The sequence below is a fragment of the Oculina patagonica genome, chromosome 2 (genome assembly GCF_052425735.1).
Source record: "Oculina patagonica isolate OP01 chromosome 2, crgOcupat, whole genome shotgun sequence".
In the NCBI taxonomy this organism is placed as follows: domain Eukaryota; kingdom Metazoa; phylum Cnidaria; class Anthozoa; order Scleractinia; family Oculinidae; genus Oculina; species Oculina patagonica.
The window spans coordinates 45701416-45843405 of NC_135759.1; the positions used below are offsets into that span (position 1 = coordinate 45701416).

At 38.6% G+C, this 141990-nt stretch overlaps 9 protein-coding genes, 1 long non-coding RNA gene, 1 other non-coding gene and 3 pseudogenes across 18 annotated transcripts in view; 6 read left to right on the forward strand and 8 right to left on the reverse strand.

Moving 5' to 3' along the window:
- Positions 1 to 1032: 1032 nt before the first annotated feature.
- Positions 1033 to 11266, reverse strand: LOC144644863 (allene oxide synthase-lipoxygenase protein-like). 3 transcript variants are annotated; one of them, XM_078504414.1, is made up of 13 exons: positions 11102 to 11266; positions 10838 to 10913; positions 9463 to 9663; positions 8443 to 8569; positions 7942 to 8173; positions 7364 to 7496; positions 6931 to 7046; positions 5928 to 6372; positions 4753 to 4871; positions 4149 to 4255; positions 3541 to 3646; positions 2629 to 2844; positions 1033 to 2121 (listed from the first exon to the last, which is right to left on the reverse strand). In XM_078504414.1, exons 2-13 carry the CDS (start codon positions 10893 to 10895, stop codon positions 1891 to 1893), a joined length of 2091 nt encoding a protein of 696 aa, XP_078360540.1. In that variant the 5' UTR covers positions 10896 to 10913; positions 11102 to 11266; the 3' UTR covers positions 1033 to 1890. The 3 variants fall into 3 exon arrangements, with proteins under 3 accessions (XP_078360540.1, XP_078360539.1, XP_078360538.1); XM_078504413.1 differs by having other exon boundaries at positions 7942 to 8170; positions 9463 to 9666; XM_078504412.1 differs by having other exon boundaries at positions 9463 to 9666.
- A 4941-nt stretch (positions 11267 to 16207) lies between these two features.
- LOC144642105 (uncharacterized) lies at positions 16208 to 19181 on the forward strand. The gene is made up of 4 exons (XR_013568701.1): positions 16208 to 16386; positions 17316 to 17395; positions 18125 to 18180; positions 18581 to 19181. It is a non-coding gene; the product is annotated as an uncharacterized LOC144642105 (long non-coding RNA).
- A 1581-nt stretch (positions 19182 to 20762) lies between these two features.
- LOC144644866 (uncharacterized) lies at positions 20763 to 38391 on the reverse strand. Its single transcript, XM_078504415.1, has 29 exons — positions 37899 to 38391; positions 36168 to 36293; positions 36040 to 36075; positions 34833 to 34880; positions 34706 to 34744; positions 33797 to 33856; positions 33576 to 33658; positions 33321 to 33371; positions 33172 to 33244; positions 32584 to 32688; positions 31807 to 32264; positions 31084 to 31381; positions 30691 to 30803; positions 30053 to 30111; positions 29803 to 29945; positions 29082 to 29201; positions 28062 to 28328; positions 27698 to 27790; positions 27116 to 27127; positions 26860 to 26886; positions 26729 to 26749; positions 26546 to 26566; positions 25381 to 25461; positions 25115 to 25285; positions 24046 to 24582; positions 23453 to 23571; positions 23176 to 23236; positions 22431 to 22622; positions 20763 to 22019 (listed from the first exon to the last, which is right to left on the reverse strand). The coding sequence occupies exons 1-29, from the start codon at positions 37963 to 37965 to the stop codon at positions 21721 to 21723; spliced, it is 3780 nt and encodes a 1259-aa protein (XP_078360541.1). The 5' UTR covers positions 37966 to 38391; the 3' UTR covers positions 20763 to 21720.
- Positions 35676 to 35747, forward strand: Trnae-uuc (transfer RNA glutamic acid (anticodon UUC)). The gene has a single exon. It is a non-coding gene; the product is annotated as a tRNA-Glu (tRNA).
- A 2765-nt stretch (positions 38392 to 41156) lies between the features above and the next one.
- LOC144644892 (centrosomal protein POC5-like) lies at positions 41157 to 57333 on the reverse strand. Its single transcript, XM_078504447.1, has 10 exons — positions 56832 to 57333; positions 56038 to 56219; positions 53508 to 53578; positions 47542 to 47671; positions 46938 to 47006; positions 44477 to 44596; positions 43890 to 43949; positions 43058 to 43253; positions 42251 to 42445; positions 41157 to 41800 (listed from the first exon to the last, which is right to left on the reverse strand). Exons 1-10 carry the CDS (start codon positions 57208 to 57210, stop codon positions 41604 to 41606), a joined length of 1599 nt encoding a protein of 532 aa, XP_078360573.1. The 5' UTR covers positions 57211 to 57333; the 3' UTR covers positions 41157 to 41603.
- LOC144642106 (uncharacterized) lies at positions 45565 to 46461 on the forward strand. Its single transcript, XM_078501099.1, has one exon. The coding sequence runs from the start codon at positions 45591 to 45593 to the stop codon at positions 46392 to 46394; it is 804 nt and encodes a 267-aa protein (XP_078357225.1). The 5' UTR covers positions 45565 to 45590; the 3' UTR covers positions 46395 to 46461.
- LOC144644876 (uncharacterized) lies at positions 47754 to 52675 on the forward strand. The gene is made up of 2 exons (XM_078504431.1): positions 47754 to 50559; positions 51404 to 52675. Exons 1-2 carry the CDS (start codon positions 47954 to 47956, stop codon positions 51690 to 51692), a joined length of 2895 nt encoding a protein of 964 aa, XP_078360557.1. The 5' UTR covers positions 47754 to 47953; the 3' UTR covers positions 51693 to 52675.
- A 43-nt stretch (positions 57334 to 57376) lies between the features above and the next one.
- LOC144644889 (uncharacterized) lies at positions 57377 to 66720 on the forward strand. The gene is made up of 8 exons (XM_078504445.1): positions 57377 to 57952; positions 59080 to 59345; positions 60798 to 61107; positions 62694 to 62756; positions 63211 to 63320; positions 64354 to 64551; positions 65060 to 65474; positions 66289 to 66720. The coding sequence occupies exons 1-8, from the start codon at positions 57928 to 57930 to the stop codon at positions 66534 to 66536; spliced, it is 1635 nt and encodes a 544-aa protein (XP_078360571.1). The 5' UTR covers positions 57377 to 57927; the 3' UTR covers positions 66537 to 66720.
- A 4275-nt stretch (positions 66721 to 70995) lies between these two features.
- Positions 70996 to 87721, reverse strand: LOC144644871 (uncharacterized). Of its 3 annotated transcripts, XR_013569208.1 has the most exons (9): positions 85294 to 86324; positions 79806 to 80099; positions 79184 to 79555; positions 78245 to 78630; positions 76054 to 77338; positions 75316 to 75383; positions 74568 to 74987; positions 71973 to 72393; positions 70996 to 71942 (listed from the first exon to the last, which is right to left on the reverse strand). XR_013569208.1 is itself a non-coding variant. In XM_078504427.1 (8 exons), exons 1-8 carry the CDS (start codon positions 87570 to 87572, stop codon positions 72064 to 72066), a joined length of 3291 nt encoding a protein of 1096 aa, XP_078360553.1. In that variant the 5' UTR covers positions 87573 to 87721; the 3' UTR covers positions 70996 to 72063. The 3 variants fall into 3 exon arrangements, 2 of the variants coding, with proteins under 2 accessions (XP_078360553.1, XP_078360552.1); XM_078504427.1 differs by lacking the exon at positions 85294 to 86324 and adding an exon at positions 87437 to 87721 and having other exon boundaries at positions 70996 to 72393; XM_078504426.1 differs by having other exon boundaries at positions 70996 to 72393.
- Positions 87722 to 88929: 1208 nt separating this feature from the next.
- On the reverse strand, positions 88930 to 103335 carry LOC144642413 (uncharacterized; annotated as a pseudogene). The gene is made up of 9 exons (XR_013568725.1): positions 103203 to 103335; positions 103008 to 103062; positions 102384 to 102682; positions 101543 to 101914; positions 100594 to 100919; positions 98269 to 99465; positions 94162 to 96140; positions 90152 to 90571; positions 88930 to 89466 (listed from the first exon to the last, which is right to left on the reverse strand). The product of XR_013568725.1 is annotated as an uncharacterized LOC144642413 (transcript).
- On the forward strand, positions 90837 to 98094 carry LOC144644897 (uncharacterized). The gene is made up of 2 exons (XM_078504454.1): positions 90837 to 92583; positions 96565 to 98094. The coding sequence occupies exon 1, from the start codon at positions 91290 to 91292 to the stop codon at positions 92496 to 92498; it is 1209 nt and encodes a 402-aa protein (XP_078360580.1). The 5' UTR covers positions 90837 to 91289; the 3' UTR covers positions 92499 to 92583; positions 96565 to 98094.
- Positions 103336 to 106606: 3271 nt separating the features above from the next.
- LOC144644874 (uncharacterized) lies at positions 106607 to 120854 on the reverse strand. Its single transcript, XM_078504428.1, has 8 exons — positions 120779 to 120854; positions 115926 to 116035; positions 112495 to 112791; positions 111665 to 112036; positions 110958 to 111343; positions 109043 to 110263; positions 108080 to 108502; positions 106607 to 107253 (listed from the first exon to the last, which is right to left on the reverse strand). Exons 1-8 carry the CDS (start codon positions 120811 to 120813, stop codon positions 106924 to 106926), a joined length of 3174 nt encoding a protein of 1057 aa, XP_078360554.1. The 5' UTR covers positions 120814 to 120854; the 3' UTR covers positions 106607 to 106923.
- Positions 120855 to 124572: 3718 nt separating this feature from the next.
- LOC144642414 (uncharacterized) lies at positions 124573 to 128676 on the reverse strand (annotated as a pseudogene). Its single transcript, XR_013568726.1, has 4 exons — positions 128568 to 128676; positions 127006 to 127380; positions 126457 to 126842; positions 124573 to 125434 (listed from the first exon to the last, which is right to left on the reverse strand). The product of XR_013568726.1 is annotated as an uncharacterized LOC144642414 (transcript).
- A 9457-nt stretch (positions 128677 to 138133) lies between these two features.
- LOC144644873 (uncharacterized) overlaps positions 138134 to 141990 on the reverse strand; it is a 9775-nt pseudogene continuing 5918 nt past the window's right edge. Inside the window, exons 5-8 of the transcript XR_013569209.1 lie at positions 140789 to 141990; positions 140473 to 140543; positions 139919 to 140338; positions 138134 to 138954 (exon numbers count right to left, since the gene is read on the reverse strand). The exon at positions 140789 to 141990 is cut by the window's right edge and continues 71 nt beyond it. The product of XR_013569209.1 is annotated as an uncharacterized LOC144644873 (transcript). The remainder of the gene's footprint in view (positions 138955 to 139918; positions 140339 to 140472; positions 140544 to 140788) is intronic.

Consider the following 141990-nt stretch of genomic DNA (forward strand, 5'->3'; position numbering starts at 1 on the left):
TTTAAACACACGAACCCACAAGCTTTTAGCTTTAATTATAATCGTGTTTAAATAAAGTTTTACCTACCTACCTAAGTAATTAAAAGGAAACACCTCAGGCATTAATTTATGGCTTACAACTATACAGATTCAAAGGGAGAGTATCATTTTGATTTAGTGCTGACTCTTTAAATACACAGCAACTCTCTTTGGGGTTCTGTGGGTTTTTATTGCCTAGACCACTGCGCGCGCGATTACACCCAGGGAAGGGTGGGTAGGAAAAGAAAATACTTGTACAATTGTGTTACATGACGCGCTAGCTCGCTAGAATTGTAATGATGAGGTTACACGTGGCCCGCAGCTTATATACATGGGCTAGGCTCGGCACTTGCGTGATATATATTTAATCTTGATAAACAGGTTTATTACTTACGAAATACAATGAAGGTGTTGGTATTAATTGGCAATCGGCCTGGCCTTCTTAAACGTTCTATTACTAAGCATGAAAATTGTCAAAAGGTGGTCTGGCTACGCACGGATAGGGCAGTAGTTGCCTAAAACTTGAAAAAGTCGGGCCGACGTTTTCCAGTTTGACAGTGTTACTTGCAAGAAAATCACTAGAAACCACTGAATACGTTTTTATTGTTTTTTTTTTTTTTTTTTTTTTTTTCTTTTTTTTAAATAAATTTTACACGTACCGTGGTGAGACGCAATACAGTTTGATCTATTGTTGCATTTGTGAAGTTAAGTAACATACAATGCTCAAGATTGACTTTAAAAGTATCCATGCTTATAAGAAAATCTCGCTCTTTATTGATCGTCTTGGAAATCCAGACACAAAGGTAACCGAGGTGGTCTCCCGCATAAGCCTGTCGGTTTCTTGGACTGGAGGTCTCCTTGCCCTACCTACCATAGTTATTGCTGTAAATTGTCAATTCGAAAGTGGCTAATAAATGATGATGATGATGATGACGACGACAAAGAAGATGATAATGATGATGATGATGATGATGATGATGATAATGAAAGAGACACAATATAATCACAAAAGTGTAAAGAAAGAAGTTGTTTTAATTCAAAACAAGTTTGTTGTCATTAGCAATGGAGCATCAAATATTCCTTTCACGTAATAAAACAATATAATAACAGTGCATGTATCATATTTAAGACCGTAACATCAATTTAATGTAAATAATAGTGGTACTAACGAAATTTCAAATCGTGAGAACACAATATTTGACCTTAAGCTTGGTAAAACATAGCAGTTTTGTTTAAAGTTTGTTAAAATGTTGGGCGAAAATTGCAGTCATGGGTGTTGTAGTATAAACTTATAGTTGGTTTAACATTTTTCAAATCAGTTTGATTTCTATTTTTTATCAGTGTCTTATATTCATTATCATAATTTGAAACAAAGAGAGATAAAATCAAACTGGTTTGAAAAATTTTAAACAGAAGATGAATTTAAACCATAACATGTATATACGTTATATACGCCAATAACATGTTTATTGGGTTGTCTCCGTAAAACGAAAAGATCAGAAATAAATCCAATCGCACATGACGGTGTAGGCTCCTTGGATTCCCTTAAGGCTACGTTCCAGGCTTTGGACTAAATAAATTACAAATTTGACTTCTAGAAATAAGTAAGTAAGAATGGGATATTTTTTGACTCTGTTTTTAATAAGATAAGATGTCTAAGATACGTCTGTACCTGTAGTGACAACCTTTGAAACTGTTTTTTTGCAAGGTCAGTTATATTATTTTTATTTGAACTTAACAATTATAAAGCTAATGAAAAAGTGTCGATCGCCCCAAAGATGCATTTTTGCATTTATCAAAACAGCTACATTGTTCTTGTACTCCTTGTTCTCCTTCCTTCAACAGTGCGCCTTATTTGGTCATTGCAATGTTTCACGTGCTTGCACTGTTAGTGACGTATTCCGGTAGGAAGTAAGGATACGGCAAAAAGCCTTCTGCCACTCGCTTATCATTTGCTTTTGTTATCTCTGCGTTTAAGGTCTTGAGCTCCTCGAAAAACTTTGCTACCACCTCTTTACCTTTCTTGCCCTCAATTTTAGAAGAATAATCGAGCAACTGATCCAGATGAATCCCTGCAAGGTTGGAACTAAGCTCGGCTATTTCCTGTTAATGAAGATAATATTACATTGGGAACTTGTAAGTAGTTATTTGTACTCAAACTACAAATAAAACATCAATTTGAGAAATGATCATGTTAGTTTTCTAGAACCTCTTAGAAACAAAGATTGCATATACATGTATTTAAAAGTGAAAGATGCTGAAATTTTCTTAAAGAAAAAAATGAACAACCATAAGTCGACACCCTCAGACATTGATAGGTCGGCCAGAATTAAGCCAAGATCTAGGCTTGACTAAATGTCACTATATATATGCTACCTAGTGCTCAAATTACATCACTGCTCCCGAAAAAACACCTTTTGTTAGTATTCTATTATTTAGATGAACTAGCCATTAGCCTTTTACCAAGTAATTGTGTTGTTTTTCGAAGCGACACCCAAATTTTGTTGGATTTAATAGAATCTAGCGCTATAAGTTATAGCATATACGCACTCTTTTCCTTATTTAGGCTACTTTCAACCCTCTAAAATCGAACTAAAATGTTCATCTCACCAGTGCTACAGCCTTGTTTCCGAACATCAGATTAGAGAAGGTTGCAGTGCCGTTACTGTCAGCAAACAGCCTGTGCGGTGCGTTGGGTACAAAGCCTCCATATTCCAAAATAGGGTAGGTGGTGGCGGCATGCTGGCCAGTGAACGCCCACAGTAAAGTGGTCAGCACTTTCCTTAAAGTGGCTTTGGTTTCTATGCTGGCTGGGAATTTCTTTACCTTTATGCAAATAAATGACGATTGTTAATTTATTTTCATTAACATATGGAAACACATATCTTAGGCTTAATCAGTTTTTTCAATTGTGATATTATTATCATTAAAAAGATTCGAAGGAGTAGTGCATTTGTATTCAGAAAACACCCTGTAAGAAAGTGCTCACAAAAAGCGACATTTTTATAAAAGAGATAAAGGAGCAGTTTTCCTTCCTTCTTTATAGTGTTTTAGGGGGTCGGCGCTACAAGACTGGATTAGGTTCATCCCTGCCGACACCCTTTTACGTTTTTTATTTTTGCAATAAAGTTGTTATAAATAAAAATTAGAAAACATTTTTGCCATGTTTTTATCTATTTTTAACTCGTAAATAGCTGGGAAAACATTCACAGCAGATCGCGTTTACACAGCATCTCTCGTTCTCCCGAAGTTCCACTCGTGTTTTTTTCACTCGATAAAAAAAGGAAAATGATTTCTTTTTTCTTAAATATTTCAAAACTGTTTTTGTAAATAATGGTAAAAATATCTTGCACAAACGCACTCTTCCCTTCTTTCTAACTTCACTGTTAGAAGCGACGAATTGTAACACTTCATGTGCATGCACATGCATGGAAAGTGTCTTAACTGACATACTTGTAGACACGCTTGATAATAATTGGAATAACGGTTGCTACTTTATTTCTTAGAAGTGCAATTTCTTACCCTGCCCAGTCCCCCAAAGTCTCCTTGTTTGCCATCAGCCGACAGTTCATTAACCAACTCCTGCAACTCAGTATCGGCGACGACCTCTTGGTCATCTTCGTAATACCTGTAAAACAGCGGCAATTCCCCTAAGTACCGCATTAATATGTCTGATTGCGGAAATCATTAGACTTCTTGGGGCCTGGGCCAAATTGCACAAAGCATCTTAAGATTAAGTGGATTTTCTGTACACTTTAAGGAATAAATCAACCGAACGTGGATTAAAAAGTATAGAAAACACAATGGTGGTGCAAAAAAATCATTGGGAAAACAGAGAACAGTTAGGTAAGTTTCTTAATGCAAATGGGCCCTGTCTACTAAAATATCGTTGCGCGGTCCAGGAAAAAAAACTGGCAAAATGCTTCTGTTCTTGAAACAGGTCTCGCTTTATCCATTGAAACCACAAGAACAAATGCGGACAATGGGAGCAGTTCGGTTTGGAGACTGGCCAATTTCGAGTGAGACAAGAGAAGAATAACATAATCAACTGCTTAATGTTATCTTTGCGTAACGCCGTTTGGCTCCTCCACTTTGAGCTTGTGTAATTAATAGTCTGCTTATGAACATACGCGTCAATGTAAGCATCAGCAAACTCGCCCAGCTTCTGGTACAAGAGCTTGCCGTCATCTCTGTATGGATAATATGGAAGCTGCTCTGCATCATCGACCCCTCTTTTCTGTTGAAGGCAAAATTAACATTAGTTATACAGTCTGGAAATTCAAAATACTTCAAAAAAACTTCCCTGAGCAAATGCGAGGATTGAGCTTGCTGGTAGCAAGCATGGACCGTGGTTTATAGCTTTCCCTTCATTTTTCCAAAACTATCTTTTGAGTTTAAATCGGTTGCACATGCACAGACGAAGGCATGGAAAATTGAAAACTCGACAGTACCCCGTTCAAATCTTCGTCAACGTCAACGAGTGACTTCAAGTTAACGGACTGGAAACATTGAAGAAATGTAATTGCATGGAAATTATACTTGGCTTTAGCTTATCCTACGAACACTGCATTTGATTTAACGCCACATTTCACCCATTTCGAAATGTCAGACTTCACCGCGAACTTATACATTGAGAATGGAGTTACAAAATTCTAGCTGCATTGTACAGCTAGTATTAAAAATAGATTTTTCATGCGGTATAAGTTAGGCTGTACTTTCATTAACTAAACTAACCTTTAGATCTTCCAACAAATCTATATCGTGGAATGTCATTTGTTCGTATTCCTTATTCACAAGTTCAAGTGCACTAGAGTAGTCAATGCTTAGAACCTTGTAGATTGGAGCACTTCTGCCTGTTCAAAATAAATAAACACAAATATATATTTCAATAAAAAATAAGAGAAAAGAATAAACAAAGTTTCGACATCTTCAAGAAGTCTTTGTCAAGTTTTGCATCAACATAGACGACAAAAAAAAATATATATAGTGCCAAGAAAAAGTGACGAATATAAAAACATGTTAATTCAACAAACAATTTTGCTCTGTTTGGCTGTTTTCACACTAGAAGATGGATAAGTCGTCTGACGATTTGTTTGTCTAGTGTGAATTTAAGACGGCTTTTTGACAACTTGTCCGTCTAGACGACCAAGTCGTCTTTAAAAAACGTCTTCTCAGACGCCCAAATCGATGGACAAATTCAGACGACTTGTTCGTCCAAAATCGTGTCCGTCCCATTTTCACACTAAGACAACTTGTGCGTTTCAGACGATTTGTTCGTCTAGACGATTCATTTTCCGCCATTGAGTCTGACTGCCGGTATTAAGCAATGGCTTGAGTTCTCTAATATATAACATTTCATATATCAGTCAGTTAAGTTTGCTCTTTCATATCTTCAAGAAGTATGGTAAAATGGTTTTCCACAAGACTTGCTTATACGAATAGATACACTCAGTGATGAAAATATCTATAAAAAGATAACATTATGTCAAAAAAAAGAATATCGTTTAAAAGGATTTGATGTTTTCGACTCTCCAAACCATTACAACACCGTAACCTCCCCCCACGTCAACCTTACATGGCATTTAAAAACAAACTTGGAGATAAATTATGAGTCAATTAATCATTCGTATATTATCACTCACAATTTTAGAGTGCTATCAAGTTTTAACAAAGGCCTGCAGTCAACTCTCCCTTAACGGACACCTCTATAAGACGGGCACCTGGTGTGTTGGTCCCGTCCCTGCCGTTCTTCAGTAATTTTACTGTAAATAAACTCCTTATAAGATGGACACCTCTCTAAGACGGACAGTTGGGGCTAGTCCCGACGGTTTCTGTCTTAGAAAGAGTTGACTGTATGTAATTAATTTCTTTCAAATCTCTTAGAATTCCTTGAAAACAAAATACCTTACCAAACAACTTGATCTCAAATAGCTTATTTGTTTCCAGGGCTGCTCGGCAGTGCTGTCTAAAAAGCTGATAAATGGGATGATATTCAGAGAAGTATTTTTCTACCAGAGTACAGGGTGCATCTAAGTATAAATGAACTTTCAGTCGCTTTCTTATAAGGTGAAGGGAATTAAAATCCGCTCTCTGTACAAACGACTTGGCTAGGAACCAGTCTTTGCCATCTAACGGAGTGTAGACTTTGGAGTCTGGTGTCGAGTCCATTTGAACTGCAACAGGATTAAGGCGTTTTAAACCAAGCTCTGCTTCTGCGACAACAAAGAAAGCTATTGGCGAAGTCATTTGTAAAACAGTGTGGTTAAATTTTACGTCACGTAATAGCGCTTCTGGCATTTTAACACCATCGAGTTCAGGGTAAATGTTGACATAAACATCGCCATTGTCGATAGCCTATGAGAGCAAAAAATCAATCAGTCAATCAATCAATCAATCAATCAATCAATCAATCAATCAATCAATCAATCAATCTATCAATCAATCAATCAATCAATCAGACGGTCAATCATAAAGTCAGTCAGTCAGTAAGTCAGTAAATCAGTAAGTCAGTCAGTCAGTCAGTCAGTCAGTCAGTCGGTCAGTCAGTCAGTCAGTCAGTCAGTCGGTCGGTCAGTCAGTCAGTCAGTCGGTCGGTCAGTCAGTCAGTCAGTCGGTCGGTCAGTCGGTCAGTCAGTCAGTCAAGTAGTCGGTCGTTGAATTCGATTTTTAATCGGAATCGTGGAGTTAGATCGATGAAGTACTGTAAAGTTATTATTTATTTGTCGAAAGAAGTAGTCAAAAAAAAGTCAGCATAAAAGCACAAATTAATGTACAATTATTGTTAAGACGAAAAGATCAACATTGTTTATTTACTTAATTAAATTTATTTACTTAATTAAATTCAAGTTGTTAGTTAACTGCATACTTGTTGATTTGTTACTCAACTAGATAAATCAATGATAAAACATTTACCTGCGCTAGGGTAATTCCCTCTTTCTTGTCAAGAGCGGTCTTAAAAACTGCATCCCAGTCGAACTGTTTATTCAGTTTGTTTTCAAGAAGAGACTTCCATTCAATGCCATTATCCCCTGACGATAAAAATGGTAGAGAACTTTACACAACATAAAAGTACGATAAAAGCAGCATTTCCTCTATTAGCAGTTTCTTTTCTTTGTCTTCGCTTACATTCCGTTTTCATAATGCTAATTAGAAATTTTTGCTTTTGGTAGACAGAAAGTCATTCTTTTTTATTGCTTTTTTGTTTTAGTTACGCTTAGTAAACTCTGTCATATAATTATTACAAAAACTAAAAATTTTAATTCTAGTTTTGGCTAGGTTCCTGTTCTTCCTCCCTCACCGTAAAATAACGCATTTAAGAGTTTTCTTTCGCCATGATAAAATGTACCTTGTTTATTTGTTACACGCCATAGTTGATACGGATTAGCGCCTGCAACCCGCTGATCTGCAAAACAGCGGTCTTTAAAAAAGTTCTCTTCGATAGCTGGCACAAGTTTTAACGCACTCATAGCGCTGCGTTTCTATACAGGAAAAGAAAAGGAATTATATCAGAAGGCACTTAATATAATACTCGTGACTCGGCTTAATTGGTGCACATTTCATGTTATTATCAATAGTTATTTCTTTGCCAGAGTTGACTTGCCGTCTGCGTGGAAACGAGTTTGGCAGAGTTATCCAATGAAACCACAAGAAAACAGAATGCGTACTATGGGTGGAATATGCTTTGGAGCTTGGATACACTTTCTGAGAAAGACACGGTCTGTGCAACCGCCTCTTGTTATCTCAAACGATATTATAGTCATTTGAATTTACTGACTCTAGCATATTTGCTGAAAGCCACAAGCAATGTTATTAAATAAATGTGAATCAAAAGCACCTTTCAGAAAGCCAATGTAAACAAGAGAAATATTCTGAATACAAGATCATATCCGGTCAATATTACATCTATCTAACCCTTATACTAACCCTGTGTTGTTTGTAGAAGGTCTCGAATACTACAGCAAAATCAATCAATGTTGGAGTTTCATGAAAGCGAGGATCTTTCAGAGTGAAGTGTGACTCCAGATCTTTGTTAACATCAGCGTTATCTGTCATTTTCATGTACCACTCTATGGTGAAGGGATCGGTGGACGCGCTCTGGACAAAGCTTGCTGCGCCTTTCTTCGACAAAGTTGGCACCAACAATTCCTCTGATCTACTTAAAGAAATAAAAATTAAGCAACTCCGGATGGAAAGCGCTAATTTAGCAGCCGCCATTCGTCCACCTGCAAATATATATATGATCTCACCCCACCACCCAAAGGATACGGATACTTGTGATAGGACAGACCACGACACTTGGGTCTACGTCCCCTACTCTTTGAGAGCAAATGTAGATCGACAAACATTCCTCTTGTGTGTCCCGATAGGTCAGTCGGTGGAATAAGGGTTCTGTTGAAGTAACGTGTTTTTAGTGCGATGACTTACTTTGAGTAGCGATTGTCACTCGCAGACGTCAAGCGGATCAATGTTTTCTTTATTTGTCTGCTGAGTTCTCGTTTCACGAGACATTGAGGAGATGAGAAGCGAGGAAGAGCTATTCGACACTTGAGTTCTGTAAAAAGATATGAACGAAATATGTTCAGTTATCAACTACTAAATTAAAATTGTATCTTGTAAGACGCGGAATGTCAATTAATTCATTGTATCGGACCTTTTATATTTGATTAGCTGCAAGTAACTTCATTTTACACGAACAGGGCAAGATTTAAGATACCGCCTTACTGGTTTGTAAATTACAGTATCCCGAAGATCCGCTAACTACCCAGCCTGTTAAGTATCTCTAGTAGGCGCAAGATAAACAATATTTGGTGCAAAATGTTCCATTTTTATTAAGGGAACCCACCAATAGTGTTAAATAATCTATCGGAGGTTTTTGGGGTCATTTGCCGATTGCCAGATCTCTGCAGCAGGGTGCATACTTGCGCCGAACAACCTTTGACAGGATCAGTGGCCGAGGCCAAGCAAACACCTGAAAAGGGGACCTTTATCGACCCAGAAGATCCAGTTCGAAGCAGCTTCCACCTCCGTCGGGATGGCCTGAGAAAGGCGGAAGCTACTTTAAGCTGGATCTACCAGTCGGTAAAGGTCCCTAAGGGCACTCCTTGAGACTTTCCCAGTTGGCGGCTAGTACACTGGTGGCCCCGCCGTCGCCTTCAGTTCTTGAGTAGGAGCCAAAACAGCCACAGACGACAGTTTCAGCTGCCGATAATAAAGAGAGTTGCCGAAAAAGCTGCAGCTCCTCTTCTCAAAGTTGGCAAACTAAATCACGAAGAGCTCAATTTATAAAGAACCACCAATGATTTTCCGCATTTCTGGGATTGTTCATTCTAAGGTCTTCTAATGTTAGTCCGAACTTAACGAAGGTTCGCTAAAATATTACACGCAAATAAATCGGCAGGGTTTACCAAATCAAACATGAATATTTGCAAAACTCAAGGAACCTACCATTACATGTTATCCCACCGAAATCGTCAGCGCACTCGCATTTATATCCATCAATAAGATTGAAGTCTTGAGCACAAACACCTCCATTATGGCATGGGTTTGGTTCACATTTGTTTTCTTCTACATTTTTTATTGTTGAAGAAGCAGACTCGAGCGTTTCTTTAACGCCACTACCTGGTACCTCTCCACTAGCACTGTCGTCTTCTTTGAAAAGCAACAAGATATAAAAGTCAGTGATATTTGTAAGGCGGCATTATCCACATTCTTAGCTTTTTTTTATTCTTGGTAATTTACCAGTATGACAGGGGAAGAGCCCTTAATGCGACAAGAGAAATCATGATTGGATTGACTACCCTTTAACGTGATAACTTTCGTTTGAAGTCAACTAATACATGTAGAGGGCACGGTAGCCCATGGCAGTTGTTAGTTCGTTTGAATTGTAATTGCAATCGAAATTGTAAAGCCCTAGGAACGTGCCTGAGTGGTTCAAGCAAGCTGTGGCTTTTGGTTATTTTCATACTAAGCTCCCTATTGCCGTTCTTTAAGCCAGATATGGTTTCTGTCTCGAGCCTGACCGATATATCAGTGTCTTGGATTGCTCACTTCCCACACATTCTCATCAACAATTAGCCGGTGCTAAGATCGGTTTGATAAGCAGCTACAATTACCGTCATAACTAGTACGGACAATGCACTCTATGTGCATATAAAGGTGACCAGCTCGCTTATTATCGGTTCAGATAGTTTTTAATTAGTATTGCCTGTTTAAAGGCTTTTGGTAAGCGGAAAGTTTCTCAAACAAGGACTTTCTTCTCGGCCTTTCCCTTTAAGCGAACCACGTCAATGGACATATGAATATAGCTGGTGTTAAAACTCTACGCCAAATAATGAAGATGTCAAACACCGAGACTTGTTAATAACTCGAAATGTTACAAAGCGTAGCCTGGCTAAAACCAAGGTGTACTTTGCAGGCGAGATATTGCAACTAAATTTAGAAAATTAGCGACTCTTACGGACCTCTTCGGAGACGTGGTTAGATTGTTAATATAATTTGCATCCTTTATTTTTTCTGGGTGAGGAAAGCCAGTCCAAGGGGAAAACGTTTTTTTGCCTGCAGTTATAATTCTGCAGATTACAGCCTGACTTGTCACATGTCGAATCTTCTTGAAAATCAGGGAAGATATTCATAGCCGTCGTAAATAACCACACGGCATTCATTATCGCCTAAATTATGCTTCTCTTATTTTTGCCTCAAAACTGTATTTACTATTAAGAAAAAGACTTACCATAAGTTTGTAAAAGTTAAATTAGTATATTCTTATAGTCAAAATGATGCTATTTTTCATGGCGTTCGATGTTTTGAAATGTAAACTTACCTGCTTTAGTACTATGACAGAGAACAATGAGCGCCACAAGAACAACTGGTGCCTTCATGACCAAGCTACAAGGGCTCTGTAAAAACGATTATATGCAAAACACAACTTTAAACAGAAGAAACTACAATACCACTACAAAATCATTTTATACATTTCCATGCCTTGCAAATTTAGCTTCTGTCAAATAGGATCATAATCACTGCTTAGTCAAACAAAATCTTAATAAAATTACTTCATCACAAATTTACCGCCCTTTGATCTTACCTTAACGGCGTTGTGGCTACTTTAGTTGTCTGCTTATCGAACAAATTAATAACGTACCGTAACACACTTCAACAGAGTGGATAAAATCAGGTATTTTCGAGGGAATGAATATTATGGCAAGTCGTAGCAGAATTAGTAATCAAGACTGCCCTTGTCAAACGGAAGTGATTGGTAACTTGTTAATGTTTTATTGGCCCGTCAACTCTGCTAAGGTGTTAGATTCAGAACAATGAGGATACCATGAACTTTATGATGCTTTACAATTAAATCACACAACCGTGAAAATGAAATATCAATTTGAATGTTTCTTGCACTTTCCCCGCAGAGTGATCTTATTTAGTGGAAAGAACAAACACAACAAGACCATCTGAGGGCTTATTGATAACTGCACAATTTGTGTGTATTTCAGTAATTTTTTGGGTAGTCTAACTAGTTAAGAGCGGCGTGTAGTAGTTTTAAAAGTTTTCTTTTTGGCTTCAAAGCTAATTGAAAAATATTTTCTATATACTCGAAATATACAGTTATTCCAAGTGATCACGTGATATCACATAAAATCGTAGGCTCGCAGTGCCTTGAAATTGCTTCTTTGATTCAAAGCTCCAAAACCCCCAACAAAATCAAAATGAATCATTGGCACATTTACGTGTTTTGACAAGTGAGCTTGCTTTCCATTAGCTATCTACTATTTTCCAACTATACACAAACTATCAATGGTTATAACGGCAGGCTTGTGTTGGTTTTTCTGTGACGGAGTGTGTGTGTGTGTGGCGGGGGATGAGGTGGGGGACAGGGGGGAAGTATTCCTTCACCCCCGCCAGCCCCCTATCCGTAACTTCAAGAGCATGAAACCCGCTTTGTCTACTTGTCAAGATGGCATCAAAAACCGTTATAAGGCCTATTTCGTTAATCTTTACAGCAAGGAGCCTCTGATTGGATATCTTCGCCTTCTGATTGGATACTCAACACGAAAGAATGTGAATCAATTAAAAGTGGTCACAGTTTTGGGCTACTAGCTGTAAAAGTCAACACCTCTAAAGTGGACATGTTCGGGGGCAGGCTACGTCTCGTGATTTTAGCTTGTTCGGTTCATTCGTCAATGTATCCGATGGGGAGTATAGCCTAGGTTGGTTACTTTACCAGTAACTATTATAAAAGGAGAGTTCTGTCGGCACAATATTTTACCACCCGCGCGCGATCGCCAACAGATCAGAGTTAACTCGCGCGAAATTTGATTGGCGGCAGTCACCTAATATCTATTGATAATAAGCCCCAAGACCGCATAAGCGGTTTTAAATGCGCTGTTTTGTCAAAAAAAAAAATTAAATAACACGAAATTAATATTTTCTTTCAATATTTTAACGTCAAGAAGAGGTCCAAATGATAGTTTGTCGATATCTCATGCGACAACAACAGGAAAGTTTCATGACGATTACTTAAAAGGGGTTGCATCCTTAGAAGAAGCACTTGAACATTTTCCGGGATCTCGGCTCAGTCATCCTTCTTCTGGTCAATTTTTTGTGATCAAGAACTTACCGTCTAAACTGACATTCAGTAAAAGTAGTTACCTTTGATGGGTATTCTAAGGTAATACACTCTTTTTTTTATAAGAATACAGTTTTTCCGACCCAGGCTGAATATTCTTATTTTTCTGCCGATTTTAGGCTGAAATATTCTTATGAACATTCTTAGAAATTAACGTTTGACATTTCCGTTTCAGCAAGTATTGGGTAATCAATTACAAGTTTTTGGTATCCAGATCTGTATCGTGTTACATTGTGTACATGTGCCATTGCTTTTCGGTGCAGCCTGGCCGTTTTGGCTTTAAACAAAGCATTCCGCGCAGAGATAAAGTGAGGAAAACGAAAATACCTGATTTTGTTTCAACTAAAAACTATATTCTTTTCAAAATCTCAGCCTCAGGTTTATTCTTAAAATATTCTTAAAAATTCGCAAATTTCAGCCTCGATATTCTTATAAACTAGATTCTTATATAAAAAAAGAGTGTAGAATATACCTGGCACTTCACGTGTACTAAAATCTAATGCAGCGGCAACTGCAGAAAAACTGTTTAGAGACTTTGGACCCTTCACTGTACTCAGTTTGGGCTTTGGCTAAATCACAAAGCGTCAATAAAGTTTTTGAAATTTCGTAACCTACCGTGTTAAATACGATGATGTCAAAGTTCTTTCTTTACATAACCGCGCTGTTTCAAAGTCCGTCCAGTTGCATGACCCGTAAAAGACTGTACCTTTTTATCAAGGAGTAAGCTATTAGCGCAAAATACAGCATGTCTTGCAGTTGGTTAAAGATAAGCTGTTTGCATTTTAATAAACTCATTTTATCTTTTTTTTTCCTAGAGAGGTTTTAAGAGGCAATTAGGTAATTTAAGCTCCTGATAATATAGAATCCTATCTACGAAGCGGTAATAAATATATATTCTTACATTGATTTCCTTAAAATAGAATAACTGAGTGTGAAAAACACATTGATATCAAAGTATTTTTGAGGGCTAGGAGGGACATTGCAGTCAGGGTGAGAGCGCTTGCCTCCCACCAATGTGGCGCGGGTTCGATTCCTGAACGCGGCGTCATATGTGGTTGGTTTTTTTTTTTTTTTGTCTTTGGGGTTTTTCGGGTGGTTTTTTCCCTAGTGACGACATATTTCCAAATTCCAGTTTGACCTGGAGAGAGGACTCGCAAAAAAACAAAAACAGCAAAAGCTGATGCGGCTTCCTCTCTAAATAGAGATATTTTTATTTTATTCAGCAGCGCTGCGCTGTTTTAAAGTTTATCCTATTGCATGACCCGAAGAAAAGTTAGCTATCTGCATTTCAATAAACTCATTTAAGTGTTTGAAAAAAATCGCTAAATAAAGTGCTCGTTAAAATTTGGCTCGGTCAAATTTAATACTCGTTAAATTTAAGTACCCTCCCCCTGACTTTCCACCCAAAAGGGAAACACAATTAAGCATAGTCGACTTGAAAAATTCTTTTAAAAATAGATGCCGGTAACTTTGTTCTTTCTGCCAATGCAAATGTTCGTTCATTTTCAAGTGAGTTTGTTTTTTTACTGAACATATATTTCTATCTATTAGCGATATGTTTATTAAAAACTGGTTTACACGATATCACATATCTTTATCAAATTTTTCGGAAAATCGCTTAATTAAATAGTTGCTAAATCTTGCTCTGAAAAAAACCACTCAAATTAGTAGCTCCGGATATAAGTCCCCCTTTGCTGGATGACACTGAACAGGGCTAAATGTTTTGTATTTCGATCAACACTGCTGTGGCTCGTTTCGAAACGTTTTATTTATTCCGCTTATAAGCCCTCCCCGGATATAAGCCCCTCCATTTATAAGCCCGACCAAAGCCCCTTACGAAGTTGTATAAGCCCAGGGCTTATAATCAGAATTTCACGGTATAAGTTGTGACCGATCTTAGGCTATTTCGATTAGCCATTATATGTTTTTTTTTAATGTGGTATAAACAAGCAAAAACTAATTAAAAAACAAAATACAAAAAAATAAAACAATTCCAAAAAAATGGAATAAACAAAACACTCTCGAAACTGTGAACGGTAAAAATTTTATAAGACGATTTACAAATACGTCTCATACCTTTTTATTATGGAACTTTTTATTACAGGACTTCCTTTTTCATTTAAAAAAAATGAAACTTCCAAAAATAAACATTGATGCTCTTTCCCTGTTGCACAACTCCTGTTGCTATGACGTGCAAAGGATTAGGTGTTGCATGTGGGCAAAGAATCCAAATAGCTTATGACGAAATCGAGGTGCTGTGATATGAAATAGCACCTATTTCATATACTAAACATCTTATGATCTTCAGCTAATATAATCCCATTTTCTGCTAAAAAATAAATTTTGTGTCATTTTGTATTAAAAAAGTCACCCTTTTTTTACACTAGATTTTTTACGAAAATCCCCAAAACTAAACTGAGTTCGAAAAATACTGTCATAAAAGGCCTAAATAAAGGAAATATAAAGTTCATGTCTTTACTATCGATGTTCACTGAACAACATTGTATACGCACCTCTTTTCTACATCAATGAAAGGCATATGACGTCATATGGCGTAATGTTATTCGTTCAATTATACGGCAGACCTCGAGGTTCTGTAATGTAATGTAACTTATGCTTAACGTATACTTAAATTCAATTGATTGTCGGAAATCTACTGTTGACATTATTGCTAAAATAGTCGGACTGTAAATTTGAAACGCAATTTTACGTTGTCGCTGAACCAGATCAGCTTTCCTCGATTTGAAATTTCCATGGCAACGCTAAAACAAACGGCTTACGTGATAACCGACGAACCTCATGTGATAACCTACGAACCCAAGATTGCACTATATTAAAAGCTTTAGATATGAGGTTCTATTCACTACACTAAGCCTAGCTATAATAGTAAATTTATGCAAGATCATGTGCACAATTTTGTGCAGTCTAGCTCAGCCGCTTCTTAGTGACGCAAGAGACGTTTACCAGAATTAAGTTCTCGCTGAACCGGATAAGCTTTCCACGATTTGAAATTTCCATGGCAACGCTAAAACAAAGGGCTCATGTTTTGTATCGCGATCAGTCTTCCGTGGTTGATGTTCTTTTTTATCCAGACAAAAGAAAACTACGATCTGCCCTTCATTACATGTTCATTTTCCAGTAAACTTAGTGATAACGCTGCATTCACCCATTACTGACCCAGCCATGTTCTAGGTAATCTATTGAATGTTCACTGACCCTAGAATCACTTTCATCTTAAGAACTGTGAAAGCAGTAGACCCTTGAATCAGTGAAGAATTTCATCAGAATTATTTAACCATATCTTATTAGGTCACTTTCGACTAACAGAACTGAAATCGTCATAGAATCGTAAAGAATAGCAAAAATGTATTTTGCTAAAGGTCAGTTTTCTTGAGTTTATAGGTGCTTGATTTGTTCCAAAAGTTTTAAAGAGCGGAACATTTTGATTTTGAATAACATGGCAGGCATTTGGTGTAATTATGTCATATGTTATTATTTTCAATGCAGGTTACCTGTAGCAGGTTGTATTGGTCACCCAATTGTGTGCTGATACACCTTGTTGTTTCCTCAAGAGGTCTGCTGCAGCCATAACTTTATTTTACATTTAAAAAATGTTTTTCTCACAGATCGTTCACAGCTAAGAGAAAGACACCAACAGTGAAGTATGGACTTCTTCAAGATATTTTGGATTGTTATTTCGTACATGATGGCAATTAGTGTGGGCATGTCGCTTCATTTTCAAGGTTAGTGCCAATGTGTCGTTTTCTGTCGAACATCACGCTGTCCAATGGTTTAACAAGGGCGGACGCCCTCGGGTCACAGACGAAAACGCTTAGCTGGACCGTTTGGGCATTTAACAAGAATAAGATTTGGTTGATTGCAGAAGTAGGACTTTAGCTCACCATTTTATTTTCCATTGGTTTTAATGAAACGATAACGTTTACAACCTACCCTTTACGAACGTACCTTAGATTAAAATATTGAAGGTACAAAGACACCCAAATCAGTCGATCAGATTTCCCTTATGGCTTCATAAACGTTATTTTGTACTTTTAAAAAACAAAGGTTATACAATAATGGCGTTTAAATTGCATGTACCAAATGTTAACATAATTTGAACCAAGATTGTATTATTGGAACAGGTTTACAGGGCTCAACATGGCCGAGTATAAATTCACTGTCATGGCCTGGTGTATATTTATTTCATTATTTACCGTCTTTTGGCGATCAAACGATCAAAAATGTGTAGCTAAAACTTCTATTATTTTTTATATTCTACAAATTTGAAGTTTTAACTGTAGAACAAGAGCATTTAACCTATTCTTTGGTGAATATATATCAATACACACTTTGAATTATCTCGAGGTATCGATCACAATAACTATAAATTGATGTCCTATTATATGTATGACCTCTGGTACAAGGTAGGTCGACAACATAAGTATCTTTTATTCGATAACTGGATATCTCTATTAACGTAAAATCATGTAGTTGCTATGGAAACTACAAATTGATGTATTTAGAAAAATGCTGGTTCCAAAAGGTTTGTTCGTTGAAGTGCGATGTCCCTACCGATGCATAAGGGACGCACGGTATTTTCTTAGTTTTAGTTATTCCATGGAATAATATTATCCATTTATGTCAAGTTACATATTAGATATTTTCTGCATAGATGGTCCTGAAGCAATTCCCCTTATCAGACCTCAAGGCAGGCCTAATCCGAAGCTTTGGGCTGCAGTGCGAAAGTTAATGGTAGGTGGTCAGATAATTACAGCTATCACTATTGTTCAGAGCTATATAGAGAGAGCTTTCGATTTCTTATTGTATTTACATTTACTTGGGTTTACACTTCCGCTCTTTATAAGAACATAATAAGCAAACGTTAAAATAGAACTTTGGTTTTAATGTGAGACTGAAAGAACATGGGCAGTCACACGATTATTTTATAAGTAAACTGAAACAAAAGAAACACAAGCAAACGATCCAGAAAGTGTTCTTGCTCAAAGCGAAAGGAAGGTAATGCAATGGTAGCTTCGTAGGAGCCCCCAAAAATTTAAAACGTTTTCTTCTTTTTACCGACACCAATCTTTTGTCAGTATTATTAAAATTCTTATGAAACATATAATTTTTATAATTACTCCACCTAAAAATATACGAAACTGCATAAATGCGAAATTGGTGACAGGAGCGTTGCAGAAACGACATAAGAAAAAGAAAATAAAAGAAAGAAACCCGACCGAAACCTTGAAATGGTAATAATATTTTTCCAAAGCTTTAATCTACACTATACTTGTTTTATATATACTAGTGATAGGGCGTTTTCACATGTCTTCAAGGGGCACTATGGGTGTTCCTAAACAATGGAATTTTTCTCCTTTGAGAAATATCCATTTCTTATCTGAACATTTCCCATGTAGCAACCTTTTATACACCACATTAACTGTATTTTTCTCACACTAAACTTTTATCTGTTTTTACTAGATTAAAGTAAACAACCCACGTTGAGATACTATTCATGGACAGACAAGGAAATCAAGGTAATCAGCAATGAATGATATAGCAGGAAACAAGCGCATGTTCACTTTTCACATAAAAAATTGATGAGTTCGAGGTTCTTTCTTTTTCTAGGCATACATTCTTTGTTTTGCTTCCAAACATTCGCCAACGCGAAATTAGCTGAATGAACCCTTTCTGATAGGGTTGTAATTACATGCTTATTTGACTTTACTTTCTTGTCTTACGTACCACCGTTTATTGTTATTAAAATTGTAGCTGCTGAATTCCCATCTATACGTTGGGATGTTGGTTGCTGGAATTAAAAAATAAGTTTATAAAAAAGTTTTTTTGTTTCGAACTCATGTATAACTCTTGCTTATGATTATCGTTCAATACACCTTAATTAATAATTGCTGTTTTTTCCTCTCTTGTTTTCTTCAGTTAAAACCTAGCCAGAGAAACTAATCAAAGGGCTGAAGACATTCATAAATGAAAACTCGGGGTTAATTGGAAAAAGAAATACATCTAACACATTTGGATCAACTGGCTGCTGGAAGAGTAAATGAGGAAGGCGTTTCTGTCCTGATATTCCTCTGTTACATGGTACTGACTTGTATGAAAGTAACTGGAAAACGCTGAAAACGTCTGATTAGTTTGTTAAGAAATAGTTGCTATTTTTTCTCGTCGAAAATTGCAACAACTAGAGTCTTCAGTACATAAGTGTGAGGCGCTAGAAATAAGCACGGAAACCAACAGTTATTAACTCGAGCTTGAGAAGAAACTCAGAGAAGATAGAATTCCATCAACTTATCCTAACCTGGAACCAGAACACTAACGAATTGACAATTGTCCATGGAGAACGTACGGAAGTCTTAATCAGCGCCATTTTAGTATATTGGTTATATGAACCAATTGCAATCCGTCGGTAAAAGCTGATAATATAATTTTCGCTCATAAGAACGGAGCAGTGAAATGAAGATCACGAAAACCTTATTTTACAGTTTCCTGATGGTGCTAATAAAATTGTAAAATAAAGTAAGTACATTCTTCACTCATGTGTTTTTACTGTGAAATATTTTCTATTGGTCTATTTACCTTTGTCTTGGATTTAAATAATTGTTTCCAACCAGCCAAGGCTCGACAATTTTCATGTTAACCCAATCAAGACCCCAGTAAAAACTACCTAAACCGACTTCTTTTGGCAAATATTTGGCAAATGCCACGAGAATTTGTGAAATTGATTTGGAAAATGAAACTTTATGTTGCCGTAGAAACCATGTTATTTAATAGCTTGGGCTGGGTTGTTCGAAAGCCGATTAACACTAACACAAGATTAAAAATTGATCGAGGGTTCAATTTCTCTTGTATAAAGTAATTTTATTGCATACCGTAAAATTCCGGTTATAAGCCCTGGGCTTATACAACTTCGTAAGGGGTTTTGGGTGGGCTTATAAACGGAGGGGCTTATATCCGGGAGGGCTTATTTAAGCGGAATAAAGAAAACGTTTCGAAACGAGCCACGGGAGTGTTGATCGAAATACGTTTTTAAGTTTAAAATGCATCATAAAGCAACATTTAGCCCTGTTCAGTACTGTCATCCGGCAGAGGGGGGCTTATATCCGGGAGGGCTTATAATCGGATGTATTTTATTTGTTGCCAGATAGATGGGCCTATAACCGGGGGAGCTTATAAGCGGGAGGGCTTATAACCGGAATTTTACGGTATGTCTAGTAGAGGTTGAGATTAGTCGACGTCAAGTCCGGAGGACAGAAAATATAAACATTAAACCGCACTGGACTCCAGTGAGAAACTGAAATCCAAATTCAAGCTAATTCTGGGCTAGCTCAATGACGCTTTGAACAAACCGAGCCTGGTGCCTGGTTCACATTTCCAGATCATTTGAGTATCCTTTTTTAACGACTTCTTTTAAACCATAGTCATGTCAAGATTTCTAACAAGGCGGATCCAAGAAGGCGGCTGTTTGGGAATTCTGACGTACTCTCTTCGTAATATGACGTCAATATGTTATGGCTCCAATCACTCGATATCTTTCGCGTTTTTATCATCGGGTTTCAAATACTCTTTGTGTCAAGGATTGAATTGGTCGGAATCTGCCGAACGGAATGAGAAGTCACTATACGAATAAGATTATCCAAATACTTTCACTGTGTAGAAAGATTGTTGTTGTCAATGTTCCGATAAGAATGCTTTTTTCAGATTGAAATAGTTTTGGAGCCAAAATATAGAGATGGCTGTTTAAATTACATGATCAATGACTTTAATATAGCACTCGAGCAGCGAGGCCACAAGACTGAAATAAAACCCAGTTATTGTGTGATGCACCATAGATTAGTCGGTAGTACTATTAAACTTGTGGAGAAAGAATTCTAGAATTGCAAATGCCCTATTTTTGTGTTTTGTCTCAATAAAGAAATCGTGACACCAAGAGATCTGAAGAAGTAAGTTTAAACAATTTTATGATTAATGTTATTTTAAAATTTTAATTATTAAACACATTACATGTCAGAGTGAGGTCAAAGGCAACCCAAAACTTTATATACAGAATTTAGTGACCTCGTTTCAAATTGTGTTTTGCTTCCTGGGAAAAGTAAGAACAACTGCATTGTAAAATTCCTGAAAACATTTAATGAAATAAACTAAATGTTCCATCGTTACTTAAAGTAAAGCTCAAGTTATAAACAAGAAACTGGAATGTACAATTTTAATCAATAAGAGCCTAGACTCCAATAACGTATCACCAAAGGGTGTTCTGTTGATTAATATATTCGAGGGTGGAAATGAACACTAACCCGCTACCACTCAATAGAAAGGTGACTCAATGGTCCTTTACAGTAATAATATCCTCCGTGAACATTTTACTGTAGTCATTATCCAACAAAATCTTTCTGTTTGCAAAAGGCTGCAAAACAAATGACTAACATCGACGTTGAACGTGGCGTTTAAATCCTTTTCATTCAAGTGAAATGTCTTTGATCTGCCTCGGTCTCTAAAAAGGCATTAATATGTTCAACCAGGGTTAGCTAGTAGCCATACGATTGTCCGGGAAATATGTAACATGTGACCACTTCTGACCCATTCCCCAATCTCATAACTAGCAATAAAGAGGGTTTACGTCTTGAAATATTTTACACCTAAAGATCTTTCTCATAATAAAGTCATAATTGAAACGAAACAAGTGATTTTCGCGTCTTCATGTATGATCACCGTTCTATAACTTTTGATGCTAAAAGTTGGGCATAACCTATGGGACCTAGCCTGAAAAAATTTGAAAATGATCTTGTAATTTTCTCTTCTAGTATTATATACGAAGAACTAGCTATGGAAAATTGCGGGTCTCGATTAAGAGAGATCAAGAAAATGTATCTCAAGCTATATTCTATCTTGATCCTTTTCTACACTTTGCCGAAATTTCCCTTTAGTAAGAATTTTTACCATGTTGCAAAACATCAATACCATTGATATTATCTATTTGTGATGACTTTTTACGTCTCACAATATGATTGCATTTAAGTGGCAGATGTATTTATATTTTTTCTCAGTCACAGATTGATGTTAAGAGATTAAAGATTTAAATCCCTGTGAGAACGTGAAAGCCTCTTCTCTCCTTTAAAATCTGGTGCATTTCTTTTGAAGTGCTCTTTCAAAATACTTGGTAGTTCCTCGCTGCCTCGTTTCGCTTTCTTGTATTCTTTTTCAATTTCTGCAGCTCTTTTCTTTATTGTGTTCTTTAAACTTGCAACTTTGTCTTGGAAAACTGGGATATCCAAGATAGCAGTGATGGCTTCCTTGGCTTGTTGGCTGACCGCCTGGTGACTTTGTTTATAATCTTCTACTTCTTGACGAATTGACTGAGCGAGGTCTGAAAACAATTAAGGAAACTTAGATACAATCAAAAAATGAATTCCAATTAACCTGTCAACCAATTGATCATTAATTTAGAAGATTTTGATATATGAATCTAGTGAAAAAGGCGAAATAGTTAAGAATAATTTTGTTTATATATAGTAGATACTTTTACAAATATATCCGCAAATCTGATTCCACGAATCTGATCGATTTGTTCTCCTATTGAAAGACCACGATTACTTACGCTGCTCTTGAAAAAGAAAAAAAAAACAATTGTTTATTTTTGGCTAAACCTCAACACCAAAACTTTGCAATAATAAAGTGTTCTCGAAAAACCATTTAATAATCTAATTGATTTATTGCATGGAATAGTGATTTAAAAGCAGGAAATAACGGTCAATAAAAGAAACGTTTGAATTCTTACCATTAATTTTCTGCATTACAGTCTGTTTGACAGTATCTCTAAGCTTTATCTTTGCTTGTTCCCTCTGGCCTTGTGGTACGTTCATTTGTTGCATCACATCTTGTTTTAACTGACTAACAACCTGTTCCAGTTTCGCCAATGATTTCCTCGATTGATAAATATCGACTATCAGAGACATTATGTTGTCAACTCCTGAAAGTAAAAAAAAAAAGAAAAGGAAAAAATACATTAAAGAAATTAATTGAAATCCAGGTTAAAGCAACACGCCTCTGGCAAAGTCCTTATGTGTGGCATCTTTGCTTCGTGAAAATAACTGTTGTATCCATAGTCTGAGTTAAATGAAAAACCCATAGTCTGAGTAATAGTAGTCATGTTGCTATATTTGAAGAGAATGTGCAAGGAAAGAATACAAAATAAAAATTAATTAATTAATTAATGAAAAAATGAACGAAACAAATGAATTAGAAAACAAACGAGTCAAAAACAATAACTGAAGAAATAGAATCGAAAGTTTTAAACTAGATATTGAACTATTTATTTAGTGGATATAAAAAACACCCTAATTGAATCCTCTTCGTTACAAAAGATAGTAAGGGTAATTAAGGTTCCCAGTTGTGGCTTTCCACCTAATATTAAAAGGGTTTGTCCTTCATTGTTTATTACTGTAGTTCGGCAAAGATACGTAATTCTTACTATATTGCGAATTATAATTAAAGTTACTTTGGAATAAAATGCATGACATTACCTTGTTTTACGTGGTTCTTCATCTGGTTTATTTTGTTGTCATTTAGCATAGCATTTTGTCTCTAAAATATGAATATAAAATATCATCACTATTATTTTTGAAATTGACGAAATCTTTCTATCTACTTAATAGCATCAAAGATGGCATTTTATGGCACCAAATCAGTGTATGCCTTTAGGCCACAAATCTGCTGAATAGACATACTCGGACACTGATATGCATGTAGTCAAAAATATATTTACATATTTCCCTTTCCTTTTTTTACTATATGAGGTACCTTAGATCTGGCCTTTGGCTTATCTTCTTCTTCCAGTTCTTCTGGTAGTTCTCTGCGGTGTCGTGACAGAGTGCCGTCATCATCTTCACTAACAACCTCCCTTGCAACACGTGCAAAACCTTTGAGCGAAAGAAACAGTGTATAAATAGGATACGTTGTATCAATACATTTGATAACAAATAATGCCAAATTTCTTTTGTTTTGTAGGTTACAGTAATAAACCCGCGAGTAAGAACCTAACATTTAAGAACCTGTAAGGCTAAAATTTGCAAATTAGACCCCCTTTTTATAAGAACCTATTTAGCCTAAAATTTGAAAACAGATTCAGGTTTTTATTTTCTAAGATAAATTAAAAATGTTAACTTTTAGGAAAATATGTAAAACAAGGAATTACTGAACATGTTTGTAATGTTCTGTTCTGGGGGAACCCTGCGATGGACTAGCATCATATCCAGGAGGGAGTAGAAATATTCCTATTGAAACCGGGATAAGCTCCGGCAGTATGGGCCACTTGGCTCAAGGCTTTCTTCGTTTCTTTTCTTTTTTGGCGAGTGACCCAGTTTTACCTGCAGTTGAATGGTAATTTAACCTACTTGTTTCCTGACTTTCTCCTTGATTTGCCTCATCCCCAGACTCCTCGCCTTCGTCTGTATAACCAGACTCAGCAGATTCAGCAGATTCAGCAGAATCTTCGGACTCATCAGGCTCGTTTTCAAAATCGGATTGTCCAGATTGCTGGCTGTCTTCAGACTCACTAGCTTCTTCAGCTTCTTCATTACTACCTGATTCGGGAGAGTCCAATTTCTCTTCCGGTCCTAATGGTTCAACGGCATCACTTGAATCATCGGGCCTGTCGGCTTCACCCGAGGAGTCTCCGAGCCTGCTCGTGTCATCTTCGGTGTCGCCTTCGCGCGCAGGAATAACGTTGCGCTTTGAGTAAATTTCAACCGGAGCCGCTCTCAAAGCCATCTTTTTAGGTCCATCAAAGCTCTCATCCCATGGCTCTGAGACGTCTCTGCGTTTTCGAGCCTTGAGTTCTTCGTTTTTGGATTTTTCGACGAATTCGCCATCTCCCGACTCATCAATAACCATGCGTCGATATTCAAATTTTTCACTCTTGTCCTTAGGCTCTGAAATAATTGTTGAAAACAAAGTCGTTATGGCATGTACGTATATGTGTTCAGAAATAAATAAACGATCGTCGCAGTTATGAAATAAAATTTAAGCAATTGCAATGTTTAGCCAGGAAAAATTCGTGACCTCCGTGATACCGGTGCGATGCTCTACCAACTGGAAGCAAGTTCATTTGTGAGTTAATATACTCGTGATTGTGAATTGATGTGATGGTGAATATATGACACCATATATGTGAACTGCGTAAGTAAAATGAAATGAATAAATGATCATCGCAGTTATAAAATGCAATTAAGTCACTGCAATTTCACTTGCAATATACGTGTTCTGATGGGAGAAATATAAACCAACTGTTTAACGCACAACTGCTGCATTGTCTTGAAGACTTTGTTTGCTTTGATTCTGAAGTCATGGGCACAGTTGAATCCACTCCCATTTCTTCAAGCAGGATTACTCCTTGTGAGTGGCTATAACAGCTTTTACAAAACGATGACTGATGTCATATAATAGAACAGTGTATCTTATTACCTGAGGACCCAGACTCGTCCTCGTCTTCAACATCTCGGTATCTCCTGTCATATCCCCCCACGTCACTCAAGTAAGCCACAAGCAAGTCCCGACCATCACCCTCTGCGTCTCGCTTCTCTTTCCTTTTTGGCTCAAGGGACGCTTCATCCGATCCCATCAATTTTTCAGCAGCTGTGTGTAAATAAATAAAAATGTATTTCAGACCGATTTTGCTAGATAATGAAGTTTTCAAATTAAAACTGTATTGAATCACTGCTTCCACTTACCACTGAGAGAACTGAGAGCATTTTCATTTTGCAACTGAAGTTCCTCATCCGGTGCTCGTTTGGATTTGCCGTGACCGGTATCTGCGTGGCAATAATCATTTGCTTTAGATCTTCTGTTTTATTTTTTCTGTACCCAATACTGTTGCGTAGATCACATAACATCATACACACGGGTCCCATTTTTTATATACAGTATTTTTTAGCTGATAAATTGTACGGTGTTAATATAAAGATTAATTATTTTTTTTTATTGGCGACTTGCTCGTTAAAAGTTTAATCACGTGCCGCGACAGGCTTTGACTTTTTATCTGATCGATGACAGCTTTTCCTTCAGACTTGTTAATACATTTCTATAAAAAAACACCAATGACTGTCTAATCAGTGCAAAAATTTACAGACAAGCATTGCAGACCGATCTATTCCTTCTCATATCGTATCGCGCACACCGCATCCCATTTGATTGTATCACATACACTATTTCGCATTATCTTGCAGTGCAGAGTTTTAAACATGAGATAAAACAAAATATTCATTAATGTTTTTATTCAAGATTCCACATAATAAATTACACAAGTGAAAACTAACAAACTGGTCCATAGGTACTGAAAGCACAGTTTAACTTTTGCGGGAATAGTGCGAATTCTGAAAAACGCTTTTACACAGGAAAAATTAGCAGAAAAGTGAGGTAAAAACGGGTTTATTCAATGGAAATAAATACTAGTTATGCAACGCTTTCGAGTGGTATACTATGGAATATCCCACGAGTCACTTGTATTTTCTCGGTATACACACGAGCCTTTAGGCGAGTGTGTATACGAAGAAAATACAAGTGACAAGTGGGATATTCCATAGTATACCACGAGAAAGTGTTGTGTAACTATTTTATACCATGCCATAGAAAATACGCTTACTAACTTTCATTGAGAATAAGATCGCAGCGCACGATGGGAAGGTTGGGTTGAATACCGTCGAATATACAACGGCTTTCCTGTATTCTGATTGGCTGTATTTTCTATGGCATGGTATAAAAACCTATATCAAATTTTTAAACTTGGATTAGCATTAATCGGTTCTCTAAAAAAAAGTTCTGCTCTTCATCAAATAATCCAAAAAACGTTTAAAAACAACATAAAAGTAATATATGAAACAAGAAAAATATACTCACGAGGTAACAATTTCTTGGCAGCTGAAATTCAAAGTCGGAAAAAGAAAACATTAACAAACTTTATGTTACTCGCTCTTATCATGATATCCCGACATTGGATACGACAATAACAATGCCAAGTGTTTTTACTACAACTGTTCATTTCTATTTCATTAATATGTGAACGATGTAAATCTTTCGTACCTTTCAGTGCAGCTTCCGCAGCTAAAAAAATAAACAGATGTAGAAAAAAAGTTAATACATAATAAGATAATTATTTTCAATTACCCTATGAAATTCTAATAAGGAAGGTCGCAAAAAATAGAGAAATGTACCTTTCATTAAATGATTAGCAACTTCCGCTGCGGAGAAAAAAGGGCAAATTTTATGAATTAGAAAGACAACACCGCAATGCAAAAACAAGAATGGGTTTTAGGCACTTTTATAGTATGTATTTAAACGATCCGAAACAAACGATTCACAAATAAAATTCAGACAAAAAATATAGAGTTAAAATAATGTCAGCTGATCTATTGACTGTTAATGCTAAATACCAAGCTCTTAATATGTTACAGCACATCATATACTTACTGTGTTCTGGGACTGTAGCAAATGAAGCATGAAATAAAACAGAAAAATACTAGTTACGTTATTGGAGAATACAGGATAACACTATCAATTACAAAGCAATATAAAAACAAACAAACAAAAAATAAACAATAATTCAGGTAACATCTTAAATTAAAAAACCCTCCAGAAAACAACGACACATCATTATCATGGTCATCGTCATCATCATCATTGATGCGATACCAACAACAATAATAATAGCAACAAATAGGAAAAAATAAAGGGAGCTAGAAGTAAGCTTTTGTACCAAAGTCGTATATATGTGACCTACTTACAAACGTCAAGGTAACAGCTGACAACCAAGACACAAACAATTGCAAAAACTAGCAACCAAATTCTACGTTGTAGGTTAAAAGTTGTAAAAAAAGGTGTAGATAAGGCTTTAATTTTGGATACGTGGAGACTATAAAGAAAAACGTAAAACATTTTTTAATGGCATGGCGCCTGTCGAGCGCCCAACGGTCTAAAAAGGTAACACACTACTGCTAGTTATAAAGTTAAAGTGGTTGTGAATAAATGTAATAAATTGATATTATTTCTAACCATATGTATCTTCCTCGTCAACAGATTCTCCTGATCCACTCTGTTCTTGCTCTTCCTCCTCATCTTTCTCAACCACCTCGTGCCTTTTATTTTCTATGTGACAAAAGCAAAACAAAACGTGTCTTAAATCCCCGTGCCACAAACATTTTTTCATCTTTATTGTTTTGGCAATGTTTCTTTCAGCACTCAATTCGTTTCCAGGGTTTATCTTCGTTTATCAACTTCCAGTTGTCTTCTTTCACTTGTCCAACGACGCAGCATAACAGTTTCTTTATAAACTGATGAGTGTTTTCATGTTCGATTCAACACAATTTTTTTATATACATTTTATCAATTTTCACTGTTAAGTTTTCAAGGTACTTACCAACAGAAAAGACCGAATTATGCCAGAAAGCTCCACAATTTCTAGTCTTGTCACCAAAGCATAAACTGTCACAATCGCGATCTTCAGCTCGGCCATACTTTCCGAACTTGTTACCACAGAAACACAAGTACCCATACTGCAGTCCAGCATAACTGTAACCTGCGAGTTTACACTTCCCTACACACCATTCGGGTGTCATTTCGTACTTGGTGAACTGTTTGGGGAGGTCACGGCCAGGTTTTCTGTCCCTGAAGCAGCCCAAGTAAGCTGCAGACGAGTTAAAAATAGAGAATTTTTGTGTGAGAATGTACTCGCGGGCTTCTTTCTTATATCATGTCTGGAATGATGCCTAGAAGTGGCTGGTAAACGTAGACAATAGGCGTGATTTTCAGCCATTTTGTGAGCCCGTGAAGAATGACAATCGGACTCGATCCCAAATCGGCTGGGAATCCAGCCTACGTAGCCAACGTAATCCAGCCTACGTAACTAACCAACCGAAGTAGGAAAATCAACTCAGTATGCATCTGAAAGCAGTCACTTCACCTGCTAAGTAGCTGAGTAATATGTGTTTTTGCAAATGCCGTTTAAATTTCGGCATATAACTTTTAACCCTTTAAATTATTATCATTATGTAAACTGTCATCCCTTAAACATCCGTTTATCCGTTTGAATGGTATTTTAGAAAGAAAAAACTCGTATATGTGTTTTCCTCTTTCTATTTTTTTAATCTCGATTGCGCTTTTATTTATCTATCGGAGCAAACAATGAGACATACAGACATATAGACAGACAGACAGACAGACAGATCGACCGACCAACCGACCAACCGACAGACAGACAGACAGACAGAAATATCGACCAACCGACAGACAGATAGACAATCAGACAAACAGATAGACAGACAAACACACAGACAGACAGATAGCAGAGAAGCAGACAGACGTCCACCCAAACACTGTAAGTAAATAATTTTACAAACTTGATGTCTAGGTGTTGTTTACAGAAAGAAATAAAACTTACAACTTGATATTGCTGTGAGAATTTCGTCCTCCTGTTTGTGACTGCTCTCAACTTTGACTTTAGGAACAGCATCTAACTCTTTTTGAGTGGCGACAATTGATCGGTGATGATGAGTGAGACCTTTAGAAAAGAAAAGGGGAAGTTATAAATTTTAAATACTGGCTGACTCTCGTAGTGGTTTTCTGATGACCTTAACAAAACCGAAACATCAAAAATCGTTTGCCAATTACAACAAATGCGAATGACACAATAAACCAATTATAAAAAACATTGAGCTGGTATCAAGTGCGTTTAGCTAAAAGAACACACAAAAAGGGTTAATTGAGCCATAAAACACATTACTTGGCTTCATACTAAAAGCTTAATTAGTTCAGTTCAAGTTAGCACTTGACTCAAGCGCACTTGAAAGTCTCAACTCGTACTTTACAAAACTTGGCTTCACGCTTGATGGCAAAGTACACTTCTTGAGGTACAAGCTGTCAATCATCTCTAGAACCGTGACAACGCTTTACGCCGCTTTCATTGGCTTGACCAAAGGTCAAGTGCGTTCTCAAGTGTGGTGTAGACCATACTTAGCGGCGAACTTCGGATCTTTAAACTACGAAAGTTTCCATAGGAAAGTTCAAGTAAGTACGTTTTACCCCTTCACACTCAAAGTACGGTTCCAAGTGCACTTAGATTATACTTGTATTAGCTTCTGTTGATTTATCGAAAAACCTACCGTCCCGTATTAAAGTATTCTTGTATACCGGCATGCTTTCCAGGTAATTGTGGGAGATAGCTTGCGAGAGATATTTCAGGGCGCCTTCCTCTGGCTGAGCAAACTCGAGAATAAAGTTGGCCGCCACCTTCATGTCTTCTTCGCTGTAAATTAAAACAAATATTGATGAGGAACTGTTTAAATGTTAACAACAACAATTTTCGTGCGGTGCACAGCAAAATTTATGAAAGCTGTGATCTTTCGAACGTACCTTAAGCTGGTTACTTTCACACTTCTGAAATTTCGATCTTGAGTGTAAACGTCCTTTATCTGAAATGTTAAATAAAAAGAATCTTGAATGGCTAAAGCAATATAAGCAGAACTATAGTTTTGAAGGCATTAGTAAATCAGAAAACAGCCACATTTCTCAACAATTTCAAATAGGCTGCATATAACTTATGAGATAACAACTTAGGATCCGTTTTTACAAGTTAAAACATTATAACTATATCATTATAAGAAAAGCTGGATTTTAATCTTAGTAAATTTATGTCTTCCCTGATATAAGGTATTTTTGACGCTCGCCTGTACTTTTTCTTCTCTTATAGTTTTTAAGATGTGGATTCTCTTCAATCGAAAAAAAGGTCTTTTATTTTCAGTAAAAGCGGAGCAAACTGTTCTCGTAAACAATTCATGACATTTTCTTTCAACTACCCAAGGCGTTGCAAAAACGCTTAAGGTAGACAAAGAACATTGTCACGTGACGGGTTTTTGATCTACGTCAATCATATGCGAAGTCACTCATCTACACCAATACGTTTTCATCCAATATAACATGTACATGGACCGTTTTAAATCGTTTTAATGTGGACAAAAGTTTATAAATGCGTTTCTACTACTGTGGCTTACCCCTTTCACTACTTCAGCAGCAAAGATCTTGTACTTCGTTGAAGAGGAACGTCTGTAGTCGTCATGCCAGTTCTGTTTGAATCGCAAGGACGCTTTGATCTCATTACGTTCATCTGTTCAGATAAAGAAAATTATACACTCAGTTTATTATATCATAATGTGTACAAAAGTTATTTGCAGAAGATGAGACAAGAATTCCTATCTATATAATAGTAGAAAAGAAAACCACAATGCCAAAAATACTTGTCGTTTTTCTTCGATGCATGTCAACTGGGATTTGTTTTACCGAGAAATATTCTCGTTTATCATGTCAGTAAATTAAAGTCACTGTAAACCGGGAAATATTACTTAAATGCCAGTGTGTGATATTAAGTAATCAGCCACTAATCTTACCAGTGGGCCAATCAAGGAAGACACGGCATCTTGGCTGGCTGTAATCTTTGCAGTCATTGGGCATGGGTTTGAAATACTGTGTGGGCGCTGAAGCCTGGGGCTGAGGTTGTGGCGGCGCAGCAACTCCTGAGATAGAAATATCATAGGGCACCTGAGGGGCCTGGGGGGCCTGTGGCACAACATAAGGCTGAGGCATAGCCATAGGTAATTGACCAGGAATCATAGGAGCAAGTGGTATCTGGGGCTCAGGCTCTGAACTGATCTTGATTGGGTCCATAACAACAGTCGCGCTAGGGGTCTGTAACAAAAAATATCTTAAATAAGTCCAAGGCGAATATTTCGTTCAACGTTTCTTACAATAAGCCTAGTTTAATAGATCTTGAAATGTACATGTCTCGCAACCTTTTTCGCTGCAGTGATGGTTGCACGAAGTAGAATCGATCTCTACTTTTCGCAACCATCACGGTAACGCTGGAACAAACCTTTCATGTGTTGCTCCAGGAATTTTCCTACAACTTTTCTCGCAGCAGCAACAAAATTGGAAAATCAGTTGCGCGAAACATTTTATAGTGGAAGGCCGCCTTAACAAATACAAATACCTCATACATTATAGGAACTGCCGCGTCATTAGCTATTTTTCGCCCGAACCTGTGCATGTTACAAAAAAACAAAAACCTTCACCCTAATGGCCGAATTAAACTGGTTAAATGCGCTAGCGCTAACCTGAAAAGTGTATGGAGACGGAGCCTGGGCAGGCTTTGGAGGAGCAGGAGCCGGTTTATCTTGCTTTTCCTGTTTGTCTTTCGCAGGTTTATCAAACTGTGGTGCCTTTTTCTGGTCTTTTTCTTGATCACATGACCTACCCACACATCCCTCTTGAACAGGGGATGGCATTGCAGCAACTTGGGGATAAACACCAGGAGCCGGGACTCCCTGCCCGGGGTATGGCTGAGCCGGCATGTAGCCAGCGTACATCTGATCCGGTTGACACGCGGGAGGGACGCAGGGCGATTGTATTTGTCCCATATAAGGATACTGTTGTCCGTATGCCCCCTGCTGTGGGTACTGACCGTAAGCTGGTGTTGGCTGTTCAACAACAGGAGGGTCGCAGATGATCTTACACTCTGTGTTACCCAGTTGTAAAGTAAAACACTTGCTCTTGCAGTTTTTGTTACTGTTTGCTGTACTTGCAGAAAGGATGGAAAAATATTGTTATAACAAATTAAATTAGTCATTGCCAAATACTTTCGTCCCAAATATGCAATAAGGAGAATCCCAGGCGATATGAATTCTTTAGCGGTTTAGTAACTGATGAAATATGATAACATGGAAACAAAACAACGAGAAGCGTTTACAACTATGAACTGCTATTGGAGATATTTCTGAGAATTGATGTTTTTTTAGAAGAGAGAACTTCATTATTTTTAGGTGATAATGAACTAATAAGGATTGTTCAGGTGTAGGAAAGTTGTTTATCATAACGTCGTAAAGGTTGCTCACCCGTTGCATCCTGTTGCTGCAATTGTTGTTGTTGTTGTGGTTGCTGTTGCTGTTGCTGTTGTTGTTGCTGCTGCTTATCCTGTTGTTGGTGTTGGTCTTGCTGACCTGAAGGAAAGGTTTAAAAGTAACTCTTCTTTTCTTCAAGCCATGTGTAAAAATATTTGTCACGTTTTAGGGTTGATTTTCATTTGCTCACGATGGGTACTTGATTTTACGTGAACTTCATATTTCTTTAAGGTATTCTTCGTTATCTTGACCAAAGTACGTTGATTCGGGGTTCGATTTTTTATTTTATTTTCCTTTTTTTCAAATTTCTCCACGATTTATATTAAAAGTGATCCTACCAAGGAATCAAATATCAATCATCTTTGAAAATGCCACATGAAACTGTCAAATCTTGTCCTCTTAATAACACTATGTTTTTTATGTTTTAATTCTCATTTTTTCTTTTCAAGAAAATTCGGTGTCAAGTTTCTTGGTTCTACTATGACGCCAAATAACTTCTAATCTAGATCCCTTTTGCGTTTTTCATGACCAACCAGACTAGGTAAGTTTATTGACTTTTCTAATGTAAAATAATAGACTTACCATCATAGAACATTTTAGTCAAAGACTGCTCCACATCAAGGATATGCGACAGGGACTTGGTAAACTTGTCCGGCTACAATAAGAAACAAAATAACTGCTTAGAAATAAACTTACATTCTCGTATTTTGCGTCCGTTAACTGTGACTTACCGGTTGACTCATAAGCCATTCAATAAACTGCTGAACCTTTCCATCTAAGCCCTGATTGATAAAACAAAAAATAAAACATATAAGTACATAAAATACAAACGAACGAAAGAACGAACAAAAGATAAATTAAAGTGTGAAAGGAAGGAGGGATGGATAGACGGACGGACGGTTGGATGGATGCATAGATGCATGCACGCATGCAAGCATGCATGGATGGAACACACTGTAAGAATCAGGATGTAGACATTTTCTCACCGGCTTTAGACTTCTTGTTTCTTCCAGTTTTTCTTCACCCTCGTCATCAGGGGAGTTGATTGCACTAAAGAGACTCTCAAGCTCTGAAACAAATAATTTGTTAAATTCTATTTAATAACGTCATAAACACTTTTTGCCACTGTATGGGCATAGATTTCACCATTTCAAACTAGTTTCTTTTTAAATCAGTTTAGTATACTTGAGGTCAAATGGAAGTCTACCTTGCCTGTCAGCGTCGGATATTTTGGAGTCTCCCTTCCAATCATCTCGGATTATATATCCTAAATAAACAATAAAATTCAATCAAGAAAATTATCTTAAAAGCCACTAATTTCCATTTTTTATTTTTTGCAGGAAAGGACATCGATCTGTGAAACCGAATTTGGGTAGTTTAGTGTGTAACATATCTGATCTTTGTTCTGAGTTCTTCTCTTAACCGTCTTTTTTTTCGAGGGAAAGGAAAGCTTACAAAAATGGGTCGATAAAATTTCTTTTACGACAACAGTTGATCCACCCAACTTTTATTTTCGTGTTCATTACCAAGAATAATATATTTTTCGCTTTAAATTTATCCAATCGTTAACGAATCGCCAAATTAAATACTACTTGTTAACCCAGAGTGAGGTCATTACAGGGGAATCTCAGACCGAGGCCTTGATGTATTGACCTCGCTGTCGCTCGGTCAATACATCAAGGCCTCGGTCTGAGATTCCCCTGTAATGACCGAACGGACGAGGTTAATAAGTTATTTATTATATGGCCTTTAAGAACTATCCAAAAAAAGAGTATAATCAAGGGAAAAAACACTGGAGGTAAAACTCGCTCTCGCTTTCTGTGGCTCTCTGCGTCGCTCATACTAAAGAAGTATCGGTATGCTTATATTTTTCTTTCAGTTATTGAAAAGATAGTTATATTTTGTCGGCATTTTTTGTTGTTTTCGCCCCCTCGCTAGTAGCTTTTCAGTCACAACTCAAAAAACCGTCGAGCCAAGAAAAAATTTCATAATGCCCGGTCATTACAAGAAAATAATGCCCGCTCAGCAGCCAATCAGAGCGCGCGTACTATTGTAGCAATATAATAAGGGGCAATAAAATCATCCGGCAAACATAAAAAAGCCTAAGGGTACCTACCTGTATTATCAGCCCCCTCGTCAAAAGACCGCTTCTTTTCTGAAACACAAAGCGACAGAAATTGGCAAATATCAACATAATTGGTAGCAAAGCTAAAGTAAAGTATAATCAGTGAGTTATTACGCACCTCTCTTCTTGTCTGCTGATCGAGTCAGAAGAGCTTGAAAGAAAGCATCTGTAAAAAGAGTGACATGTTCATTATCATCCACGTGCAAATTTTACCACGTCTTAGTTTTAAATATGAAGATATAGTGGACTGTAAATATTTTTACTGAATTACCATTAGAGCGGTTTTCACTTGAGTGTCGAAAGTAAATTGCGTTTGCTTTGGTTTTGCATTACTACGCTTAGTGATTGGCTTAAAAAACTCGCGCCACTTTCTCAGCCAATCAGGAGTTAAACCAAAACCAATCGTGACTTGCTCGCGCACGTTTTCCCGCGCTTCGTGCCAGCTACATGTATTTGCTTCGAGTTTTGATTGGTTCACTGAATTGTCTGTGTCCTTTGTGATTGGCCAGAGTAATAACTTTGGTTTTGGTTTTACGACACTCAATTGAAAACTGCTCTAATTGGGAATGACTAACCAGGCAATGTAATTTCGAGATTAACCAGTAAATTTTGTAAGATATTTTTTAACGAGTAGTATATTTGCTAAAGTCAATCGATCACGAGTAAAGCTGGGGTCAATTCAACAACACATTTACAAGTGTTATTTACAAGTGTAGCTATTGGTTTAGAGGTTGAAAACAAAAGCTATACTTGTAAATCTTTTATTGAATTGACCCCTGTACTACGATACTACACACTAAAATGTCTAATATGAGATTTATAAATACACGTTTTTATTTCCCGAAAAATAAACTTTGGACTATGATTTGCGCGGTCAGGAGAGAGAGTCACGCCACATCATCAGTCAGTCCAACACTACTTTCATATTTTACACAATCATTATTGCTTCCACTCATCAATCTCCCATATGGTCTAGCGGTTAGGATTCCTGGCTTTCACCCAGGCGGCCCGGGTTCGACTCCCGGTATGGGAAACGTTCTTTTTTATTTTTGGAATTGAAAAGCAATTAAACTGAGTAACAAGTTATCCATTTCACTTCGACAAATCTGATTTGCGTTTATAATAAAAATAGTTTTTCGACAATCATATTGTAGTGTAGCCCTCGTATTCCTATTGACCGCGCCGAAGGTTCAAAACAAAGGTACAAAGTCAGGACTTTGGAGGAAAAAAAAAACACTGAATAATAATCTCTTATTAAAAAGTTTAGTGTGAGTATCACTAGGCATGGCTGTGTTAGGATACAACAGACGGTCAATCAAACTTACCTTCCTCAGCGGCTCGTTTTGCTCTTTTGTTGACCACTAAATGCAAAATAAATAAAAACAAATGAAACAAGCACTGTGAAATTAAAAGATTTTACATTATGGAGCGTTCGCGCTGTTCAATTTTTTACCTTCTGTTGATCGTTTCTTTTCTTTGTGAGGTTTCTCTTTTGGTTCTTCATCCTCTACATCTTCTCTAGCAACTCGGATAAGTTCTTTGTCTGACTCATCCACTACTTCTGTAGTTTTGTTTTCTTCTATTAAATAAACAAAATTATTTTAACTTTAGTACCGAGAAGAGCAGCATTTGAGCTAATCTTTTAATAATTTCATAGGATATAATACTCCACAATAATTGTAAACGTATTCTATGACATGTAGAACGCGTAGCGCAAAAATACGCATGATGGTAATCAACTCCGACGACAATTCGTTTACTGACTTCCAGTTATGAATAAGTCAATTGCCGAAATTGTACCCGACTCCAGTAAAGGCAACTGTCAGTTTGTTTTCAATTTTAAAAGATTGCGCTTCTTTATATGCAATTTAATTATTTTGTTGACATCGGATTTGCGTTTGGCTAACCCGTCAGTTCACCTTCGATGTACGTGAAAAGATAATCAGTTTTGATGTTTACTTATTAGCGACCAAAATACATAAGATCGAGTTATCGCGCTATGAACCTCTTAAGATTATAAAAAAGATTTTTAATTTTTCAGCTGAATAATTTGTCACTTTTCGGCCCTTTTACGGGAGTATGTGTATAATACACAACACTAATATAAGGTCACAAGGCAAAAAAAGAAATTTTGGACTTCCAATAAAAATGAAGTCATGTATAGAAAGGAAAAAATCTTGCTTTGGCTTAGCACCAAAAGGAATTACTTCAATATTGTCTGGTTCCGTTTTAAGCTTAACGAAATTGTCAGTTTAGATACAGGTTTAATGAAATCAATTTGTTTTCTTTCGGACTGCGGCGCTGATCAATGCCGGTTTGAACAATGTTCTTTGGTAAAATATGATTTACCTTGTAGCAAGGCGTGGCCTGAACGCTGAGGGTTGAACCTCAATAGATCAAGATCTCCGTCAACATACAGCAAACTCAGAAATCAAGTTTATTTCGTCGATTCAATCTCGAATTTCATGGATGAGTGAAAAAATTGTTCGTGCGTAATGTGTATAATCACAAAAGGCAAAAACCGTTTTGTCCCCGTCCATTGAGTTGATTGTGTTTTGCGTGCTTGAATGATCTCACATTTATGAAAATAATTATGTTCTCGACGAGAATATAAAAGAATAGTATATTCGCTTGGTTTAGTCATTGGAACTGTCATGTTAGATTTAGACGTAGAAAACAGCCCTGATTACACAATAATTATTAGTTTTTTTTCTTTTTAACCGTAAAATTCACAGCGCATGGTGTTGCCAGACGAGTAGAAATTTAAGCTAAACACAACCGTGAAATGTTTCTTGGTTGCAAATTTAATTAACTCAATTTAATAAAAAGGACCGTTAAGATTTATAACGAAAATTTAAATAAAAAGGCGCGCATAGTACTTTTAAATAAAGTTCAAGTGAAAATGCCCGGAAAGATTGACTGGTGGCAGTTACTGTGGAGTGTCAACACACAAAGTTGTGAAAGCATATCGCTGTCCACAACTTTGAAACTATGGCATGTTGAAATTTAGCTAAAAAATAATAGGTTTATTAAGTGATTTTATTTATGGTAAAACTGAGTTGAGTGACTCGCACGCCAAAGCTACCCAGATCATCTTCAGACTGGTCCTAGAAAAAAATTCACTTATCTACTCGGTATTATAAAGTTACGGAAGCTAACTGCGGCAGAAATATTGTTAACTTACTTGCCGACGGCCGTGAAAACCCAACTGCACACAATCCAAGGATCACAATGATTGGAAAGATCCTCATAATAGTTTGGGGAAATTTTTCTCCCAAATTTCCCTCGATCTACATCCAAGTTTCGGACATGAAATTTTCCGATCTTTCCAGATACCAGCGATATCACATTCTACGCTCTGATTGGTTCACTAGAAGGTAAAATAAACACGATATCCAATATTCATGGTACCAGCTCGTGTTTTAGCAGGTACGCAGTCGTGATTGGTTGATTTTTATGAGGTAATGATCAGCGCGCGCGAAAATGACGTTATTTGTTAGACATTTCGCAGACTCTCTCGCACCTCCAACGCCAAGATCAGAAATTACTTGATTTTTAGCGGATACAAAATGTTTTGGACCTTTTAAATTAAGGAACTGGGGTCAAACCAGTCCTTCACAAAAGTTTTTCAAGGTAAAGGATTCACAGAATTTTACTGATTACATAGTGAAATTTGTATTTACTTCGTTGCCCAGCAAAAGCAATTACATGGTTCGTTGTCAATAGTTCAGAGAATATAGATCACTATCATAGCAATTGTCGTTAGCTAAGGGTTGGGTTATTATATTGCCTTGGGATGTATGCCCTTACCCAAGAGGGCTGCGAGTCGAAAAAAATTAATTACTAGTTAAAATGATTATGGCGAATTGACTAAGTAAGTGAAGCATTGCGATCATTTGACCACTGGAATTAAACGGATAACTCACAGTGGCTATAAACATTTAATATAGAATATTTCCGTAACCTTAAAATGATCTTGTAATCTATTAGTAGTGGCACTTTAAATACCCTTTCTAAATGCAGCTGTTATCGTTTGTTTTGACCAGAGTAAGTTTGCTTGCTTTATGTTCTTATCCAAGTGAACGCTTGATTACATATACTTCTTTCAAACAAACATTCGCAAGTTAAAATTTTCGCTGTTTGTCGGCGTCGTCGAGTTTTAATCACCAATTGTCAATTTAAATTTTGTTCGTCAGTTAATCCTTTTCAGATCATCCTAACTTCTTTAACCCCTTTATGACAAATTTTGCTGTTATTAAAAGAAGGCATTTCTCTCAATTCCCCTGTTTTATAGTGAGAGGCGAGGGGTTATCGGGCTGGACATCCAGACAGTCTGTCCACAGACGTTTGTTCATTTCGTTCGCCCTCGCTCAAATCCCCCGCGGGTTACATTTTGTTTCACTCTCGACGAACTTAAGAAATTCAAAATAGAGGGTCTGTGAACAGACAACACTTCAGATCGAGCGGTCAGGGCTCGAACCCTGGCCAGGGTCATTTTGTTATGTTCTTGAGAAAGACACTATGCTCTTTCAGTGCCTTTCTCCAACAAGGAGTATGAATAGGTGATGCTTGGGGTGGGGATAAGAAAAAAGTAAAATACCACCGGTCTGTTTGTGCTACTAAAACCGGCTGTCATTTTGAAAGAAGAAACGCAAAAATGAAGTGTTTGTTTTGGCAGAAATCTAGTGTGAAATAATTGTCGTGGCATTAGATTTCTTAAAAAAAATTATCAGATCTGCACTTCAGTTAGGGCCTGATTACATGAGCCGGGCTGGCCCGGTTAGCCGGGCTGGCTCGGTTTGCCGAGATGACTTTCAGCCCGGTATTACATGAGCCCGGTTAGCCGGGCTGGCCCGGTTTGCCGAGATGACTTTCAGCCCGGTTTTTGCATAAATGATCAGAGCACGAATGATCTTAATCACCTTTTTCCGGCAATAAAACAATATTTGGTGGTTAATTTTTTGCACTTATGCATCTGGATGGGTTACTTTACCACTACATCCTATTTAGAAGGAGTTGCATTGATTTTTTCGTCAGATATTGTGCTCAGAAGAGAAATTTAATGCTGGCCCGCTTAGCCGGGCTGGCCCGGTTAACGCGATTACATGGAAAATTTTCATCCCGGCTAGCCGAGATCCCGGCATCGCGATACCGGGATCTCGGCTATCCGGGCTGGCCCGGTTGTCATGTAATCGCGAAGTTGATTTTTGTTGCGTTTAACAGACGTTCCGAGATCTCGGCAAACCGAGCCAGCCCGGCTCATGTAGTCAGGCCCTTACATGGATCAAAATAATGCGGGAGATTATTGAAGAGAAGATTAGTGAAGAACTCAGAACCGCATGGACATCTGAAAGCATCATGCTCAGTAGATCTAGAATTCCATAAAACGTGGGACCCCAGTCACGTTTTGACCCCGTTAGAAATGTCGTACATCATAGTGTATCATACTCCTTAGCAAAATAGTCAGCAACTAGCAAGAAAAACAGAATAGATAAGACTGTTCACAGCCCTCTATTTTCCCGAAGTTTTCTTCGATCGCGGAAAGGATCGAACTGGACGCCAGCTCAAAACAGGAGCACGCGGGGGTGGGAGGACTGAGCAGCTCGCTTCACTCAACTTCCCACTACTTCAAGCTCAGTTGTACTTGACTTCGCATTGCTCGCTGTTTCTCTCGCGTTCTTTTGCGTTGAAAAATAGAGAGACTGTGAACAGTCTAATACTAACTGGCTATTTTAATCATCCTTGTTTGGCATGTACGTCTGCTGCATATTTGCAAGATAAGTAGCCAAAATGGCGAACAGCTAGCGCTGTCGAGATTCTAGTTCGTTTTTCCTGTTCACTTCGAGTAACCCCAGCCGAAAAAACTTCGCCAGAAACCGTCCTTGCGAATTTTGTTTCTTATGATTTCAAAATAAAATGAACGTCACTATATTGATAATGATCGAGTACAGTGTGGTTTTTAGCACTTACTAAATGGATGGAAAGAGACTGCGTGATGAATCGGTTCGCAGGAAATAAAACTTGAGGGGTAGGCATCGGTAAAATCTAATATACCCTACCATGGCTGCATGTAGAATGAAAGTGTTCTTGCGCAAAGAGCATTCAAGAAAACGACACACAGCACGATTGTAAAGGGACCGGGGAGAAAAAAATCAGTATCCTCACGATTACTGCATTCGCTTCGCGCTTTTCTTGCAGGATGCACAACAGTCAAGCACAGCATGTGTTGGCACAAGAGTGCAGCCAATGCCATACAAGAAACCAATACCCTGGGCACAATGTCATTCTTAACAGTTCCTCCTGGTGACTGTTGCTGATCATAAAAATCATTAGGGATGAGAGTTTTACAAGTTCATTTGAAGCTCGAGTAGATTTTTGTGTGAATATAAAGGCGGAGTGCTTCCGAAAACACATATTTTAGGCTGTTTATTTGGAAACTCTAGGTTTCTGTGAAATATATTTCGGCGGATTTCTGGCAAGGTAGTGCATTTTTCTTTAAACCGATAACCTGTTAGCGGATATCTTGGCAAGTTTGAAACAAAGGAACTGACCTTCCAGATTCGGTGGTGTACTACAATCTTGACATGTAAGTTTAAAACATTCACGGTTAGAACTTATTCAACTGAACGATTTATTTGGTAACGTAAACTGGACGTGTGAACTTTGAAAACACATTTTGAAAGTGAGGGATATCTCCTTGAATATTTTTTTATATTCGGGTAAAACTGTCGGTTAAAAGTGAACGCGACTCTTAGATCATAGTAAAAATATCTTTATTTGATCATTACTTTCTTGGGGTGTTCTAACAATCACTTTAAAAAATTCCTATTCGTAACAGCTGCCAAGATTATGTAGAAGTGAAGCTGAAATAACAAATTATACAAGACACTCAGTGCACAACTTTCACAGGGGTGGTGTGGATCGTTTGTACAGTGGGACCACGTGTGGTTCTCGTGTTCATTGTCCGAGTCGGTGGTGCGCGCTGACCATAAGGATGACGGCTCGGGGGCGCACCTGAAGTGGCTTGATCCGAAGAATGCTTCTGAATAAGAACTGAACTAACAGGTCCTTGAGTACCTACGAGACCTAACAAACAACAACATGCTTCAAGTCATGAAACACCAGATTTGCTCGTACAAATTAAAATGCGCGTTTCTTGACGAACGGAAAGCGCGTCTAAGATCTAAGGTTTCTTTCTTTTTTTTTTTCATCGGAATAACGAGACATCATGATCACGTCTTCTGTACACGTTCGACGCACTTAACTAACAACTTAATAAAACTGTAAATAGCTGTTCGTGGAAAGTTCACTTATAAAGAAGTAAAACTCGTGGGAGTCTGCTACGATCCTCGTCAGTCGTCCGCCATATAAAAATATGTGGGCTGGCTTTTTCCGAATGTTTCCCTCGAGGCGTTTACACTATTGTTACTAGGCTGCGTGTACCCCAGATCAGGCAAGCACAGGAAGCATTTTCTAGCCTACAGTATGTACCAGAGATAAACGTTTTAGATAAAACCCAGTGTCAGTATACTGTACCTGCACCGCCTTTCTGTCCTTGAATATCTGATCGGCAAACAGCTCTAACAGTTACAGACTTTCCCAGCTGGCCTGGTTTTTCAGCTGGAGGCCTATGTCTGGAGAGACCGTGACCAAATTGCTGTTGCGTGACAGTTGGAACAGATGTCGTTACATTGGGAAGTGGCGGTTGCTGGCGCGGCATGTCTTCTGCACCTAAAAGAAACAAATGAAACAGCATATGTAGCAATGAAGAAAAATAAAATGAAACGTTGTGTTGTGTTATTTTAAAGTGCGTATGTGAAGCCACCTGACTAGACTACGAGGACTTTTTAGTAGTCCTTCGAGTGTGAAGCGAAAAAGTACTGCTCGTAGTCTACGAGTCGTAGTCAACCACCTGGCTGACCAGCTGATAATAAATTATCACAATAGAACGAGCTGTCTGAATGGACACATGCCACTTTTTTTAAAAAAAGAAAGAAGAACCCGTTGGGAAGTCAGAGCTCGAAAAAATGTCCGGGACAAGTAGATAATCCTTACAGGTAAGGAACTTTTCATTCTCCCTTGCTTGATGGGCAAGGGTACAGGGAAACAGTCTGCTCACTAAATTAAAAAACGAAAAAAAAAAAAAAAAAAAAAAAAACGAGTAGGCTCAGACAACGGTTGCTCGTCCGAGGAGCAACCTGTAATCCACTTTTTGGCCCTTGTTGAAGTATAGTCACTTCTTATCTATAAGTTTGTTATCCGAAACAGATTGAACATTACAACCTATACTGCGGGAAAGGATGGGAGGAGAAGACATGACTATGTTGAGGCATGAGAACGCACCGTTGTTGTTAACTGCAGCAGCAGTTGGCGGCGGTCTTCGTCCACCCTCTTCTCCTTCCCTGAACATTGTCATGGCTTCAAGATTTAGAGCACACACTCCACGCATAAAGGCTTTTTTCATGGTTTCTTCATAACGTTCCCTCTCCGCATGAAGATGAGCAATCTCAGTCCGCGCCATCTCCAGTTCACGGGTGGCCTGGAAATAAGCAACGAAACATCAACCAGACTAAGTAATTATTAAATAACAATAAAACAAATGGGATTTAGCAGTGGTGCATATACGGAATGGTTATTCGTATAATTTTTCCAGATAAAATTGGAATAAAGAAGTGTTGTTGTTGGTACATGTATTTCATTTTTATCTTTTGGAGGGAGGAAGACCGGAGAAAACTCTGGATGCAAGGGGACGTAATCCACAAATGACGCCTGGTCTGGAATTTGAAGCCGGGCCACATCAACGGAATCAATCCGATAAGGAAATTGCATGTTGAGTAAGCGGATTTCACTGACCTATTGTAGGCTCGTAATTTTTCTGTTACGTTTCTCGCAGAGTTTTTTCCCAGCCCTCTCCACCAACAATTGGTGATCTACAATTGTATTGCACATGTCCTTTCGGTGTTTTGTGTTGCGTCGTAAGGATTTGACGGAAGGTGTCTATAGCCCTTTCATCGCCAGCACACGTCACCTTAAGGTGGTAGACTTGAATTTAGGACAAAAAATGTTTAACGTTTAAGAATTTCAAAGATAAGATAGATGTAAGTTAGCACAATGTGTTATACTATGGATAAAGCGCCAGTCAACCAATAAAACAAACACTGTTAAAACAACGTACCGTTTGAAGACGACTTTCGTAATCTTCCGTCAACTTCACGCAAACGTCTTGAGCTTTTGCCTTGAAATGTTGAAATTAAAAATTAGTGCAAGTTAATTGCAAGTTAATTTCAATGAAGATCACTCTGAGCGATACTGTCAGCTAACTAGGAATGATCGTCAGTCTAAGTCTCTAGCAAATGTGACAACTATCTGCAGTAGCTTAAAACAAAGTTACACAGTCAACTCTCGCCTTGCGGATACCCCGCTATTGCGGACAAAATCCATATCCCCGGCAAAAGAGGTTTGACTGGAAATGACTCCCGCTATTACGGACTCTCGCTATAACGGACACTAAACGACGTCCCGAGCGTGTCCGCTATAACGAGAGTTGACTGTACACAGAAACACGGATGATGCTGACTGCTGTCACTGAATACTGTAACGTGCCATCCCCCCCCCCCCCTGTAAATTTAGTCGTTTGTTTGTTGGCCACTTAAAAATTCTTTGTGAGGTCACCTGATGTGGGCAAAACTCAACGATCTTCCTTCTTAGACTACATCTTTGCTAACATTGTTTGTTTTAAAAGATAATCAAGTGAAAAATTACCTGACAGGCTTTCTCCACTCTCTGTTTCCATTTAGATTCAATAACAGACCGCCAAGCACTCCACGCACGTGATTTAACAGTGTTCTTGTAGTGTCTTCTGGCAAGCTTGGAGGAAAAACCCTGGATAGGAACAAAAAAGGAAATATCAACACATAAAACAAGCAGTGTATGTATACACTGTATGTCGTATAAAACTACAGGCACTTCGAAAAAGTTTACTTGTACATGCAACTGATAGAATGGCTGGGGTCATGTGCTCCGACTGTCAGCACTACTTTTTGCTGCGCATAATGGCCGTTGAAAAGAGAATTATGTGAAATCAGAACGATTTGTTGCCACTAAATTAATAATAATAATAATAATAATAATAATAATAATAATAAAAAACATATAAAAACTTTATTAACCAATTTCTAAAAGAATTACAATGATTTGACTATTCGAATAAGAACTTTATATATAAACATATTATTTACATAATAATAAAAACAGTGTCTTTAAAAATGTAGAAAAATAGTAAAAGCGACTTCGAGAACAATAATAAAAGAGGAACTATATATTAAAAAAAAATATTCGATCTAAATTGTAGTACGAGAATTCTCTACTTGAAAGTCCATATCATAAATGTCAATGTTCCTGTTTCTCTTTACAGTTCTTGATCCCCTTAGGCAGATTAAGGCGGATCGGAGGATCGCAAATGAGACTTTTGATCTGATCCAAGACACCGTTGTTGCGTAATCCTCCCCTTTCTTTGCGGCGATTAATTCTGCAAGCCTACTGTGATACCTCTTGCACTCCTCGCCCATTCCTCCGGTGGATGTAAACACCAAAGGAGTGAAAGTTCCCTGTTCTACTTGAAGAACCCTGTCTGCGTAAGCCCTCTTCTTCTCATTCTCATGGTTACGGTATATCTGCTTGGGGGTTTGGTCCTTGTAGGAATCCGCGTTGGGGTGACACACCCTCACATCAATCATTATTAAAGAATAATAATAATAATAATAATAATAATAATAATAATAATAATAATAATAATAATAATAATAATAATAATAATAATAATAATAATAATAATAATAATAAAACAACCACCAAATATGCAAAGAGAACCAAACAAATGGCACGAAATAAGACCAAAGAAAAATTAACAAAGCAGTGGGAGGACAAAGCTCTCCATGGGAGATACCCAAAGAGAATAAAGGAAGCAGATGTCGACCACCACAAAACCAACCAGTGGCTGAAAAGCAGTGGACTGAAGGCAGAAACAGAAGGATTCATAATCGCAGCCCAAGACCAAAGCCTAGCTACCAGATCATACCACGCCAGAATTATCAAAGACGGTACTAGCCCCCTATGCAGGATGTGTAACAAATACGACGAAACAATCGACCATATCGTGTCTGGGTGCCCTGAACTTTCGAAAACAGAATATACCCACCGACACGATAAAGCAGCCGCGTATATACATTGGAAAGTCTGTCACAACTATAATATAGAGACATCAGAAAAGTGGTATGACCACGAACCGGAAACAGTTACAGAAAATGAGGATGTCACGATATTATGGGACATGCCGATACACACAGACAGGAAAATAACAGCCAACAGACCCGATATAGTGATTAAAGACCACAAAACGAAAACCTGTAAATTTATTGACATGGCAGTACCATCAGACAGAAACACATCCGTGAAAGTCACTGAAAAGCTATCCAAATATAAGGACTTGGAAATCGAAACAAGCCGAATATGGGGCATGAGAATGGAAACGATACCAGTTATCATTGGAGCACTTGGAGCTATCAAAAAGGGACTAGAGAGTTATATTGGAAGAATCCCCGGCCAAATAAGCATCAGTGAACTACAGAAGATAACCTTGCTGGGTACAGCGCATATTTTGAGGAGGGTGTTGTCAACCTAAAAACTGGCTACCCTTTAGTGCCCCAGGACCATGGTTTGGTCTCGGCACTAAGGACTTTAAGCAAACATTACGTAAAGAACATAACAATAATAATAATAATAACGATGATGATGATGATCACGATAATAATGATAACAATAAATTGATAATAGTAAATTGCTTACAAACTGCGAATAGGGCGCCCAAAAACAACTCGGCGCAGAAAGAAAACTAAGGGAGCTCAATTACAGCTGGAGCACCATTGAAAAACTGGCTAGAGATAAGCAGGGTTGGAGAGACTTTGTTGCTGCCCTAAGTGCCACACAGACATGTATGTTTTATACAAGTTCATGTGTTTCGTATAACATCTATTACGATGTAAAGAACCGGCATTCGAATAAAAAACCGTTCAACCGAGAGCTTCTTTTTATACCCACTTGATGCTTACACGCCATTTCCCCAACTCATTGGCGTCAACTTGAGAACTGATCGCCTTTTCTTTTCTGTTTGTGAAAGGAGGCAAGACAATTAACATGGACGATAAGGTACAGCAAAAAGACTTACTTCTCTCTTCTCATCGCAGTGCCTTATTTTCCATAGTGTGAAAGCTTTCATCAGCTCACTTCTTTCTTTCTGTAATAAGAAAAGTACAGTTATTAAGGCGATATTAACCGGTACATAAGTCAAAGCTACATGTATTTTTATTTGTTAAAATAACCAGTTTTACTTCAGACAGTACTTCGTTTATTAAGTGTGTCTTTCAATTAAAGCTTTATTGTTGTCTGAGTACTTAGATTGATGGGTAATGTTAAAAAAGATGCAACTTAGAAAATCGAGGACATCAAAAACTGACAGGCCCGCCTTTAATTTGCTATTGAAGGTACCAAGTTAGAAGTATCGGCTCCACTCCATGTGTGCTTTCTGTACATGTTTAATACCATCTTAATACCATCCTTCGCAGCCGTTTTTAGTGTTGTCACGCAACGCTCCTGACGACACTAAAAACGGCTGCGAAGGAGACAGCTTTACCTTAAACATCTTATTCAAAAAAAGTTATCTGTGAAATAGATTTAAGTATACTTTACTTCCATTGGATCTTTTTTAAAAATATATTTTCACAATACAATACATTACACAAGTCGAAGGACCTAAATTGGCCTTAACCAACCTGTTTTTGAATAGCGTTGGTGATATTTGCCACGATTGAGTCTTTGTGGGACAGGGTCTGTTCATAGGTCAGTAACAGCTCTTTTTGACTCTCCATCTCATTCATCAGTTTGTTCATTTCAACACCGTGCCTGCATGAAAAACACGACGAAATCAGTTACGAACTGAGCACTCAAATTATTCTCCATTATCTGTTTTATGAGCACATACACATGGGCTGTACACAAGCTAGAATTTTCAGCCCACATACTTAAACAAACATTTTCGATGTTTTTAGTCATTAAACGTATAACGTGACATGCATGCACAGGCAATCAAGAATATCACGTGATCAACTTCCAAGCGAGGACGAATGATGAACTTCTGTGTGAATACTTCAGAATCAACTTTGCTTTCTGAAACATAACAAGAATATGGCCTTGGATGCTCAAAGACTGCGTCTTACAAACGATCACACTTTGGAAAGTGCCTCTGAGATCATGTCACAGTTGCAGTTTGAACGACGGATACCGAATGGACGGGACGCATACCTGCAAGTTTTGTTGAGAAACCTTGGATTCCGGAGCGATCAAGATGGCGTAGAATACAAACAATTTGTTTTCCAAGGCCAGTGTTTGATTTTGGGAGATGCCAGGGCCGGTAAAACAAGCTTAAAGAAGTCGCTTATGGGAAAACCGTTTGATGCCGACGAACCAGGGACAAAAGGTGTAGAATTGAGTTTAGTTGACCGGAAGTGGAGAAACCTGCACGCCCTCGCAGGCCTCAAGTTTGGAAGCTTCACTCGATTTCGGGAATCTGCTCTCTATCGGGGTGTCATATTTGGTCCTGGTGGAGTCGAAATCATAATCGATGAAGAAGTGACATCAGCGGTGTCCGCAATAGCTGACTTTGTGTTCATGTTATTGCGAATTGGTTGGCTTCTTTCGGTTATATGGTTATTGGCTTTCGGCACGGTGACTGTTAGTTTTTATGCGTTTTCAATTGCTGTACTTTTTTTAGAAGTTTTACTGCAGCGGTTTCTTCCATCTGATCGCCCTGAGTTTGCTAGTCTCGCTCTATTGATTGTCAACCTCCCTCGATTTATAATAGGATTAGGCACTGCACATTTATTCGCAGGGCTTTTCAGAGGAATCGATTGCCAAAATCTCAACTCTTCGCTTGACACAAGCATGTCAAATGGAGTCCAGTTCATGTGGTTTGCCCACTTGTTAATTGTCGCAATGTTAGTCAATGGTATCTCCGCTCATTTCTTTATTCTCATGGGGAATTATTTTCGCGAAGCCAATATCTGGGGAAGGGTTGAATCAGCTGTCCCGGGTCAGGTAAAATTCGAAAACCCAGTACCTCTTTTGCCTGAAGTGGTCTTACTGATGATACCTGTAATTTGCAGCTTTTGTTTAGGTTGTGTTATTGAGTTATCAGTTAACGTGACAACCCTTGAATATTGTCACATGCTTCATTTTCCAATGATTCCAATTTTTTGTCATGTAACTGTTAGACTTACACAAACTTTGTGTGCCTGGGCAAATCTACAGAACATCAACTTTATTTTAGTTTTATATATAACTATGGTGACCATGAGTGAACATGTACATGTAAGTCTTACTTCATTTTGTCCGTTAACAACTTATGTAGTGATGTTTGCTGGATGGGCCTTTTACACTTTATATAAAGACTGGGATACCATGTTTTTTCTTATTCATGACATTGTCAATGATGTTAGGGAAACACAAGCTTATTTTACTTTCATTTTTATTGAGAAGATACTGCTAAATTTCCAACAGTTGAGAAGGGCTCTTCATGATATGTTTTCAAGTCTTAAATTGAAAATACTTGACTTCTCAGGAGACGAAGAGTACTATGCTTACCATCACATCTTCCTGAGAGACCAGGCTATCTACATTGTTGTCTTTAACATGGCAAACTTTGCAGATGACAATTTTAGAAACGTAGCAGCAAAAATCGAAAGACTTACTTTCTGGCTAGAGTCCATCTGTAGTAAGGCAGCGTCAAAAACACCAATCTTTCTTGTTGGAACACACAGGGGACACATGGATAAAACCTACCTGAAGAGAATAGATAAGCATCTGCGCCAGAATCTTTTGGATTCCTTTAATGATGAGCTGGTGAGGAATGAAGAAGACAGCCTTCTGTATTTTCCCATCGAGAACAGTCAAGGGAAAAATGACAGGGGCGTTCAAAATCTTCAAAGAAAATTAATGTCCACAGCTGAAGAACACAAGACAACCATGGGTCGTGAAATTCCATTTTCATGGATTAAAATCCAAGATGCCATCATTAATCTAAGGGAAAACAAGAAAGCAAAGTTCTGTGTGACAATGATGCAGTTTCCAATATCAGTTGGCAACTTCATTTGTAGCAATTGGTCCAAGGAAACTTTGAAGTACTTTCATGAGAAAGGACTTGTAATTTATGTTGATCCAGGCCAGGATTCAGAGCTGTCTAATTGGATTCTGCTGAAACCAGAAATATTGATTGATATTATCATTCAACTGGTCACTCCACCAAAAGATGACGAAGACTCATCACAGCATGGCTTCAGGCGTGATTTCAAACTGCTGCACAACACTGGAATGCTCACCAAACCTCTCCTCAAGAAGTTTCTTTCCAGGTGGCAAGAAAATGAAGAAGCAATGAAGGGATTCCTTGAGGAATATGACATCATTTGCCCATTATTCTACAATGTGGAAAATAAGGAAGAAGGAAAAGTAACACACTTTGTCCCCTCATTGCTGCCAGTGTCTGTGAGTGGGAACACACCAGTGTGGCACAATGATCCCACAGACAAGAAGTTCTTTGTGTTTTTCAAGAGATTTCTTCCAGAGCCACTCTTTCACCACCTTCTGTCACGTGCTCACAGGCACAGCACGGCAGGATTCCCTAAGGGCCAGCCTGTTATATACAGAGATGTTGGCAGGTTTTGGTTTACACCTAGCCAGCCCTACAGGCTATTGATTCTTAAGGAGGAGAACATGATTGAAGTAACATTTAGCTACAGGTTAGTATAAAGAAAGGAGTATTTATCATAGTCACACATTATAAATACAGCTGCATCACCAATTATGCCATAGTGTGAAAATTTTTGAAGGCCTTATGGAAAACTGTAAAAAGTGAGTTGCCAGTTGGTCAACAAATATGAGTGTACTTGCTCAAAGCATAGTTGAAAACCTCCTGCCTTTGACACAAAAAAGGAGTCAAGTTTAGAATAATATAATGAAAAGATTTGTCCATCACCATTATTAGGGATATTACATTAAATTTTTATTAAAAACTAGCCATGGTTCATGTATAATTATTGCAATAGCACATTTGCACGATGTCCTCATTTGACTACAAATACCAGAATTCATTTCGCCTTTCCTTTGTTGTTCAAATTTTGAATTCCCAGTGGGGTTTGAAAAACAATTGCTCTAATTAGAATGACAAAAAGACAAAGCAGGGGATTCTGGTGTGGTGTACACGTCACCCAGAGCAGCTGGGGAGCTCAAATATTGCAATTCTTTGGGTGTTTTTCATACAACAAATATTATTACTCCACTTGCACTTGCTGGATATGGAGATAAAACTTTATAGCCAATTTTCTAAGTAATACATTTACATTTAAGGTTGTCACTCAGAATATCATTAATTTCACATGCTGTTCAGTTGCACATGTACACATACATTTGATACCATCATTTTTGCATCAACTGCAAGGCAGCAGTATTGATCCATAAAGGCACAAGTACTGTAAACCATTAAGAGCTGCACTTACACTTGTGTAAATAAAGAAAGCACCTACAGTAAAGGGGTACATGCACCATTAAGATATTACTTTTAATGTTTTGTGCCATTTTATTTAGAGACAGACAAGATATGAATCCATCAGATGTGTTGAGTCTAGTGTTCAGTATGGTGCAAGGGATCTGTCAGAGGCACTTTCCCTATGTCACATTCCATTGTGGTCCAGCCTGCCCCTCAGAAAAATGTCCTGGGCACCAAGGAGATTACATATCACACCCAGGTGTCCAACAGTCAAGCTCACGACCACATGTCTTCAATGTGTTACCTGCCCGCCAGGAAGATTCAATTTCTTCCTTTTACTGTGTCAACCGAAACTTTGAAAATGATTTAAAGGATTGGTTACTGTAAGGTTATTACATGTAATTGGTAAATACTTTAAAAAGTTTTACTTGACTGTATGTTTATTCACCTGCCTACCAGTGCAGTGCAAAACATACAGCTGTACATAATGGCACGTAAAGTAATATTTTTTTCTTTAGAAACTAGGCTACAGTAAGTATATCAAAAACTCCAGATTCAGTTATGTATGCCTGTATAACAAACAGTCATGTATACTAACACTGTATAGCTGTACATGTAAATGTACAAAGTACGGTTCCAAAGTGGATTTTCTTTCATTGGTATTTTCGGAAGCAATAACATAGTAATTGTTGTACTTGTTGAATAATTATGATGTACACTGTAGCTTGTAGGGTTTTTTTTAGTATGCTGTTGCAGCAGCATATAAAGTACTTAATATGTGTGGTAATACTGTGTGTCTATGAGCTGTCCTAGTGATATTTTTTAAGAAACACAATTTTAGCCTAGTGACTGTTGACTTGGATGACTACAGACATTGTATCTTGTTTTTAAATCTGAGTGTGTAATCTTTTTCAATGAATATATTGATGCATGACATGGGGCATCTGCTTTAGAGATAGAATGAGATTGAACTGACCAATCGTAGTGTGTGCAATTTGAATAGACACACTAGGAAATTAGTGGTACACTGCATGTGTTAACTGATTATTCATACCCATAACCAATGCTGCTTTTCTTTTTTGTCCAATAGGATTTTTTTTTTGCAATATTTCATAAAAAAAGGAATACATGTAAAACCTCTGTTTTTGTGTAATTATCATTTCACTCCCTTGATTGGCTGATAGATGTACATAATTTGTATTTAACCCTTTCCTTGTGGTTGGGGCTCTCCACCTTAGGATCAAAATGGCAGGACTTTGGTCTTTATCACGGAATGATGACACAGAAACAAAGTTTTTTATTCCTTAATAAACAATTATGTTGTAAATAAGTGGTTGCAAAACAATAAACATGCTCAATGATTGAACCAACCCTTTGTACATTGTATTTATTGTTGAAGGCCTGGCTTACACTAGCAAGTTCATGTAACAGCATAAACCAATAACATGCAGGGCTGCAAATAACAAGTCGGTCATCGGACTTTGATTGACCAAAATTTGCTCATGTCAGACCAAATCCCAAGTGTGGTCGGACATGTTTGTCCAGACACATTTTTTAAACGTACATGTAAATCATTTTACAGCAAAGATGAATAAAAATCTGCCATGAGTAAATCTCACTTTGTGTTCCACTTTTGTAAGTCACGAAATAAGATTGCTGATGTTCGACTACAATTTTGTTTTGTCCGAACAAGATGGTGTCTTGGTAGAACATAATGTCCTTTCAAGTGAAAAAAATTATTTGCAGCCCTGACATGATGTATAAAGAAAAAAAAGATCTATTTCATAATGTTTTGCTATTTGTATGCCATTACATGTACAGACAGGTGTATAATAATGCTGTACACGTAGGGCATATTAGTTTTCATTTTAATCTGCTTTAAACTTTAACCTAGTAGGTTAATCTGTTTCAACCTGAAGATAACACTCTTTTAATTATTTAGAACTTACAATTAAAATTTGTTTATTGGGATTTTTGTAATTTAGTGTAAATTCAAGTTTGTTTTATGCCATTTTCTAGTGTTGTCTTCAGGTTGAACAAATAACAAAGATTTAACCTGAAAACCAATATGACCTGCAACATAATTACATGTATGTTCCTGCTATGAGGTGTTGTTCACACCATTCGTGCGACCTTACCAGCTTACCCTTACAAGTGTGATTGAGACTCAATGGTTTAGTGCTAATTTAACTGATTTTGTACCTTCTTTTTTCTTGCATCAGAAGTTGCTTCTGTTTTTCAAATAATCCCATTTTACACTGGGCAAATTCAGCCTGTTTTCAAGAGAAAAAGAACAGGCACATGTAAAAAAATGTGACAACAACATGTATAGGAGACACACTGCACATGAAGTGAACAGGTATGAAATATTTGAGTTTTACCAAGAAAAAACAAACAAAAAAGAAAAAAACATACAGTGCAGCGAACTACGGAAATTTCTTCAAAACGGTTAAACACAGTCATTCATAGAAAAAAAGTAGATAAATGGTATAGCCATGACTGTACACAATACAATACAATTTACAACACAGTGCAATGGAATAGAATGCAAACTTTGTTGACACACGGCTCCATGAAGAGGGAACCTGCAGTACAGTTGTACACTTCCAAGATAAAGATGTATCTGTTTGCTGTTAATTCATAATTTTAATGTTTGCAAGACTTCAAACAGAAAACACTAAGAGCAATCTCTCTTTTCACTATTTTAAATGTGTTCCTTCCACAGATTTTTCATCGAAAAGAGAGACTGCTCGCAGTCTACAAACAGAATGCTAAAGGTCGGCACAGACTAGCCTAGGGGACTAGTCGTAGGGACTAATGCTCCGGGAACCAGTCCACTAGTGTGTACAGTACTCGCATTTTGCATCAAAATTCTAGTCGTAGGGACCACATTTTTGGTCCCTGCAACTGCATGTAGTCCCACGAATTAAACTGGTTTGATTTCTGGGACTAGTTGCAGGGACCAATAGTCTCACAAATCGACTTGTCCCTTAGCCAGTACACACTAAGGGATAACTCCCTGCGACAAATTCCTGCGACTAGTCCCCTAGTGTGTGCTGACCTTAAGAGCTACATGTGCCATTTACCAGAACCAAGCCAATGACCAGAACAAAGGGAAATGCAAAATTAATTAAAAGTAACAAGCTTTAAAGCTCTCAAAGAAACAATTATTTTTGTTTTTGAAACTTTAGTTTCGGAACAATCATGTTTCCATGTGTCAAAGATGATCAAAAACTTGTGACTTTACTCACAAGTTTTGAAAGTGGCATACAGGCTGCCAAAAGGGGGTGTTACGAAAAACTAAGACCCTCGAAAACGAAGACCTAAGACCTAAGACCCGGTCTTAGTTTTCGTACTACAAAAACTAAGACCCCAGGTCTTAGTTTTCGTACTACGAAAATTAAGACCCCAGGTCTTAGTTTTCGTACTACGAAAATTAAGACCCCAGGTCTTAGTTTTCGTACTACGAAAACTAAGACCCTATATTAAAATCAGAAAAACCATTGAAATAACTAATGTAGACGTACAATGAGCACCAGTAACTGCCATTTTAGCTTTTAATATATGAGACACTTCGCGCGTAGTGTTTTCTTGGTCTTTCTTCAGTTATTACTCCTTTCGGCTCTTGGCTTTGTTTTTCTACGCAATCGTGTGTGATGAGTGCTAGTTTGCAACAAATTTCCCCGTCGAAAGAGCGATAGGAATAGTTTAGGGCCTCAATAGGTTTAAGCAAGCTGAATTCGGGCGCGTACTCTCTTTGTTGCGTGACAGAAGTGTACAATAAAAGAATATGATCTTCGAAATTGTTGTTGGTGGTGTGACCGAACAATAGCTTGCTTTCAGCCATTGAGGTCGAAGGTCGGCTATCGCACGTGAGGCAGAAGTAAACATTTTGGCGCGAAACTTGAGACACATGTTTAGATCGAGGGGTAAAATTTTCAGCTATGTCGGTTTTTCGAAAGTTTAAGCTTCCTCAGCTATTACGGTATTCCAATAAAAAATGACCTTCTTCCGTTAGGAAAAACATCTGCTAACTGTGTAGCGCATGCAAAACAAGATAAAACAGTTATTCGAAGAACATGTTATTTTACTGTACACTTCTGTCACGCAATATTTGTTGTTGGATACAACCAACAACAATTTCGAAGATCATGTTCTTTTATTGTACACTTCTGTCACGCAACAAAGAGAGTACGCGCCCGAATTCAGCTTGCTTAAACCTATTGAGGCCCTAAACTATTCCTATCGCTCTTTCGACGGGGAAATTTGTTGCAAACTAGCACTCATCGCATACGACTGCGTAGAAAAACAAAGCCAAGAGCCGAAAGGAGTAATAACTGAAGAAAGACCAAGAAAACACTACGCGCGAAGTGTCTCACATATTAAAAGCTAAAATAACAGTTACTGGTGCTCATTGTACGTCTACAATAGTTATTTCAATGGTTTTTCTGATTTTAATATAGGGTCTTAGTTTTCGTAGTACGAAAACTAAGACCTGGGGTCTTAATTTTCGTAGTACGAAAACTAAGACCTTACATGTAGGTCTTAGGTCTTCGTTTTCGAGGGTCTTAGTTTTCGTAACGCCCGCCAAAAGGGGCCTTTGATTAATAGGTACAAATAAAACATGCACACTGTACATGTACAGCTGTGCATCTACATCTGTATCTTGTACACCTCAACTTAAAATAAACACCACCTCTAAAATATGTACAAAAACAATTAATAAGCCTACCAAAACATTTCTCTTGAGATCTAAACACCAGTTATCCAATAATGCCTCCATTCTTGCCAAGTCAGCATCTATTACAGGCGACGCTGGCACTGGTGAGCCAGGTGATTCCTCAGGAGAACGGGATGATGAAGACTCATGTTCAACTTCTGATGTGTTAACCACAGGTGTGACACTAGTTGTTTCTACAAGTACATGAAGAATGATGTCATATGAGCTTACAGGTGGGCAGTGTGAGCATTGAATGTACCTAAGTTTTATTTATAAAAAAGAACAAGCAAACAATAACGAAGAAAGAGTGGAGTACATGTAGAACCACAAACTGTGGCCAATGTATTTAAAATATCAACACCGCCCTAAAACCGAGGCCTGTGCAAATTATCGGCTAAACTGTAGAATACCGGGCCACTAATTTGCATCTCATTGAATTTGAATGGTTCCTTTTGTTTCTACTATGCTTCGTTCTTAAAGCGTTCAGAGATCTGTAAATAAGTGGTCCGGTATTGTAAAATCGCTCCAAATTATCAATGTAAATGAAATATGAGAAAATAAAAGGAAATTTGACCTCATAGTGATAGAGTGTAAAATCATATGAGTCAAAAATGTTATTTGTACAGTGTAGAGCATGATCAGAATATTTCCATGCACTGATATTTCTCGCATTAAACCGGGGAATCATTTTGTTACTTAAAATATGGTTTTTTTGGTTTTATAAAAGTGAGTAAACTTAATTTAAGCTTAAACGGAGAAGATTAAACTATTAAATAAGGTTAATATATATTTAGGGATTTGCTTACCCGTTCGTAGAAGAGAATCGCGTGCAATGGATCCTTGACCTTGAAATGAAACTTTAAGAGAAGGAGTCCCTGGCAGTTGTTTAACATCTTCTTTAGCATGTGACTGTGATTCCTCTGTTCTCTCGGAACTTCTTGTCGAAGCCGAAGCCGAAGTTGTGCTTGAAGTTGAAGAGCCACTGGTACTCGTTTCAGATGCAGTTGCATCTTTCACGGGAATACCCTGCTCATAGACGCTTGGGACAACTTGGATCTTCGGTGTTACAACAGCGTACTTTAAAAGCTCTTCGTATTCTCTTTGCAAAGAAGAAGAAACAGAACTTCCAGGGGAATCCATGTCAGAAATATGTGGCACAGAGTCAGATTCATTGTCGGAAGCCATATTTTCTTGTTGCTTTCTTCAATTCAAAGATGGCGTCCGTTTCTGTTGTTGCTTCCGATTGGTTCTTTGAGTTCATCTTCTTAGCGCTGATTGGTCCAATGACTTATCTGTGATTGGATGCTGTTGACTCATGCCCGGGACTTCGGAGCAAAATCACACCACGCATGCAAAATGGCGGACCTTGTACTGTGTTGGCCTTTATTATATTGTTTACATCTCCAGAAGGTGTGTTTCCCTTGTGGTACTGCGGATTTTATGCATTGGAAAGTGCTTTAGGCCGATCGAACCCCGGGTGACGTATGAGGGTCTTAGCGTGGAGGTGGTATTTTGCTTATCACAGTTGATGACGTCGCATCGATCGATTGACCGAGAAATGGCGGGAAAGGTGCGGATCATGGGTTGCGATGTTTATGAATTGATCTGGCGATGCGTGTTACCTTTACTCTCCAGCTCAAATAGAATTTGCTTTGCTAGTAATTTTTATCGTTGGAGGGACTTTCCCTTTTCGTTGCATTCTTCCAATTGTCCTGGTGTCATCTCAATCTTCATTGACTGAAAAGTCACATGACTGACACACCTCCACCAATCCTCAAGTTCTACAACCGAACGTAAACACATGTATACCTGACGAAACACATCGCATCTAGCGCGGTGGAAAACTTATGATCCACGCCGCTAAAGATTCATTCCTGATTACCTGATGTTGCTAACTGCAAAATGCAGCGACAGGAAAGTCTAAAAGGTAGGTGACGAAACATTGAGCGATTGTCGTGATTGCTGAAAACGGAAGAAGGAACGATCGACAAGCTTGCTTTGTCGGGATATCAATCAACGAAATCATTTTTATCAATATATCATGAATCTATATTTTTTTTTTTGTTTTTTTTTTTTTTTTTTTTTTTTTTTATTTTTTTTAAATTTTTTTTTATTTGTATTTGTAATTGCGCGCATATGGAACTTTCGTTTTACCATGCTTCGTTTAATAATTATACTGCGTCACCGTCACTTCTTTCGAATTACGTGGTAACTTAACTTTTTAAAATATCTGAGATCATTAAGTGCGTTTAACGTTTTTTAAAGCATTTATATTATAACCTTACATGCTCGTGCAATTTGTAAGAACTGAACGCGTTTTATGTTTACAATGCAGCTAGCGGAAGCAACCGTGTTTGAAAGATCACGACCACGGTTTGTGTTTACTCATATTAAATTGGAGTAGAGACCAAGAAACTTGTAGGTTCCAGCCAAGTAGTACGTCGTTTTTTAGTTCTACCCCAAAGTAGGTCGTGCTGCCGATTTGTTGCAAAAATACAAAACAGGAGAGGTGAAGAACAAGCAAGTTTTTACTTACATGTGCATTACAGTGCAATACAATGAACTCATGCAGAATTATTAGCTGTCCTACAAACTACAAAGCGCAACTATGGATTATTTAATATTTTAATATATCTTAAAAGTTATGCACTGTAGAACTTTCAGTTTGGATGTACACTGTACAGTGGAATCCCATTTTCTTGAACCCTCGATTTTTCAAACCTCCCAATAACTTGAACCAAAAATCCTTCCCTTCCCTCAGTGAAACATTTTACCCCTGATATCTTGAGCTACCCGATTTGGAAACCAGAAATTTCTTTCTTTGACAGGAAAATACTTTAAAACATAATAAAAACATATATAAATGTATTTGTAACATGTATTTGTACATGTAGAATAATAATAAAATTTGACACACTGTACTTGTTTAATTATACCGGTATATAGAAATATGTAGTGGGGTTAAATATCACAACATGAGTAGTTAAACATTTTCACATGTAAAAACATTTTTTTATCTGCCTGATTGTATAATGCATTTTTCCTTTATTTTAGGATCATGGCCTACTGTTTCTTGTCCCGGAAATTATGAATTTCAGCCAGGGAAGTGTAAGCTGAGAATTCTCAAGGCCTGTCGGCATCATATTGCGGGCCTGAGATGCTGTTTACCTGAAGAGTCACTCCGTTCTCTGCCGACCGACTCCTCGTTGTCTTTTCCTTGTCCGTTTGTCCAGATCCAGTACGTGGTTGCACTGGGTAGTGACAAGGAAGAATTATTTGAGTGTCGACTTGAGGCCAGCAGAAATGGGAATTTCAAAATCGTAAGTACATGTATTAAGTCTGTTATATCTTAGGTATAACTTAATTTGATTTATGGTTTAAATTGAAAAGAAATTAATGTTTTAGTTTTGAGTTTTGCACATGCAGCTGGCTGACCTGTTGTGAAACAACAGTTCAAGCACTAACATTTCGAAATGGTCCAGTTAAGGTGGCCCACGGGTATTTACACATGTATGAGACTGACAGTTGTCTTTTTTAGGCGCGTTTTAAAACGGGAAAACGTGGAGCGGGGCCGATTGCTTAGATTTTTGAGAATCTGAAGGAATAATTCTTAGATCATATAAAATCATAAATTTATGGCGATCAAACGCGATTTGTTTAAGTTACTGTATTTATTCGGCTATAAGCCGAGTGATTTTTTCACCAAATTTTACTGAAAACTGGTCAAAACTCAACGAAATTGGGGGTTCGGCTTATAGCCGAGTATTTCCGCCGAAAAATAATTTGATGGTACTAGAAAAGAATAAATACATATTATTCATCTGTAAGCCGGCAATCATTGACAAAGAAAATTAACAAGCATTTGTAATTAATTCTTGTTCATTACCTTTTATTTAAGTGGCGGCTCCTAAAAAGCCATTTGGTTTAGTGAAGCAATGAAGTTTTATTTGGTCTTTTCAGTCTTCGCTATTTAAGCTGGAACTGCGGTCGTCCATCGGGTCGCTCTGGAATATTATTTTGTCGGCGTACGTGATCGTCTTTTGAACGGTTGAGAGCATGCGAAATCCCGCATGTGTTGAACAATTTCCATGCCATCTCTTCCACAATTAAATTTTCTGCCTGCGCTTGTTTCTGTTCCTTCAGCTTTTAAAAAGTTTTATGCAGAATTTGTTTTGCATTTTTTTATGTTGCAGCTAGAACAGGATATTGCAAAGGTTTGTGCTGAATTTCAGCGTGTTCCTTTCATACGGTTTGAAGAAATTCGGTTGGAAAGTCAGGTATATTTGCTTTCCAAGTTCCAGCCGCTTTGTAAACCCGGCATTTCGATTGAAGTTATAAATACTGTTGTTTCTGAAGAGAGGTGTGACTTTCAAATTCCGCACGATCTGCAAAAAAATTCACCGTGGCATTTTAAAAATAATCGCATTTTATTAAAAATGAAAGGTTCCGAAAATCGCTCACAGCTTATTATCGCCACAAAATTTATGATTTTATATAATTTAAGGACTATTCTTTCAGATTCTCAAAAATCTAAGCAATCGCTTCACGTTTCCCGTTTTAAAACGCGCTTGAAAAAGGGAATTGTCAGCCTCTTACAGTGTAAATACCCGCGGGCCACCTTAAATGTTGCTCTGTACAAATTATATTGTATAATCACAAGATTCTTGTGAAACTTAAAACATATGCAATCAATAGCAGTCTCTGTAGTCAATTTAACAAGTCAGACAATACAATGTTGTTTGAGCATTAATTTTCTATAACATTGTTTGCAGAACAATGGACGTTATGTCATTGAAGCAGAAGTTAAGCCACCTGGTTGCCATTTAGCAGATACTACAGCTGTTGACTGTAGTGGGAATCCACTACCTTCCTATGCAGGAAAATGTTCTTTTCTCCTTCCAGCTAACATCCCCACCATCTTCCACATCAACATCAAGCTCAAATCAGTTGCTGGAAATGAATTGCTTGATGAGATTCAAACCTGCATCTTCACTCATAATGCATCTGATAATTTGTTTGAATACTGGGATGGTCACTCCTTGCCAAGAGTGGATCTGCCTTTTGCTAAAAAACAGCTTGTGGGTGAGTTCCTGCTGTCTTGATGTATATGATGTACAGTAAAAACCCACATATAAGAACCTAAAATTTAAGAACCTGTTAAGCTAAAATTTAAATTTTAAACCCCCTTTTCATAAGAACCTATTTAGCCTAAAATTTTCATTAGGTTCTTATTTTTTTTACAAAATTGAATTTTATGGACACTGCTGCATGAAAGACATGCATGCTAGTACTTTGGAAAGATAAATTAATTTACTGTATGGTTATCATCTTAACTGTATTCTAGATAATTATTTAATACAGCAATATATTCCATATCATATATGCCCTGTAGTAGTTATCTGTGCTGATCACTAGTGCCTCTATCAAATTAAGAACCTATTTAAGAACCTAAGTAGCCTAAAATCCCACTAAAAATCATTTCTATAAGAACCTATTAAGTTGGAAAAGTCTAGGTTCTTATACGCAGGTTTCTACTATACTTGAATGTATGCCAGTGTTGATTGATTTTTTTTCATTTGTATTAGAATATACCAGTAGCATGTGCCATGTGCATGTGTTAATGTAAACTGTAAGTCAGATGTGAAGGGATCACATTGATCAATGTTGCATGAACAAGGTTTTTCTTGATAAATAATGTCTGTAACTGCCAATCTTGTGAATGCATTTACATTTGAAACAGATTTTGGAATGTTCCCTTTAAGGTGATTCCACGGTATTGCATTGCGCATCCTAGCTGCGCATAAGTTTTCGCGTCATTTAGCGTGCGCACGAGCGCGTGCGCGCACAGAACACTACGAGATTCCCTTTAGGCTCTTAAACGAGCACGGTGACCCCCATTTTTTAATGCAATAATTTAAATGTCATACGGTTGTCTACAATGTATTGCAATTTAAAGAAAAGTTTAAAATTCTACATTGAGATATTTTAATTTTAGTGCCGTAAAAAGCACGTTTTTAGGTAGTGCCGTTAACGTGCGCACAAAGCAAAATCTTTAATTTCTTCATTATCTTAATTCCTGTACAATAAGAATAGTTTTTAATATAAGATCAAAGTCTATTTTGTTGAACTAGACTAATTTTTTAATGCAAAAATGATTTTTCTCGAAACAATAGCAATCCCCATTTGGATTACTAGGGTTCCTAATATATACCTCGCGGGTCGTATATTTACTATAATGCCATCCATTTTACACAAAAACTAGCGCAGTGACCCCCATTTTTTATTTTATTTTTTTAATCCTCATAACATAATTGTAACCTGGACCAAGTTTCGGAAAATTTTTAATACTCCTTCTATTTCAGTGGAATTACCTTAACTGAATTATACCATCTCTTTTCTAGTCACGATACCCAGTTTGAAATCTGGAACAGTTAAGAGAATTTCTAGCTAAGAGAATAAATTATGGACAATATCAGCCAAGGTCACTCTATGTGCAGTCATATCTTTGGTGTTTTGCTGAAAATAAATTGTCCTCCCTTTTCCTTTCCTTCATTTACACAAGTGAATGAAGATGAAAATTTATGTACATCTATAGTTCTAAGTATGCAACTGTACAAATATGCAAGTTACAGTGTGATAACGTGGTGCTTTTATGTGGTATGTTTCAGGTATCCTTGGAATTCCTGAAGGTCAGCAGGTTATTCAGTATTTTCAGGATTTAGTGGAAAATGGTAATTTAAATTAAATGGACCAAATAACAGTTACAAAATTGCACAGTCGTCAACTGTACTGTTTCCAAATGTGTTCAGAGCACTTTAAGATAAATAGTGCAACATCTGTGCCGAAGGCATGTACTTACATGTACAAAGCATCAGTGATTCATGACTGTGTACTGTAAAAGTGGGCATTGAGCTACAAATGCATGCTGTTTAATACTAACTGCAGTTATTATTAGTTTATGTTATACTGCTTTGAGGTGACATTTTATTAATTATTCATCCAGATGCAACCATCATAAAATTCTTGTTAAATTCAAGCCTGGACATGGCCATGGCCTGCAGGTCCACTGTAGTCAGTAAATCAATGAGATCAAGAAGAGACAAAGTATTTGTACTTTAATAGCTACATGTACATGATTAAGTTATCTGTACTTTCAACTAAAGATTAAAATTGTCATTGTGTCAGGTGCTTATGAATGTTTCAAACAAGACCAGCGCCGTCTTATTCAACATACCTGCACATCAAGTACATCAGAAGCATTGTATAAGGATGTACTTCTCGCTGTTCGGCTAGAGGTATGTGCAAGTGTGTATTTATGTATTACTTTACAACTGTACAATTTACAATTTGTCAGTTTTAAAAGCTTCAACTTTGAATGCACAACTGCAAGTTTTGTGGATAGTTAAAAATAATTAGTGTTGTGAATTTGGTATAAAACGTAACGCTTTAAAGTCACGACGTTTCGTCATCTCCAAGGTCATTTTCAGGTGCAAGTGTGAAGCACTTGTGAAGCTTTTGAAAATATTAATAATACTAAGATTTAATGTGCCTGTCCCAATCAGCAAGAAAACAAATAAAATTATTATCACAGGGAATACATGTATTACATACAGTACATTGCAGAATGATGTTGTTATTAAATTTGCTCAATATACTCTTTAATTTTATAACCTTGATGTGTGATTGTTGTTATTGTGATGACACTCACTGATGCATTACATTGTAATTCTTTATTCTTTGTTTATTTGTTTGTTAATTAATTACTTTATTTTTTTTTTATTTTTTCACATGTACATGTACATGGCCCTTTCATGCATGTGGTAATATTAAATCAGTTTTCCTTTTAACTTTGCAACTTAAATATAATATTTACTTAGAGCAGTTTTCAATTGAGTGTCGTAAAACCAAAACCAAAGCAATTACTCTGGCCAATCACAAAGGAAAACGGCCAATGCAGTGAACCAATCAAAACTCGAAGCAAATACATGTAGCTGGCACGAAGCGCGGGAAAACGTGCGCGAGCGAGCCACGATTGGTTTTGGTTTTACTCCTGATTGGCTGAGAAAGTGGCGCGAGATTTTTAAACCAATCACTAAGCGTAGTAATGCAAAACCAAAGCAAACGCAATTTACTTTCGACACTCAAGTGAAAACCGCTCTATTGAAATACTGTCATCCCAATAAAAGTCAGTTAATCACACATGCACCAAGTGATTGTTTTCTCTAGGGTCAACTAGCAATACTTGACTAGCGACCCAGATGAAAATCCTAATTAAAAGTTCTAATTTAAATTATGTTGTCAAAATGTTTTTTTTTTTTTTTGTTTCAGGAAAGTCTCCTGCTCTACCAAATGGGAAAACTTGAAGAATGCAAGCAAGTAGGTGAAGATGTCTGTACCGAGGCAGATAATGTCAACTCACTAAACTACAACGCAATTGCTGGGAGAGCAAGGAGTATTCTCTCTGGTGCTTACAAAATGGAAAAGAACTTTGTTAAGGCTGAAGAACAGTTGAATTCTTCTACTGAGGTTAGCTTGTTTGTTCTTATTTAATGTGTTTGAACCCCTTTTAGCCTTAAAAAGTGACATGTTAGTTCTTGTTAATTAACTGTATTTGTACATCGTTAACATTATTTGATATCACACCAGGTTTTTGGGGCATTTGCTCCCAAACCGCAATCATGCTTTATGCATGGTTTATCCCTGGATTCCTCAGACTTCTACCCGGTAGGAGTCCCCAAGCCTCCTTAAACTTTGTTGTATTATGCACAAAAAACTAAATGCTCCTTTGTTGTGCATTCTGTCGTGGAGTGTAAACAATGAATCCAACATTTGAAGTTCCTTAGTGAGTTTTTGCCCTTTATGAATAAATGTAAAAGTGACACATACATGTTAATACAGTACATTGAACATTACATAGTACATGTAACACAAGAATAGCATTTCATCTCTGTCAATCAGCAATGAAAAGCTACATGTATAGCTCTCAACTGTCGTTGCTGTAGAATAAACAATCATAATTTTATGTCTTGTTCAGCTCTTAGAGGCAGTTGTCCCAGGTGAAGAGACTTCAGTCAATCGCACCTGTCTAGCTGCCCTGTATTCTGAGAAGGCTGCAGTCGTGGGAATCACTAAACTGGAGAAGAAAATACTAAAGAAAGCCATGACAGATGCCATGCTTCACTTCAGGCACCAGCTTGACAAGAATCTAAACAGGAATGCTAGGAGTCCAAGACGAACCCTTATTAGGGCAATATTCTTTTACCTGCATTCCACCAGAGAACAAGCCACTAACATGCAGATCCCTGTGTCTAAAGGTGACTTGGCAAAGGTGGAAACCTTTGTTCAACAGTTCAAGAAAGGGTTTCTTGTTAACTGCCCCATGAGAGACAGAGCATTGTTTTACAGCGCTCATGGTGATTTGTTGACGAGAAAGGGACAATTTGAAGAAGGTTTGTACCTAAGTGTTGTAGATGCTTGAAATTGACTGTAGGTGTCTAGAATTCCGACAGGTGCTTCCTTACTTTATCTTATTTTGTTTTTAGTCAAAGCTAGCCTGTGTCGTAAGCGTTTCTGTACGAATGAAGAGTTTTCTGACACATTTTGGCCACACAGAATTCGGGCAAGGACACGCACCATCCCACTCCCTTTTATTTTTCCCTTCCTCAATTTTCGCTTGCCAATAATGCAGAATTGTCAAATGCTTTTGTTGTGAACATTTATTAGTCATTTGAAGCAGTGTCCTAATTCTTACACGTGTTTAACATTGTCCTTCCTAAGTTGCCCCCCCCCCCTCCCTCCCAATTCCACCCTCCGCAGTTGTCTCCTGAATTGCCTGGACCGTCCCTTGAGAAAACATCCCTTCTTGAAGGGCTAAATACAAATATCACGACAGAGTTTACAGTTTACTTTAAAAAGAGATCAAAATCGAAATGGGTGAAATCATTAGAAATACTGTACAGTCTTTTGTAAATTTGGAATCTGCCACAAATAATCCAAACATGTTCCTCTTACCGAGCTAGTAATCAGAGGATGTAGTCATACTTTTTTCCTTTCCAATATCTTGCATGTTTCATTGTTAGAAGCTGCCCTGGCCGGGGTCACCTCGTTGTGTTTTTTGGGAAGACTCTTTTCTACATTAGTGCCTCTCTCCACCTTGCTGTTGAAATGCATACTGACAAATTTTATGCCCCCCCCCCCCCCCCCGTGTATGTTTTAGTGTTGCTCATACTGTGTTAATTCAATGTTTGTCATCATTCTGTAAAGGAGTCAGTTTATTGTCTGAGGCGTCAAGAATAGCAGAAGATCTTCAGCTGCAGGCGGATATCAACGGATCACGTGACCGACTGCAACAGCTCAATCTGCTGCGCCTGGAGCGAGGGGAGACTGGACGGACACCCTGTGAAATGGACGAGGAGAGAATGGCGGGGAATCAGCTTTTTCAAGAACCACGGCATGAAATCCTTGAAAAATATCTTGACGAGCTCACACGTGCGTCAAGATGTCAGTCGTAGTAAGAACATAACAGTTCCTTAGACGCTGAAGCAATTTCCAAGTTTTACAAGACTGCTGGAAAGTCAGTGACGATCTTTGTAAGATCTAGACTCTCTTACTTAAGTTGGTTACGTTCTAGTGACCTGAAAATGCACTACTGTACTATCGAGGAATCAGTATAAAACCAGTAGCTCTTCCATTTATGATTAGAAAATAGCACAAAGTAAATACGTGCGCTGATTGGTTAAAAATTGTGTTTCTATAACTCGATGGAGACACAGACAGTTGTCGTAGACACGGCAATCAATATTCACGGCGCTAAAATAAGCAATGCAAAAATAACAACTAATAATTGTGCCAAATTTTAATGTCACAGCTGACAAAAACCAGGTTAAGACTAAACAAATATTTGCACATTTTAAAACAAGCGAGTAAGATGTTTACAGAGCCCGCTACACATTCAAAAATAGTCTGTGAAAGAAATTATCGAAGCGGCTGACCTTTCAAAGAAGTATATGAATTGGCGCAACTTCACTCCATTCTAGGCTTTGCAGCACTTCAGAACTATTCACAGCTCCTCAACTGAACAAGATATTCGTCCAGAATGCCGAGTCAAACTTCTTTTAACAGAAAAATAATTCACTTTCACCTCCAAGGTTCGAGTCGCTCGATCGTCGGTCGTCAAACCATTCGGTTAGTTCGATGAAGCGAAACAAAACCACAATTCTTGACTCCTTCCAGTGCTGGACTTCAGTTAAACCATCGAGTTAGTTATTTGTCATAATTACGTTAACTTTGGGGCCTGTTTTCTTTGTTTGTTTGGCCAAACAACGGTGAATTTTAGCCTTGAAGCAAATTTTGAACAGTTGATTTATTTCTGTTCATCGACTCCCGTACTATGATTGGTTGATTACTGTTCATGACGTAAAACCGCGTGGTGAAGAGAATCTACGTTTTGATGTTAAATAAAGCGCTAAATATTACTTTGATGTGCGTTATTTTCTTTGTGCTGTTTTCTAAAAGAAATAGAAAACATGTTTTCCGTGTTTCTATCGAGTTATAGAAACACTCGTGAAAGTTTGGGAGAACTCGAAAATGCTGTGGAAACACTCGTCTATCGACTCGTGTTCCCACAGCATTTCTCGTTCTCCCAAACTTCCACTCGTGTTTCTATAACTCGATAGAAACACGGAACATGTTTTCTATTTCTTAAATAGTATACTCTGAGAAAGTGTCTCATAAAAAGAATTCCGTGTCCCAACCAGATTTGTTAAATCAAAGAGAATCGAACACGATTCGAGAACGCGAGCCTCCCGTTTCCAAGATAAGTATGATGTGAGCTTCAAGAGATTATGAAACAAATCTGTAACAACATCCATTCAAATTTGTGGATGTACATTGTGTAGCAGTGCTCTCCCCCCCCCCCCCCCCTAAGGATAACTACATATTGAATACTTTATAGGTTTATATTCGAAATCAAATAGAACTCGTTCATGGCTATTGTGCCGAGTTAACAAAACGTCACATGTCACAATTTGCCTATCTTTGGTTTCTCGACGGAACTGTTTTGCTTCGTTAAAAAATGCAAGTATTGTATAAATGTAAAAAGTGACGAGGTATTTGTGTAAGTTAACTGCCGCTCGGTAACAAGTTATTTTAAAGTTTCTTTTTTTTTTTGCTGCTTTTAAGACTGCGGTAGAGATTTGTTTAAATATAAAAAAGAAAAAAAAAGATGTATGTAACTCTTTCAACTTTGTTTCGATAGTCTATAAAACAGGAGAAAGAATAGCTACCGTAACGTATTTAAATGAAGTACCGTAGATTCCGGTTATAAGCCCGGGCATACAACTTCATAAGGGGTTTTGGGTGGGCTTATAAGGGAGGGGCTTATATCCGGGAGGGCTAAGCGGAAGAAAAAATGTTCGAGAGCAGGGGAGTGTTGATCGAAATACCTTTTAGGTTAAAAACGCATAATAAAGCAACATTTAGCCCTGTTCGGTACTGTCTCCAGTAGAGGGGGGCATATCGGGGGGGCCTATAATCGGATGTATTTTTGTTTCGAGATAGATGGGCCTATAACGGGGGGATAAGGGGGGGGCTTATAACCGGAATTTTACGGTATGTGGGTATGTTTTCGCACTTGTCGTGATTTTATCGGCCCATATGCGGTACACGTTTTAGCTACCCGATCTGTCCGGAAAGCGGATAGGAAAAAGCTGCTAGATCAGAAGGTAGCGAGATTCGGAACTATACCGCAGTTCTGAAGTGTACTTTGAAAGTTTGTAAGTACTTCTAGCTGAGCTAAAGTTATTTTGTACATATTATGACAATAGTCACGAAATGACTGAAAAATAAGGAGGATATTAGTATGGTTATAAAATAATTAGCATTAGTAGGCCGTGGCTGTATATGCTAATAAAGAAATTCATATAGAAGTGCTTACTTGTTCTGTGATCTTGAACGAGTGTTTAAAAGGGCTGTGTCATGGCTGAATTTATAAAGTTTTGCCAAATTCTCGCTATAAAACGTAATGTCAGCGAAGAAACTACTTCTATGAATCTAAATGGCAAAACCATAGCTTCATCTCAAAAAAATACATCTCCTGGGCGTTAAATTTAAAGGTGCAAACACACGAGACTGTTCCCCATATCGAAATCCTTTAATCTTGAGTAAATCTTTAATTTTTGCCTTTTCGTGCCTTTTTTGGCATTTGTCATGTTATTGGAATGCTCCTTCATTGTTTTAAGTGGTTATTTTTATATTTCTAAATTTGGCTAAATCAGTGGCACGGTTTAAGTTGTTACCAGAGTAAGTTTGTGGAGAAATTGTGGTTTCACACGTTACCAGCTCCGCGTGGTATCCCTTTTAACAAGACCAAAGCAGTTTTGCGAGGTGCTGACAGCAAGATGTAAAGTCGTTTATGATTTTTAACAAATTACACAAGCCAGCACCAGTAAATTGTAAATGTCTTACACATTCATCTGGTAAACATTTTTTCGCAATGGCGTGACAAATGCCGGTCCGTGATTGGTTCTGAACATGTAGCTTTGCACTGAAGAGCTTTGTTGGCCGGGTTGTCACGCACTGATGAAAATTTTTCATAGACGAATAAACAGGCGCGAGGGGCAAAGCAGCCTGTCCGAACACAGGCAGCCCAAGCTAACAATAAGAGCCACAGTACTCTAAGACTCAATTTATAAGGATTTGTATGGGAATGAAACAGTTTTCTTTTACGATATAGAAATTCGAACGTTTTATGTATAAAATTGACTTACACTGTTGCTGTTTCGTGTTCTTTCTTGTTTGCCAGCTCCTCGAGCCAATTTGAAGCGATTTGGACGAGTTATTGCTTTGCGAAATTTTGAACACGTGTACTTTATAAAATATTCCCAAGGCTGGAAACTATTTTCGACAGCATCGCATTCGAAGCGAAATATCTTCCGTGAAATTGGTCAAATCGCTACAGAATTTCCAGCACCGTAATCTCCGGTAATTTCTCTTTCCTATCGTTGTCCATTTAGTTCCGAGTGCTCCAGTGAAGCGTAGAAAATTCTTCCAAAGTGCGAGTTTTGCTTTTCTTGTTATGCGCGGCCCATCAAACCACACACAAAATGGCGTAAGGTCGACAAAATCGACCTCAGTGGCGGAGGGCATGGCGATATTGTCATGAACTCTTAAATACGCTGTGGGATCCGGAGAGGGCGATTTTCTACAGGAAATAGAAAATCACCGGCACGTGATTCCTTAAACGCCGGTTTTTATTTCCGGTAGAAAATCGCCCTCTCCGGGTCTCACAGCGTATTTTGGAGTAAGTAACAATAACTCCATGCCCCCACCGCTGAAGTCGATTTTGTCGACCTGACGCCATTTTGTGTGTGGTTTGATGGGCCGCGCATAACAAGAAAAGCAAAACTCGCACTTTGGAAAAATTTTCTACGCTTCACTAGGGCACTCGGAACTAAATGGACAACGATAGGAAAGAGAAATTACCGGAGATTACGGTGCTGGAAATTCTGTAGCGATTTGACCAATTTCACGGAAGATATTTCGCTTCGAGTGAGATGCTGTCGAAAATAGTTTCCAGCCTTGGGAATATTTAATAAAGTACACGTGTTCAAAATTTCGCAAAGTAATAACTCGTCCAAATCTCTTCAAATTGGCTCGAGGAGCTGGCAAACAAGAAAGAACACGAAACAGCAATAGTGTAAGTTAATTTTATTCATAAAACGTTCGAATTTCTATATCGTAAAAGAAAACTGTTTCATTCCCATACAAATCCTTATAAATTGAGTCTTAGAGTACTGTGGCTCTTATCGTTAGCTTAGGCTGCCTGTGGTCCGAAAACATGAAACTCAAATGTCGAAAATTTACCTAGAAACTCACAGTTTGAGTACACATAAAATCTTCTCCGATATCGGGTGGTCTCTAAGATTACATTGAATCCATCGGTTGTGTTAGAGGCAAACAATTACGCTCGAGTCACATGTTTGACTTTTTTAATAGCAAAAGTCTTTTGTCAGTACAAATGTTATTTAAGGTACCAAAAGCAAAAACATGCAATTGGTATACTTAACTAGGAAAGCTATCAAACGTCACTAAAAGAAGAATCTGACCAGGAAGCAGAAAAAATCCAGCACTGCACTTTTCATTTTTAGTATCAGATAACTTGCTCGTGTCTCGGCCCATTCCTGCCATCCACAGTCGTCGTCGTCGTCGTTGTTGTGGTTGTTGTAACTCGATTGTAGAGGAAAAAGTATTGACTTAACTGTGGTTACTATCGAACTCGCATGTAATTTCTTCTTTCTACAAATTCCAATAACATTTAAAAAATGAAGCCGTAACCTCGACATTTTGTAATGTTTTGTTGAATAATCACGTGCCCACGCCTGCAGTGAGTGAAAATCTTGTATCTCATTTTCTTTAATTTCCTACGCTAACTAAAACAATGCGTAACTTGTATATATTTTCGTCATCCTAACTAGCCAATAAGCCCGTATTTGTCTCCGGTCTTATTATGTGCGAAAAAGGTAATATGGGTAAAATGTTTACATATAAAACTCAAACAACAAAAACGCGTCAATTTTAGCCACTCCTTCTGCTCGCTTATCACGGTGACCGACAGACATCTGAGTCAAATACCCGGTAACGTCGTCTGCCAGTACAGGATTGTACGATTTATACAGTTGAATCCCCATATTTCGAACACACAAGGGGAGTGGTGGGTTCGAGTTATCGGCATTCATTTGTAATATTATTATAGCTGGTTACTGACATGCTGACGGATCATTTGCTTATAGCGATTGCCAAAGAGCAACAAGAAAAACATGAAAGCGCACTTAAAATACACACACTCCCTCTAGAACAAAAAGTGCGCATTAATGGTTGTTTGATTCAGACGTCTCTCTCGAGAAAGATAAAACGACCTGCACCCTACAAGCGTAGACGAATTTCCAGTTGTTGTCTCGCATGAAACAACAGGCTGAAATCAATCTGCGTTTACATAATAGCCGGAGGAGAGGGCTGAAATTTACGCTACAAAACACACTTTTATGGTGTAAAGTCAAAAGTTGGACCAGCGTTTGGCCCGACATCCGGGTCCCCATTTTCGTCAATAGGCGTGCGCACTAGGTTTTGCATGTGAAGATCAACCGAGTACATAAGGCCAAGAGCATCCTGAAGTGTTTCAGGATGGCCATTAAAGACCTCCTCAAGTGATTTCAGCAGCTTGGTATACACTTTGTTGAACCTTTCTGCTTGTCTGTAAGCTTTGGAACCAGGGGTGTATTTTGACATCCGGGGATTAGAAACCATCGACCAAACACCTTCGGGATCGAAAGGAATCTTGGAACCGTTGAAGTAGTAGGTGCCATTACACAACTGTTAAAAATGAGAAAACACATTCAACAATAAAAGGTAGCTTTACAGGTGCCGTTAACAATAATCGTGATGTAGTTAGGTTTCAAATTGATTATTACATTAGTTATAAAAAGAGCTGTTGGGCTTGTCGATGGGCAAGGAAAACAGCTGATTATAAACAATGGTAAACAAAGCACCGTGGCTAATATGAAAAGCTGCCTTTTCAAACGTTAGCCCTTGACGCTCGAAACGCAGCTTTCGAAATCGCTACGGCGGTTAGTTTACCGTTATCAACTTTAATTTTAAAATTAGCTTAGAACTTTTAAATTCAGTTTTTTTATCCGATTGGACCGTTTTCTTGATAAGGGTAAGAAAACGGGTCTGCTACCCACAAATTTGTCCTTAGTAAATCTGCTGCGTATTTCCAAAAGATACGCAGCAGCAGATTAGTGGAAACTCATCCAATCGTCTAGCGTCGGATTATTGAAGAAAAATAGTTTAGTTAACAGAAGTTTCTAAATACTTCGTTATAAAACTCATTCTAAGGACAAATTATCACAGAACTGTACAGCCCCCGAAATGATCCCGACCCCGAAAGGATTCCCAACCCTCAATTGATCCCCAAATTGACCCTGAAATGATCCCAACCTCCAAATGATCCCCAAATATTTTCACGCTGACCCCGAAATGATCCCCAAGTAATTTTTTGGAATGGCGTTTCAACATGAAATGTGGATTGCTTTAATAATAACGGAACCTGAAGCTATTAAGTGAAGAGTAGGGAAGTGTCATAAAAAAAGATAGACTGCAATACCCAGAACCAGAACGACTTTAATTTTGTATAACTTTAACTAGAGCTGAAAGCAAAGCATGTATTCCGGTATCGATCAATTTAACGTTTTGAACGGATTTTTGAAGCTTGCAAAATATTTTCTTGGTAGCATTACAAGTAATCCAACTTAACCGTCACGAATCAAACGTAATCAAACGTAATTGATGTTACGGATGTCTCCCTAACATAAATAAGGGTAGAAAGAATCACTAAAAATATTAACACTTACAGTTTTTTAGGATAATGAAATTTATATCAAGAACATCGAAGAGCATCACCCAATCCAAAAACTTTGTAACAAAATACACCACAAAAATGCCATATGAAATGAATGCGCCATTAAAAAAATAACATTTGAGACGAGTACGAGTCTTCATCGTTAGAGCACACTTTGCACAGGTAAAACAGTCGTCGGTATAATACTGTATCACACCACTTTGAGTTTCATCGTCATACATTCCCGCAGACAGGCACTTTTAAAAACTTCCTACTGCACTTCGATAGAATTTTCTCGGAGACTTTTTCTTCACCGTAATTGTTCTCATTTACTTACAACTGAACAAGCGTCTTCGCCTTTTTTAGTCGAAAGACATAACACATAGTCTAGGCCATGTTATCACTTGGGCTGATTATTCAGATTATTTACAGTAGAGTATCTCCTAAACTTGACATCATGGCTACGTACGTCGAGAACACAAAAAATGATGACGTGATTACGACTTATCAAATAAACGATAATTAATCATTTAAAAGCACTTCATTTCGCCTTTCTTTTACAGGTTGCTTCGGGAGTGCTGAATAACAACTCTCATGAAAGTATGCCAGTGTAGAAAAATGTTTTTTCCCCTTTGAGAAAAACCAATTTTTAAACACACATACCTACTAAGAATTAAGAACTATAGGGTTACGTATTGCACTCTGTTATAAATTATGGCACTTATTACTAAATAAAGTCTTTTACAACTTTTAAGCTGTTAGTAACTTAATTATGGCTTCAGTTTCCCTTATTATTGAGCAATCCACAGGCCATGCTAAAACGCCGTTCCAAAAATTGTTGGGGATTCTTTCGGGGTCAGCGCGTAAAAATGTTGGGATCATTTCGGGGTCGGGATCATTTCAGGATCAATTTGGGGATCATTTGGGGGTTGGGGATCATTTTGGGGGCTGTACATAACCAATAACTTTCGACAAAATGGTATCATAATAAATATCAACAGAGTTCAAGTCAAAAACAAGTCAGGCGTGATACAATATCAGTTGCCACAGTTTTTACCAAACATAACAAATATTTTTTCTTTGTTCCCTATCTAATTAAAAAGCTCGGTAAACGAGAAACATCGAAACACGTGTAAAGACAAAATACCTTTGTAAAATCCACCACACTATCGTCATCGCCAACATCTCCGTCAGGAGGCGAAGCTGTCTCCACCACTTGAATCTTGTGTTTCTCAGCAACGGAGTAGAACAAAAAATAATGTGACAAATCCTTCTTTTTTCCTGTATCCCAGGCAATGGGATTACACGGAGAGCTGCCTTCACCCTGTTCAACTATATTTTGGATGGCTTCCACTGCTGTAAAGTAATCGTGAACCTTTATAGTATGTCCTTGTACTGACCAGTGTTGGACATCCACTTGCTTGCCTGGGTCACCAGTGAATATGCTGTTGTTTTTTCCACAGTCCGTAAGGTTTCCAAGGGCGTTCAATATGTGATTGTAGAAACCACCGATTGTGTTATGGTGCTTAACGATTTTGGTTTCGTCGCCTGGAAAATGTGGATGGGGCTTGTTGCATCAAGACATTGTGACGAAAATACAAAACAAAAAAAACAACAACAAAAAACAAAACAAAAATAACATAAGGAAGACATGAAATATCCGGCTACAAATAATATAAGAAGCGTTGGCATTTTTCATCAACATAACTCGTAGACAAGTTATTTCTTGTATTTTTTTAGCGTACGAACATTCCCAACTTTATTCCAGCTCGGGAATTAGGTTTCACTATATTTTCAGCAAAAAAACACAACTTCACAACTTTCTATCTATTGGCGCCATGCAATATAGCCAGGAACCTGATGTAAGGCGTATTTGGAATTCCAATTACATGTACCTGTTTGTTTGCTTCAGTGTCCTTAAACATCACTTGATTCACACGTTCTAATTGACGGAACTGGAAATCTAGAAGTCACACAAAAACAGTTAAGTATTTACTTCCCTGTATTATTAAACATATTTTTAATAAGACCCCCTTCGATATATTCTCATACATTTTTGATATTTCGAACATACAACAGTCACACTGGTTGTATGTGTCTCCTGTACCCCTATCACTACATTTTTTTGCTTATTAGTTAGACTCTATACCTTTACTGGTAACAGATCTATCGCCCTTACTATTAAGAAAACGAGATCCAAACTAATCATTAAATACCGACAAGAGAACAAAATTAATTCTACACGGCTAATCATAATCAGGAACGCTTCAGGCACAGACTGATGTCACTTAGTGCGTGAAACTCGAGTCTGTTTTAAATTTTCTATCCCAAAATTTGTATTTTGCTCTGCATTTATTTGCATCAAGAGAGGATGAGAGGACCTCTCTCCTCTCTTGTTTGCATTCAGTACTCCTGCAACTGCGTGAAGCTAAGCAACTTATATATTGTTCTTTGTTTATTTGCAAGAATAAAATGATTTTGTCACTGCGAGCCACAAAAAAACCTTTGCGACTTGTCATCATTTTCGGATCCCTATTAGTTTTGTTCCCAACTCGAAACAAAACAAAATTAACTGAAAAATACTAATGAAGGTCGTTTTCATAGGCTAGAATGAAAAAGAAACAAGTTCGTACCTGAATCTAACTTATTTGTAGAAGATGGGCTAAAGCATGATGATGGATCATCATCAATTTGTCTGTCAATCACGTCCATGTGTATCTTTTCTTCAGTGCAGCTTGTGCCTTCTTCACTCTTCTTGCAATGGCCTTCCTTTACCATTTGTTTGTGATAATTTACGAATGCAAACGCGTGTTGAAAACTAGAAACGTGCTCTAGCTCCAAAACTGGTTGCTCTATTTTCATAAAGATGTTCCTTATTAAGCCAAGGGACATCTTCTCAATAGGTACTACCAAATCAGGCTGCACTCCACCAGGAAGGCGTGAGGGGTAATGTGCAATAAAGTCCTTAGAATACAAGGATGGTTTTCCTCCAACAGCATTAAGGATGTTGGCAACAAGCGCCATATGCATCATCTCTTGAATTATTACTGTTTTCATGACAGTTTGAATTTCCAGATTGTAGCTGTTCTTGATTGAGGCCAAAGCAGTTAGGTACGGAGGAATAGTTGAATGCTCCAGCTGAAGAGCAATTTGTAGGTCCTTCCGGAGGTTTTCCACTGAGTAAAAGTTCTTTGGCTCTCCAATGAGGGGCTTTTCTTTTGAGAGCCATTCCACGATAACTTTACGCTTGGATGTTGATAGGTCACGTGTCACAGGCATATGATTTGGATGCGACATAGGCAACTCGAGACTCATTTTGATGGCCTTTCGGTGGTTTAGGACGTCATAATAATTGCCTAAATCCACGAAGTTATCAGTCATCACTGGATACAAGTTGGCGTACTGTTGAAAGATTGGGAAAACATCATCAAGCCAAGTTGGTTCGTTGCCTTTAGTAGTGTAATGGTCCCACGCTAGAATGACAATCAGTGAGTTAAGAAGCCTGAAAGTATCGTTTTCGCACATGTTCTCGCAGTTTTTGCTTTGAGTGTCGACTGAGTATATAAAGGGATAAAGCTGTCCATCGATAAAGCTCCTGTTATTTTTTGGATCTTTTACTTCTATGTCAAAAGTTGCGATTCCGTTTTCATCCGTCACCGAATGGGAAGGTACATCAGGCAAAGGAGGTTGGCCAACCTTCGGTCCACCAGAGAAAATGTTCTCACAATTGCAAGGATCAAGTTTAACACGGGCACCAGGAAGAGGCTTTCCAAACCTCGTCGCAATTAGTTGAACATTAGCTCGTTCATCTGGATTCTTTCGAAAAGTCCATTTGTTGTATGGATGAATATCAATGCCATCGCGAGCTTCCGCCAAAACGATTCTCTTACAGTTTAACACTGGCAAGGTGCCACTAACCTGCAAATTAAGACACGTGTTACAAGTCACAAAGTGTACCTTACTTGCGACGATGAGCCCCTTCACTGCCAAAGTCGCTTTCACATTTGTGGACTTAACATGCTTATAGTCATGATTAAGACATCTAAATCGTACATCACTTTTACTTCAATAATTGCAAGTTTGCCTCATTTGTTCAAACTGAACAACTTCTGGCAGATTTTGCAGGAATGATATGTTCATAGTTAGGAAAGAGAGAGATGGGACAAAGAAAGAAAGAACAAAAAAATAAATAACCATAACAGTTAGGCATCATCAAAACTGTCATTATTTTTCACATGGCTCGTTTTCCTTTGTTCTTCCAGGCTGATTATATTGAATAAACCCCGCTAATTAACGCGTATGAAAAACGAAAAAACCTGTTTATTATAAAATTTAACAATGTAGAAACCCAAGTTCGTCTTTTCGGAACCTTTTTCCTGTTGTTAAGTGTGTGTCGGGAAAAACATTTCAGCGCATTTCAGCGCACCTACATCAAAACAACGAAGAAAAAAATCGTTCTTATTGTTTGAGCCACTGTTGATACCTCGCCCATGTGAAAAATAAGCCGGTTATTTTTAGGCACCTCGGCGATATGTGATTTATTCACCGAGGGCGCACTTATAGTAATAAAAGTACATACTTCGTGGATTGTAAAACATTGTAAATATTATTTTGGGCTCCAAAGTTTGCAACAAGAGGGTTAATCTACAAATACTCTACATACTGCTACGAACTGGCCATTGTTTTAGCATGAGCAAACAGTGCACGTGTAATATTATACTGGAATTAAAGTTAAGGAAAATAACTTCTTTGAATTATGTACATGTAATTAATGAGAATAACTATTATAACGTGAGCATTATAACCTGTATACTGCTAATGTACCTCTGCAACAACCAGTGGTTGCTGGCTAATTTTTTTCATCTCATCAGGTGACAGTGATCCAATAGCTGGGAAGACTTGGACTCCAGCAGAGTTCTGATACCAGTTGGGGAACTTATTATAAATCAGACCAAGCCACAAGAGATGATCAGAGCACGTCAGCGAGGGATTGGTGTCAAGAGTAACCGCAACAAGTAGTTTATCTAGGATTTTTATGTCCAAACTTCCATTGTAATCTGTTGGTAAACTGTTACCAAAGTCTACAAAGACCTTCCTTTTTGTTTGGTCGACATAAAAAGGTGTATCCTGAAGATGATCCGATACTGCCTTCATCATGCGGCCGTGAGTAAAGAACGGCGGAGACTTCTTGCCCAACAAACCAATTGTGCCTGTGTAATATAACGGAACAAAAAACCGCATGAGCCTTCGATATTTATCAATGCATGCCTTATCACTTTCTCGAAGTTCGCAAAATAAACTTAGAACCAAGCTTAAACAGAAGTTTTGTGCTTTTAGAGGGCGTATTTGTAAACATGCAGTGGCAGTGTGGTAGTGGCAATGACAGTGGCAGTGGTAGTGGCTGAAGAAGAAGAAGAAGAAGAAGAAGAAGAAGAAGAAGAAGAAGAAGAAGAAGAAGAAGAAGAAGAAGAAGAAGAAGAAGAAGAAGAAGAAGAAGAAGAAGAAGAAGAAGAAGAAGAAGTGGCAGTGGCAGTGGCAATGGTAGTCGGAATGGCGTTTGCATTGGCAGTGGCAGTGGCAATGGTAGTGGCAGTGGCAGTGGCAGTGGCAGTGGCAGTGGCAGTGGCAGTGGCAGTGGCAGTGGCATTGGCATTGGCATTGGCATTGGCATTGGCATTGGCATTGGCAGTGGCAGTGGCAGTGGCAGAATTAGTGGCAATCACGTATATATTTAAAGAAGAGATTAACTGTAATAATATATACCTGTCACACGTCCCATGGTAAACGTGCTTTTCTTTGAATCGGTCTGGTACATATCAACATTAAAACGTATCGAGAGTCTCTCGCTGTCAATGTTGTCGTTGTTCATTGCGACTTGAAGCTGCTTGATGAAAGGCGACTCCTTTCCACTGTCTATCCATCTAATGTTTGATAACACCGATTGATAAGCTGCACCATAAGTAGAATCCCCTCCTCGATTGGTAATCATTTTCGTCCATATGTACTGAAACGGGACTGGCGTGTAATCTGCAGAAAGTAAATTGCCAATTCGAATTCTCCAGCCCCAAATTTCAGAAAAGAGTTGAGCTTCCGAGTCCAGGTCTACCATCTTTCCAAAAGTCTTGTTCCCACCATCTGAAACAAAAGAGGACAAGAGTATAATTTTCTTTTATGGCTTGGAATATAACAATCTATTTATTGTGTTAAAGTATTGATAAGAGCAGAGCTTTTACAGCTAATTCCCGTCACGTTTAATATTTTTATAAGGATTAAATTTATCCAGTTTGCGGTTTCAAAGACATGAATTTCTCCGAGTTGTTCGTATATGAAATACTTCAGCATTGAGAGGGAGTCTTACTGTTCATAAGTAAAATTACTTACGTACCCAGCACTGGCGCCCCCATGATTGGTTCAGTGTCCTTATCTCCTTCATCATCACCCACACAATGGCCGTTAGCATAACATACGTGAGTCACAGAGCCACCAACGCTCCATTCACCACTGCCTTTCGGGTTCCAGCCTCCGGGGCCTTGCAATTGGTCAGCTGAGACAAAATTGTCGGTATCGTAATGGGATGGATAATTATTGACGGTTGAAACATCGGAACGAAAAGTCCCATTAAAGTGAAGGTGTGGCCACAACATGTAGTTCATGTAAGGGTCGTCAGGGAGGTCAGCATCTAAAGTAGACAAAGTAACGTCATCAATTGTATACGTTTTGTTGATATCTTTCTGATTCGCATTAAAAAAACCTTAACTGGCTAAAGAATGTACAGTTCAAAACTAGAACCTCGCGCTTACTCTAACCTTTTTCGATTCCCCTGCAGACCATTCATTTACCAAGGGAACTTAATCGATTTAAACCCTGCTTCGCAATTCTAACATAGTACCAGTGATTACAAATACAAATACAAAAATAATACAAAAATAAATACGAAATCAAATGAAATGCCAAATGAGAACCAAAATTATATTGCTGGGAAAATGTACTAAAATAACGATTTTCATCCCGAAATGACTCTCTTCTGGCCATTTTTGTGCAAAAATGTGCGGCAACTTTCAAGGAGGCTTATACGAGCTGTGATTTGCACCTACGAGGTCGAGATCTATGGAAACAAACCAGCACTGTAGGGTCTGTTCAGATAGTGCGGACATTTTCGCGTCCCTACAGAAAAAATAGTCCGATAAAGCTTGAAGCACACCTGTTTAATGGAAAAATGTTACGGAACGTTTTTCGGTAAAAAAGTAGATTTTGAAACAACGCAATATTCTGTTATCGTAAAGCTAGCGTATAGGTGTTTTACACCTGCTCTTAGAACAAAGCCTGCGAATAAGAAATGAGCTCCAGGTTTTAAGGGCGTGAAAAGTAATATCCTTAAAATTTTCTATATTTGTATAGCTTACGTAAGTCAAACTGAGTTGTCGAAACGCTATTGGCTACAACTGGTTTATGACAATTGTCCTTTTTGTGATAACTTTGAGTTCTGCCTGTAAGCGAGTGAGTCAAGATCTCCATTAAACAGCATGTTCCTTGATGATGTTTTGGTCCACTTGATATAAAAGATCCCGGAAGGTGGCAGGGCACTTCCCGCTCAGCCATAGAGCTAAATCCCCGAAAAAGCCCCTGCTACATTGGTGGAGAATCCGGGTATCAAGTGGATCAAACTACACATCAGGAATGGTAACACTACGTTTTTCAAGCTCACGCTCAAGTGAAGTTCAAGACCAGAAAAAGGCAGACTCCCTCAGTGAAGCCTGACAAAGCAGTGCGTTCCCTGAGTAAATCTACTTGAATCACCGGATGGACTAAGAAAAATTACCAAGATTTGTGACTGTTTGCGATGATAGAATTATACCAGGACTTGACATTGAAAAACCAAGATAAGAAGCAAGAAACGAACGATCAATCCAACGACGGATGCCACTCACTCGAAGTTCCAGAAGTATGTGTTCGCTCAGTTTGACTTTCTACCCCAGCCGAAGAAAAACAATGGATTTCGTATCCGCACACCAAGGCAACCACTGACGTGGACGAAGAAAGACGAGGTCAGATAGCCCATCGCCCGAAAAGATACTACAATTGCAGCCAGAATTTAATTTCATATTGAACATGTTGATAGTGTTGTGCTTGCCAATTACAAGTACAGTTTTGAGATTCAATTTTAAGCAGAGCGTAATATTGTGACATCAATTCAAATATTTTTTCAGTTGTACCGTTGTCGCGCATCGTTTTATTGAAGGCCAAGAGAGCCTATGTTTCAGGTTTAGGACCAGAAGAGTCCACGTTTCCCGTGTCACGAACATCGCTAAGTTAAAAAGAAGAATTCAGTCGCTACAAGTAAGTTTGAAAAGTGCAATGTTTGTCAATTGTTGGATATCGGATATCTTCGGATGCCTTTTGTTGGATCATCCTATTGCGTAGTTTTTCGTTCTATTAAGATTAAGAACTCTTCGTTAGTTTTTATAATCCTAAGTCTTGCTGTTTCTACTCCCAATTTCTTGTACAGCTGAGGACAGCTGAAACTAAGGAGGGAGGAATGTTACGGAACGTTTTTCGGTAAAAAAGTAGATTTTGAAACAACGCAATATTCTGTTATCGTAAAGCGAGCGTATAGGTGTTTTACACCTGCTCTTAGAACAAAGCCTGCGAATAAGAAATGAACTCCAGGTTTTAAGGGCGTGAAAAGTAATATCCTTAAAATTTTCTATATTTGTATAGCTTACGTAAGTCAAACTGAGTTGTCGAAACGCTATTGGCTACAAGTGGTTTATGACAATTGTCCTTTTTGTGATAACTTTGAGTTCTGCCTGTAAGCGAGTGAGTCAAGATCTCCATTAAACAGCATGTTCCTTGATGATGTTTTGGTCCACTTGATATAAAAGATCCCGGAAGGTGGCAGGGCACTTCCCGCTCAGTCATAGAGCTAAATCCCCGAAAAAGCCCCTGCTACGAAAATATGGAGGGTCCCGATAAGTTGATAAATAAAGAAAGATAGTAAATTTTAATCTCGGTAAAGAAATGAGAAACATGTAGTGTTCATCATGTCACGAGCGTGGGAGAAACAAAAGACCTGAGTCCCCGACGGGAATCGAGCCCATGACCTCCCAAACACCAGGCAGGGTCTCTATCCACCGAGCTACGGAGAGACACGTGTGGAGCAAAGCCGGTTACTGCGCGATGGAAGTTTTTTCTCGCAATTCGTTTATATTTACAGCATTTTATGTGTATTTGCGCTTATAGCATCGATCCAGGAAGCATTATACAGTGCAGTGCTTCAGTTCGGAAAACAACCGTTAATCAGGGGCACGCTGTTGAACGTCTGAGTTATTTTGGCACTTTTTACAAATTCAAGGTATGCACTTTATTATTTGTCTGAGTTCCTTGCAGCTTACGAACGTTTCTGTGACCAATCAGCGTCTAGAATACAGTTATGCCTGGTTCGCTTCTGCTCTGTCTGTTTTGTTTGTTTGGCAACGTAACGTGAAACAGTTTTTATATATCTTAATGTTCCCAACCCAGAAGTCAAAAAAGACAACAAGTCAGTGGGAGAAAAGGGGTAAGGGAGAAGTGCCGAGGCCAATCAGAATCATCAATAGGAATCAGCAGGGACATCAAGGTTGTTGTTGGAGATCTCTTTAGGATGGCGGTGGTCTGGAGGGTTCTAGGAGGATGGCGACGGCCTGAGTGAGCATGGGGGTCCCATTAGGGGGCTATGTGAGGTAGGGGAGGGGGAGTCCTAGGAAGAGAGAGGAAAGAGAAAGATAGTGGAGGGTTCAAAGAGAATGGTTAGCTTAGTGAGTAGATAAAAAGGTATTTGACTTGTAATAGAAGATTATTGTAGTTGTAATATATATAGTAAAACCCTATAAGTATAATTATAGAGAAGTGTGATTGGAGATTAGGAGAGAAGGGGGAGGGATTGCGAAAGAGAAGAAGTAAGTTTAATTGTTGTAAGTTGAAAGTGAGGGGGGGAGCAGGAGGGGGGTGGACGCTGTTGTTAGACGAGGTCTGGGGAGGGCCAGAATGTGTGGTGAATAGTGTGGGAAAAGTTTGTAGATTCGCTGGTGTAAGTTGTGTGCTAAGATTTTTAGATTCTAGTGTGTCGATTTTGAGGATGGAAGTTGTTGATGGTAGGAAGGAAGTGGATAGGGATTATATGTAAATTTATTGCTTTATTTCATTCAGCTGTAGTTGTGAGAGATTGTATGATTTTTTCCCGTTTTAATAAAGAAGGTAGGTTTCAGGTGTTATTGGCATGTAGCCATAGTGTTGTTTTTTGAAGGGAAAAAAAATAAGTTTATGAAGAGATGGAGAGGGGGGGAGAAGAGTAGTTGTTGATAGAGTTTATGATAAAAGGTTAAGTTGAATTGAGAGTTTTTTTTAGGGTAGGAGTTATTTGTTTTTTTATTTATGAGTATGAAGTTAGTATTACATGCCTAGAGTGTTTATTTGAGAGGTTGTAGAGAGAGGAGAGAGAGGGGAGGAGTTTGTTTGGATTTATTGTGGAGAGGTTTGGGAAGGGGAGAGAGAGGGATTTGATTTAATATTTTATGGGGAGTTTATAAAATAATTGTATGTTTTGAGGAGAGGGTGAGGTTTTAGTTGTGATGTAGTGGGACGTGTTGAGAAAGTGGGGGGGAGAAGTACGGATGGAGGATTGAGGAGTGGAGATTGTGGTGGGGGATTTGAGAGGGTGAGGAGAGGAAGAGATAGAGTATGACTTTAATTTATGTTGTAATAATTATTGGATTTATATTAATATAAATTTGCTTCGATACAATATTAGTCTACTGATAATGCCCAAACTTTTCAACATTTCTTCTCTGTTGTGTTCACATGGAAAGGTATCTTGATAGATTTATAAAACATGTTACAAACAGTGCCACATAATTAATTCAGGTCACGAATTTGATAATTGACTTCACGCTCAGTTTGCTGAAATATGATATTGTATATTCATCTTAGCATAAACAAGCGCAAAGCACCAACAATCGGCAAACGCGCATTCTGACTTGCCATGCAGATACTGCATTTTCGATCTCCTGACACACCAAACGGATAAGACCTTTCCAACGTGTTACATTCGAACGAATTTTAAGGCAGCCAAATTGGAATACCCTGCAGAGTCCTCATTCAATCTTCTTATTGCAAGGGACTTTGCCTGCAGGGTATATTGTAAAGAACCACTGCTTTCGACGCTGCTTGGTTCAAAGGCTTGATGAATAATTATATTTGTCGCTCTTGGTCAGTCTGTTGGCTGCAGTATAATTATTTGTTGATGAGTCACCCTCCGACAACTCCAAGAAACTGTTGAATATATGCTCGTGTATGGTGTTGCTAAGTGTTACGTTTGATTTTGAATGACAAGTCACATCAGTGTCGGCTTGTTATTTGTCGCAATGTTGCTATACAGACTACTAACAAGAACTGCAGCGCAAATGAGAAAATTGTAAACACTTGAACTGTCTGCGGGAACTAACGGTAATTATTCCTGTGGTTTTGATCTGATTCCTTGCATAATAACAATTACGGTAACATGTCAACAAGTCCACACAAAGTGTTCAGCTCTTCTTTTCTTGCATGTGTTATATTTCTACACCCTTCCCCGAACAGATATAATGATGAATCGTTTGGACTTCTCTGCAGTAGTATTTTTCCAAGCCATTCTTTATATATGATGCCCTATATTTGCAAGGAAAACCGCATAGCCATGTCTAAAACGTAAGCTACAACTTAAGCTACAATGCCTGTCATAGGTCATCGAAAGTTTTGATGCTACAAATTAGAAACGAAGCATTTTATGTGGAAAAGCAAAACTGCACGTTTTGTTCTTTTAAGAACTTAAAAGTTCTGTCACTGGGGTTACACATTACCTTGGTCTGGAGCTACAGCTTCTCTGTAAGTCGGAACACTGTCTGTCTTCTGGTACCCTGCCTCAAATACGCGGGCTTTTGGGTCTGAAATGGTCGCCTTACTTACGTTGTTCACAAGTGCTATTGTAATAACGAATAGCAGTAAAGCAGAACATACTTTCATTTTGTAGTACACAGGAGTAATGTACGCAAAAAGCAAAATATTTTTCAATTTGTGCGGTCTTCCTCGCGGCAGCCTACTGTGCTGATGAACATGCCATCAGGGAGTGTCAATTACGAAACGTTAATACATTATATTTGTCTCATCTTGCAGACAAACAATATTGAAAGTGTTCTGTCATGCAGAATGATTCCATTTAAGTTCATTAAACACCGGAATGAGGGCATTATACCGTAAAGCGATTGATAAAACCTTGTCCTCGGAAGAGGTTGTGCAGTGAGACTCTTTAAGGCCACTCAGACGTGTGTTTGAGGGCTTGGCCAACTAAGGAAATGTTCGTCTAGAATTAACAAGTAAAAAACTCCTTATGGATTAATTAGTTGATGGAAAACTGATGGGAAACGATAAATGAAAGACCGCCTTCAATTCTGAACGCAGAGAACTTCGTAAATGGTTCAGAGAGAAGGCCCTTAACCCAGTGGGGAGGGGAGGGGGGAGGCGGTTGAGGACTCCCATATGAAAGGGACGGGATGCTCGTGGTCTCACTAAGAGTGCTCTGGACTCCAATACTCAGCCGTCAAGATCTCGTTGATTGTTGCACATGATGTACATGAGGTTTAGACTGAAAAGGCATATGAAATGGTCTTTAGTGGTCCAGGAATGCTTAATAGGCCATTTCTGAGTTACCCTTTGCCTCTGTTTCACAACGAGTCTACGTGCGAAACCATTCAAATGAAAATGAGTTTCACCTACTGGTCCATTTTCATGCAAATCAAACTCATTTTCATTTGAATGGTTTCGCACGTAGACTCGTTTTGAAACAGAGGCAAATGGTAACTCAGACATGGCCTAGTTAAATGTCCGGACGAGCATTTCCGTCCTTTGTAGATTGGAGTCCCCTACTCCCCGTTCTCAAACAGGCGAGGGCGCTCAGCTTGGAAATTTCTAACTGAAAGAAGAAGTAAAAAGTTTGAAAGGATCAATGCAGTTTGTCAAGAAAAAGATTGTAAATCTGAAATCAGATATGACTAATTTAACCGAGACAAAAAAGTTTAAAAATTCCGACTTCTGATTGTGGATCTAACTTAGAATTGCTTTTGCAGGAATTAAAATTCACTGAACATTGCCGTAAATTGTCTTTATTTTTTCAGGGTTGGTCACAGGATAAAACGCTTAAATTTACTAAGTTATGGTCAGTTTCGTTTAGAAATTTATTTTTAAAACCTGTTCTCACTGAAAAGCAGGCTTTTAAAAGCAGTTCAATAGGCTGCAACATTACGCCACAACAAAATGTTATGTTAAACGTGTCTAGCACGCCATGATACACAACATCGATTTTTTTCGTTTAAAGGAAAGACCTTGTTCTTCAAATCTACCGGGCGTTTGGAATGGGATTTATTCGCATCGTATTGACTGACATCCCACTGTGAAGAAATGTAGTCCGTGCTCAGTCATGTGGTGACATGACCCGCTAAAATCCGATACTGCAGTGGAGTTTCAAGTCTTCCCAATCATTTTTTAGCAAAGTACATTAGAGCGTTCGTGGTATAAATATTAAGCTGCATATGCGTACTGATTTGTGTTTTACCCGAACTCCGACACATCATTTTCGAGCTTTCCTACAAAAAAGGTTCTGAAAACTGAGGTGAAATGGCAATGAATGAAGTAAACGAATTGATGTTAGATTCTCAGTGAATTGAACGTGCCGAGCAGTCGCTGAAAAATTGTAGTTCGTCGTTCTATTCTGACAAAATTTTCGTATTCTTTTCATACGGCTGTATGATTCTGATTTCTATATCGGTTGGAACACGCATTATTTTCTAATACAACCAAGAAAATATGCGCAACATTCAGTCAACTTGCGTTTAAGCAGAATGCTACAATATCAAGTAACCAAAATGAATATAAAACTTGTTTACAAATTAGAAATTACAAACTAACATATGTGTAGAAGCAAATCCTGCCATTACAGTTACACATTACCTTTATCTGGAAGGCCAGCTTGTCTAAACGTCGAAGCCTCAGCTACTCGGAGAGAGATTTTCGCCTCGCTTTCTTTGTTTAGGAGAGTTAAAGGTACTAATGTAACAAACAGCGCAAAGGAAGTGTATACATTCATCGCGAGCTTGCCGATATACAGAGAAGTAAAGTGTACAGAACTACAACGACTAAAATCATTTGCAGTTGCTCGCACGCCAATGTTTACGTAAAAGGAGAACACGCTTTCAATTTTGGAACCAGAATCTTGTGAGTGTCATATGAAGGAAATCCGATATGTTAAGAATGTGAAATAAACCATAGTATGTCAAAGAGAATGACCTGCAAGTCATAATGCATTCCCAACATCTTTCTGGAGCCTGGTTCGTTATGCTCTGATGTCGTGAGGAACAAGTCATAAGCAAAATTTTAATTGAAAAATAGCAACGAAAAAAACCTTGTAAAATGTAATGTAAAAATGTAGTTTATTTACCCACGTGACACGGAAGAGCTCCAGGAGCTTGTTAATTAAGACGAGTACGTGCAACCAAGGTCGAATTGGAATTTGGAGTGTTGGTTTTTGTGGAGGGAGGAAAACCGGAGAACCCGGAGAAAAACCCTCGGAGCAAGAACGAGAACCAACAACAAACTCGACCCACATATGGCACCGGGCCGGAATCGAACCCAGGCCACATTGGTGGCAGGTGCGCGAGCGCTGTCATCACTGCGCCACCTCTGCTCCTTCTAACCAAGCTGTCGTTAGGAAGAGGAAACGTTAAGTTAAGGTGGCTCTGAACCCACGCGGAAAAGTTTGTTAAACTCAACAAAAAGTTGCATCTTAATATCCTGATCATTATTCGAAGATAAAAACACAGGGGTCATTGAGCTATTTTTTGAGTTATAAGCTCTTAAATCCAAAATGAAATATGTTATCGACAGATAATACTTTTGTAACCCGCTTGTCAAATTAAACAAATAACTACAAAAATTTACCAATGATTAGGTATTCGTTTTCTACCATTCATATAGCGTAGAATATTTAAAACGATTGGGGCATTGATCTGCAAAGACTTTGAAATGGAAACCGTTGCCGGTGGTAATAGTTTGTCGCGAGAATAGTTATGTGTATTTAATAATGAACTTAAATGAGAATTTTCAGCTAGCTTTGGGCTCACTTTGGTTAGATTATATCCGGCTTATTTTTTGTCTTTTTTCAAATTTTTTTACTTCATTTTAAAGCCTGACCAAAGCAAACTGCTGTAATGCTGCCACTCAGTGCTGCTGTTATCGACGAACTCAAGGCCACAATCCGCCTAACCTCGCTTGCCGCCTTCACGTCTGCGTTTTCTCAAATTCAATAATGTATAAATGACAGAAAACACGGACGATATGGCGGCCAGTGAGGTAAGGAGATGCGACTGAGATTCTCCGATAAAAACAACAGGAAACTAGCGCATAGCTGAGCTGGCTATTTTTAATCACACGTTAGTCGTGTTAACAACTCTGGTAGCTTCCTCCAAAAACACGTCAATAGCTTTCTGTGGAACTGACATTACTATGGTAAACCTTCAGAAGGTTCAAGATAAGTAGTTTAATGTCAAAAACGTTTCCACTTCAAAAGAACCACTTGTTTGATTCAAATGACTCTCTCGATTAAGTGACTAGAGAAGATGCCGAACGTTCAGGTTACAAAACTCTCCTTTATGGTGTAAAATCAAACGTAGGACCAGCATTTGGTCCGACATTCGGATCCCCATTGTCGTCAATGGGCATGCGCACAAGGTTTTTCAAGTGAAGATCAACCGAGTACATGAGGCCAAGAGCATCATCCAGTGAGTCGGGATGGCCGTTGAAGACCTCCTCCAGTGATTTCAGCAATTTGGTATACACTTTAATTTGTTAAACCTTTCTGCTTTCCTGTAAGCTTTGGAACCCGGAGTGTACATTGACATACGGGGACTAGAAACCATAGGCCATACACCTTCGGGATCGAAAGGAATCTTGGAACCGTTGAAGTAGTAGGTGCTATTACACAGCTATTGAAAAGAAGAAACTCAGTAACTACAACACTGTTGTGACGCGTCCACGAGCGAGCAATACACTAAGGTGATTATCAACTAGGTAAATTAACCACCTCAGCGAATATGGAAAGCTGGATTTTTCAGCATTAGACCTTCATCAGAGCAGAGTTTGCTCTGACGAAGACCTGGCTTTTGTAACGTCAGCTTTCCATATTCGCTGAGGTGGTTAATTAAATGTTGTGAACTTTTTAGTGATAATCATCTGAGTGTTATAAATTTTGTCACCGGATTAGACTGCTTCCTTGATAACATACATACAAATCGGCTGGGAATCTGCAAACAATTTTCGCTGAAACAAATCAGTTGCAAACTCGCATTTCGTGCAATCTGCTGAAGCGATAAGCGAGATAATTATAATGTTGTTAAAAGGTTTGACTTATGAGTTATAACTTCCTCTAAACTCATTCTAGAACGAAAATCGGAATACCAATCATAGGTCATCACAGAGTATTTGCTAATAACCTTGGCCAAAAATGATATAGATACCAATCAAAAGCAGCCACATGCCACGGGCGAATCAAAATTCTAGACAAATGATAAATCTTTCCCTTTTATTTTGTACAGCCTCTTCAACTAATCAAAAGGCACCGAAAGCAAAACACTGCGTATTTTTACGTGTAAAGAGTTCTAGACAGCATACCTCAGAGTAATCCACTACACTATCGTCATCAACTTCATTTTCGTCTGAAGGTGATCCACTTGAATCGACTACGTAAATCGCGTGTTTCTCGGCAATTGAATAGAACAAGAAATAATGTGACAGATCCTCTCTTTTTCCTTTCTTCCAGAAGACTGGATTACACGGAGAGCTGCTTCACCCTGTTCAACTATATCTTGGATGGCTTCCACTGCTGCTAGGTAGTCGTAGACCTTCAAGGTACGTCCGTGTACTGACCAATCTTTAGCATCAACCTGTTTGCTCTGGTCACCGGTGAATATGCTGTTGTTTTTCCCATTCTCTGTTAGATTTCCAAGAGCATTCAAGATGTAATAAACCCCTGATTGTGTTATGGTTCTTGACGAGTGCTCTAGTATCGTCGCCAGGAAGACTTTCTTGGGGCTTGTTATATTAAGGAATTGTGGAGAAAAACAAAATTAAAAGCCAAAAAAATCACAAAGGAAAAATGCATAGAATATATGTCTAAGTAATGGAGTATGAATTAAACCAGACTATTTGTTACGGAAACTTTTCTTTAGCCCTTGAAAAGACCCTCTTCTCAAGAATTAGGTTTGCTAACACTATCATCAGTATCACTGCAACTTTTCCTTTAAGGGAGCGTTCTTATTAGAAATGTAAAAGCTTTATCAAGCTACGGTGGCCCATAGGTGTCACGGCAAAACCAAAAACTTCACGGCAAAACCAAAAACTTCACGGCAAAACCAAAAACTTCACGGCAAAACCAAAATCATCACGGCGAAACCAAAAACTTCACGGCGAAACAAAAAACTTCAAGGCAAAAACAAATTACCTTACGGCAAAACCAAAAACTTCAAGGCAAAAACAAATTACCTCACGGCAAAACCAAAAACGTCACGGCTAAAACAAATTACCTCACAACAAAACCAAAAACTTCACGGCAAAAACAAATTACCTCACGGCAAAACAAATATATACCTTACGGCAAAACCAAATACCTCACGGCAAAACCAAATACCTCACGGCAGAATCAAATGTCAAACTCACGGCAAAACCAAATACCTCACGGCTACATCAAATTTAGCTCACGGCGGAAGTGAATTTCACGGCGGAAGTTATTTGTCATCCCCTCGCGTGTTGCATGTCGGTTGAAGCAAAGATGGCGGAATCGGAAGACTCGGAAGACGGGGATTTAGAGCTGCCAGAGGAGGAAGAAGATGAAGAAGGTCTCATTCGGTATTACTTTTTCAGAGGTTTCGAGTACAAAGAAATACGTTTGTTTCTATTTAAGAACCATGGTATTGAAATGAGCTTAAGTACCTTGAAACGACGAATCAAACAGTATGGTCTTAAAAGGCAAAGACCGGATTATTACATGGATGATATAAGGCAATCCATCCAGAGTATTGTCAACGGCCCTGGATGTTTACAAGGATATAGATCGGTATGGCATACTCTGCAGCTCAAAGGTAAAAGGGTACCACGCATCGTTGTTCAAGAGCTCCTCAAAGAAATAGATCCAGAAGGCAGCGAATTACGAAAGGCTCATCGTCTTAAGAAGAGAAAGTATCACAACCCAGGCCCAAACTATGCTTGGCATTGTGACGGCTACGATAAACTTAAGCCGTTTGGCTTTGCAATCCATGGCTGCATTGATGGTTGGAGCCGCAAAATAATGTGGTTATATGTAACGCGATCAAATAATCAACCAAACAATGTGGCAGCTTATTATCTTGATGCCGTTGAAGAGTATGGGGGTTGTCCTGTTGATCTGGTCACAGATCTGGGCACCGAGAATGGGATTATGGCGGCCATACAATCTTTCTTAAGAGATGACCCAGACAGTCATAGGTACGTTCCTTCCCCCCGAAACCAACGAATAGAAGCCTGGTGGGCCTTTCTCAGGAAATCGCACTCTACTTGGTGGATAAATTTTTTCAAAGATATGGTAGAGGGAAGAGTAGTCGATCTGACTTCAGAACTTGAAATGGAATGCCTGTGGTTTTGCTTTTCTGGGCTGCTACAAAAAATCTTAGATGAAGTTAAAGAACACTGGAACACTCACCGCATTCGAGGGTCTCGTCATGACACTATGAGCGGTAGACCAGATTCACTGTTTTACCTTCCTGAACTTCATGGGTCTACTGATCAGTTCTTGCTACCCATAAGTGAAGCAGAAAGAAATTATGCTCGGTCCCATGTCATTGAAATCGATTCTGACAATGAGTATCAGGAATACTTTCAGTACGTTTCTGGACTTTGTGGTCTTGAGCAACCTAATGATTGGAGGGAAGCACTAGAGCTCTATGACATTCTTCTACAGTTTGCCTACAATGGAAGCACCACTTAACGTTTCCATCACCCATCTCATATGACTGCTTTTCTAGGCTCTGATTGTTGACAATACCGAAGGGACCATGCATTTTTTCTGTGAGGTAGAAAAAGTTCTTGGATTTTGTTTTTGAGGGGGGGGGGGGGGGAGGGCGGGGGGCTGCTAAAAAATAAGGGTTCAAATGGGATCACCCAAAATAATTTGCTTTATGTTTTAGAATGGTGTCATCCATAATGATGCAAACAGTCTCCCAGAATGCCCAAAGGATCTCTACTGGGTATCTGAAAATCCAAATTTTCCTTGGGGGAGGGGGGGGGGGGAGGGGCATTTATTTATTTTAATTGAAAACCTGCATCACCCAAACGAGGATCGTTTACTAGAAATCGATAACAAATGCAAGTTATATCCATTTTTATCAATTGATAAATAGGTATTGATTTTCATTACCAAACTACGCTTGTGGCAACAACAGTTTTTTGGTGTCTGCTTGTCTGCTTTCTTGACACAACAATTAAAATTTTTAGGACTATGAGGGGGAGGGGAAAAAAACTTGATGTAGAGGGTTTACAGGGGCTTGCCATCAAATCCCACCAGCTTTCCCCACCGCCCCCCCTCCTAAACTCTAGAAAAAATGATCTGTCCCTTAGTAAGTTGGTGTTTTGCAGATGAATTCATGCTTTGCTATGTACTATTTAAGGATGTAATATAACAGAATTATGGACAGTTTGCTAACCAACTTGTTGATATTTTATTGTTTTCTATCAACTCAACATAAAGGTAAACATGTAACTACAACTTGGACAAAACTGTTCAGCAAGCTATCGCTTTTCTCCTTCTCGATGTCATACATTATATCTGCAACCTTTTAACACAACATTGAATAGGATGTTAAAGAAATGGTCAAAGTTATTAGTTTCAAATGGTTTTAGTTCTGGCGTTCGAAGAAATAGTATTACCAGCACAAAACTGGCAATTTCCCAACAATTTTTGTCTACGAATGTAACACATTTTCATCAAAATGAGGTGCATTATAAAACACTACTAAGTCTTATTGTTTTGCCTGTACTAAAACTATGCTCTATGCAGTTTACTTTATCTATAGAGCGGCAACAACAGTAACAAAAAATGAAAACGGCCAGTGTCCATGGGCTCCTAAAAACGCCTGTTAAAAGACTAAAATATAAACTGGTAACATGCTTTTCCCAGCAGAAGTAGCTGTCACAAACATTACACAGATGTGTTTCTGTGTGAAATAAAATGTCAACTTTTAAACAATACTGTAAGTGGCATGATATCATATAACAACTATGACTACAATGACAATCGAAACAGACTACAGCTGTTAACCAGGGTCTCACTTTTCATAAACACTTTTTGTTAAGTGGTGGTGTTGAGATTAAGTTAAGAGAATATGAGCATCAAAGTACTGTATCTGATGTCAACATACAATTATCTGTATCTTTTTGCCGTTATGAAGTTTAGATTTGGCATTGTTTAGATAAGCAAACACTTGGAAAGATAACCAAGCTCAGGTTTAAGAATGATGTCAAGGAAGTTTAACAATAGGCAGCTATCAAACCTACAAGGCCATTTAGATAGGTACAACTTGGACCTTACAGAAAGACATTATAATTCATGGTTTAGCAAAAGCCTGGCCTTTGCAAAGGGCTAATAGAAATACATTTTTAAATGCATCGTATCCTTTCATATGATTCACTGGAAATGTTATTTCCATACCGCAGGCCCCTACTAAGGGGAAACAAATGGTGTGTGATGGGTTTCGCATTAAACACTCATGATCAAACTTTGCAATAATTTCAACCTTTTGTCCATTTAACTGCCTGTGTTTTTGGCCTGTAAGCCACCCCATTACTCCAGCAGATGTCAACTCAGCTGTGTCGAACTTTTCAAATGGCCCCTCTGTGTTTGGTTCCAGAATGTCACCAGGATGATCCTCACTGTAATTCCATGCAACTGGACAGTCATACCCAGTAATAGGTCCCTCATCTAAGGCCATTAGAAAGTCCTGGAAGTTGTCCATCATCGTTTCTTCCAGTTCTCTTCGTGTTGAGCCTGCTGGAGAGAATTCTGGGTTAATCAAACTGAACAAATAAGTGGCATCTACATCTTGAACTTGCTCTTTCACAAAGAAGGGCTGGCAGACTGCTGGTTGGTTTGTAACAATGTCTGCTAGTCCATACATCTTCAGGCCTTCTTTGAACTCCTGGAGGTATAGGATGCGCTTGTTCACCAAGCTGACTGCAACCGATCTAACAATACCATCAATGTGTGCCATATCAATTGGTCCAGTGTATCCATGTTCAAGAATCGTGTCCCTGTGGTTGTCAATATCACTCTTTATGCTGTCAAGTAGCTGTTGCTCGCTCTGGGTCAGGTCATTTTCTTCGCTCAGGTTTAGGATATCCAATTTAGGGTTGACTAGTGTCTGAAATGCAACTTCATCCAGGAAGCAAGGTGGTGGTCCTCCTTGTGCAAGACTGTTGGCTACAATTTCCCCAGCTGTCCTAAAGTTGCCGTTTTGGACATGATATGTTGAATCAATAGGGCTTCCATTGGGAAATAATGTATTTCCAACAGCAGGGATGACTTCTGTGAAAAACTCTCTTGCCAACGCTCCCGAGTCAATTCCATCCTCCCCTAGGAACTTAACTTTTATTTGATGATGTCCACCTTGCCTTTTGGCCTCATACCGCCACAAGTTTAAAACACGTGGTAAAGGTGTTTGCCTCCTGATAGTGATAAAAAACTGATTTGTCTTGTCCACTCTCTTTTCTAATTCCTGGACCACAGCAGTGGGACTAGTAAAGTTTTTAGTGCTCTTAATCTCTATTTCCTGTTCTTTCACACTCACATCAGCACTTGTGGCTGCAACCTCATTGTGGGTGGTTTCTTCAAGTAACTGCCTTTGCAGTTCCATAGCAACTTCTTCATCATGTTTTATTTGAATTTCTGTTTCTCCAATTTCACTTCTTTCACTACATTCATCACTGGAGGTCAGGTCTATTTTCAAGCGCTTTGAAGAATTCTCTCCTTGTTTATCAGCTGAATCTTCATATTCATTCTCTGGTTCATCATTCCAATCAAGGCCAACAGTTTCTGAATGTTTAAACTCTTTAGCAGTGCAAAGATACAGAGTTATTCGCTTAAAGTCTTTGCCTACTTCTTCCTGGTAACGATGTAAAGAAAAAAACTCTTTTGCCGGTCCAGGCAAAAACAAGGCCTCTTTACCATCATCAAGCAAGAGAACATAATCTTCACCTTCTTCATAAAGGTTGCTGTTGAAACTCTTCCATTTCTCGACTGCCTTCTCACACAGGACTTTATATGGGGCATCTCTAGGAACTTTCAGCGCTAAACGCTTTCCTCGTCTAGGCTTCAGATTTGATTCATCTTCAGACCATTCCATCAGTCCAATAAAAATAACCACCTCAGGATTTATTTCTTTACCTTTGGTGCCTTTATTTTTTTTGTTCTTCTTTGAAGGCACTTGTCGTCCACAGTCGGCCTTTGTCTTGTGCTCATAATATTCCTTGAAACTTAATACTCGACCAAATGCACCTTTGCCCTTTGGTGGCTCTGAACAGCCAGATGGACCTGGTTTACATGCATCTGCCATCTCTTTACCATCCTGCACAAGTTCTGAAATGAATTTGTTTATTCAATCAATCGACCAAATGCTAATTTAGCATGATTTTTCACAAGAACTGTGTCTCTCAGATAAAAGAAAACTTAAACAAAATCCCCTGCCGGTAAATGACAGATTTTCTCTACTTTTTCATATCCGTACCCTTTTATATACCTCCCTACTAGGGGGATAATCTGTAAGTTTGTTTGCACAACAATCGGGAGTGGGATTAATTTGTAAACATATACCGTAAAATTCTGGTTATAAGCCCCATGGCTATAGGCCACTCCCAATCTACCTGAAAAAACTACATCCGGTTATGAGCACAACACCTCCCCCCCCCCCACCCCCCGCAGGGGTGGACCCAGGATTTTTCTTAAGAGGGGATGCACCACTAAAGAATGGCGAAACTGACTTTTTTTTTTTTTTTTTTTGCAGAATACCAGTTGTATTAGAGGGCCGCAGGCCATCTCAGGGGGTGCACCTCCTGCAACCTCCCCCTAGATAAGCCCCCATCTGCTGGAAGACAGATAAACACTGCCGTGGCATGTTTCGAAAAGTTTTTTTTTATATCACTTAGAAGCCCCCTGGATATAAGCCCCTCCTTTTATAAGCTTACCCAGAAACCCTTACGAAAGCCCAGGAGGAGGAGGCACTCTATATATTTTTGGGTGGGGGTGTGCCGCTGAGACTCTGAAACCCTTACCCTATACCAGACCATGTTCAGCTGATTTTGCAACCCTATACTAGACTAGACACTGAAAATCCCTACCCTTTCCCAGACTTGTTTTTTTAGAACTGTATCATTATATAGTGCTTTTTAATAGAAATCCATCTGTCAACAACATTGCCACGATGACTTTATTTACGTTTAGAAGTCTCTTTCTATTCCGAGTTTCTATTCCTATTCCGAACTTAATCCTTCATACCACTGATCAGTTTCCCGGCAAATGATACCCTATTCCAGACCAAAACTCTCTGATTTCTATACCATATCCCAGACTAAACTGCTTGAAAACCATACCCTTCACAGCGGCACATACCTATATAGCTCATATATGGGAGTGCCCCCCCCCCCCGGATTTTTCGGTGTGTTGTAAAGCTCGCGCAGCTTCTGAATCAACACAACCACTTATTGACATCAGCCAACTTCGATTATAATTAAGTCAGCTCCACAAGCAGCTTCAAAGTAACCCTGTTTCTAAACGTGTAAAAATGTAAGAACACAATTGCCTTTCATGTTCATCGCTTCAGGCCTTCAATGCGATCGCTCGCAAGCTACAGCACGTGTTGTTCCGAAACGAAGATTATAAAATCCTACTGTACTTTGCAAAACATAAAAAGCTTACCTTTTCCACACTTTACACAGTAATTTGAGTTAGCTCCAACTGAGGTGCCACAATGGTGGCAAAACATCGCTCTATTCTGATTGACACTAAGACAACAGCAAAACACTCCCGGTTGTCAGACGCCCGCCATTTTTCCAATGCCTGAGTAACCTCTACTTCGAGAAAGGAGTCATTTCCGCCGTGAAATTCACTTCCGCCGTGAACTAAATTTGATATAGCCGTGAGTTATTTGGTTTTGCCGTGAGTTTGACATTTGATTCTGCCGTGAGGTATTTGGTTTTGCCGTGAGGTATTTGGTTTTGCCGTAAGGTATATATTTGTTTTGCCGTGAGGTAATTTGTTTTTGCCGTGAAGTTTTTGGTTTTGTTGTGAGGTAATTTGTTTTAGCCGTGACGTTTTTGGTTTTGCCGTGAGGTAATTTGTTTTTGCCTTGAAGTTTTTGGTTTTGCCGTAAGGTAATTTGTTTTTGCCTTGAAGTTTTTTGTTTCGCCGTGAAGTTTTTGGTTTTGCCGTGATGATTTTGGTTTTGCCGTGAAGTTTTTGGTTTTGCCGTGAAGTTTTTGGTTTTGCCGTGAAGTTTTTGGTTTTGCCGTGACACCTATGGGCCACCGTATCAAGCCGCCCTTCTCTTTTAAGCCTCCCTTTCTCATAAGCTCCTCGTTTGGAAGTTCAGTTGTTTAATAAGCCGGCCTCTCTATTACTATCTACTAAATGCAAAATAGTTTTGATGTTTCCTGCTGCAAGGTAAACCTTGGTAAGGGATCTTATTATATGTACCTGAACCGTCAGTATGTTTCGTCAGGACACCTTAGCCCTTCTTCACTCTTCTCGCAATGGCCTGCTTCGACTATATTACTCTTGAGACGATTTTGAATGAAAATGCGTGTCGAAAGCTGGAGATTTGTTCTATTTGAATTTCTGGCTGCTCGATTTTCATAAAGATGTTCCTTATTAAGCCAAGGGACATCTTAGGTACTACCAAATCAGGCTGCACTCCACCAGGAAGGCGTGAGGGGTAATGTGGAATGAAGTCCTTTGAATACAAGGATGGTTTTCCTCCAACAGCATTAAGGATGTTGGCAACAAGCGCCATATGCATCATCTCTTGGATTACAATTGCTTTCATGACAGTTTGAATTTCCAGATTGTAGCTTTTCTTGACTGATGCCAAAGCAGTTAGGTATGGAGGAATAGTTGAATGCTCCAGTTGAAGAGCAATTTGTAGGTCCTTCTGGAATTGTTCCACCGAGTAAAAGTTGTGCGGCTCACCAATCAGGGGCTTTTCTCTGGAGAGCCATTGCACGATAATGTTACGTTTGGACACCGAAAGGTCACGTGTAACAGGCATATTGTTTGGATGCGACATAGGCAACTCGAGACTCATTTTGATGGCCTTTCGGTAGTTTAGGACGTCATAATAGTTGCCCAAATCTACGAAGTTATCAGTCATAACTGGATACAAATTGGCGTACTGCTTGAAAATTGGGTAGACATCATCCAGTCATGTCGGTTCTTTGCCTTTAATGGTGTAATGGTCCCACGCACGAATGACAATAAGCGAGTTTAGTGGCTTGAAAAGATCGCTTTCGCAGATTTTCTCACAGTTCTTGTTTTGGGTTTCTAATGAGTATATAAAAGGATAGATTTGTCCATCGAAAAAGGTTCTGTTATTCTTTGGATCTTTTACTTCTATGACAAACGATGCAGTTCCATTTGCATTAGTCATCGAATGGGAAGGTACATCAGGCAAAAGAGGTTGACCAATGTTTGGTCCATCTTTAAAAATTATGTTATTACAGTTACACGGTTCAAGTTTAACACGTGCTCCAGAAAGAGGCTTTCCAAACTTAGTTGCAATTAGCTGAACATTAGCTTGTTCATCTGGATTCTTTCGAAATGTCCATTTGTTGTAAGGATGAATATCAATTCCATCTCGACCTTCCGCCATTACTATTTTCTTGCATTTTAAAACTGGCAAGGTACCAGTAACCTGTAAAACTAGAACGGTTATAAAAATTCACCGAGATTGTTGCTGCCAGAATCGATTTTACTTTATAGCTTTACACATTCTAAACCGTTGCAGCATCGTCTATAATCGTATGCCATTTGATTACAGCAAAACTGCGAAAGTAACGACTCACTCCCGTTTCAATGTTCTCGTATAAATAGCCCTATGCCTCATAGTCGCCGTAAATGGTCTTGTATCTCGTGTTATTTAAGTCTTGCAGAAAAAAAAAATCGAAAGTTACTCGTGGAAACGGAACTCATCGAGCGGGAACCTTGTGATTGCATTTTCGAAGAAAATAATACCTTATCACAGTTTTGCAAGCCATGTTGACGTGTAGGCCTCACCGACGGAATTTTAGTGTTTTATGGGAAGCGGATGGCAAATAATTCTTTAAAAAATCGACCTCTTTACAATTTTTTAATCGCACAGATACTAGGCAAAGGATTGTGTTCATCAAATCTGAAGGGAAAAAATACATGCACAACAAAGTAAGTAAAGCCTGGTTTTCACTAGCGACGTAGCACTTTTCCCTTTCGTAGACAAGCGATGCCATTTTTAACAGTCGATGCCATTATGGTCGATGCCTTTTCCTGTAACAGTCGATGCCATTACTTTGGACCAAATCGTATGAAAATCGCGTGAAATATCCACTGAAAGGTTCTTTCAAACTTCTTGAGAGTATCAGATGTTCGTTTAGAAATGTCAAGGGATTCCAAAAATTATTTTGGTTTTCTAGTTGACGAAATATCCGAACTTCGGTATACCATAAAATCGCTATGTTCTCAGTCGACACTTGGCAAATGTCAAGTCGACACTTGACATTTTGGCTCAGCCCGGAAGAAATATTGAAACAGATTTGACAGAAAACCTCACGCAAACAAATGAGTGGATGAATATCTCTATTTACTTTAGTAAGCCAATGAGAATATTCTAGTGAAGAAATTATTCTACATGACACGAGCGTGGGACAAAGAAAAAATCTGAGTCCACCCATGGCCTCCCAGAAATACCGGTTGGGCGCTCTAACCAACTGAGCTGCGTGAGACTCGCTGTGAGCTAGGCCATTTACTAGGTTGATATGTGACACGCGTCCTGCATACTGCTAGGATCAGAAATGTCGAAATCATCAAATGTGTTTGTTTAGAAATGCCAAGCGATTCTCAAAATTATTTTGGTTTCGAAGTGGACGAATTCTTCAGAGCACGTCAGCGACGGATTTGTGTTGAGAGGCACGGCAACATATAGATCACCCAGGATTTTTGTGTCGAAACTGCCATTTTCATCTATTGGTAAACTGTTGCCAAAATCTGCAAACACTTTTCTTGTCACTTGATCGACGTAAAAAGGTGTATCCTGAAGATGACTCGACATTGCCTTCATCATGCGGCCGTGAGTGAAGAACGGTGGAGATTTCCTGCCTAACAAACCAATTGTACCTGTGTGATACGAGATAGTTAACTGAAAACTGAACGAAACTTCGGAAAATTCTGTAATTGTTAATCACTTAAAATGCCTGTGGTACCTATCCAACGAGTGGTTATGCGGTTTTGAATCCAGATGGAAAATAAAAGAAAGGAAGACCCAGGGAGTCGTGGAGACGACCAGCTGGGCAGGAGATGAAGGGAATAGGATAGAGCTGGGGACGGGTGGTGAGGTTGGCGAAGGACAGGCAACACTGGCGTTCCCTGGTATCGGCCTTATGTACAGACACGCACGAAGACGAATAAGTGAGTGGGTGAGTTCACCACTTTCCCGTATTTTTTGTAATAAATGTGAACTGATAGTTAACTCGGCTTATAGGAGAAGTATTTGTACAGTAAATGCAGTTCAGATCTTATCTTGGCAGTGCAGTGGCCGTGATGGTGACGAGATGGAGATGGTGACGGTGGCTGCCACTGTGGCTAGGATAGTGACAGTGGCAGTGATCATGAAAATAGCAATAGCAATGACTAAAGCTACGGATATAAAAATGGAAGTAGTAATACTAAAATCTGGAAAACAATTCGAAACAATCAACATTACCTTAATGTAAATGTAAAAAAACGAACAGTCAGTGTACCTGTCACACGTCCCGTGACAAAGTTGCTTTCCTTTGGGTTGTTCTCGAACATATCTAAATTTAAACGTATGGAGAGTCTCTCGCTGTCAATGTTGTCATTGTTCATTGCGACTTGAAGTTGTTTGATGAAAGGAGACTCCTGTCCATTGTCTATCCATCTAATGTTTGATAACACCGATTGATAAGACGCGCCAAAAGAAGGAATTCCTCCTCGATTGGTAATCATTTTCGTCCACATGTACTGAAAAGGGACTGGCGTGATATCTGCAGAAAATAAATTGCCAATTCGAATTCTTCAGCCCCAAATTTCAGAGAAGAGTTGAACTTGCGTGTCCAAGTCAACCATCTTTGCAGATGTCTTGTGTCCACCTTCTAGAAACAAGTACAAGCAGTAAAAAGTAATTTACTACGTGGTTATCATAATCTTTTATTATCAATGTACGGAGGTTCTGAGAAGGCAAAAATATTCGTTGTACTTACGCTTATCCATATTCGTATTCCTTGTGAGAACAGCATGAAACGAATGAGTGTGCCCGTTTTCTTATGCGCTAATGCTTATTCTTGTGCTTTTGTTTATGCTTGCGCTTATTCCCAGTAAAAACCAACCTTGAGCGACAATTCTTAAACCGTGTTTTGCAAAACACGTTTAGAAGAGTTTTAAACCCGTTCGGTAACATCCCATTCTCAACAATTATAGTTGTTGAGGATTAATTTGTTTTTCAATACATGAAACAGTTATTAAACGCTCAAATCGTGTCTGCGTTTTATGTTGCTTTTTAATTAAGTTATAGCATCAAAACATCGAGCACTATCAAAGGTATAGATTACGTAGCCTACGTACCAAGTATAGGCGCTCCAATGATTGGCTCGGTGTTCTTTTCTTTCTCGTCATCCGCTACACAGTGTCCATCAGCATAACATAGGTGAGTCACAGAGCCACTGACGCTCCATTCGCCACTGCCTTTTGGGTTCCAATTATTCGGGCCTCGGAACTGGTCAGCGGGGACAAATTTGTCGGTATCGTAATTATGAGGATAATTATTAACAGTTGGTACGTCGGCTAAAAAAGTCCCATTAAAGTGAAAGTGTTTACCATTTTTATTATTTACAATACACCTGATGATTTCGACATCGCTGATCCTAGCAGTATGCAGGACGCGTGTCACATATCAACCAAGTAAATGACTCAGTTCACCACGAGTCTCTTGTAGCTCAGTTGGTTAGAGCGCCCAACCGGCATCTGGGAGGCCATGGGTTCGATTCCCGTCGGGGACTCAGAATTTTTCTTTGTCCCATGCTCGTGTCATTGTTGAAAAAAACAAATTCATTTTCATTAAAACTGACATTATTACAATATTTCGTCTGGTAACTAAGCATGTCAATATTATGTAATTTAACTGGAAATGTAGGTAATGAGAGAACGGGTCTTATTCTCTAGAGGCCTTAAAACACTTGCACACAGTACGTGCCTATGTTAACAGGAATCGAGTGAAATTCACTTTGCTTACTACAACTCTTTTCTGAGTTAATAAAAACTTATTACTAATACATTTAAACTAAAATGACATCATATCAACATTAAAATAATAAATTAGAAAAGAGCCGTTTTATTTGAAGAAGAAAAGCCGCACGTTTCTAAGATTAAATTTGGACACATTACCTTGGTTTTGAACGAGCTTGTCTTTAGTAGTCGGAACATCTGTAGGCTTGTTTTCTGCATCTGCCACGGTCTCCTTGTTAAGGAGTGCTATTGTAATAACCAGCAGCAGACTGAAAGTGTGCACATTTATCATACGATATACAGGAGTAGGTAGCGAAGAGCCCTACATACAATGGGAATGTTAAATTTAGTATATATTCCAACCAACTGTCTCAAAGACTTTTGTCTTCCATTGTAGAACTCTTGGTAACATGCCGTAAGAGAAGTGCAGAGTAAAACTGCCATTAATGAAACAGTCTGAATATTTTATTCTACACACAGACAATATTAACATATTAATCAACAAAGTGATTAGTCAGCAGGAAAGTAGGCTATTGATTTTAAGTTGCTAAAGGTATATTAACCGCCGCATTAAGCTCGGGTTTCAACCGTTTAATATGAAACCTTTAACATCTAAATTGTTCTACGCATTGGTGAGGCAACTGTGATACCTTCTGTTTTTAGTGCGAAGTCCGTAGGGTTAGAAGGTGGCATGGTACTTCAAGTAAGCAAAATATGATTCCTAATCTAAACTGAGGACGTCTGAGGTCAATCGGATGGACACAATATGACGATTTACTTGAAGTAGAATAGAATTTAAATTCTTGAATTCTTTGTTAGACCACGTGTAGGGCATTCTCGTCAACAGAGGCCGCGATCCTTCCGGTCAGCACCAGGACCAGAAGCATCAAGGCCTCTGGGGACGAGAATGCATGTAGGGGTGAGTAAGGCAGGGCGTAAACTCAGTCGAGGGGTGGGTAAGGCTATTGGCCTTTTAAGAACTGAAGACTGAAAAAGTGTCCCTTTCCCACTCCCCAAAGGTCTCTTGGTTCCCTATTATGTCTGGCGGGGTAGTTGGAAGGAATTTTTTTTGTCGAAGTCTACGGAACAAACCTGGCATATGATGTGGTCCAACTTCTCAATTTTCAAAACAATTATTTTCCGTTCCTACATTCAAGCACAATTCAAGTAAAGAGTTCTAAATTGCAAGGAATAATTCCAAAGAAGACTCGGCTAACGAACACCGTGATGGCTTAAAAGTAACTGATTTAAGTCGTTCGTTGAGTGCATCCCGCACTCCTTACAATTGTGCAAGTTTCAAATGGACTTTTCGCGTCTTCGGTTATGAAAATGTCGCGTACATTTCAACTAGATATGTCGTTTACTAAATGAATAGTCTCCCTTTGAAGAGGTTTTTATCTTCTATGCTTTGATATTTTATTCAGTTTTTTTTTATTAGGCAATTCTTGTTTATTTTAGAATTTTAATTTTAGTGAAAATTTTTATATTTTGCGGTAGGCTGAATCAACACCGAATTCGGGACTTCTGCAGAAGTTTATGTTGATATGTTAAAAAACAGTCCAAGAAAATATTAACCCGGGAACTCCAAAGCACTTATTTTCTCTGCTTATTAGCGGTGTCAAATTTATATGAAACGTACACCGGAATTTTGAACGTAATTTTTCATTTATACGCTACAGCCACAACCGAATTTTGGCTAAATTCATGGCTAAAAAAATCCCTCTGGTACATGACTTTACCCAACATGACCACACTCGAAAGAAGAACAATCATTCCAAAGAATACTTGACTGACTAAACATTGGTTGATAAAAATTTGGGGGAAATAAAACGGCGAATTTTGAGAGCGTTTTCAAAACACGTCACTTGAGTTATATGGGTGACCATTTGACCTTTGATATCAATGAAACATCAAACCGCAGCTTCTTAATCGATTCCAAAACGTAACTCTGCTTGAAAAACGCACCAGCTCAGTTGTCTAGCATGTTTTTAATTAGAGGAAACCAGGCTTTTAAATTTTGAACTATGTTCTCGTTGATATTTGACCAACTTTGCTTAGACGGTTCCGATATCTTGATCACCAAATTATACATTCAAATTCAAAAAATTGCGCTATCCTCAACGAAGTAAATCCCAATGCTACGAAAATATTCCTTACCTTGGTGATTTTTCGATGCCCAAAAACCAAAGCATTTTTTTTGCAAAACACTGAGCGAGATCACCGAGCCATGGCGCACACGATCAGATCAATATGTCAGTGTTTTACATCCATGTTAACAATTAACCCGGCAAACCGCAGGGCCCCCGCAGTAGCAGTCATACGGGAAGCACATCTCAATTACCGTATATATTATATACTATATAATAGTAACTCATCTGACCGCAAAAAAAATCGTCCATAAGAAAACCACGACGGCATCGGCTACAAAAACGTCGCCAAACAAAACCTAAGTAAGCACATCAACAGCTGACTCGTCCCCAGTCGTCTCTTATGCGAAAATTGCAAGACGCGAAGGATGATGCTCAAGACGGACTCAAAAGACGACTGGGGACGAGTCTGCATCAACAGCTTGGTATGCGCTAAGAAAATAAATCGTTGTGCATTTGTTAGCCGTCCTCTGCAAAGGAACAACGTGAATTCACATGCCAAATTCCTTGTATTTGGGAGAACTGGGGCCACAGTGCGTTCGGCTAAACTTTCGTATTACTATTTGTAGCCCGTGGAGGGGGGGGGGGGGGTACTCTATATATTTCTGGGTGGGGGTGTGCCGCTGGGACCCTGAAACCCTTACCCTATACTCGACCCTGTTCAGCTGATTTCGCAACCCTTTCCAAGACTAAACACCGAAAATCGCTACCCTATCCCAGACTTGCCGTTTTCAGAACTGTATTACTATTTGTGTTTTTAATGGAAAACCATCTGTCAACAACGTTGCCGGGATAACTTTATTTACGTTTGAGAAGGCCTCTTCCTCTTTTGAGTTTCTTTTTCTATTCTGGAATTAATTCCTCATACTACTGATCAGTTTTCCAGCAAATGATACCCTATTCTAGACCAAACTCGCTGATTTCTATACCCTATCCCAGACTTAACTGCTTGAAAACCATACCTTTCACAGCGGCACATACCTATATAGCTCATATATGGGAGGGACCCCCCGGGATTTGTAGTTGAACGTTCTCTTTATCTATTCAGCTGGGGCTAGTTCTTGTCACGATAGTTTAAGTCTACTTCTGATTACGTCAGAAGGGGAGGAGGGGGGGGGGGGGGGCGGATGTCTTTCTTGTCGAAAAAATTACACAAGGCCCTTAATTAAAAATGAAAAACAAAAACGTCGACACTTCTAATTAACTTTTTATTAAACTGGTATAATTCCAAATAGTTATTATGAAACCTTGAATACTTTATTGACTTCTATCGACAGTCTTCTCGGCCTGGTAGTATCAGAAACGTATTGACAGAAAAAAGTTGCTCCTTCTGTGGCGCTGTCCGAAAATGTTATTAATTGTCTTGTCCATACTGTTTACAATAGAACTATTGTCACAGGCAAGCTCAACCCAATGTTAACTTGTACTTATGCTTTTATTTAGTTTTGAAGCGAATGTAGTAAGGTAAATGTTGTTACTCTGACGCGGATTCATCAAAAGTGTTACTTTGTAACTAGAGACTTTATTTACGAGTTTTGTCAAGATAAGCAAGATACAATTAAAAACACCCCCATGAATTAAATCATCCATCTCCACGCCGAAGATCTTCGGCGTAACGTACCAGAATATGTTTTCAGTTGGATTTCTCACTGACTGTGCTCACTTTGATTCAGACGAATCTCTGAATTAAGTGACCAGAGAAAACCCGAACGTTCAGGCTTAAAAAAACTCCTTTATGGTGTAAAATCAAAAGTTGGACCAGCATTTGGTCCGACATTCGGGTCCCCATTGTCGTCAATGGGCGTGCGCACAAGGTTTTTCAAGTGAAGATCAACCGAGTACATGAGGCCAAGAGCATCATTCAGTGAGTCAGGATGACCATTGAAGAGGTCCTCCAGTGATTTCAGCAGCTTGGTATACACTTTGTTGAACCTTTCTGCTTTCCTGTAAGCTTTGGAACCCGGAGTGTAGTTTGACATCCGGGGACTAGAAACCATCGGCCATACACCTTCGGGATCGAAAGGAATCTTGGAACCGTTGAAGTAGTAGGTGCTATTACACAGCTATGAATGGAAAAGGGAGAAACACATTTACCAGTAACAGTTAGGTGTAACAGTGGCGTTACAATATACATAAATTCTTTACGTTGACAAATTGATAAGTTGCTATTGCTGTTGTTTCTGTTGTGCTGCGTCGAAGGGCAACGAAACACTAAAACAACTTGTAACTTTACCGCCATTGCAAATGTAGACCGCTGTCGTTTCGAACGTTAGGGCCTTTCGTCAGAGCAGAGATGGCTCAGATAAAGGGCTAGTTTTAGAACTTCCTGATTCACTAAGGCGCGCAAAATTAACAGTAATGAACTATAAAGTAATAATCAGCTCAGAGGTTTTAAACTTTTGTTACCAAATTTGACTGCATGCTTTCTTGAAAAAATGTAATGGGACTATTACAAATTTGTTCTAAGCAACTGGAATGCATATCTGCAAAAAGAAGAAAAAAATATGTAGCAACAAATCAATTTACTGTAGCGAGTTTGCTTTTCTTCCAATCTGCTGGAAAAACAATTGAGAAAATAACTTAGTTGAGACAGATGACTCTGAATACGACTTTCTTTAAACTTATTCTTAAGTCAAGTAATCAGAAAACAAAGAAGTCCGCATCACTGAGCCAATTAAATATCAGTATAAATACTATTTAACGCCAGTATAAATGCCAGTATAAATACCAATCGGAACTCTTGGTCAGAGTATGCCACATGTCACCCCGACCATCATCTTTGCCCTTTATTTTGTATACTGCGTCACCCATTTGAAAGTTTCCTTTAAATTATCAAAAGGCACGGAAAGAAACACCGAAAACTCATGTAAAAGGATTCGTACATCATACCTTAGTGTAATCCACTACACTATCGTCATCAACTTCATTTTCATCTGGAGGTGATCCTGTCTCGACCACTTGAATCTCGTGTTTCTCGGCAATTGAATAAAACAAGAAGTAATGTGACAGATCCTCCCTGTTTTCTTTATTCCAGAAAGCAGGATTACAGGGGGAGCTACCTTCACCCTGCTCAACTATATCTTGGATGGCTTCCACTGCTGTTAAGTAGTCGTAGACCTTCAAGGTATGTCCGTGTACTGACCAGTCTTTAGTATCAACCTGTTTGCTCTGATCACCGGTGAATATGCTGTTGTTTCTCCCATACTCTGTTAGATTTCCAAGAGTATTCAAGATCTCATTGTAGAAACCCCCGATTGTGTTATGGTTTTTGACCATTGCTCTAGTGTCGTCGCCAGGAAAACTTCCTTGGGGCTTGTTTCAACAAGGAATTATGAAGAAAAACAAAATTAAAAGACAAAAATATCACCAAGGAAATCTGTCTTCCTATTGAAATATTAATTTAACTAGACAATTTGTTACGAAAATTTTTCAGTAGCCCTTGAAAAGACTATCCCCTCAGGAATTAGGTTTGATAATACTTTCGTGACTTTCACTGCAACTTTCTCTTTTAGGGAGGGTTCTTATTACATTCAGTGCTGTAAAAGCTCTATTAGGCCACCCTTCTCTTTTAAGCCTCGCACACTCTATTGAATAATCACCCTTCTCTTTTAAGCCTCTAACACTCTATTGAATAATCCTTTGAAAGTTCAATTGTTTAATAAGCCCCCCCCCCCCCCCTCCCGCCCTCTCTCTATGTCTGTCTACTAGATGCAAAAAAAATTTGATGTGTCCTATTTAATACAAGGTAAACCTTGGTAAGCATTGACGACAAGCATTGATGTCCGGCCCTATCACCCACCCGGGGGCACGGAACTAAGAAGAAACCTTGGTAAGGGGTCCAATTATATGTACCTGTACCGCCAGTTTGTTTTCTTCAGGACACCTTATCCCTTCTTCGCTCTTCTTGCAATGGCCTGCTTCGACTATTTTGCCTTCAAGACGTCTCTTGTATGAAAATGCGTGTCGAAAGCTGGAAATATGTTCCACTTCCAGTTCTGGTTGCTCAATTTTCATAAAGATGTTCCTTATTAGGGCAAGGGACATCTTTTCAATAGGTACTACCAAATCAGGCTGCACTCCACCAGGAAGGCGTGAGGGGTAATGTGGAATAAAGTCCTTTGAATACAAGGATGGTTTTCCGCCAACAGCATTAAGGATGTTGGCAACAAGCGCCATATGCATCATCTCTTGGATTACTATTGTTTTTATGACACTTTGAATTTCCAGATTGTAGCTTTTCTTGATTGAGGCCAAAGCAGTTAGGTACGGAGGAATGGTTGAATGTTCCAGTTCAAGAGCAATCTGTAGGTCCTTCCGCAGGTTCTCCACAGAGTAAAAATGTTGTGGCTCACCAAACAGAGGCTTTTGTTTCGAAAGCCATTCCACGATAACTTTACGCTTGGACATTGAAAGGTCACGTGTGACAGGCATATGATTTGGATGCGACATAGGCAACTCGAGACTCATTTTGATGGCCTTTCGGTAGTTTAAGACGTCGTTATAATTTCCTAAATCTACGAAGTTTTCAGTCATTACTGGGTACAAGTTGGCGTACTGCTTAAAGATTGGATAGACATCATCAAGCCATGTTGGTTCGGTGCCTTTAGTAGTGTAATGGTCCCACGCTCGAATGACAATCAGCGAGTTAAGTAGCATAAAAGCATCGTTTTCGCACATTTTCTCACAGTTTTTGCTTTGATTTTCAACCGAGTATAAAAAAGGATAAATCTGTCCATCGGAAATGGTCCTATTATTCTTTGAATCTTTTACTTCTATGTCAAACGATGCAATTCCATTTGCATCAGTCATCGAATGGGAAGGTACATTAGGCAAAGGAGGTTGACCAATGTTTGGTCCATCCTCGAAACTGATGTTCTTACAATTACAAGGGTCAAGTGTAACACGTGCTCCAGGAAGAGGCTTTCCAAACTTCGTCGCAATTAGCTGAACATTAGCTTGTTCATCTGGATTCCTTCGAAATGTCCATTTGTTGTATGGATGAATATCAATGCCATCTCGACCTTCCGCCATTACTACTTTCGTACATTTTAAAGCCGGCAAGGTACCAGTAACCTACAAATTAGAATGATAATAAAAAAATACTAATAACGTTAGAACCCTTCCACCTACCAAATGACTGTCTGGCTGATTGACTGACTGACTGACCGACCGACCGACCGACCTGACTGCTCTGTTAGCTTTCCGTTGCGCTCGATCGACCTATCAGTAGAACCGAATGAGGCAAAGAACTGTAGCTTCAGGACTAAATGTTACGCGAACAGAGATCAAGTTAGCAAGAAATCGTCGCGAAAAACACAAAGCAAAAATCACGCTACAAAGATCACGCAACTTTTGCCCTACAAGCATTCAATACAAAAGTTGTCATGTACTTTTATTTAGTGTACGTTAATTTTTGGACAAATTTTCAGAAAATAATTTAGGAACCCTTTGGAAACGGCATCGCTTCTGCATGCACTGCGTGTCATTTTGTTGTTGTGCTGTAGGACATAAAGTTTATCTCCGAACGATGTTTTGGCCGTTTAATTAATTACCGGATTGGACCGTTATTGTAAAGTCCAGTAAAAAATAAATAAGTGGGGATCTCCACTTTTAAACTTCCCTAAATCTATTTATTACTTTTGGGTAGAAAATGGTACAAAAGAGAGATTGATTTTGATTGATTGATTGATTGATTTGCTTATTTGCGTAAGAGTACTATAAATTACGAATACTGAAAGCATTATAGGATTTTGTACTGCTAGCGTACCTCAGCAACAACCAGTGGATGCTGGCTAAGTTTTCTAAGCACATCAGGTGACAGTGATCCAAGTGCTGGGAAGGCCTGGACTCCAGCAGTGTTCTGATACCAGTTGGGGAACTTGTTATGAATCAGACCAAGCCAAAAGAGATTATCAGAGCACGTCAGCGACGGATTTGTGTTTAGAGGCACGGCAACATATAGATCACCCAGGACTCTCGTGTCGAAACTGCCATTTTCATATATTGGTAAACTGTTGCCAAAATCTGCAAACACTTTTCTTTTCGATTGATCGACGTAAAAAGGTGTATCCTGAAGATTACTCGACAGTGCCTTCATCATGCGGCCGTGGGTAAAAAACGGCGGAGACTTCCTGCCTAACAAACCAATTGTACCTGTGTAATACCAAGCAAAAGACAAAAGTTAAAAGGAACTTCGAAAAATTATATTGCAATTCTTTTCACAATAAATGTGAACTGATACTAAATTTAGCTTACAGAAAGAGTATTCCTAGAGAACATGCAGTTCAGATGTTATTTGCAATTTGAAATAACTGACAGTGGCAGTCATGGTGACCAGATGGCTAGGACAGTGATAGTGGCAGTGAATGTGTAAATAGAAAGAGCAATGGAAATGGCAACTGTAATAGCAATGATAAACATGCAAAAGAAAAAGAAACAATTAACAGTACATGTTCATCTAAACAATCAATGTACCTGTCACACGTCCCGTTAGAAACTTGCTGTCTTTTCGGTTGTTCTCGAACATATCCAAATTAAATCGTATGGAAAGTCTCTCGCTGTCAATGTTGTCATTGTTCATTGCGACTTGAAGCTGCTCAATAAAAGGAGACTCCTTTCTATTGTCTAACCATCTAATGTTTGATAACACCGATTGATAAGTCGCGCCAAAGGTAAAATCTCCTTTTCGATTGGTAATCATTTTCGTCCATATGTACTGAAACGGGACAGTCGTGTAATCTGCAGAAAATAAATTGCCAATTCGAATTCTCCAGCCCCAGATTTCAGAAAAGAGTTGAGCTTGCGCGTCCAAGTCAACCATCTTTGCAGTTGTCTTGTTTCCACCTTCTAGAATCAAGAACAAGCAAATGTAATCAACTACGTGGTTATCATAAACTCTTGTTATCAACGTAGGGAAGTTTTCAGATTATTCGTTCTTCTTGTGCTCTTTATGCATATTCTTAGTCCTAGTGAGGACAGCATAAGAAGAATTTTCGTGTGTTTACACTTTTTATGCACTTATCCCTATAAAGCATAAGCTTGTGTTTATGGTTGCGGTTATGCCCTTGCGGTTATGCGATAATTTTAACTGCATTTTAAAGGTTTAAACCGGTACAGACAATATCACTTTCCTATTTTTACAATTTTACTACTTTACAAGTAAGGGTTTTTTTTTAAGAGATGAGGCGATAAGCAGCTCAGTAGGTGTCAAACGCCCAAATCGTGTATGCGTTTTATGTTGCCTTTCTGTTTTTATTGTGAAACAAATTATTAGGGGAAAAGTACAAAAGGCATAGTCTACGTACCCAGTATTTGTGCCCCAATGATTGGTTCACTACGCTTATCTTCATCATCCCCGACACAATGTCCATCAGCATAACATACGTGAGTCACAGAGCCACTTACGCTCCATTCACCACTTCCTTGTGGGTTCCAGTTGTCCAGACCTTGGTACTGATCAGCTGGGACAAACTTGTCGGTATTGTAATTATCTGGATAATTATTAACAGTTGGAACGTCGGCAAGGAACGTCCCATTAAAATGAAAGTGTGGCCATAATAGGTAGGTCATGTAAGGGTCATTTGGAAGGCTAAAATCTGAAACTAACAAAAGAAAGGCGAGTTTTAAATTGCATATTTAGTGTGGATATATTTGAGGCACACCTTGAGGTGACTGGTAACGGTTCCCAGCACTTGGGCTCTTTTGTGTTGTTTGGTCAGTAGTGACACACTTTAAATAGGTGCAAATAGCTCAAAAGAGCCCAGTGTTACTCACTGAGCAATGACAAGTGCGATAAAATAACCATCTGTTCGGAGCAACCTTTTGCTCCTTGACAGTTTTAAACTATGCAAAGTTGTATCTTAACATAAAAATACAAAATGGAGATCAATGAACTCATATCTGAATTATTAGCACTTAGGTTGTTTTGCTATGTTACTAATAATGTTAGGGCCTGTTTACATGATTCCGGAATGACTTTCATTCCGGAACGAGTTCATTCCATCCCCATACATTTCTCTGTATCTGTTTACATGATACCGAGACGAAAGTCAAGTCATTCCGGAATGAGTTCATTCCGGTTTTCATTCCGGAATGAAAGTTTCGTTCCGGAATGACATTTCATTCTGGTATCATGTAAACGCAGAACGAATTTCGTTCCGAGATGAAATCGCAACTCATGAAACCACATACGGACTCCACAGTTTGAATTCAGAGCGAAAAAACGTAATAGCATTTACTGTTTAGCCCAAAGAAGCAGCTCTATGGTCAAATTACTCGTTAAAATTACAGATACGGCCATTAATGGGCACAAAAACATGTTTGCGCGAAACATGCGCCATCTTGTTTTGATCTCGCGCGAAACATGCGCCACTTTGTTTTGATCTCGCGCGAAAGGCGCGCACGTGAAAATGCCTTTGATTGAACCGGTCGACTCTGTCATGTAAATGCAGAACGAACTTCATTCCGGAATGAGTTTCGTTCCGGAATGAAAGTCATTCCGGAATCATGTAAACAGGCCCTTAGATAACGTTTGTTTGTCATTGATTCCACATGAGTGTGATGCCGATTTTATGTAGTGTTAGTACTGATCCGTTAATTGTTTGTGCTGGAAACCGCTGCCAGCCACCTAGACACACAAAATAATAATGAATGTATCACGATGCCCGATTTTCTGATCCGTTCTTTCATTGGGGACCACATTTTTTTGTCCAATACTCGTGACAAACGAACATTTCTTCCCCATCAACAACTTTAGCCTTGGACTCGCAGCGTCATGAAACCAAGTACAGCGGTGAATGAACCTGAAGCAGCACAGGATGGTAGAGAAAAGCAAAGATTTTGTCAACAATTGTAATACACGCGGTGTATTTTTGTTAATCCAATGTTGCTTTGTACATTATCTTGAGTATTGATATAGAATAACCGCATGGCACTAGTGTAACTAAGAACAGAAGCATATCAGGTATTGTTTGTAAATTGATTTTTTTTTTCAAAACAGTCCGGCGGCAAACACGCAAACATGATCTGTGCCCCCCGAACGTCAAAAATTTGTTTTCATTGAAAAGTTCTACTTACAACCTTAGAGGCGCAGATTTCCACATTCCCAGATTTAATACTGTCACCTATGGGAAACACTCGCTAAGATATATCGGGCCTATGCTGTGGAATCGACTCCCAACTAACTTAAAAAACTTACCGTCTCTGCAATCTTTTAAAAGACAGATCACTTTAACTAACCTTTCACTGAAAATTGAACATGGATGTCACAACTGCGTTTTATGTAGTACATGATTTATTTTAAATACGAATTAACTTTTTCTAAAATTGTTATTGAAATTATTTGTAAATAGCGTAGTTAAATTTTAGTCTGTTTTTATTGTAAATATCAATTTTAAGTCTTTTAATTATTATTATTTTTATTTTTTTATGTGTCCCCTATTAGTAGAGAGTGTTTCACTCTCGGCTAGAATTTCCTTTGACACATTAATAAAGTTGTTGATTGACGCAACGTAAACATATGTAAGCATGGGCTTTGAAAAAATTATATATATACCTGATTGAAGAATCGTTGATCCATGAAAGCATAAAGCATAACGATGCGACCCAAATGTTTACTGGGAAATCAGATAAAATAATCGTCGTATGTGAAAGAATATTTTCACGATAATCAGACAGGTTGCATAAAACATGCTCTTAAGGCTCTCAAAATAAGAAAATATGTTGATTATCAATAAAGAAAATATTGCTAAGCTTACCAATGCTTTCTACCCAGAATACCATTGGGTCTTATCGTTCATGGTTTATGCTATTCACAGGGTCAACGTTTCTTCAATTAGGTGTATATATAAAAAAACATCTTTTCGGGTCCGCCTGTCGCAATTGCTACAGTGTATCTCGTCAACATCTCAAGCTTGCCCTCTAGTTATTCATTATCATAACCTCTGACAGATATTTCTTATTGCATCTTGAGTTTCCTAGTGAACAAATCAAATTATTTTCACTGTTTTATGAAACAAGCATTGAAACGATCCTCATCAATTTGGAAAAAACAGGGTTTCAACGGGATGCGAACTCATGACCTGATGACCTCGGCTACCATTACTGAGCAGTGACGCTATGCTACACTTATTTGGAAGCCAGGTCATTTTTGTGGGTTCTATGTCTCCCATAAAAGGAATAAAAGACAGAATGAATGAAAATGCTTGCACGGCAGAGAGAAACAAGCATTGACACGTCATTCGCCCCGCGTGCCCACCAACTTAAGCAACTGAAGCGTGTTAGGCCTCTAGCAAGTAATGTTATTGAAACCGAGTAAATAAATACATGAATAATGAAAAACAAATTGATAGATAAATAATGAAACAAATAAAAATAGATTTCTAAGTCCTTAAGAAAATTTTAAAATAAAATGACATATAATGGGAAGCCGCGCGTTTCTACGATTTGACCAGGGCCGTATTAAAATTGCAAGAGGCACGACGAGGCACTTGCCTCGTCTAGATTTTAACCCAAAATTGAAAACAAAATATGTTTTGTTGGGAAAATAATCCTAGGTTGGACAAGATTTATTTTACTCAAGAAATATACACCTTAAGAAAAATGTTGCAGAAAGAGTTTCAGAGCCTCTAGAATTCAATATTTTTTTAAGGGCATGCCCCCAGAACCTCCTAGCAAGATCTTCGATCTTTGCCTCGTCTATGGCAAATGACTGGTTACGGCCCCGTGGACACATTACCTTGATCTCGAGCGGGCTCGTCTTTTGTAGTCGGAACGTCTGTAGGCTTGTTTTCTGCATCTGCCACGGTATCCTTGTTAAGGAGTGCTATTGTAATAACCAGCAGCACACTGGAAGTGTACACATTCATTATGAGATATACAGAAGCAACTTTCGAAGAGCCCATTATGCAGATTTAACGGGCAGAGTGCCATGAAGCTCCATGAGGAAACTTCTGCTCATTTTTAACTGGTAGAGAAATTTAAAACACCGTTTTGAAAGAAACTCCTGCTCGTTTTTAATTGGTCGAGACATAAAAAAACATTAATTGTCAGTTTTAAATATTTTAAGGAAAACGACAATTCTTTTAAGTTTGTAAGACATGTTTCGACAGAGCTTCTGTCATGTTCAGTTGAATGATTTACAAAGCACAGAAAGTTGAATAATAAGTAGACAAAAAATGCTAATTAAGACAAATAGTAACAACAGAAAGTGAAAATGTGTGAATTAAAAGGATAATTTTAGATTTACATGGTGTAATTGCATGTGCGGGCTGTAATGCCTGTTATGGCGAAACCACCCGACATTTTTCCACACGCGTACGCGAGCACTTAGCCAGCGATAAGACCTCTCACATTTTAGATAAGATAAGATTTTATTTACCTCTCCAAAAATGGTTTTTCAGGGCAAATTACAATAAAATGTTAAAAATGTACAGCTAAAAAATAAAATCATTCTAAATATTAAAAAGGGTTACGTTTAAAAGGGTTCTATGTTTCAATAAAATTCTTCCAAGCGCGACGTAACAATCAAACATCTTTAGAATTCTGAACGTTGTCGCTCCTTGTGTTCAATAGATTGCTTTCATATTTTAGATCACGCCTCTACCAGCTTTCAACTCAAGATAAAGGTGGCTATTCATATTCAAAAGGAACTACCTTGCCTCAATCAGCAATTGCACCATGTTAATCTAAAATTATCCTTTTAATTCACACATTTTTACTTTCTGTTCAGTTTACTATTAGTCTTAATTAGCATTTTGAGTCTACTTATTATTCAACTTTCTGTGCTTTGTAAATCATTTAACTGAAGATGACAGAAGCTCACAAACATGTCTTACAAGCGAAACATGCCTTACAAACTTAAAATCCAGTAAAATTTTTCCGTATCTGCTGTTATCAAGACATTTTTAAATACCAGAGAAACTCCTGCTCTGTATGCCTAGGTTAAGCACTTCGTTTTAATTGTCGATAATTGGTTGAAAACGAATTGAAATACAGTACCTGAGAAATTCTGCTCTGTGCATTGTAACTCATGTCTGACTTCGAACGAAATGACGAAATTCCGTTATGCGGACCATTATTAATTGCGACATGACAAGCTTTGAAATTCAAATTAAACCTGCCAGTCATTAAAAGCTTTGAAATTCAAATTAAACCTGCCAGTCATTAAACAGTCTGAATCTATTCTAGTATATATATTCATGCATACAATAATTTTATTCCTAGATCAGGCACAATGACAGCCTTCAATGAAATAGCAAAACTTGTGGTCTCCTACCTTCTCAGTTATTGTACTTTTACGCCGAAGAAGGGAAAGAGAAGCTAGAAGGATAGAACACGGGTGATTCAAGCGATCGTGATCGCCCCAATCGCCGCAGTCGTTAGGGCATATCCTAAAACCCGAAACAACGAAACGAAACCACCGAAACGAAACGACCGAAACGAAACCGCCGAAACAACCGAAACGAGCGAAACGAAACGAAATCACCGAAACAAGCAAAACTTCAAGATTTTCGCCACTTACCGTACTATACATCCCGTTTAGCCTACTATACACTCTGATTAGCCTACTATAAACCCCGGTTAGCCTACTATACACTCCTGTTAGCCTACTACACACTCCGGTTAGCCTACGTTTCACTTAGGTTAGCCTACTATGCACTCCGGTTAGCCTGTTTACGGTTAGCTCTCAATAATTGTAATGGGTTTTGCTTGTTTCGGTGATTTCGTCTCGTTTCGCTCGTTTCGGCCGTTTCGGTTGTTTCGGCGGTTTCGTTTCGGTCGTTTCGGTGGTTTCGCTCGTTTCGGTCGTTTCGTTTCGGTGGTTTTGTTTCGTTGTTTCGGGTTTTAGTACATGCCAGTCGTTAGCGATTGTCTGTGTAATGTTATCATATAATCGCCCCGATCGCAGTGACAGTGACAGAGGCGATCATGAAGCGATCGAGGCGATTATTTAATATGAAAACCAGTCTTAAAGCCTGTTGTTTCGAATGTAAGCCCTTAGTCGGAGCCGGAGCAAAATAAAGGATTGTGTGTTGCCAGTGAATTTATATAGTGGATTATGAAGTTATAAGGCCCGGGTCGCACTTGAGACAAACATTTGAAATGTTGCAAGATGTTGAGGACAATGTTTGTCTCGGAACTTGTCCAAGACAATTTAAATTGTTGTATTTAGGGTCGCACTTGGACACACGTTTACAAAACTACCCGTCACTTGATACTGTGTTAATTTCGCAGCAAAAATAATATTCAACAGGGAAAGACAAACCGGTCGCATTGAATCAAATCAACGCAAATTTTCGTTTCTACCTTCTTATTGCGAGCGTTCGTAACGATGTCGAAGCTCATATAAAAGAAAGCGTGCCGCCGTATAAAGCGGAAAATTATGAGCAAATTGCTGTGCATCATAATTCGGACTACGGCAACAGAACAGTTGCTCTGGCCTATACCGATCTTTCCTTTCATTTGGATTATCTTACGAGGGCTCTTTTCCAAAATAACGAAAATATTCGGTCAAAGACCGCTTGAGTTCGTATTCATGACTAGACAGTAAAATGTGAAGCGAACAATTTTGTAAGGATCACTGAACTGATTGACACTTTTGTCACAAGAAAAACAATTTTTGTTTGTTGTTCGTAAAAAGTCCTGCGTTGAGGCAGGACGACGGCTTCTTTGAAGATTTGTCTCCGTGGACAAGTTTTTGTCCGCGTAGGGACAAGTAGGTCGCACTTGGCGTGGTCAACTGATGACAGGAATCTGACAATTTTTTTGGTTATCAAAATAAACTTGTCCCGATTTTGTCCCAAGTGCGACCCGGGCCTAAGCAAAGAAACGCAGCCGGTCTGCACGAAGGCTATCGTGTAGTAATGTTCTGTCATCGCATCTCATATCTCAGTAATATTTGTTGGTATTTGACTTTACCCAACGAGCTCTTATATAGAACAATATCATTCCAGATAAAGATAGAGCGTTTTCAGTGTCACGAAAACTGAGATTCCGGCTCGAAAACTTAGACCTTTACTAGGGGCGTGTTTAAAACACGAAATGGCGAAATAGCGAAATGGCGAAATGACGAAATGGCGAAATGATATAAAAGATAAGAGCCAAATTAAGTTAAATGATATTACCGTTCCGTGAAATCCACATCTGTTGCCTGTGTACAACGTAAAGACAAGGAAATATATATAAGATGATAATAAGGGGCATACAAATAATTTACAGTTGTTCTAAAGTGAGAAAAGCAAAGTCGCCGTTTATATGCGAAAAAAATGATAAATTTCACTGAAGCACGTGAGGCGGCGGCACGTAAACGCCGCTGTCTCGCCTTGTTGACGTCTTCGTTCCACGGCTGTAAAACAGAAAACGAAAAATGTAACTTCAATGTAAAAGGATAAGGGCGTGAAAGTCCAATTCGAAAAAAATTTAGATATTACATGGAAAAGGAAGAACTGCTCAGACGAATCCTTCTGTCATGCTCCTCCTGACGTGAGACAAAAAAATCGTTTTCTTTCGATGCCGAAAAGTAATGGCCGCCTTTTTGATTTAAAATATCCTAGTCAAAGAGCAACTTGTTAACAAGGAGAGACTGGATTTATAATGTCCGTGACGGAGAATTAGTGATTGCAACGATTGGTTGTAGTTCGTTCCAGTATTAAAAACGTTAAAATTTGTGAGTATTACTTAGTAAGCTTATGCTAATCCCTTGTCGGGATTTATTTTCTTGTCGTTACAGTTTACACAGAATAATGCATGTAACAGATGCAGATTTCAGTGGAACGGTAATATCATTAAACTTAATTTGGCTCTTAACTTTCATGATCATTTCGCCATTTAGTCATTTTGCCATTTCGCCATTTTGTGTTTTAAACACGCCCCTTTACTAGGCCTAAGACCCATCTTAGTTTTAGTAATTATCCCCCAAAACAAAACAAAAAGGAAATAGAAAAAAGAAATGCGCTTTTATCAATTTTTTAAAGACAACGACGGCAAAAACACGTTGTGGTCGACTCGCTGTGCGCCGATCGTGGGCGATCATTTGAACGCTACTTTGGGATACTTTTATGCACTCAGAGGCCTAAAGAAATAACGAACTTGAACTTAGACACACTACAGGCAAACATTGTTTTAGGAGACCAAAAGATGGATCTTAGGTCTTAGGTATTCGACGGTCCTAGCAGTTTTAGTTTCGTGACAAAACCGGTGCGCGACAAAATTAATGTATATTGCAGACCAGCAGACAAGCAGACCGTGACAGGCTGAACGGATCGCTATTTAGGCTAACCGGAGTACCAGTCTGCAGGTCTGTCAGTCTGCATTTGTCGAATACCGTTTCAAAACATACAAGCAACCATTTGACCTTTTATGTCAATGAAAATCCGATTAGGCAAAGTGCAGCTTTTAATACACTTTCCTTCGTCGAAAGAAGAACTCACGGTCTGGTTTTCTGACGTGTTTTTAACTAGAGGAAACTAGGCTTTTGAATCTTATACAGGCATATTGTGATATTTGACCAACTTATAATCGGTTCCAATATCTTGATCACCAAGTTATCTTCAACGGAGTAAATGTTAATGCAAATAAGATATTCCTTACCTTGGTGATTTTTTGATGCCCAAAAACCACAGCATTTTAGTGCAAAACACAGAGCGAGGTCACCAAGCCATGTCGGCACGCGATCTGATTGTCAAGAAAGGGCAAACTGCAGGGCCCCGCAGTAGCAGTCGTACGGGGGTACATCTCACCAACGGGCCTCTTTAGGGAAGGACCATTGGAATATTGATGGTGAGGGGGGGGGGGGGGGGATTTTTAGATTGCGGGATTTTTTTCTCAGTGCTTATGCAGGATCCTTTGGGGGGGGGGGGTGTTCGAAACCCTCTGTGCGCCTTTTTTTTTTCAGTAAAAAACCCTTTGTCTAATATTAAAAAGTGGAAAAAGGATTAGTTAAAGAAATTTGTACTTTGTAGGCTTAGAAGTCCTCTAACCCCTAATATCTAAAAATCATGCATAATGGTCAAAACTAAACAAAAAACAACGAATAATTCCATCTGCTTGAAGGACCCTGAAGTGGTTATATTTCTTAAGTCGGATACTTTTGTCGCGCCCTGTACGCTTTTTCCATTTTTTTTTTAGTCCACGATCGGACACTTCACTTTATATTCAAAGAAATTATTTAAAAACTAGGTTGATTTTTGGCCGCCCTTACTTAGGTAAAAAGCAAGTCAATCGCAAGATGCACAATTTCGATCACTAGACTACAAAGCAGGGTTTTAACTGCCTCGTCCCCAGTCGCCCGCGATCGTTGGGAGAAATACTAGTTAATTATTGAGGAAAACGGGGGCGAAGGGAGACACGAGAAGGTTTTTCCCTTCCCATCACCCACCGCTCGCGCTTCGCGCTCGCTCCCAATCCTCCCACTCGCGATTCTCTATTGCATAAAGCTGATTTTCAGTCCGTACTGCGCAGTCTCTGGGTTTGTTTTCATTTAAGTGTTGAACCATTTTCGTCCCCAGAGGCTGCGATCCTTGTGGTCGGACCGCGGCCTCTAGGGACGAGAATGGCGTTGAACGCGTTGATAAGGTTACACTTCGGAAAAAACGTTCATAAAGTTTTTTAGTCCGCCGCTACGTGTTGTTTCATTCAGGAATACTCGATGAGCTGAAACGTCGGTTTTTCTGAAGCGTCGAGGTTCTCCTACTCGTTATTATTGTTTTGCAAGAATGTGGTGCTAATAACGAAGAAAAAGGTAATTTTTTTTAATTTGGCAAGTCAACATGCCCTTGTATGAGACTGACATAAACATTACAGTCGAAGATTGCACACTACAGACTCGAAATAACTTCTAAGCTCCCTAATCATGCAAATACTGGACGGCTGTTTGATCCAGACGACTTTCGGAATTAAGTGACCAGAGAAAATTCCGAAAGTTCAGCGTTCAGGACACTTCTTTATGGTGTAAAATCAAACGTAGGACCAGCATTTGGTCCGACATTCGGGTCCCCATTGTTGTCAATGGGCGTTACAATATACATAAGTTATTTAATTTTTGTCAGAGTAAAATTTGCTCCGACGAAGGACTAGTATTCGAAACTGCAGCTTTCCATATTCGCTAAGGCGCGGATAGTTAACTGTAATGAACTTGATAAGTAATAATCAGATCAGAGTTTTTTAAGTTTTGTCACCGAACTGGATAAAATACAAACGGGTCCATCACAAATTTGTTCTAAGCAAAACTGCTCCATATAATATTACGTAGAAAAAATCAATTTACTGCAGCAACCTCTCTTTTCATCCAATCTTCTAGAACGATGATAAGACGGATGCCGCTGAATATGACTTTCTTAAAACTCATTCTTAAGACAAGTAATCAGATAACGAATAGGTCATTACAGAGTCGATTTTTGCCAATGACCCTAGCCAAAAATGGTATCAATACTAATCAGAACTCGTACCAAGATCTTGCACAGACGAATCAAGAACACCACTGACAGTTCTTTGCCCTTTGTTTTTCACACTTTGTAGCCCATAGCAAAGTTTCCTTTCCTTATTATTATTATTATTATTATTATTATTATTATTATTATTATTATTATTATTATATTATTATTTAACTTATCAAAGGCACGGAAAGAAACACCGAAAACTCATGTAAAAAGATTCGTACAGCATACCTTAGTGTAATCCACTACACTATCGTCATCAGCATCATTTTCGTCTGGAGGTGATCCTGTCTCGACCACTTGAATCTCGTGCTTCTCGGCAATTGAATAAAACAAGAAGTAATGTGACAAATCCTCCCTTTTTTCTTTATTCCAGAAAACTGGATTACAGGGAGAGCTACCTTCACCCTGCTCAACTATATCTTGGATAGCTTCCACTGCTGTAAAGTAGTCGTAGACCTTCAAGGTATGTCCGTGTACTGACCAGTCTTTATAATTAGTATCAAACTGTTTGTAAAAGTAAAAACAAAATTAACGGGCAAAAAAGATCACAAAGAAAACATGCATAGATTGTCTGACTACCAAATGAAATAAAAAGACTAGACTATTTATTGCGGAAACATCTCTTTAGACCATGAAAAAGCTTTTCTCTCAAAAAAAGTTTGATAACACTACCATCCTGCACTATCGCTACTACCGTAAAAGCTTCATTTTTCATACCACATCCTTAACCTCCCTTTCACTTCCCCAGAAGGTATATCATGACAATTTATGAACAAGGAAGCAAGCCAACTTTACCCTCGTAAAGGTAATTATCTACAACGTTTACTTATTATCGTTGCTTTTTGTTGAAATGATTAACCAAACAACACTAAAATATTAAAAAGTCATCGTAAACATTTTTATGTGCCCTTACTGATACATGATTTGAAATAAGCCTACAAGCAAATCCATATCTCCACCGTCGTACAAGAGGGGGGGGGGGGGTGGATGGAACCCCCTGGCGTTTTCGCTCCATTAGGCAACAGCAACATTATTTTGCACTGTATAAATAGCCCGCAGCTTACTTTACAAGATGACGTAATTTTTTGTTAGCTGTGACGTCATATGACATCTTGGATCCGCCATAATAATAATAATAATCAACTTTATTTATAGAGGGTAAACACATAACAGTAAAAAACTGACAAACCAGTGGCCCTCTAATATAAAATACAATCAAGAACTAAAAACAATGCTAAAAATCTAACAATCTAAAATTACAAAATTTAGTTAAAAATACACTATAATATAAAAACTAGGTAAAAATTACTCTACAATGACGAAATTGATATAAAAGAATTAACTAAAAAGTAAAATGATCCAAATGTTTGTATGTATCTTTAAAAAATTCAAACGTAGCCTTCTTAAAACTTATTAAACTAGGCTTGTTCCTTATGATGCTGGGTATAGTATTCCAGAGGCGTGTAGTCGATACTGTGAAAGACCTTCCGCCTTCTGACTCCCGTTTGAATCGGGGGCAGACAAGGTTTAGTAGTCCATGTCTGCTCGATCTTTTATTGATGTCGGCGTTTCTTATCAGCATCTGTGACAAATAATGTGGACAGTCCCCAGACAGTCGTTTGTATACCATTGATAACCTATTTACATTTGCCTCATGATAAAATGGAACCCAATCCAATTCTCTAAACAATTGTACGCTATTCGCTTTAGTATCCGCATTTAGTATTACACGTGCTGCGCGTTTCTGAAGCTTAAATACTCTTTGTAAATTCTCAGCAGAGCATGATTTCCACACGGTTGATGCATATAGCATTGTCTGCTTGATCATAGCATTATAATAGAGTTTCCTTTGATCAAGAGGCAGAGAACGTCTTATTTTTCGTAACACGGCGATTCTCTGCGATAACTTCGTGCATAGATTTTCGACATGTTTCGCCATCTTGGATTTCACAAGCCAGTTTGCTTAGGAATGTAAAAGGAATGTAAAAAAGCAGTCAGGTATGGAGGAATGGTTGAATGTTCCAGTTCAAGAGCAATCTGTAGGTCCTTCCGCAGGTTCTCCACAGAGTAAAAATGTTGTGGCTCACCAAACAGGGGCTTTTCTTTCGAAAGCCATTCCACGATAACTTTACGCTTGGACATTGAAAGATCACGTGTAACAGGCATATGATTTGGATGCGACATAGGCAACTCGAGACTCATTTTGATGGCCTTTCGGTAGTTTAGTACGTCATAATAGTTTTCTAAATCGACGAAATTATCAGTCATTACTGGATACAAGTTTGCGTACTGCTTAAAGATTGGGTAGACATCATCCAGCCATGTTGGTTCAGTGCCTTTAATAATGTAATGGTCCCACGCTAGAATGACAATTAACGAGTTAAGTAGCTTGAAAGCAGCGCTTTCGCACATTTCCTTACAATTCTTTTGTTGACCTTCCACCGAATATATAAAAGGATAAATCTGTCCATCGAGAAAGGTCCGGTTATTTTTAGGATCTTTTATTTCTATGTCAAACGTTGCGATTCCGTTGTCATCCGTCACCGAATGGGAAGGCACATCAGGCAAAGGAGGTTGGCCAATCTTTGGTCCATCGTGAAAACTGATGTTCTGACAGTTGCAAGGATCAAGTTTAACACGTGCTCCAGGAAGAGGCTTTCCAAACTTCGTTGCAATTAGCTCAACATTGGCTTGTTCATCTGGATTCTTTCGAAAAGTCCATGTGTTGTATGGATGAACATCAATTTCAATCTCGATCCTCTGCCATTACTATTTTCTTGCATCTTAAAACTGGCAAAGTACCAGTAACCTAAAAGTTGGAATGGTTATAAGAAATTAACAAAAACGTCAGCACCCTTTTCACCATACCTAAAACTAAAATCTATGTTACTTTATGGAGCCGATTTACAGAGTCTAAATTGTTACAGAGCTGTTAGCTTCCGGGTGTTAGCTTGTGAAGACACTGTTGTATTGCGTCATCCGACAAGTAAAACACTGCATGGTTGGTTTTAAAATGGCAGCATGTATGGATGAATGATGAATGAATTAAGAAACCAATTAATTAGTTAATAAATTATTTGATTGATTGCTTGATTGATGGATTGATTTATTGATTGATTTGATGATAGAATAAGAAGAGTTCGTTGATTGCATGCGAAACCAAGGTGTTGTGGCCTTCAGTGTTACCTTTGGCGGAGGGAAAGCACTGAAACGTTACTTCGCTTTGTCAAATTTTAAACTGTTTTTCATTCTCTTAAGTTTTTCACGAACAAGACAACAAAATCGCAGTGGAAACAAAATGGAACCTACAATCATTATAGCTACGTGCCGGCTACCAGGATTGTTGTTGTGGCAGACTCTTCGTTGGACAGATTGATTGATACTAAGGAGATGGTGCTCATCAAATTTAAAGAATAAAGCTTAGCTAGAAGGCGTCAAGTCACATTTTTTTAATTTTTCCATAAATTAATCATAATTTTTTACCAAAGATTACGTTTCAGTCCCGTGGTTTGACGGTTCCAGGAATAAAGCGTCTTTATCGTAAAACAACACTGCAACAGTTTATCATAATAAATTGGATGTGGCTTCTAAAACATAATCGCAGCCACGCACGGTTTTTTCGCCCATTTATTTTTATTTATTTATTTATTTATTTTTTTTTTTTTTGGGGGGGGGAGATATTTTAGCCTCTTTTTTTGGCATGCATGGAATTTTGTGAATTTGTTTTTTGTTTTTGGATGCAAAGAAAAGCAAGAGTACAGAGTTGCCTTAGAGTACAACATATTTCGATCATGGCATAAATATCAAAACACTTTAATACTGCTAGCGTACCTCGGCAACAACCAGTGGATGCTGGCTAAGTTTTCTAAGCACATCAAGTGACAACGATCCAAGTGCTGGGAAGGCCTGGACTCCAGCAGTATTCTGATACCAGTTGGGGAACTTGTTATGAATCAGACCAAGCCACAGGATATCATCAGCGCATGTGAGCGACGGATTTGTGTTAAAAGGCACGGCAACATAAAGATCACCCAGGACTCTCGTGTCGAAACTTCCAGTTTCAGTTATTGGTAAACTGTTGCCAAAGTCTGCAAACACTTTTCTTTTCGTTTGATCGACGTAAAAAGGTGCATCCTGAAGATGACTCGACATTGCCTTCATCATGCGGCCGTGAGTAAAGAACGGCGGGGACTTCCCAACTAACAAACCAATTGTACCTGTGTGATACGAAATAGAAAACAAACAACTGAAAGAAACTTCCGAAAATTATATTGCATTGTTAATCACTTTCTTAATTTTGATATGTTAAATGTGAACTGTTAGTAAACGTATAGAAGGATACGTATTCGAAGTGTGAATGCAGTAAAACAATCAATGTACCTGTCACACGTCCCGTGGTAAACGTGCTTTCCTTTGTGTTGTTCTCGAACATATCTAAATTAAAACGTATGGAGAGTCTCACGCTGTCAATGTTGGTATTGTTCATTGCGAGTTGCAGTTGCTTGATGTAGGGCGAGTCCTTTCCATTGTCTATCCATGTTATGTTTGACAACACCGATTGAAAAGCCGCACCATAAGTAGGATCTCCTCCTCGCCGATTGGTAATCATTTTCGTCCATATGTACTGTAACGGGGCCGGCGTGTAATCTGCAGAAAATAAATTTCCAATTTGAATTCTCCAGCCCCAAATTTCGGGAAAGATTTGAGCTTCACAATCCAAGTCTACCATCTTTGCAGTTGTCGCGTTTCCATCTTCTAGAAACAAGGAAAGGAAATAAAATGTAATATTTTAGTGATATGTGGTTTAGACTACCACAATCTTTTTGTAATAAGTGCAGGGACGTTCTGCGAAAACAAAATAGTTCGAACTTCTGGTGCTTACATTGTGATTCAATTTTACCCTTAGAACAATTTGGTATTTTCCTTTGTTTTATATTCATTATCATAATTATATTACCATACACCAGCACAATGAGATATAACCTGCGATCAGGCTTTCTTTTTTTCGCGGCGGAGGGAAGGGAAAAAAAGGAAAGCCTGATACAATTACTTGTCAAGTCGTCGATCTGCCGCCTCCTAATTAAAATATCTGTCAACGTCGTCGAGAATGTCGGCGATGCCATCAGATGAGCGTGATTAGCGCCTTCAGATTATATTTTTACTCTTACAAACATGTGTTTGAATTACCCTTTTTGAACGAGCTGATCGGATGGTTTTTAAAATTTGTTTTCTGCAAAGGCTGATTTTGTGTAAGGCTCAGGTCAGACATTTCAAGGTCGTAGTTTTCGTCATTGGCACGATCGTCTGGCGTCTTTGTGGTGTGATGTACTACTCTTCGACACCATTGATGATAGATCACGCTCTTGCCGAATCCCGTCGGAAGCACCGCCAAAACATCTTTTCTTTCACAAACTATTCGTCGAATACACTCCCTTTGTTCGTCTTTAAATGTTTTGTGAACAAAACTCTTGAGAAATTTTCTAAAAGCTAGAAGAACTCGCTTTCTACTTCATTCCGCTCAACACCCGCCATGATAACAATCATCTACGCGCGATATTTCTGGACCAGAAATTAGACTTGAACTCAATTAGCCAATCAGAATAGAGTTCTAATGTTGCCTTTTGTTTTCTGGCCAATCAGAAAAAAGTCCAGATTCTGGACTTTTTACAGACGAATCGACAAGTAATTGTATCAGGCGTTCATTTTTCCGTTGACCCCTCCGCCGCGAGAAAAAAAAACGCCTGATCGCAGGTTAAATGAGATATTAAATGCCTTATATAATCGTGTATGCGTTCTACTTTGCATCCCTTTTCTTTAATGCTCTTTCATTTGATGGCGGACGATTGAGACCTAGGGTTACCCATTTTGCTCCAGTGTTTCAAGAGAATATTTTATCAATAAGCAATGCACTAGCAAAAGTGAAAAATGCGTTTTCTACGTACCTAGCATTGGCGCACCGATGATTGGTTCAATACGCGTATCTCCTTCATCATCATCTCCTACACAGTAACCATTAGCATAGCATGACTTGCGCGCCTGATCAGAGTTCATATAGTCTAAATCAGCGTTGTCGGCAAAGTTTTTCAAAACTCGCGGGTCACAACAAAACGAAAAAGTTCAGCTTATTTATAGATTTACAGTGAGAAACAATCTGCCAAGTGCCAGTTACCTTTCGAAACATTTAACTGGGCTAAACAAGTTTAAAGTAGACAGTGAATGGTTCGAGAAATTATCGAAATCTGTCAGAGTTTGTCCGATGTTGAACAGTTGGACGACGCCATGTAAAATCCATGAATGGTGGTTGAACGATATGGTTAAAGCTTACAGATTTGAAAAACTTTTCAAACGGAATAAAGTTTAGTTTTTTCATAATGTCATGTTTTAATGTTCCATTATTTTGTTTATTAATCGGTTTAACAGTGCTTCGTGGTTACGGAAAACTTTATCGTGAAATGAAAACAACTTTAGCTCACCGGTAGCGGCATTGGTTACCCTGGAGTGTATACTGAATTCGAAGTCTCCTGTTATTGTATAAAACAAATAGATTTCATTTTGCCGTGGGTCTGTTAAGTTTTAGATCACAGAAAACGTCAAAATGTGGAAAGAACATTTTGACGTCATCTGTGATCTATATCTATATTTTGGAACAGTTCCCAGTACTAGCGAGCTCTTGTACTTTATTGAGTCAGTACAAATACAAAAATGGTAGGAAACAAATGCCCAGTCAAATGCCAAATCATCGGTGAACAAGCTGTGGTCGTCTTCACATTTATTGCTACAGAACACCCTTAATTTTTGCTTTAACTGCTGGTAACTCGAAAACGAACTCATCAATCGTAGTAATTTTGATAAGTTCATCGGGCATTTTGGCGTATTTTGCGGGCTAAAATGGAGAACTAAGCGAGCTAAAAAATCTATTTTAGCCCGCTGGCATGGACCAATCACAAAATAATGAAGCCGGCCAATCAAATTCCATTTTTACTTCGCTAACCAATAAAGCTTGCTTGAGAGACTTGTTAAGGTCGGGACACACTATGCGGCAAGTCGCAGCGACAGGTCTCTGCGACAAATCGCTCCGTGTGTACTGCTTGAAAACAATTCGGTGCACATGCAGCGAATTTGGAAGGGTGGGAATTTGAACTAGTTTTACAATATAGCAAAAATACATGACGCTATCTTATTTGGTTCATGTATATTTTGTCGCAGAGGTGTGCACACGCTGCGACAACACTGCTTTTGCTCTTTTTGCCGTTGCGATTAGTCACACGATTCAAACCTGTTTGAATTCGTGCGACAAAATTCTGTTGCAGCGACAAAGATTGTCGCAAAAATGCATCATGTCACACGAGGCAACATGCTGCGGCAACTTGTCCCCGCGACATGTTGCAGCGACTTGTCGCCTGGTGGGTTCCAGCCTTTAAAGTGGAAATGCTTCCATGGAGCAGCTGAGAAAGCGGTTAATAAGGAGCTTTTATACAAACCAGCTTGAGAAAAAAGGAACAAAATGGACAGGACCAATGAAAGTTAGAATAATTAATAACATAACAATGCTCCCCTATGTTTACACCTTCCTTTCAATATTTGTTAGGGCATAGTTAGAAGTAACAAAACAAAAAAAAACTATGGCATGTTAAACTCAAATGGCCCTTGGAAAGAAATAATTTTATTCCCATTTATGAATATTATAAACAACTGGCCTCAAAGAAAACAGTTTTCCCGACATCCTCAGCATTGAGGGATGAGTGGTACCAAAACTCACTCTTTCGCGTGGGGCCAGCCACAAGGTGTTTCGTTATTAACCGGCTACCAGTGTCTGATTTGATTTTAGAATTAATGAATTCTTCCAATTATTTTGTGGACATGCAATTAATTAAATTTATATCACTTTGTTTTTATTCATGTAACAAAATGCTATCAATGTAATTAATTTTATATATGTCCAGTTTTTATTATTATTACTTGATAAGTGTACGTTTTTGCAATATGGTAACAAATTTACAGTCATGGAAAATAAAGCTTCTTGTTGTTGTTATTCCCCCAGACTGGAAGTTTTAATTTTTCACAACTAAGTCTTCCCACCGCTGTACTTGGTTTTATGACGCACGTCGTGATCACGTGCGAGTCCAATGTTAAAGTTGTTGATAAGGATGAAATGTTCATTTGTCACGAGCGTTGGACAAAAAAAAATGTGGTCCCCGATGAAACACCGGGCGATCATGACTAATACACCACACGAGTACTACGAGTAACATACGGGTAACATACGAGTAACACACGGAACATACGGGTACATACGGGTACATACAGGTAACATACGAGTAACATACGGATACATACGAGTAACATACGGATACATAAGGGTGCATACCAGTTCCTATTTCATTTAACGTTATTTTATCTTATTTTTCATTTTATTTTATGCTCCCCCACCCCTCTTCAGCTTAATAAGAGTCTAATAAGGTTGCACGACGAGCCCAAAGGACAAAACGTATTGCTGGATTTCACTGTCACGCAAGGAAAAAGTATGACACATACTAGTAAAAAAGTCAAGAATTGGAAATGTTATAAGATCAATAGCTCGTCTTCTTACATACTTACATACGATCTTACCCGTAACATACCAGTAACATAAGGACACAAACGCGTGCATACCAGTTCCTATTTCATTTCACTTTATTTTATTTTATTTTTTAATTTTATTTCATGTAACACAAGTAAACCAAACTAAACATACGGTTACTTACGGTTACATACAGGTAGCATATGAGTAAAAAAACAATAACCGAAAAATCAAATATTGGTCATGATGTAACCCGTTTCTCATCGCTCTCCCCTCCAAAAAAGATTGCGTGACGAGCCCAAAGGACAAAGAGCATTGCTGGTTTTCACTGTTACGCCATGATAAAGTAAAAAAAGATCAATATTTCAGGGAGCCGTGTTTGGCCTGTCACTTTTTATATTTTCACTTAAGTCGGCTTGGCTGGTAGATACGTATTGCTTTGACGTCTGGCACTCGTATGTAAGTGCATTCAAACAAGATGAGCTATTGATCTTATAACATTTCAAATTCTTGACTTTTTTACTAGTATGTGTCTTCCTTTTTCGTTGCGTCACAGTAAAATCCAGCAACACGTTTTGCCCTTTGAGCTCGTCACGCAACCTTGTTGAAGGGAAGGGAGGTGGGGGAGCATAAAATAAAAATGAAAAATAAGATAAAATAACGTTAAATGAAATAGGAACTGGTATGCACCCTTATGTATCCGTATGTTACTCGTATGTATCCGTGTGTTACTCGTATATATCCGTATGTTACTCGTATGTTACCTGTATGTACCCGTATGTACCCGTATGTTCCGTGTGTTACTCGTATGTTACCCGTATGTTACTCGTAGTGCTCGTGTGGTGTATTAGTCATGATCACACCGGGCGGGTTATCTAATCAAAGTCGGTACTCGTGGTGAGCAAGGTTCATACGTAACATGCACCCTGTTGTTCTCGCCCTAGGGAGCTACCTTCTTTTGTTGCCTTAATTACGCAGCTTTGAGACGCATCACGTTATAATTGCGTTTCATTTGGGGCTATAACAGTTAAATTTTTAATTATTTAACCGTTCACTCTCCACTAACTCAAACCGTTTATTTGTTGTTTTGCCGCAGCTTCAAGACGCACGTCCTGATCAAATGCAAGTAAAAGCTGTTGTTGCTCTTCGGTAGTGGTGTCGTTTGTTGCCCCAGGGGTGAACAGTTGTAGGGCGTTGATACGTTCTTGAGAACTATATTAAGTTCGAGTTGTCAAACATGGCCGATAGTCGAGCGACTCAACATGGGTCAACCTGGAGACGTTCCCGGGGGGGAGGGGGTACTCCCTATAATGGCCTATACGGGGAGGCTCCGCCCGAAAGGGGTACCTTTTTCAGGCTTCAGGTATATAAAAGGGTAGGGATTTCACGAGTTTAAGTATATGAAAGGGTATGGAAATCTGTCATTTGGCTATTTAAAAGGGACTTTTATTAAAATATTTCGAACAGACGCATTTTATGGCTGTATTATTTTAATTTATTAAGCGCTACATAAAAATGACAAGAAAACGTCCTATTTTAAGTACACGCCATGTCTCCAGTAGGTATATGAAAGGGGTACCTTTTTCAGTTAAAGGTACACGAAAGGGGTACAATTTCCGTCAAAAATGGTATATAAAAGGGTTAGGGGTTAGAACTTGGGGCGGAGCCTCCCCATAAATGAGTACCCCCCTCCCCCCCGGGAGACGTTGCGTAAGTCATTTGAACTATTTTCTATTATATGACCGAAATCTGTTGCAAACGAAGCGATCCGAACAAAATATACCTTCTTTCAAAAGATACGATGTTCAAACTGTCTAAGAACAGCAAGAGTATTTTAAAAACCCCGCTCGATTACTCAGATTAACAGAGATTGGAACAGCCTACGATGAATCACTTCAAAACGAGGGTTTTATATCATAAGAGACCTCGAGTCGAGACGCGCAATGCCTACCGGTCGACAGAGAGTCTTTAAGCTGATTATTTTACCGTGTGGAAATAAAGATTACCCAACCATCTGTTCACTACTAATTGAAATGGCATATTTTAGCAGATTATATGGACAGTAATTACAACATATATTCAGTCTTTTATGATAACTGACGTCTCGCTGAGTCGATTGTTCATTGATTGATTTTTGCAAAAAAAAAATTCCGGCCGCAAACAGGCAAAGTAAACACATGTAAGCATGCGCTTTAAAAATTGAAACAAAAAAACATCTTTTTGGTTTCCCAGCCTGTCGCAATTGCTACAGTGTCTCTCGTCAACATCCCAAGCTTACACTGTAGTTATTCATTATCAAAGTCTCTGACAGACAATTCTAAGAAGATAGCTTGTGTCATTGGTGCAATTAAACGAATTCGGCATCTCACTCCATTTAATATTTTAATCAAAATTTATAATAGCCTTATTCAACCACAATTTGATTATTGCAACGTAGTGTGGGGAAGCTGTAACAAGGCCCTTGCTGAAAAACTGCAAAGGCTTCAAAACCGCGCAGCTCGTACCCTAATGTCTGCGAGCTATGATAGTAATTTAGATGATTTGTTCCGGACACTGGGGTGGCGAAGACTCTATTATCGAAGATTGGAACAGAAGTCTATCCTAATGTATAAAACATTACATGGTATGACTCCTGATTATCTGAGATCAAGATTCGTATATCGTGACGATGTTAGTGCTTATCGTTTAAGGAATACCGAAAACAAATTAGTTCTTCCACAACCTCGAACTGATTATCTCAAGAAAAGTTTTTCGTACAGTGGAGCTCAGTTGTGGAACGACGTACCTGTAGACCTAAGACAAGCATCTTCACTGGCCGATTTTAAATCTAAACGAAGTCGGCACAGTTTAAAGTAATATCTAAATTTTAAGTAAATTTTAGACACGGCCTCCATGAAAAGCAGACTTTTCTTTTGTTATTTTGAATTTGTTGTTATTAAATTTTTGTAGTTAGTTAGATAGGTAGATAGTCCAGTAACTTAATTGACTGATGGAAAAACCGTGTATAAATAAAGTTATCTTATCTTATCTTATTTTATCTTATCTTATCTTATTCATATTGTATCTTGAGTTTCCAAGTGATAGAATAAATAAAATTATTTCCAAAGCTTTGAGAAACAAGCATTCACACGATCCTTACTGTGAGCCCACGAATTTCATCAATTGGAGGAAAAAATGCAAGGCTTCAACGGGATTCGAACCCGTGACCTCAACGAATACCGGGGCGTTGCTCTACCAACTGACAGAACTGTGACAACACACATTTGGGAGCCAGGTCAATTTTATGGGTTATATTTCTCCTTGTCAGAATAAATGAAATTTTTTGCACTGCGGAGAGAAACAAGCATTGACACGTCATCTGCACCGTGAGCCCACCATTTGAGGCAACTGGGAAAAGAAGCCTGAAAAAAGACGTTTTTGCGGAGGTCACTGGTCAGGGTCGGCCGGGGGGGGGGGGGGGGGGAGAAGTGGTAATTAAACCAATATACCTGAAAACATGTACCCAGTACACCCAAAATTTTCCATCAAAATCATGCAAAATACTACAATACCAAAATTTATACCCATAAAAGCCCCAATTTTAGCGTAAAAATACTGTATACCCTATTTAAATCCCCCTGTATACCGTATACTTAAAAGCCCTGACCGACCCTAACTGGTACAAATCCTTTCCCCAATAGCTTGAATTGGTGGGATCAAGGCGAGGATCATCTCAATGGTAGTTTCCAAGTGTTGAATTTCAAACAAACCAAAACAAGACCAAGGATCCGTGTAGTTCTGTCATTCCTCCTGACCGCGGAAAGGTTGAAGTCAGGATTTTCAGTAAGAGAAAACGTTGGATAAAAAATTTCTTTTAAAACATCATTTTCATTTGTATTTTGAGTCGCCCTACGAGCTCCACCAAATACTTTTAGACTCGTGAACCACAGCCGCACGTTTCCACGATTAAACTCTAGATACATTACCTTGATCTCGAACAGGCTCGTCTTTTGTAGTCAGAACATATGTAGGCTTGTATTCTGCATCTGCCACGGTCTCTTTGTTAAGGAGTGCTATTGTAATAACCAGCAACAAACTGGAAGTGTGCACATTCATTATGAGATATACAGGAGTAAATGTTGTGGAGCTATATTACTGAAAAACGCGAATAATATGGAAATTTCTTTACTCATGACAGCGTGCTGCAAGAGAAGTACAAATTAAATCTGCCATTCATGAAACAGTGTAATATATTCTATTTCACATACAAAAAAATTAACATATCAATTAACGAAGTGATTAGTCTCTAAAGGTCTCCGCACACGTGGGGTCAAGACGCAGGGGCATGTCGCAGCGACATATAGCAGCGACAAAATCTAATGTTGCTCACACTGAGGGAACATGAAGCAGGGACGTGTAGCGGGGACATGTAGCAGCAACAAAATCACAATGTATACACACACAAGAAAATGTAGCGGGGACATGTCCCTCGTGTGTGCTGATCATTTTGGAGCGTGCAAAACGAATTCCTGCAACATTTTGTCCCTGCGACATGTTGCACGAAGTTCGCAGGCACAAAATTGCCGCAAAATCGTCCCCGCTGCATGTCCCCTCAGTATGAACAACACATGATTTTGTCGCTGCTACATGTTGCTGCAACATCTCCCTGCGTCATGTCCCCACGTGCCAGTGCGCGGAGACCTTAAAGAAACTGTTGTCAGTGTTGTGCTGCGCCGACGGGCAAGAAGATTATGAACTTGAAATGGACAAAGGCCAAAAATAATCGTCGGTGTGTGTTTATATAAGTGGAGGCATAGTAACGCAGCATGCATTCATGAGCTGTCGGCACGCAGGCTATCGTGTAGTAATGTTCTGTCATCGTATCATATCTGAGTAATGTTTTAATAATTGTTTTTTATTACTATTATTTGATGGAAAAGGTCATCAATATCATCCGATTCATTCTTCGCGCCAAGATCATTCGTGCTAAATTTAACCCCTCGTCCGCCCCAAATCATCGCGGGAAGGCTTGGCTCATGTAATACCGTGCTGGAAGTCATCACGGCAAACCGGGCCAGCCCTGCTCATTTAATCAGGCCCTTAACCAAAAATAGTATTCCGTGGTTGATATTGCCGAAAGATGTTAGATTCAGGCTGCTTGTCAGATATTGTGTCCTTGAAAAGCCCTCTGCATGGCTGAACCATGGCCCCCCCTCAACTTAACCCAATGGGCAACAAAGGACGCGAGGAGGCGATTCGTGCTATTTATTAATTGTTGCTCAAAAGCAGGAAGATGTCGAAGGCCACGATTAATCCAAAAGAAGGTCCGTTTTGCAAAGAACATTGCTTCGTCCAGGTCCAAAAGATGAACATAAATTACCCACAAGATCCCAAGAAGCAAGCAACTACGCTTGTGAGTTAATGTCATAGGTAGTAAAAACATCATCTTAAAGTAACAAAAGAAAACATAGTATTGATGCATTAGGAAAGATAAGGGGACACGGCACGAGAAGAAGGATATGGCGAGCAAGAAAGAAAACTAAAACAAAGTAACTTAATTCGTTTACTGCACCGTAATCCTGTGTTTTAAGCCCCCCCCCCCCCCCCCCCCCCCCCCCCCCCCCCCCCCCCCCCCCCCCCCCCCCCCTTTATATCAACCATTCACCTTTCAATTTGACTTTCTGTATGTTTTTCTTTAAGGTACCTAAAGCTGTCATTGGATTAAACACCAGTTCAATTAACAGAATAACCTTAACTAACTAACGATGTTTACACAGGACTTGATTTATTTAAATATATAAAATACTCCTCTTTCTTCTTTTTATTTTCCCTTCGTCAAGTTAACATCAGTGGAATCCAGGCTCATTCTGTGTATCGTATTCTATTTCCCACAATTACTAAAACAATGCGTTAATTTTATATTTTCGGCCTAATTCAGATTTTTAGAGATAGTAGGGAGCTTTAGCAAACCACGACGGCACCGGAAACAAAAAACATCGCCAAACAATGAGCAGAACATTAGCTTTGCACTTAGAAAAAAATCCTGGTGCATTTTTTAGCTGTCCACTGCAAACGAACAACTCGCCGTGAAATCACCAAGTTTTGCGTATCTGGGACAACGTGAGCCTCAGCCCGTTCAGTCAATCTTTCCTATTTTGGAGTTGAACACTTTATTAACATATTCGACTGGTGTTAGTTCTTTAACCGATCGATAAATACACTAAGCGGCGTCCCTTGCCTTGCCATCGTCACTGTTTTCACTCTTTTTATTTTATAAGAATATTGTTTACCGACCGAGGCTGAATATTCTTATTTATACCATGCCATAGAAAATACAGCCAATCAGAATCCCGGGGGGGGGGGGAGGACTCGGATATGAAAGTGACAGGGATGCTCGTCCTCTCGCTTAGGGGTGTAAATTTCGGACTTTTGGTCTCGCTTAGGGTGTTCCGGGAAAAAACGCCCAAAACGCCAATATTTTTAGCCATAATGGTCTCGTTTAGGGTTACACACGAAGAAATATACAAATATAAACTCCATTCTTAATTTTTTGGTATCTTTTAGGGGTCAAGAAAGGCTTGAGCCACACCCAGATTGGTCTCTTTTAGGGGTTCTTTTCAAAATTTCCGACGAGCATCCCCGTCCCTTTAATATCGGAGTCCTCCCCCCCCCCGGGATCAGAATACAGGAAAGCCGTTGTATATTCGACGGTATATTCAACCCAACCTTCCCATACTGCGCTGCGACTGTATTCTCGACGAAATTAAGTAAGCGTATTTCCTATGGCATGGTATAAAATAGTTACACAACACTTTCTCGTGGTATACTATGGAATATCCCACTTGTCACTTGTATTTTCTAAAGGCTCGTGTGTATACCGAGAAAATACAAGTGACTCGTGGGATATTCCATAGTATACCACTCGAAAGCGTTGCATAACTAGTATTTCTTTTCCGATTTTAGGCTGAAAATATTCTTATGAACATTCTTAGATAATACCGTTTGACATTTCTGTTTTGGCATGTATTGGGGGTATCAATTACAAGTGTTTGGTGTCCAGAACTGTATTGTGTTCTACTGTGCTCGTGTACCATTGCTTTTCGTTGCAGCCAGCGAGATCAAGATGTCGCGTCAGACGACACTTGGCCGTTTTGGCTTTAAACAAAGCACTCCTCACAGAGATACAGTAACGGAAATGAAAATACCTGATTTTGTTTCAACTAAAAACATTTAATTGTATTGTATTTAAGGTACAAATTTTCATCTCAAAATTATATTCTTTTCAAAATGTCAGCCTCGGGTTTATTCTCAAAATATTGTTAAAAATTCGCAAATTTCAGCCTCGATATTCTTTTAAACTAGATTCTTATAAAATAAAAAGAGTGTAGCTCCCTAATTATGTCAATGATGGACTGAGTGATCAAAGGAGACGCCAGAAAATCGGCATACAGAACACCTCTTTATGGTGTAAAGTCAAAAGTAGGACCAGCGTTTGGCCCGACGTCTGGGTCCCCATTGTCCTCAATGGGCGTGCGCAAAAGGTCTTTCAAGTGAAAATCAACCGAGTACATGAGGCCAAGAGCATCATTCAGTGAGTCAGGATAACCATTGAAGACCTCCTCCAGTGATTTCAGCAGCTTGGTATACACTTTGTTGAACCTTTCTGCTTTCCGGTACGCTTTGGAACCCGGAGTATATTTCGACAACCGGGGATTAGAAACCATCAACCACACACCCTCGGGATCAAAAGGAATCTTGGAACCATTGAAGTAGTAGGTGCCATTACACAGCTGTTAAAAAAGAGAAACACGTTCACAAATAAAATGTAGCTTTGATAGCGTCGTTACAGAAGCACATAAAGTGTTTAAATTTACAAATATGTTACTTGTAAAGAAACTAATAATAATAACAATAATAATAATAATAATCATTTCTATAGCGCTATTTAGCTAATCTTTCATAGCGCTTTACAATCACTATGCTAAAATATAAAAATAAAATATAAAAATACCTAACTAAATTAATCTATTGAGCTAAAATATCTATACATGCAGAGAGTGAAGTTTTAAAAGTTAAAAATTTAAAAATTAAAAATATCATGATTATTTAACTGGACTTAAATCATGATTATTTAACTTGGACTGTTGTGTTGCGTCGTCGGGCAAGTTAAGCACTTCGTTTCTTATCAACTAGCTTGAAGTTGACAATGGTTATCCAACCACCGTAGCTAATACAAATGCTGACGTTTTGGGCACGATCGAAACGTCAACCTTCCAGTGGTTTATTTACTGTTATCAACTTTAAACTGATAATTAGCTATGTATTTTAAATTCAGTCAGTAACATCGCATTGTACCGTCTTTTTTGATACGGATGAAAAAATGGGTTTCTACAAATTGATTCTTTGCAAATATGCTGCGTATCAACAAAAAACAAATACACAGTAAAAAATTAGTAAAGCAAACTCGTTTTTCGTCCAATCTTCTGGCACGATAATTGGGGAAACGGTTTAGTTAAGACAAATGCCCTTTTTTAAATTCGTTCTAGGGACAAAGAGCCAATATCCTTAGCCAAAATGGTAAAATTAAATACCAAACAAAACACCAGAGGTGACACAAAATCACCATTGATATTGTCAATAAAAAAATATTTATTCTTGTTTGGTACATGCATCACACGATTTTCTTTAACTAACTTAAAGGTTAAGCGAACGAAACATCGAAAAAAAGGCGTAAAGCGCTCTAAAACATAATACCTTAGCAAAATCCACCAAACTATCATCAACCTCATTTCCGTCTGCAGGCGATACTGTCTCCATGACTTGAATCTCGTGTTTCTCGGCAATTGAATAGAACAAGAAGTAATGTGACAGATCCTTCTTTTTTCCTGTATCCCAGGCAACGGGATTACATGGAGAGCTACCTTCGCCCTGTTCAACTATATCTTGGATGGCTTTCACTGCTGTGAAGTAGTCGTAAACCTTCATGGTATATCCGTGTACTGACCAGTGTTAAACATCCACTTGCTTGCCTGGGTCACCAGTAAATATGCTGTTGTTTTTTCCACAGTCTGTAAGGTTTCCAAGGGCGTTCAAGATGTGAATGTAGAAACCAGCGATTGTGTTATGGTTTTTGACGATTGTTTTGGTATCGTCGCCAGGAAAGCGTCCATGGGACTTGTTGCATCGAGAAATTATGAAAAAAAAAATCAAAAATAAAATGTGGAAAACATGAGATAACCGACTACGAACTGTCTATTGGTCCTATGCAAGGATATGTGGGGTTTATTTTGAATTTCTATTACATGTACCTGTTTGTTTGTCTCGCTGTTCTCCTTTAACATCACTTGATTCACCCGTTCCAATTGACGGAACTGGAAATCTAGAAATCACACAAAAGAAAAACTAACTCGTTGTTTGCAAAAAGTAATTTTCAAGTCAACATCAATAAGTTTTGCACCAATATAATGATTTACAATGATCATTTATTTTTCACTGAAAGCAACAACAAAGGCCACTTTACCATTTTTTACCCTTTAAATATTGCTCCTACTTCGAAACAAAACAAAAATTTTACACGACATTAAACGTCGCAGTAGTTGGAATGCAAAACACGAAACTTCTTGCCTGAATCAAACTCGTTTGAAGAGAATGAACTGAAGCATGATGATGGATCGTCAAGTTTCCTATCGTTTCTCTTCTTTAGTAGAGCGTGCGCCTTCTTTACTCTCCTGCAGTGGCCTTCCTCCACCATGTGTTTGTGACTATTTATGAATGCAAACGCCTGTCAAAAACTAGAAACGTGTTCTAGCTCCAAAACTGGTTGCTCGATTTTCATAAAGATGTTCCTTATTAGACCAAGGGACATCTTTTCAATAGGTACTACCAAATCAGGATGCACTCCACCAGGAAGGCGTGAGGGGTAATGTGGAATAAAGTCCTTTGAATACAAGGATGGTTTTCCTCCAACAGCATTAAGGATGTTAGCAACAAGCGCCATATGCATCATCTCTTGGATCACTATTGTTTTTATGACACTTTGAATTTCCAGATTGTAGCTTTTCTTGATTGATGCCAAAGCAGTTAAGTATGGAGGAATAGTGGAATGCTCCAGTTGAAAAGCAATTTGTAGGTCCTTCCGGAGGTTCTCCACAGAGTAAAAATGTTGTGGCTCACCAATCAGAGGCTTTTCTTTCGAAAGCCATTCCACGATAACTTTACGTTTGGACGTTGATAGGTCACGTGTAACAGGCATATGATTTGGATGCGACATAGGCAACTCAAGACTCATTTTGATGGTCTTTCGGTGATTTAGTAGGTCGTAATAGTTTCCTAAATCGACAAAGTTATCAGTCATAACTGGATACAAGTTGGCGTACTGCTTAAAGATTGGGTAGACATCGTCCAGCCAAGTTGGTTCGGTATCCTTAATAGTGTAATGGTCCCACGCTAGAATGACGATCATTGAGTTAAGAAGCTTAAAAGACTCCTTTTTGCACATGTTCTCACAGTTTTTGCTTTGAGTGTCGATTGAGTATATGAAAGGATAAATCTGTCCATCAATAAAGCTCCGGTTATTTTTAGACTCTTTTACTTTAATGTCAAACGTCACAATTCCGTTGTTATCCGTCGTCGAATGAGTAGGTACATCAGGCAAAGGAGGTTGACCAACCTTTGGTCCTCGACCAAAACCGAAAATTGAATCACAATTACAAGGGTCAATTTTCACGCGAGCTCTACAGAGAGGCTTCCCAAACTGTGTCGCAATTAGCTGAACGTTAGCTTGTTCATCTGGATTCTTTCGAAACGTCCATTTGTTGTATGGATGA

What these genes read in the sequence shown, in the direction of transcription:
- LOC144644892 (XM_078504447.1), bottom strand. Translation starts at nt 57,210, where the DNA reads ATGGCTTCCGACAATGAATCTGACTCTGTGCCACATATTTCTGACATG. An exon ending in CGATTCTCTTCTACGAACGG is followed by an intron (nt 56,220 to 56,831) that starts GTAAGCAAATCC and finishes ATGTACTTGTAG; the next exon opens with AAACAACTAGTGTCACACCT. An exon ending in CCAACGCTATTCAAAAACAG is followed by an intron (nt 47,007 to 47,541) that starts GTTGGTTAAGGC and finishes TTCTTATTACAG; the next exon opens with AAAGAAAGAAGTGAGCTGAT.
- LOC144642106 (XM_078501099.1), top strand. Translation starts at nt 45,591, where the DNA reads ATGGCACGAAATAAGACCAAAGAAAAATTAACAAAGCAGTGGGAGGAC.
- LOC144644889 (XM_078504445.1), top strand. Translation starts at nt 57,928, where the DNA reads ATGCAGCGACAGGAAAGTCTAAAAG. An exon ending in TGCTAAAAAACAGCTTGTGG is followed by an intron (nt 61,108 to 62,693) that starts GTGAGTTCCTGC and finishes GGTATGTTTCAG; the next exon opens with GTATCCTTGGAATTCCTGAA. An exon ending in TCAGGATTTAGTGGAAAATG is followed by an intron (nt 62,757 to 63,210) that starts GTAATTTAAATT and finishes TCATTGTGTCAG; the next exon opens with GTGCTTATGAATGTTTCAAA.
- LOC144644871 (XM_078504426.1), bottom strand. Translation starts at nt 85,456, where the DNA reads ATGAAAGTATGTTCTGCTTTACTGCTATTCGTTATTACAATAGCACTT. An exon ending in TACAAATAAGTTAGATTCAG is followed by an intron (nt 75,384 to 76,053) that starts GTACGAACTTGT and finishes TGTGACTTCTAG; the next exon opens with ATTTCCAGTTCCGTCAATTA. An exon ending in ACACTGAAGCAAACAAACAG is followed by an intron (nt 74,988 to 75,315) that starts GTACATGTAATT and finishes TGATGCAACAAG; the next exon opens with CCCCATCCACATTTTCCAGG.
- LOC144644866 (XM_078504415.1), bottom strand. Translation starts at nt 37,965, where the DNA reads ATGAGGATCTTTCCAATCATTGTGATCCTTGGATTGTGTGCAGTTGGG. An exon ending in AAAGAAACGATCAACAGAAG is followed by an intron (nt 36,076 to 36,167) that starts GTAAAAAATTGA and finishes TTTTGCATTTAG; the next exon opens with TGGTCAACAAAAGAGCAAAA. An exon ending in AAACAAGAAGTCTAAAGCCG is followed by an intron (nt 33,372 to 33,575) that starts GTGAGAAAATGT and finishes TTTATCAATCAG; the next exon opens with GGCTTAGATGGAAAGGTTCA.
- LOC144644863 (XM_078504412.1), bottom strand. Translation starts at nt 10,895, where the DNA reads ATGAAGGCACCAGTTGTTCTTGTGGCGCTCATTGTTCTCTGTCATAGT. An exon ending in CTGTCATAGTACTAAAGCAG is followed by an intron (nt 9,667 to 10,837) that starts GTAAGTTTACAT and finishes TGCTTTTCAAAG; the next exon opens with AAGACGACAGTGCTAGTGGA. An exon ending in ACTTTGGGGGACTGGGCAGG is followed by an intron (nt 2,845 to 3,540) that starts GTAAGAAATTGC and finishes ATTTGCATAAAG; the next exon opens with GTAAAGAAATTCCCAGCCAG.
- LOC144644874 (XM_078504428.1), bottom strand. Translation starts at nt 120,813, where the DNA reads ATGCTGTGGTTTTTGGGCATCAAAAAATCACCAAG. An exon ending in GGCATCAAAAAATCACCAAG is followed by an intron (nt 116,036 to 120,778) that starts GTAAGGAATATC and finishes GTACACTTCCAG; the next exon opens with TGTGCTGCTGGTTATTACAA. An exon ending in TCTAACGGGACGTGTGACAG is followed by an intron (nt 111,344 to 111,664) that starts GTACATTGATTG and finishes GGTATTACACAG; the next exon opens with GTACAATTGGTTTGTTAGGC.
- LOC144644897 (XM_078504454.1), top strand. Translation starts at nt 91,290, where the DNA reads ATGTCGGTTGAAGCAAAGATGGCGGAATCGGAAGACTCGGAAGACGGG.
- LOC144644876 (XM_078504431.1), top strand. Translation starts at nt 47,954, where the DNA reads ATGGCCTTGGATGCTCAAAGACTGCGTCTTACAAACGATCACACTTTG. An exon ending in GAAGTAACATTTAGCTACAG is followed by an intron (nt 50,560 to 51,403) that starts GTTAGTATAAAG and finishes CATTTTATTTAG; the next exon opens with AGACAGACAAGATATGAATC.